At 36.1% G+C, this 144,179-nt stretch overlaps 3 protein-coding genes across 3 annotated transcripts; all 3 read left to right on the top strand.

The window, feature by feature from the left end:
* Window positions 1–74,575: 74,575 nt before the first annotated feature.
* Window positions 74,576–79,768, top strand: LOC131039465 (protein EDS1L-like). The gene is made up of 3 exons (XM_057972240.2): window positions 74,576–74,607; window positions 74,992–75,283; window positions 78,896–79,768. Exons 1-3 carry the CDS (start codon window positions 74,576–74,578, stop codon window positions 79,766–79,768), a joined length of 1,197 nt encoding a protein of 398 aa, XP_057828223.2.
* An 8,113-nt stretch (window positions 79,769–87,881) lies between these two features.
* LOC131039476 (lipase-like PAD4) lies at window positions 87,882–97,085 on the top strand. The gene is made up of 4 exons (XM_057972250.2): window positions 87,882–88,202; window positions 88,483–88,780; window positions 90,057–90,818; window positions 95,941–97,085. The coding sequence occupies exons 1-4, from the start codon at window positions 88,183–88,185 to the stop codon at window positions 96,691–96,693; spliced, it is 1,833 nt and encodes a 610-aa protein (XP_057828233.1). The 5' UTR covers window positions 87,882–88,182; the 3' UTR covers window positions 96,694–97,085.
* Window positions 97,086–100,372: 3,287 nt separating this feature from the next.
* On the top strand, window positions 100,373–126,879 carry LOC131039466 (protein EDS1L-like). Its single transcript, XM_057972241.1, has 3 exons — window positions 100,373–100,488; window positions 123,553–123,856; window positions 126,124–126,879. The coding sequence occupies exons 1-3, from the start codon at window positions 100,373–100,375 to the stop codon at window positions 126,877–126,879; spliced, it is 1,176 nt and encodes a 391-aa protein (XP_057828224.1).
* Window positions 126,880–144,179: the final 17,300 nt, after the last annotated feature.

Raw genomic sequence — 144,179 nt, 5'->3', positions numbered from 1 at the left:
GTGGGTGCCCCCACCCTTAAGATGTCAACATAGGCTGATGTTGATATCTTAAGGAAATAAGAACAAGGATAAATGCCCTCATCACAAAGAACATATCTACTATGTAACAATGTCATAAATACAAGAAAGAGAGGGAATACTCTTCAAGAAAGGATAAGATAGCTGACAAGATATATCTTGCTATAAGTGTAAAGGTGATCCTTGGAGAAGAGGATATCTTTGTTCAAAAGACATCTACCCCCAGGAGGAGTTGTCTTAGACAAACATAACATCTTCTAGAACAAGAAAAGGAAAGAACAAGAATGCAGTCCTTCCTCCTATTTCTAGGTGAAAGGGATTCTTGATGAGGGATGACTCATGTTTAGCCCCCATAAGGATGGTTGGATTTATCATAGACGTACATTACCAAGTGTAAAAGAGCTCGTAGTCAAGGATTAACACTTCTTGTATAAGAGAGAATACTTAAGTCAATAACCAACAATTTTGCACAAGGAATGACATCAAGTAATAGAACTCATACCATCCACTTAATAGGAAAAAGTGGATCCCTAGAGAAAGAGAAAGAGAAAGAGAAGGATGATTTCCCCCCAAGCAAAGGGATAATGATAAGATCTTACACAACCTACTAGAGAGAGATTAATTATAAGAAAATGTGCAATGAACTTACATGACCACATGCAAGGAAAGACATTAGTAAATGTGAAATACCCATCTCAAGAAGTGGTCATCTTTGAAAAGAAGAGAGACAAAGCATCATGCATTCCCCAAGGGGGATTAGTCATAAAAGCATGCCATTGTAAGAAATGATAATCACATATGAAAAATGCAGCCCCTAAAGGGAATAATGATACAAGGAATAGGAGTGAAAATCCTTGTTCCCCAAGTGAGGAGAACAAGGAGGAATATTACACATTTTCTGATAGTGATTAGTTTCAAGTGATATGTCATCCTAGTGGAACAAATCCTCTCAAGGAAAGGATACATACCTCCCAAGAGATCATTCCTTGCTAAAGGACATATTATACTTGTGAATAATCGAAACCATATAAGAGGTAATATTTCCAAGAGAATGAAGGAAAGAGAAGAAGTGCAGTACTCATTAAAGATGCCCCTCTCCAAGAAAAGAGGAAAACCAAAGATCAATTATATGCTCACATAGGAATAGTCCTATGCAAGAAAAGAGATCTAATAATGAATAATGCCCAAAGATAGAGATAAATGAATAGAAAGAAGATAAAAAGGAGTTCATGTTGCTGCCCCAAAGTATGTTAAAGTGAAACAATACCATCACTAATGATGAAGAGCCCCTGTGAAATGAGCTAATTATGCCATAGGATGAAGAGCAACATGAAGGTAAAGGAAGTGCTAAGGCACAATGTTTTTACCAAGAAAGACAGCTACATCTTCTGTGAGACAAATGTGTGCAAGATCATATTGTAGTTGAACAAATTTCTTAAATGCATAACATTTTCCAATAGGATGTGAATATAAATCATGAAAAATGCAATATTTAATACCTTTCACTTGCTTAAGATTTTTGTTTTTATTTTGAGGAGGAAAGGAAATGTTCTTGTCATATTTCAACCTCCAATAGATTCTTGTAGTTAATCTATTAGGATGGTAAATATCATCTTCCCATGAAGAAGAGGGATTGTTAGCAGAAGAAGTTTCATTATCCATAATTATAATTTTGCCACTTTCTATGCCATCTTTAATAGATCTTTGAAAATCAGGGCAATCATTAGCATTATGGTCATGGGTTTGATGAAATGAACAAAAAGGACGCTTGGAAGAAGAAGCATTCTTGCAGGCTCTCTTGATTTGTTGTTTTTGAAGGTAATCTTGAAAGTTTTGAAGTCTAAGAAATTCGTCCATAGAAAGAGGGGTACCACTTCCTAGGCCTCTTGTAGTAGTTTGTGTAGGAGGGTTTATAGGAACATGGATTCTATGCTCAAATTTTCCAATTCCTTGTCCTTTAAAACCTTGTTTTGTTATTATATGAAAGCCACAACTATAAGAATGTTGCAATTGACTAGATGGAGGAACAAGATCATGAATTTATTTGAAATCTGATGTGTAAGGAGGTAGAAAAGGATTTGTAGATGAAGGAGGAGTATCATCTAAAATGAAAATATCTTTGCCTTTATCAAGCTTATCCTTTTTGGAATATTGGGGAAGAACATCTTCATCATCTAAAAGCTCATTTTTAGTGATTTCTATGCAAGGAGAAAGGTCATGAATAAAATTCATGACATCATCCTCTCTACATAGACATTGGTGTTTAAGATATGTCTAAGGAGAATAAGGAGGATCCAAAGATGTAAGAATGTTGATGTTGTCATATTGCCCCCTTTGCTCAAGGGTGTGTGTAGAAGAAGAAGATGGATCCATGTTACTTTCCAATGTTTGATCTCTTGTAGAAAGATCATTGGGTAAAGCATTAGATCTCATTTCTTTCACACAAGATACCCTAGGAGAGGTACAAGGGTTAATATCTTTAGGTTTAGGATCTATAAAACCTTTAAGATGGTTAACATAGGAAATGCATTTTGTTAGCAACATCACCATAATGCAACATAAATGATACATAAAAGCTTTGATATCTAATAATTTGGAAATCCTAACAACACAATATGACCAAGTGCTATGAAGAAAGAGAAGGAAGAGGAAATGGAAGAAACTTTTATCCGACACATGATAAATATATGCAAAAATTAATGTAATCACATGTGAAAGACAAAGTAAATCCAATTTATTAATTTCGATTAAAAGTCTCTTAACTAAAATCTGAATTTGCTGGCAAAGCATATCTAAAATTAGGACCTTTTTATGAAAATTAATTTTAAGATGTGAATTTGATGAATTTTTCATTTGTGTTTGACCTTAGAGAGTGTTAAAATTGATAAAGTATGCTGATTTTCTGTGTCTGAGTAGAAAAATACAGCGAATTCCGTCTCCCAAAATTTCGGGAAAAAAGCCAAGGACCATGGCGAAAACGCATATGGTCCGACCAACTTTTTTCAAAATTTTTAGCGATGGTAGAGATTATGATTTTAATGTGGAATCCAAAAAAACAACTAATTTGGAGATGTCTAGATCAGTGAAAATTGCAGTCAAAGGTCAAATATGAAAAGATCTTAAAAATGAGGGTTTTATGATTTAACCACTGAATTTTCAGAATAAAGCGACATATTTGAATTGCAATTTTGAAATAGAAATCAAATCTGAAATAAGCAATTAAAATTTTACACCTCACAAGCTTAATTTTCTCAAAATGAAAAATTAGGGTTTTTATGCAATTAGCCTCTAAAATTTGCAAGTAGATCAAACTTGAAAATAAAAATTTAAAATTCAAATTGTAATTAATCAGATCTAAGAATGAGAAATTAGAATTAATGTGTAAGATGTCAGGTTCAGCAAAATGTAAAGTGGAAAATTGGATCCTAGTGACTCCCCACCTAAGAGAGAGAGAAAGAAAGCCCCTAGGATGATTTTCACTTGGGAAGAACTTTACATTTAAAAGAGGGGTTGAATCCACTAGATCCAAATCTGAGGGAAACAAGGATGTGAATTTTGAGTGGATTGCAAGTGGTTGATGCATGACTTACCCTCTTTTGTAAATGAGAAAGTTGACTTGTTGACTATGTGGAAAAGAGAGGAAATGAGTGAAATGAGGTGCTACCAGTTCGGGATCATGTTGTAACTTTGGATCTGAGCTAATTAAACTAATACAGATCTACCCTACAAATTTGGATAAAATTCATCAAGATCGTGGTGGGAATGTACATGGTCCCCCACAAAATCCATGAAATGAAAAGGGTTCTTCGTCTTTGCAAATGAAGCCCAAACCTGCAATTACAGTTGTGTACCTGCAACCTACACAAAGAAAGATAAGAAAAGGGGATTGTGGATAGGGTTTTACCTTAGTCAAACCCTAGTTGAGGAATCAACATAGAAAGAAAGTAATTAAAAATGCTTGAATGTAAACAATGGAGATGTATACCTTGTAGATCTGTAACTTGTTGATGATGATTGCTTTGCTTCTTGGATGTAACCACAAATGTTATATGAAATGGCATGTAACATGACAAAACCCTAACACACACACATGCTTGCAAATGAATGTTGTAATGTTGCTCCAATGGATGAATGAAGAAGACTTCAATGCTTGAATGATTGATGATGACTGTGAAATCTTGTATCTTCTCCTTATGCTCTCTATCTCTTATCCTCTGTTATCCATCTATGCACTATCCATCCATTCTTGAATGAGGGTATTGAATTCCCTTTTATAAATGCCTCAAGGATTAACTTTCAACTGTCAAAGGCCAATAAAGAGGAATAAAAAACCCCAAAGACAAGAAGTGCATAGGAGATAGGGAACCCCACACATAGGACCACCCTAGGAGGTGCGGACAGGGGCGCCATTCCACTGTCCTAGGGGGGAAATGACACCACACCCCTATCCTAGGAGGGAAAGGGGTACCATACCCATGTACTACCCTATTCCAGGGCCTAGACAAGGTCTAAAGAAGACACAAGACATGAAGGAGGAAGAGGGAAGGGTTAGAAATGCATAAATAGGTCCTAGTTAAGGAATGAGATGTCATCACAAAGCTGAGGACCCCAAATGTGGTTAAATTTGCAGGGGTCGCAATTTTATGACACTACATGATGGAACAAATTACAGAGTATGGAAGAAGATGAAAGGATTACTACATTCATGGAAAGGGAAAATGAGATTGTTATGGGAATTCAATGTTGTGGTGGAACTCTAACTGAAGATGGAATAGTTTGTAAAGTTCTAAGAGCTTTACCACCAGCTTACAAGATGAAGGCTACTGCAATTAATGAATTGAGAACAATGGCTTAAACTTTTGTCAATAGAGATACCTTGGTTGGGAAATTATCTGCTTTTGAGCTTGAAGAATTAGGACCTTCTAGAGCTTCGAAGTCTGAACCTATCATCAATCGGCAAGCAAGATTAGAAAGCTTTCTATGCAAGGGAATTGGATGATATGAAGAGAGAAGATGAAGAATTTGAGCAACTTGAAGCCCTATTTGCTAGAGGAGTACCTAAAGGACCGATAGGAAGTAAGGATGAAGAAAAAGCACCTTTTAAATGTTTTGCATGTAATAAGATAGGTCATTTTGCATCTAGATGTCTTGAGAGGAATTCAAGATATGAAGAGAGATCTAGAAGATCTTTTTAGCCTAACCCTAGATATCAAAACAAGTATAAGTGAAAAAAAAACAAGGACAAATCATGCTACATAGCGGATCAGGAAGGTGTGACTGATTCTGATGATGAACGGACACAGGACTCTACTAGTGGTTCCGCCAATGGAAAATAATGGATGTTCTTGGCTATCAAGGAAGATGTTCCAACACAGGAAGAAAATGTACCTGAAGAGAAGGCACTTGATACTAAAATTTAAGATAAGGATGAATGGGTAATTGACAATCGATGTTCACATCATATGACTGGAGATAAAGGAATGTTTCTATCTTTGTAATAATTTGACAATGGTCTGGTTAGATTTGGAGATAACAAAGCATGTATGATCAAGGGAAAAGGAACTATATCATTGGATGGTAAGCACAATAATGATAATGTTTAGTATCTTGAAGGTTTAAGGCATAATCTTTTGAGTGTAGGACAATTGGTGGATAAGGGATTTCTATTATAGTTCAAGGATGGAAAATGCAAAATCATTAATAGATCTGGTTTGGAGATTGCAACCAGTACATAGATAAAAGGTAATATATTTCATTTGAATTCCGGTGAGAAGACATTTTTGATTGCACAAATTGATGAGAGTTATCTATCACATAAAATGCTATGTCATGTGAATTTTAATTGCATTGTGAAGATCAATTCAACTAAGGTAGTTAGAGATATACCTAAGATTGTGAAGCCCTATAATCTGGTATGTAAAGAATGTCAAATGGGAAAATATATCAGAACCTCTTTTAAGAGTATACAAGACAAATCTAATGATGTTCTTTATCTTATTCATACTGATTTGTGTGGCCCTGCTAGAGGTAAAAGTTTTCAAGGTGATAGATATTTTATGCTAATCATTGATGATTATTCTAGAATGATGTGGGTTACTTCTCTAAGGGAGAAATATAAGGCTTTTGAAAAGTTTAAAATCTTTAAGGCTAAAGTGGAAACTGAGACAAGATTTAAGATTAAATGTTTAAGGTCAGATCATTGTGGAGAATTCACATCCAGTGAGTTTAACAACTTCTATGAGAAGCATGGTATAAGGAGATAATTTTTTGCTCCCGGGAGACCTCAGCAAAATGGAGTTGTGGAAAGGAAGAACACAACTACCTTGGATGCTGCTAGAACAATGATGATGGAAGCTAGTCTACCTCATATCTACTAGAGAGAAGTGAGTACAACAGTTTATACATTCAACATAGTACATATCAAAGGAGAAACCGGTAAGACACCTTATGAATTATGGTTTGGAAATACACCTACAGTTAACTATTTTAGAATCTTTGGTAATAAATGTTATATCAGGACAGATGATATCATTAGCAAATTTGATCCTAGATGTGATGAAGGAATTTTTCTTGGTTATTCTAATGAAAGCAAGGCATATAGATGTTATAACAAGAGATTGCGGAGAATTGTGGAGAGCGCTATTGTCAAGGTCCATGAGCTGAATAGAAGTCAAATCAAAGTTTATGAGCAAGAACTGATAGTGGAAATGATCATAACTGAACCGATAATATTTTTACCAAAATAGAATGTTGAACTAGTTACTCTGGAAGTATCAAAAAATTCAATAGTAACTAAAGAACTAGGAAGAGGAACAAAGAGTCAGAAGACTCCTAGGTATGTGAGATTGAATCATTCAAAAGATCAGATCATTGGGGATAAGAACAATGGAGTGATGACAAGGAGATTGGCAACTAATGAGGTATGTTTAATTTCTCAAGTTGAATCGGTATCAGTAATTGAAGCCTGTAAAGCTGAATGTTGGTTGAAAGCTATGGAAGAAGAATTAGATCAGATAGAGAAGAATAACACATGGACTTTAGTTCCTTGGCCTAAAAATAGAATGTTATTGGAACCAAATGGGTTTTTAGGAACAAATTGAATGTAGATGGACAAGTTGTACAGAATAAAGCTAGATTGGTTTGTAAAGGATATTCTCAGAAGGAAGGAATTGATTATGGTGAAACTTTTGCACCTGTAGCTAGAATTGAAGATGTAAGATTATTTCTTACCTATGTTGCACATAAGAAGTACAAGGTTTATCAAATGGATGTTAAGTTTGCCTTTTTGAATGGGGATCTTGATGAGGAAGTTTATATTGAGCAACCTAATGGTCTTTCACTTTTAGATGATAAAAACATGGTTTGCAAGTTAAGGAAAGCTTTATATGAATTGAAATAGGCACCTAGAGCTTGGTATGCAAGGTTAGATAAATATCTTTTGAAGCTTGGTTTGACTAAAGGTAATGCAGACAGTAATCTATATTATAAAGTCACTAATGATGTTATAAAAATTATTGAAGTTTTTGTTGATGACATTATTTTTGGAGGTGAAGATAAGTCGTGCATGGAATTTTCTAAAAATATGGAGAAAGAATTTAAAATGTCTACGATTCGAGAAAGGATATTTTTTTTAGGTTTGCAGATTACTCAGAAAGACAAAGGTATTTTCATTTGTCAAACTAAGCATGCTACGAAATTGTTGAAGAAATTTGGTATGGTAGACTCTAAACTGGTAAGTACTCCTATGGTTACAAATGATAAATTGACAAGGAAAGATTATTCTGCACCAGTAAATCCTACAAGATACAAGTCTGTGATTGGAGGTCTGCTATATTTGACTCAAACTAGGCCTGACATAATGAATGATGTTTGTATTGCATTTACATATCAAAATGAACCTAGAGAAAATCATGAGAGTGCAGTGAAAATAATTTTTAGATACTTTCAAGGTACATCTGAATATGGTTTGTGGTACCCTAAGGATGATGAATTTACTTTATGTCCATATACAGATGCATATTGGGCAGGTGATGTTGATAACCAAAAAATTACTTCCGGTGGAGCTTTCTTTCTTGGAAAGAATTGGTTTCATGGATTAGCAAGAAACAATCATGTACTTCTTTATCTACTGCTAAAGCTAAGTATGTTGTTGCTGCTACTAATTGTACACAAGTTCTATGGATGAAGCAAATGTTGAAGGATATTAAAGTGCATTGCATTGGATAGGTAGTTATTCACTGTGATAACTCTGCTGCTATAGACATATCAAAGAATCCGGTATTTCACTTGAAGACAAAGTACATATATGTCAAGTATAACTTTTTGAAGGAGAAGGTGGAAGAAAATGAAGTTAGACTAATTTTTGTGAACACTAAAGAGCAGATTGTAGATATTTTCACTAAACCTTTGCCTAAATAATCATTTGAGTACCTCAGAGGCAGATTAGGGGTTTCTGCCTCTCCGACAGAAAATTGATTAATGTTTTTTGGCATCAGTCTGGTATACATTATCAGATATATCATTCTTTCTACATTGGTGTGGGGATGCTATTGCTTAGGGGGAGTAGTTAGCCTTGTGATTCAGTGGTTTTTGTTTTTTCTTTGATATTTTTCTTAGATTTCTGGCATTGATGTCAAAGGGGGAGAGATATATGTGAAAAATAGAAGTTTACAGAGATATCGTTCACAGAGGGATTTTTGTCTTTGTTTCAGAACTTCATTGCTATATCTTTGTGTGCAAAATTGTTGGTTGTCTTCCTTTGGGGGAGACTTGTTTGGCACTTCTTGGCACTTGGATGTTTTTCACATCTAGTGTTACCATCAATACCAAAGGGGAAGATTATTGGTCATTTGGAGGAATTGATTATGTATTGCATTGATGTTTTGTCATTGATGTCAACACTAGCTGTTTTGGGTTATGGAATTGGCTTATTCATGTCGCTCAGATTTATGTCTAGTCAGTTGGTTTTGATCTGGTAATCAGATGCTATCCTGTATGCTTGGAAGCTTGGTTTGTTGTTTTGATGAGGGTTTCATCAGAAGAGCTTTGATGAAGATATTCAATGTTATGCATAAGTGGTGTTGGTGCGTCTTCTAGTAGAGATTCGGGATGCTGATGGTAATCATGTTCGAGACTTAGTTGATTGTGATCATTTATTTGGCATCTATGGACCTATATTGGGTCCCAGTGTATCTAGGTTATGGAACGGCTTAATGTAATGTGTGGATTGGACTTCTTGATGTGTTTTTGGGATGTATTATGGGTTGGATATTATTTGTTTGGTCTCTGGCCGACATGTTTTGTAATTATGTAATTGTTTTATTGTTTGGTGTTTGACCTTATTGTTTGTGGTCGAGGGTTTGTATATATGATGTAAGATCTCATTGTAGATCGTATAGGAAAGGGATATGGAATGTAATATGAGTGAATAATGTAATAATCATTTAGGCAGAGGATTTGGTCGATCATTGGTGATCGAGTTGGGTTTATGTAAGAGGATTTATTCCTTCGGTATTGAGCTTAACCAGAACTGTACTCAAGCATAGGAGATGTTATCTTTGCAGTTCAATCATTCATTTGGATTGTATTATGGATTTCTATGTAGTTAGTGAGACTCCTTTTGTGATGAGCAGTGTACTCTAGGTTGTTGGCCTTCCTGCAAGTGCGGGCCCCTCTATTGTAATTCGCATACTTACTGTAGACATATTATCTAACTGTGGGTAGGCTTCCCACCATGGTTTTTCTCTTTACCAAGTTTTCCACGTACAAATCTTGGTGTCATATGGATGGTATTTAATCTCTTATTGTTGCTTACGCTTAATTAGTTTATCTGCTATTTCGGTAATTGGTTTCTGCATTCTGGTATTGACCTTTTGGGTTCCATTATTAAAGTTTAAATTACTTAGGGTTCCTGTAATATGGTGACAACTGATTCACCCTGCCCCCCCCTTCTTAGTTGTCTTTTGGTTATTTGAACTGTCTAACAATGACTCAGCTTGAACATTTGACTAAGTATAGTACGATGTAGAAAAATTATGTTGAATATGATATTTCTTGAGAAACTTCTTCACATCCTTATTTTTAAATGACGTTCCATTATCCAAAACTAAGGTGGAAGGTATTCCGAATCAGGAAATGGTGTTTTTCCAAATGAATTGACAAATTACTTCAGCAGTAGTGGATCAAAGAGGAACAACTTCCACCCACTTCATAAAGTAATCAGTTGCAGTTATGATGAAAGTATGTCCTTCAGATGAAGGAGGAGATACTTTACCAATGATATCTAAACCCCATGTAGAAAATGGCCAAGACGCTCATTGAGATCGAAGCTCTTGGGCAAGGGCATGCATCAAATTGCTATGTTGCTGACACTGATGACATTTTTTAACAAATGCAAAGGAATCCTTCTTCATGGTCTGCCAATAATATCTCATTCGGAGCAATATCTGAACCAAGGATCTACCCACAAAATTCCCCTCACAAGCACCTAAATGTGCCTCCTCAAGAGCAATAGGGATTTCATCTTTGTTAAGACACCAAAGGAGAAGACCATTATAACCCCTCCTATAAAGAACATTAGAAAGGATAATGTATCTAACAGCCAATTTTCAACTCCTAGTCCTAGTATTCTTATTCGTAGAGTCAAGAAAGGTACCAGAACTCAAATATCTTACAATATGCGAGTACCATTCATCAAAATATATAATAAAACAATACACAACATCACTAGGATTATCAGGATTAGTCAGGGTAGTGAGGTTGTGAATAGTGAATTTAAGATCTACCAAGGGGTTCTCTAAAGATACTAGAGAGGCTACACATGCCATCGCATCAACGTGTTGATTATCTTTTCAAGGGACAGGCTCCATGGTATAAGAATCAAATTTTTGTAACAAGGATATAGCTAGATCTCTTTATTGGGATAGTTTGTCATGCTTATCTTGATAAACTCCTATCACTTATCTAATGATTAGTTGAGAATCTCCATAAATATGCAGATGTTTCACATTCAATGCTAAGACTGCTTTAAGCCCAGCTATAAGAGCCTCGTATTCAACAATGGTGTTTGTACATGGGAAATTGAGACTATATGATAAAGGGATAGGCTTATTTTTAGGAGAAATTAGGCCCAACCCTGCCCTTGATCCCGTACAACACCTAGAGCCATCAAAATACAATGCCCAAGTCTCATCAACCTCAGTGGAGAAGATATATTCATCATGAAAGGACTCTAGATTAGGTAGGGAAAAGGGTGAAGGAGAGTCAACTAAGTGGCTAGTTAATGCTTGACCCTTTATTACCTTTTGTGAGATGAACTTAAGGTCAAACTTGGTCAATATAGTAACCCAATTAGCTAAGCATCTAGAAAGGTCAGTTTTGGAGAAAAGATGCCTAAGAGGATCAAATTTAATGATAACATGGACCTCAACATTCAAGAGATAATGCCTTAACTTTTGGGTTGCAAAGACTAAAGCAAGGCATTGTCTTTCGATCGTAGAATATCATACTTTGTAATCGAGTAGAGTGTAGCTTATGTAATAAAATGGAAATTCTCTACCATCCTTATTGTGTTGGGCTAATAAGGTTACGAAAGCATGAAGGGAAGCAACTATGTATAGAAGAAAGGGTTTGGAAGGGTTAGCAGGTTGAAGAATAGGAGGATTGGCCAAATAAGTTTTTAGCTCTTCAAATGCTTGACAACAATCCTCATTCCATTGAAAGGTAGTATTTTTTTTAAGAAATTGAGTAAAATGAAAGTTACAATCTGCGAGTTGAGATACAAACCTATGAATAGCTTGAATCTTTCCTTGCAAACTTTTTAGTTTAGAAACATTTTTAGGAGGTGGCATGTTAACAATGGCATCTATCTTCTTCATATCCACCTCAATGTCGTGATATGAAATTATGAACCCTAATAATTTTCCACTATCCACACCAAAAACACATTTTTGAGGGTTCAAGCACATATTATACTTATGAATTATCTCAAATATCTGACGAAGGATCTTAACATGATCTGTGTGAAGAACGGATTTAGCTAACATGTCATCAACATAATCTTCTAAATTTTTATGCATGCAGTCATGGAAGATGAGAGTCATAGCACATTGATAGGTTGTGCCTACGTTTTTCAATCCAAAAGGCATCATAACCCAACAAAACATGCCCCAAGAGGTGGTGAAAGCATTTTGGTATTGATCTTGAGGATTAATGAAGATTTGATTATATCCTAAGAAACCATCCATGAAGGATAATAAAGCATGACCTACTACAGAATCCATGATCATATCGATATTCAGAAGGGGAAAATCATCCTATAAAGAAGCTTTGTTTAGATCACAAAAATTTGTACACATCCTAATCTTATTATCAGACTTAGCCACAACCACAATATTTGAAATCCAAGGGGAATAATCGATAGGACGAATGAATCAAGCATCCAATGATTTTTCAATCTCAGCTTTAACAAGTAATGCCACTTTAGGATGAATCTTATGAATCTTTTGCTTCACAGCTTTAGCATTAGGGGTTAGAACAATGTTATGAGTGATAATCTTAGGATCTATGCCAAGAATGTTAGAATATATCCAAGAAAAGATCTCAGGGAATTCATGTAATAACTCAGCATATTATTTTTTCTCTTATTCGTCAAGACATCTTCCTATCTGGATGATTTTATCTTCAACACAGGGATCTATCTTGATATAGATGGTGTCAATTATTAGGAGATTGCTTTGTTGGGGATCGTCTTTTAACTGGGGAAATTATTTAATCATCTCATTGTTATTTCTTTCTTTCCCAAAGTAAGCTTTCGCATTTAGACAATAGGAAAAACCATGACTATGGGGATAACAAGGGAGGTTGTCATAAGCTCCTAAGAATTCAGCTAAGGAATCATCGGTAGAAAAAATATCCAAAGCAAAGACACTACAAGAGTCACAAACAATATACTCTAGATATTTTAGTGAGAGAGAAGCATAAATGACATTAACACTAATAGATTGTCTCTTAGAGGTTTTAGTACGCTTAAAAGGATCATAACCAAACCCAAATGTCAAATCACAAAAAAAATTTATCCAAGGGAACCTTAATCCCTTGCTCTTTTGCACCACATCCATTTCCATTATATCTGCACCTAGCTAGGATGTGAAAACCAGGACCATAAAGGTTAGCCATTTCTGAGGGAGAAGGAGGATTTTCATAAAGTGAAGAGTCAAAATCCTCTAGATCATAAACTAAGGGAGATGGAATCTGGAAAGCCACCACAAAGTTATTACTCAATGGCCCAAACAAAATGGATTGATTTTTAGGTTCTTCTTCTTTCTTCTTTTTGACCTTAGGTTCTCTAAAGGGGATTTTGTATTCCCCTATGAAGGTAGGATTAAAATGAAGGGATCCCCAATCATCTTCTGCAAGAACCTTTTCAAGAGAGAAAGTGTTCTCAATCGTAGAGTCAGGCTAAGAAGACTCTTCCTCGAGAACCTTGGGTTCACTTGAGGAAATATCGAGAATCAATTTAGATGAAGTGGTCATATTAGTGGGAGTGGAAGCCTTAGAGGGATTATCTAAGACAGTTGGGGAAAAATTGGTTGAAGAGGATTTAGAATTTGATGTTTGTAAACAAACCTAGAGTCTTGTGTCACCTAGAAAGGTATATGTTGTATTGTTGTAAATGAATTTAATTTGCCTATGCAATGTAGAGGGAACAACTTGCATGCTATGAATCTAAGGTCTCCCTAGCAGCAAGTTGTATGTCAATTCTCCAGACATGACATGGATAGATGTGGGTAAAGTAATAGGACCTACCTTAACAGGAAAGGTGATGATACCTAATGAAGATTTACCAACATTATCGAAGACACAAATAGTGAGAGAATCGGGATTAATAATAAATGTATCAACATTGATCTTATGCAACAAATTAATGCTACAAACATTAAGGCCAAAACCATTGTCCACTAGTGTTTATCTTATTGCGCTATCATTTATAATAATCACGATCATTAAGGGATCATATTGTTGTTAAATTTCACTAGATGGTAGCTCATCTTGTGTAAACACAATCTGAGCCTTAGGAGCCATGATAGAGTTAATCAAGGAAGCCATATTATTAGATGTCACTATGGATGGGACATTCAATATTTTCAAGGCATCTTGTAGCATTCCATGATGAGTCGAGGAAGTTTGAATCAAATCCCAAAGGGATATCTTGGCAGGAGTAGCTTTAAGTTGCTCAACAAGATCATATTCCTTACCAAGGGTTTGTAAAATATGAGGTGCTTGAGGAATAATAGGTTCATGATCAGGTAGAGAAGTGAGAATAATCAGAGGATGATTAGGTTGCCTATTGTTTCTCATGTTATAGGTATGGGCAACTGCATTATAACTCTCCTTAGTTAGTTGTTTAGCATAGCTATAAGGACTCTTAGTGGGATTCCTTCCTTGAACCGTAATGATAGGTTTGTTGGGTGTACTAAAGGAGTCATGACTATATCCACCTTGAACCATGAAAAGAAGTTGATTGGGAAGAGGTGAAGCGGGAGAAGGACAAGCACCTTGGACTACAAAAAGAGGTTTTCTATGTTCATTCACATTGATCATATTGATTAACTTTTTAGATGCATTATTCTTGTTTGAAGGTTTAGGAAAAGACATAAAGCCATCAAGGGCATCATCCAATAAGCCATGGTCATAGTGATTTAAAGGTTTATCTTTGGACTCAAAAGGAGACATAAAATCATAAAGGGAATTATGGCAGTCAACCATGTTACTAGATTTAGTGGAGGAGTTGATAGGAATGTACCTATGAGAGGAATCATTCAACTTACCTTTCTTATCACCATGAAATGGTATAGTAACAAGGTTGATTAGTTTCTGGCTAAACGAGGGTTTAGAAGGCTTAGGGTTCAAAAACTCTTCTAGAGATTCATCTAATTCATCCTTACTAAACTCATAATCAACATAATTGCATACATCATCAAAAGCATTAACATCTTGTAAATAGAAATCTGACATTTTGAAATGAAAATTACATAAAAATTAAACACACAAATGCAAGGAAAATGAAAGAAATCTCTTTTTTTTTCTTTATGTTTTGAAATATACTAAATCTAGATCTAACAATGCAATGCAATGAAAATGAAATTGGATTCACCTCGAGTTCACCAAAGATGTGTAGGGGAAAAAGTGAGGCTAAGTATGGAAACCCTAATCCCACTCTCATACACACTCACGAAATATGAAAGAGCCTAGGGAGGAAACACACTTTGGGCTACTTCTTGTGTGGAAGAGAGAGCCGAGGATCACCTCTTAAGGTTTCTATTCCCTTGCTACAAATGAGAGAGAGGAGTATTTAAAAAATGCAATCTAACCTAGGATACAAGTAAGCAAGCAAACCCTAATCTAGAAATGCAAATCAAAGAACAATTGATATACTGCTGAAAAGTACAGATTAGGAGGCAAAATAAGAGATGCACCTGTGTCTAAAATCTAAGCGGAAATGTCTAGGACCAGGTGTTGAACATAGAGTACCATTGAGAGGGGGGGTTAATCAGTGGTTCCTAAACTTTTTCTCATGTGATCTAACTTGAGAATATCAGTTATTTACTTAATCACTTAAACGGTCAAACCGGTAATACAAGAAAGAAAGCCAAAGAGACCATACCCACACAAGTAACTCAAAACACTAGATTTATGAGGAAAACCCAATATGGGAAAAACCTCGGTAAGAAAAGTTGTTGAAGACTACTGCTCCAATCCATCCTCATAGGTAAAACACAAATTTACAAAGATTTTGGGCACCAACCCAGGAGCACCAACCCCTGCACCAAGATTCAACTTGGCGATATATATTGAAATACTATTTGAATAAAATTAAGGCTTCTTGTTGCAAATGAATTCTGCAACTCTTGAATCAAATAACTCTTTGTTATCTTTCTCTCCCTTTCACACACAATCTCTCAACACATAGTGTCACACTAATATGTTGCCTGCTTTGCCACACCTTATCGGTTAGGCTCAACTACCAAGCTATAATATTGTCGGTAGAATCCTCTCACCATTCTGCTTGCCCACCCATACTGCAACTTGATCAGAACACCATATAAATTTTTCTCCTTGCTCGATCTCCCTTCTCTTCTCTGCTCAATCTTCATAGAATCAACCACAACTTCTGTGCATAGTCTCATATCTTATTATCTGTTTTCTCACCAGAATGCAATTCAAAAACCTGAGTGGTTAGGGTTTTCTCTTTCTGACACAATATTCATGAGATCCAATCCCCCCTATCTTGGATCAATCACCTGTCCTTGAAGACATCACTTGCACACGGTTTTTATTAGCCAATACATATTTTTCTCGGAGTGGCAATCATGAATCAGATTTTATGTCATGAAGTCAAACGACACACAAAGTGTTCCAGAAGTTTCCTTTATGAGAATTTCCTGAATTGGATTTCCTTTGCCTTGATTCAGGTGCCAACTGCACCCTGATCTTCCTCTGTCATTCCTTTTTCCTCGAGCCGCAATCAGTCAGGTGCAATCTTGTGATTTGTGGCTCCTTCATTAATGGCGATTATCTGTTTCATTGACCTTATCGATGAGGCTTCACCAACCACAACACATTTGCCACCTCTATTCCACATGGCATCACACAAATCAAGACATGGCCCACCAACACACAGTCGGTCCAACAAACACATACTGGTATATCCCTTTTCCAGTAGAGTGTTCTTCTTCTGTTACGTGGTAGAGCATCCTGTATCAATTACACATCTTCATCTCTGGTAGTGTGAGACAACTTTTAACATTCTGTCTCTTCATCATAAACTAGCAACCATCCTTCAGACTAGTTTGTACTTTATCCTTCAGACTGGTAGACCTTCATTCTTTATGCTCACCCTTATGTGGATCTCCATCATGTCGGTTGACATCAATGACAACTTAGTGCCAAAATGCCAACAATCTCCCCCTTTGGCATTGATGTCAACTTCTCACGATCCACTCCATATCGATACATTTCTCCCCCTTTGACACAATGACAAAGGGTACTTGCGCACTCCCCCTTTGACCCATACAAATCTCCCCCTGAGTCACACAAAAGCTTCCTAGGCAGATGACATAACTCCCAGCTTGTGTCGGAGGTATTGAAACGTGTTTACCGGTAGCGGTTTGGTGAAAATGTTTGCTACTTGTTCACTAGTAGGAACATAGTCCATCCTTACCTCTTTCCCTTCAACCTTCTCTCAGAGAAAGTGACATTTGATAGCAATATGTTTTGATCTGGAATGCATGACCGGATTCTTTGCTATGTTGATTGCACTCGAATTCTCACACCGGATGAGAATAGGTTCAATGATGTCCACCTGTATATCTTTGAGAGTCTACTTCATCCAAAGCACCTAAGAGAAACATGTAGTAGCAGCAATGTACTCAGCTTCAACAGTAGATAAGGAGACTGAGTCCTAATTCTTGCTATGCTAAGAGACCAACTGGTCACCTAGAAAGAATGCACCACCGATTGTGCCCTTTCTAATATCAATGCATCCTGCCCAATCAGCATTAGTGTATGCTTCCAAGATAAAATCTCCCTATTTAGGATACCACAAACCATAGCTGAGAGTTCCTTGTAGATTCTAAAAATTCTGCTAACACCATTCATGTGTAGTGCAACTTGGAATCTAGCTACCATGCATACTACCTAAACTATATCCGATCTTGAAGCAGTTAGATATAGTAGACTACCTATCATGGATCTATATAGAGTCTGATCCACTATCGATGATTCATCATTCTTACTCAATTTGCTACAGGTCACCATGTGGGTACTTACCGGTTTGCAATCTTCTAGTTGGAATTTCTTCAGCATCTCCTTTGCATACTTGGCTTGTGAGATAAAGATTCCTTTATCTTTCTATAATATTTGCAAGCCAAGGAACTAAGTCAATTCACCAATCATTGACATCTCAAATTCTGATTGCATCTGATCAACAAACTCTTTGCAGAGACTATCCTTGTTTCCTCCAAAGATGATGTCATCTACATACACAACCACAATAATCATGTGATTCTGATCTTTCCTTATGTACAGATTGCTATCAACACTCCCTTTTTTCAATCTCTGCTCCTTCAGATACTGATCTAATCTTGAGTACCATGCTTTGGGAGCTTGCTTTAAACCATACAGAGCCTTCTTTAACCGACACACAAATGTCTCATCATCATGCAGCAAAAATCCTTCTGGTTGCTCCATGTATACTTCTTCTTCTAAATTTCCATTTAGAAAAGTAGATTTTACATCCATTTGATATAATTTATACCCCTTGTAGGTAGAGTAAGATAGAAATATCCTAATTGCTTCTAATCTAGCCACCGATGCAAATGATTCTTCAAAGTCAATCCCCTCTACCTGAGAGTATCCTTTGCACACTAGTCTAGCTTTATGCCTCACAATCTTACCTTATTCATTCATCTTGTTCCGATAGACCCACTTTGTGCCAATGATGTTCTTGTCTTCCGGTCTAGGGACTAATTCCCAAGTCTTGTTCTTCTCAATCTAGTGCAGTTCTTCTTCCATGGCATCCATCCATTCTTGTCTCTTGCTAGCCTCATTGAAAGTTTTGGGTTCAACTTCAGTCATGAGGCATAGGTTGACTTTTTCATCATTCTGGGCAACTCTTCTTCTAGTCTACACACCATCACTCTTATTTCCCAAAACTTGTTCTTCTGGGTGATTCAGTTGTACATACCAGTTGGGAACCTTCTGAGATGCTACCTCTAGTTCAGTATCTATCTGAGCTTCATAATATTAATCATTACCGAAGTCATCATATTGGTTAACCTATGGTTGATATCCTCTGTGCATATCTTCATCCACTTTTACATGCACACTCTCAGGGACCCTTCATAGCCTTTTATTGTAGCATTTGTAGGCTCTGTTGTTAGATAAGTAACCAAGAAAGATTCCTTCATCACTCCTGGAGTCAAAACTTCCTACACCATCCACATCTTTCTTGATGAAGCACTTGCTTCCAAATACTTTGAAGTATTTGACTGACGGCTTCCAGTCATACCATAACTCGTAAGGTGTCATTTTGTTGTTTGTTCTTAATTGAACCCAGTTCAAAGTATATGTAGTAGTGTGAACAACTTCTTTCCAATATATATCTGGCAAACTAGTCTCATTTAACATGGTTCTGGCCATCTCCTTGACTGTCTTGTTCTTCCTTTCTACCACACCATTTTGCTGTGGTGTTCTAGGAGTAGAGTATTGCCTTCTAATTCCATGTTTTTCACAATAATCTTCAAATTCATTTGATGTGAATTCTCCACCCCTGTCTGATCTTAGACATTTTAATCTATACCCACTCTCCTTTTCCACCATTTTCTGAAAGATCTTGAATCTTTCAAATGCTTGTGATTTATCTTGCAGAAAGGTGACCCATGTCATCCTTGAGTAGTCATCAATGAAGAGCATAAACTATCTTTCACTGGGAAGTGCTCTTGTTTGAGTTGGACCACACAGATCTGTATGCACAATTTCAAGTGGTTTTGAGGTGTTGTGCTCCTTTGTCCTAAAACTCACTTTTGTTTGCTTACCTTTTAGACATTCATCACAAAATGTGTTTACCGGTTTGATGATGGGTGGAATATTCCTCTCACACCCCTTTTTGCTTACTGCAACTAAGTTATCAAAGTTGATATGACCTAATCTTCTATGCCACAACCAACTTTCATCTACTTGACCTAACATACATTGGGACTCATAGCATTCCTTTAGATTATAAACATTTCCATCAGTTCTCTTTCCTTCTGCCACAACTTTACCGATACTATCTTTCTTTATTTGACAACCGGTTGAGTTAAAGGTGAATTTGTAACCTTTGTCACACATCTGACTCACACTCAGCAGATTATTCTTGAGGCCTTCCACATAATATACATCATGTGCCTTAAGTTTTCCATCAATGCATAAAGTTCCTTTTCCCTTTATTTTGGTGGAGTTATCTCCAAACCTTACTGATCCACCATTCCAGTCTTCAAGTTTGATGAATTTATTTTTGTTGCCAGTCATATGGTTTGAACAACCACTATCTACCACCCATAGATTTTTCCTTTCAGCATGCAAGGTTGTCTGTACTAAGAGACTTGATTCTGCCCATTCCTTTTCTTTCTCAACCCAAACTAGTTTGATTTCCTTCTTCTTGTATGCTGCTATATTAAGCTCAAGTTCAATTATCGGCTCTTGATCTAGATTTTCCTTTATTTTCTTGATCTTATTGTTTTTGCATAACTTTGCTATGTGTCCAAATTCTTGACAGTTATAATATTTTACATTTTTATTAAAGGGAACATCCTTAACATTATTGTAAGGTGTAGGTTTATTCTTCATACAATCAAAACTCTTATGACCATATCCATTGCACTGATACCAGACAACATTCATATCCCAGAGTGTATTAAATGGATTTCTACTTTCATAATTCATAGAAGGCTTATTGTTAATCTATAGTCAACTATTTTGTGTCCAAATTTATTGCACCGTTAATAGTAACCATGAAAAATTGAAACATACCGGTTAAGTTGTCTTGGTCCTGAATGGAACTGCCTCATGGAGGGTTTTCCCTTCATGTTGTTGAATCTGATGAATCCTTCACGATCAATTCTGGCATTTCTCCTTAGATATGTTAGGATTGATGATAGTCCCAAAGATACTGAGAGGGGGGGGTGAATCAGTATCTAACCAGTTAACAGAATTTCTGACCTTATTAAGTATTTTGCATTCCAAAACAATGTACCAGTAAACAAGAATTAATGTAGTAAATATGAACAATAAAGACAACATAGAAAGCACACCATAATATGAGATTTTTGGCGAGGAAACCTAGTGTGGGAAAAACCCCAGTGGGATTTGTGGCCCACAATATTCACTCACTATCCAATGAATGGATATTACCTACAATAAGGTGCTTGCACATGCAAGAAGGCCAACTGCCTAGAGCTCATTGCTTAAATACAAACGAAAGTCTCACTGACTTAGAAAATGGATTATGAGAATCCAATATAGTGTACTGCTACAAAAAGCATCTTCTATGCCAAATTCAGTACCGGTTTAAGCTCATACTGTGACCATAACCTTATACAACATCTACCTTAATATTCACTCATCATTTCTGCCTTTTTCTATCCATGCATATCCTATATCAAAATTATTTACAAGATCTCATACTTATATGAGTCTTATTACAATATGCCATGTTGGCTTTACAAAAAAGATATTACAATTAAATAAAAAATACAAAACTTGTTCCTATCGGCTGGAATGTAGGTAAACATTATTGTCGACGTCGATGAAGTGTCTACTGGTGTCAGTGCCGGTGCCTATGTCTGCCAGTGGTTCACCAGATGAATACCTTAAGGTCCACAAAGTTGCCATCAATGACAACACCTTAAATCACCTTCAGTTCTCATTGGAGTGTGCAATTCCAATAATCTCCCCCTTTGGCATTGATGGTAACACTCATGAGAAAAATCCAAAATCTGTCTCAAAAATGAAGTCCAAAAAATCTTACCAAAAATGTGTGCTCCCCTTGAGCACATGATCTCTTCTGAAAGTTATTTTTATCTGTTCTACTACTCCCCCTTTGACATCAATGACAAAGGTTGTCAAAATTGTCAAATGAGTGTAGTTATCAGCTTGAACCTTGTAACCGGTTGGTTACAATCTGAAATAAGTTTGCTAAAACCATGTTCAAACTCTGAATAAACCTGTTACTATCCTTCAATTCTACCTCTATTCTCTGAATAGTACCGGTGAGATGATGCATTTTCTCTTCTGGTGTCTTCTGTCCTTGAATTAGTGCCTCAGAGATCTCTTTTTGTAGAGAGATGAGGTTATCTCAATTTGGATTGAGTCTACATTTTAGCTTTTTGGCTTTTCCCTTTATTCTTTCCTTCTCTTTCTCTAACTTCTCCAGTTTTTCTTCAAATCCAGCAATTTCTTGTTCAATAATTGATATTGGTTCAGATGAACCAATGATATTGTCAGCTATGTCATCAATTTCCTTTTGCACTTTCCTGATTTCCTTATCAATATCCACAATCAAAAGATTTGTCTTACAAGTGTCTCTGTACAATTCCTTGAATTCCATTATTGTTGTGTGCAGTGTCAAGAAAAGAGTATCAATATGTTCTGTGCACTTCTTTATTGTTTCCTCAAATAATTTCTCTTTTTCCTTCTCCTTTTTCTCCTTAAATGTTTCTTTATTTATTTGGTCAACAGTCAGTATATTGCCGGTGATATATTTAGACAATGTGTCTAACTGACTCAAAGAATCCTTATTATCTACATTGCATTTGGGTGCAATCAATTTAAGAATAGGAATTGTATCATTTATAGCCTTATAGGCCAATGCATTACAATCTGTTATTTTCTTAACAGAATCCAAAAGTACTTCAGTCACATTGGTTGGTCTAAATTCAGTCAATGAAGTACCACTTGTCTACCCAACTACCTTAACAATTTCAATGCTTTCAGTGGGAGCAATCACTTTTCTTGTCTCAACGTCTGGTGGGTTAGTTTGTGTTTGCATTTCCACTAGCAAAGGTTTTGGCTTTTCAATAGTTTCCGGTGGCATTGTCTCAGTGTGTACCTATGAATCAACATGTTTCTCTACTGGTATCTTTACCTATTTCACAGTGTTATCTGTCGGTGTTTCTGATGGTTTTTCAGTGTTATCCACTATCAGTTTCTCTGTCAGTTTCTCTGCATTGTCTACTACCGATATCTCAATTGGTTTCTCTTTATTCTCTATTGCCAGTATCTCTATCTCTGTTGGTTTCTCAATGTTTGCATTGACAATATCAGTAACCATGCCACTGTCCAAGTGTTCCACTATGTGCTCAGTTTATTCTGCATGAATCCCAATCTCAATATGTTCTCCCTATGATCCAACCTCAATCTTATCAGCTACTTTCTCAATAGCAACATCATTTTTCTTTTCCTCAGTGCTTTCCTTATCAACTACAATATTAACTTCCTGAGTGTCTATGTTCATAGTATACAAAATTTTAGACTCAAGATTTGTATCCTCGTGTGGTGTTTCCACATTCTCAGTAGATGATGTATCATCTGTCTGTACCAGTGGAGTAACTGAAGGTGGTGGTAGATTATCTGTCACTTTTATATTGGTTAATCCACCTACCTTACCTTTTCCCTTGTCTCGGTCCTTTTGATATACCTTGAAGGTTTTACATCTTTTCAGTTCTTCTTGTTTCTCTTTTTCAACAAAGAATATGTCCCATTTATCAACTGTCTTTTCTGCAATTTCATTTTCTCTGTCGTCCATTAGAATTACATGTTGATGTCCACTTGCAAAGACTTTTCTATTTGATTCACTAATCAATTGATCAATTTCCTCAACAGATTTTACAGGATGTACAACAAGTAGTTTCCCAATTTTGATTTTCTTCTCAAGTTCCATAATTGCTAACCTTTTAGCATCTAACCACCTATATAAATCACTAGGCAAATCATCTACAACTTATATTAAAACTTTTTTATAAATATCAAGATGTAAGATGATACTATTCTTTGTACTTTCTTTCTCCTCATTGGTGAATGTATCATACAATTTGCTTACATTGGATAAATTGTCGTCATCTGTTATCTCACTCAGTAGGTTGTCTAGTGGTGGTATAACCTATTTTTCTTTTTCTTTTTAGGTGTCAGCTTCTTAGCTAGTGGCCTCACTACCTGTTTTTTCTTCCTTGTCTTCTTGGGTGTAGGAGAGGGTACCGGTGAGGGTTTTCTCTTCCTATCTACTCTTATGAATTCAGCAGGAATTTCACTATATGATGAAGTACCAACCAGTGAGAGATGAGCCTATGGTTGTAAGGCTTCCAAGTCACTTTCCTTGATACCAGTTATGTTCATTATGTTTTCTTTTATTTCTTTCACTTGCTTGGATGCACTTCTAATGTATTTCTCTCTTTTCTTCCTCTGTTTTAGTGTCTGCACACCACTCTCTATTGTCTCAGCATTACCAAAGACTTTTTCTTTCGGTTATCTAGGGGCCTCAAGTAGGTCTTTGGCATATGTTTCAATTATGTTCACATCAGCCTCATATCCCATTTTTGTTACCCAAATAGTTCTAGGAAGAACTGCCTCCATCCAAATCTCATCTTTCTTAATTACAAAGCAAATTTCTTTCTCATAGTTGTCTACAATGCTTTGTGGTAACCTTTCTCCTATTTTCATTTTTGTTTTAAAGGCTTGGAAATACTCAGTTATATTATTGTCCTTGTCTATACCCATACTATTAACCATATCATATGCACTTTTGATACACAAACTGGAAACTGAGTTCAGTCAGTTAGCATGTGTGGTTTTATATCCTAAGATCATGCTTATGAATTTAACATTCTCATCCTTCACATCATTCACTCTTAGGGTTCTGTTGTCATAAATTGCTCCTGTTAATGCCATCACTATGTTATTATAAACTTTCTTAGTTTTATCTGGCCTGCTACCAGTGGAGGGTAAGCCAGTCACTGCCCTAACTATTTCCTTAGTGATTTTGTGAATAGAGTCTAGCCAAAATAATTCACCATGAACTCTGCTAAGTACAATCCTTACTACTTCCTTAGGAAATTCCGGGATGTCAAGGATTTCCACAAAACCTAGGGTTTCAATAACCTTATGTTTGGGTTTCACAATTCCATTTTCATCACAGATAACATTTTTTTACATTTTCATTATTTCCTCTAAACCTAATTCCTCAATGTGGCAATGAATATATATTCTAGGGTCTTCTGCATATGCAACTCCTTTAGGGATTTTTGAAAAATCTCCTAGGGTATCATCCTATTTCACTACCTCAGGGATGATTTTAAAAACTAGCCTAAGGTGTTTAACCACTTCTATAATAGTAGGGTTTGCAATAAATTTTGGAGCAGAGGAGGAAGCCATTGATAAATACCTCAATCTGCCTAATAGGTTTGGATGCTTGAAATAACTTGCTTCACTTCTCACTAAGGATGCCTTCGCTCGGGTTTTTCACGCTCTTAGAAAGTTTGAATGCTCAGTGAATGAAAAAGAGGGGAAAACACTGATTTATAATGTCTTTTCTTCCAACAACCACAATAAATGCCTATTGGTTAAGTGAAACTTAACACATCTGCTAGTAAAGAAAAAGTTCATCTTCTTATCATCAATCGAGGGTAAACTTGCATGATTTTCAACTTGTTGCCATACCCCCAAAAGGTTTCTTTTCAATTAGATGAAGAATCTCCTTCTGGTGGAGTAGTACTTTGTTCTACCGGTGAAGGAATAGTCTCATCAACATTCTAATCTCTCTTTCTAATCCATTGTTTTGAAAATTATTGCTTTACCTCATCTACCTTCTCTTTGCCTTTCAAACTGGGTCCTTTATTATTTGTCGGTGATGCCTTACTTCTACAAAATTTTGCAATATGTCCAATTTTATTACAAGCATAACAAGTCACATTGTTATTTTGAATAGCCTTTCCATATCCTATGCCAGTATGTGTTCTGCATTGATTAGATAAGTGCCCAAATCTTCCACAAACATAACATCTTACATTCATTATGTAGTTTTCTGAATTATGACCAATTTTTTTGCATTTGGAACATTGACCAGTGGGTACATTAATGTTATGATTGTTTCTAGATCTACACTAGTTTGCTTTATGACCATACTTGTTACAGTTAAAGCATTTCCCATTAAATTTATAAGCATTAGGTTGTCTTACTGGTTTGTTGTGATCATGATTGTTTGCAGTACCAGAGCATTCACCAACTTCAAAACCAAGTCCATTAGTATCTCCATTAGGTTTCTGACTTTTTAGCATATTATCAAGTTCTTCTGAACTTTTCTTGAATTTCTCTTTATGTTGATTTGCAGTAGCTAGCTCATTTTCCAAAATTCCCTTCTGTCTCATAAGTTTAGTTTTATCATTTTGCATGTGCATTAGATCTCTCTTCAACATATCATTTTTATGACTGAGTCTTATATTTTCATTTCCAGCATCATTGAGTCTCCTAGTCAAGTCATCTTCATTCTTCTTTCTGTCCTCAATGTCTTTACAAAACCTCATAGTCATATCTTGCATTTCATTCCTCATAGCGTTGTTTTCTTGCCTCAATTTGTTCACAAGGTCATTAAAAGTTTCCTTTTCATCATCATCACTCTGTATCTTCTCATGAAGTTCTTTTCTTTTATTTCTAGCAATAGTGATATTTTCCTGAAGTCCTTGAATGAATTCCTGTGCAGTCCTTAGATCATCTTCAAGTTTGATATTCTTCAACTTTTTTGCATCAAAGTCTGCAAGAGCTCCTTCTAATTTCTTTTTCAAGTTTTCTATCTGTACCGATGTCAGAATCTCCCTCAAGTTGTTAGGCTTTTGAAAATAGAGGACCAGGCTCTGATACCAATTATTAGGATTGATGATAGTCCCAAAGATACAGAGAGAGGGGGTGAATCACTATCTAACTGATTAACAGAATTTCTGACCTTATTAAGTATTTTTCATTCCAAAACAATATACTGGTAAACAAGAATTAATGTAGTAAATATGAACAATAAAGACAACATAGAAAGCATAGAAAGCACACCATAACACAAGATTTTTGGCGAGGAAACTCGGTGTGAGAAAAACCTCGGTGGGATTTGTGACCCACAATATTCACTCACTGGCCAATGAATGGATATTACTTACAATAAGGTGCCTACACATGCAGGAAGGCCAATTGCCTAGAGCTCACTGCTCAAATACAAAAGGAAGTCTGACTGACTTAGAAAATGGATTATGAGAATCCAATATAGTGTACTGCTACAAAAAGCATCTGCTATGCCAAATTCAGTACCGGTTTAAGCTCATACTGTACCCATAACCTTATACAAAATCTGCCTTAATATTCGCTCATCATTTCTACCTTTTTCTATCCATGCATATCCTATATCAAAATGATTTACAAGATCTCATACTTATATGAGTCTTATTACAATATGCCATGTCGGGTTTACAAAAAGATATTACAATTAAATACAAAATACAAAACTTGTTCCTATCGGTTGGGATGTCGGTGAACATTATTGTCGATGTCGATGAAGTGCCTGTCGATACCTATGCCTACCGGTGGTTCACCAAATGAATACCTTAAGGTCCACAAAGTTGGCATCAATGAAAGCACCTTCAATCACCTTCAATTCTCATTGGAGCATGCAATGCCAACAAGATCTACATTTTGGTGCAAGAAGTGTGGCCTCTGGTTCATTTCTGCATACCGGTTTGAGTGACGGTTTCCAACAGCATCTGCATATGTCTTTTTGTCAGTATCCTTGCCTATAGTGAATGTCTTCTTTTCTTCACCTTCAATTGAAGAAGTGAACATTATTTCTTTGTCGGATTTATCTTTGTGGTTTGAACTTTGACCTTCTTCAAAACCTAAGCCACCGGTGTCTTTGGATTGCTTTTGTTTGCTCAACATCTTATCTAAGGCCTCAATGTTGCCTTCATACTTGTTCCTTATTTTTATTTCTTCCTTGCTTTCTTCAAGCTCCTTTTTGAGCCTTATTATTTTAGCTTCCAACTCTTGATTCTCCTTTTCTTTCTATGTCATATCAAAGGCTGTAGCTTCACTAATCCTCTTAGTTTCTTTCAATTGCAGCTTCAAGTCACATATGACTTGACCGGACTCTTCTAGAGATTGTTTCAAAAGATCTTGTTCATTTACTATAACAAGCTTAACCCTCTTGAGTTATCTTCTTGTTTTACTCAATTATTCAAGAGCACTTATAAGTTCTCTCTCCAAATCCACTTCAGCCTCAACATCCTCTTCTTCCTCATCTTCATCAACTGGTTTGTCAAGTACCATGAAGAGATTGACTTTCCTATTGTTCTCACGGTCATCATCTTCTGATGCATTTTCATCATCTGTTGTGTGCTCCTCAAAGGTATAAAAGTTTTTCTGGTTTTGGTAGCCTCTTCTTCCCTGTCGATAGTCATTCCTTTCACTATCTTTGCCAGCAGATCTTCTGAACTCTCTTGACTCATCTCCATCAGTTTTTTTGTTCGGACAGTTTGTAGCAAAGTGTCCTACCTTTCCATAGTTGAAACACTTAAGTGGTAGCTTTCCTTTGTACCGATCGGATCCTCTTTTGAGCTTCCTGACAAAGTTTGCTACTTCTTCATCAGAATCTTCATTGGATTCTTTATGAGTGACAGCTTCTTTACCCTTTTTGGTGATGTTGAATGATGCTTCTTTCCTTGAGGAAGTATCACTGGTTGTTCTCATCTCGTAGGCTGTCAAGGAGCCAAATAGCTCATCCATTGTAAAAGTCTTCAGATTCTTGGCTTCTTCAATGGCTGACACCTTAGTATAATATTTGGGAGTGAGAGATCTAAGTATCTTTTTGACAAGAATCTCATCTGCAATCTCTTCTCTGAGTCCTCTAATGGTATTCATAGTTTCATCAAATCTGTGAAGATAGTTTGCAATCTTTTCATCATCTTTCATTTTGATGCTTTCAAGTTGACCCCTTCATGTTTGCAGCTTGCCTTCTTTGACTCTTGCATCTCCCTCAAACAATCTCTACAATTTGTCCCATGTCTCCTTTACTGAAATACGACGCATGACTTTGACAAATTCATTATCGGACAATCCACTCAAGATAGCATAATTTTCCTTTGCATTATTCTCATACTCCTTTTTTGCATCTAGATTAGAGGGAGGAGTATTAGGAATGGCATGCCCATTCTTGACCAATATCCACACATCAAAACCAAGAGATGAAATATAGGTCTTCATTCTTCTACTCCAGAAGGCATAGTCAGATCCATCAAACATGGGGGCTTTTGAGGAAGTAGCTCACTTCTTGCCATTGTGCTCAAAGTCCAGAATCTACCCAAGGTTTAAATATAATTGGGAACTAGGCTCTAATACGAATTGTTGAACACAAAGTACCACTGAGAGGGGGGGTGAATCAGTGATTCCTACATTTTTCCTCTTGTGATCTAATTTGAGAATATCAGTTATTTACTTAATCACTTAAACGATCAATCCGGTAATACAAGAAAGAAAGCCAAAGAGACCATACACACACAAGTAACTCACAACACCATATTTACGAGGAAAACCCAATATGGAAAAAACCTCAGTGATAAAAGATGCTAAAGACTACTGCTCCAATCCAGCCTCACAGGTAAAACACAAATTTACAAAGATTTTGTGCACCAACCCAAGGAGCACCAACCCCTACACCAAGCTTCAACTTGGCCATATATATTGAAATACTATTTGAATACAATTAAGGCTTCTTGTTGCAAATGAATTATGTAACTCTTGAATCAAATAACTCTTTATTATCTTTCTCTCCCTTTCACACACAATCTCTCAACACACAGTGTCACACTAGGATGTTGCCTTCTCTGCCACACCTTACCGATTAGGCTCAACTGCCAAACTATAATACTGTCAGTAGAATCCTCTCACCAGTCTACTTGCCCACCCACACTGCAACTTGCTTAGAACACCTTCTAAATTTTTCTCCTTGCTCTCTCTCCCTTCTCTTCCCTACTCAATCTGCATAGCATCAACAACAACTTCTGTCCAGAGCTCTCATTTATTATTATCTGTTTTCCCGCCAGAATGCAATTCAAAAAGCTGAGCGGTTAGGGTTTTCTCTTTCTGACACAATCTTCATGAGATCCAATCCCCGCTATCTTGGATCAATCACCTATCCTTGAAGACTGCACCTGCACACGGTTTTCATTATCCAATACATGTTTTTCTCGGAGTGGCAATCATGAACCAGATTTTTTGTCATAAAGTCGGATGACACACAAAGTGTTCTAGAAGTTTCCTTTATGAGAACATCCTGAATCGGATTTCCTTTGCCTTGATTCAGGTGCCAACTGCACCCTGATCTTCCTCTGTCATTCCTTTTTCCTCAAGCCGTAATCAGTCAGGTATAATCCCATGATCTGTGGCTCCTTCATTAATGGTGATTATCTGTTTCATCGACCCTGTCGATGAGGCTTCACCAACCACAACACATTTGCCACCTCTACTCCACATGGAATCACACAAATCAAGACATGGCCCACCAACTTACAGTTGGTTCAGCAAACACATTTTGGTATATCCCTTTTCTAGTAGAGTGTTCTTCTTTTGTTACCCGGTAGAGCATCCTGTACCGATTACACATCTTCACCTCTGATAGTGTGAGACAACTTTTAACATTCTTCCTCTTCATCATAAACAAGCAACCATCCTTTAGACCAATTTGTACTTTATCCTTCAAACCAGTAGACCTTCATTCTTTATGCTCACCCTTATGTGGATCTCCATCATGCCGGTTGACATCAATGACAACTTAGTGCCAAAATGCCAACACTAGGGTGCCATGCCACTATCCTAATTCTACAAGTCTGGAGCTGCAACTGGCGGGATGGGTTCTGGAGCCTGCAAGACACTGTTTTTCCAAATCCTATTGATAAAAGGTAGGAATAGTGTGCCACGCCCCTTTCCTTAGGTATTCTGATGAGATCTATACCCAAAAATTGTCTTTGTGTGCTCTTCCGGACCCAAAATTTCCAGCGACGCTCGGATCTGAATATGTACCTGAAGCTCCAAAATAGGGTTTTTGGTGGCTATATAAGGTTTTGCCTTAGTCAAACCCCTGTTTTGGTGATAGTTTATAGTATTTTGTATCAAACTCTATACCCTATTTGTTTGACTACAAGGCTCCTTATGCTCCAAAAACTTGTTCTTAGATTCTTAGAAAAGGTTCCCTTGAAATGAAGAAAGAGAGCTCTTAAGTATGAAACCCTAGACCTTAATTTCATGTTTAAGCTGACCTAGGATTTGAATTTCCTGTCAATATTTTAGGGTTAAGCATTATTATATCATAGGATTATACTCGTGAAATTTTGGGAAAAAAAATCGAGGACCATGTACATTCCCGCCATGGTCCAGCCAACTTTTTACCAAATTTTCATGGTCATTAGATATGATGATATTAGTGAAAATCCCAAAGTTATAGCTGATTTTGAGATGTTTTGATATGCGAAATCGGGCCTACAAGATCAAAATAGGACATAATTAGGGTTTATGATTAAATGACTTATTGGAGGAATAAAACAAAAAGGGGCACACTTAGGGTAAAGGGCCCAACTTTATAATATGTGAAGTGATGATCTATGACTTTAGATCTAATTAAATTGATTAATTAAATTCTTAAAGGGAAATTATAATGCAAAATGCAAGTTACACACTAAAGCGGGTGCTAAACTAGGTGTGAAATTGTACCACCCTAGCAAGGGTGTGCAATTTATGACACTAAAATTACAATGGGGATTGCACTTGCAATCAGGCCAACCACTTAGAGGTCGCTACTCATCACAAGGAGAAGTCTCGCTAACTTACATAAACATTAGACTACAATCCAAAAAGAAATAAACTGTGAAAGTAACATCTACTAATGCTTGATATAGTTTCGGTTAAGCACAGATGTCTGCCCTACAAATCAAAACCTTCCTCAAACCTTCGTTGAATGATATAACCTTGTTTGCACATAAACCACTCTCTGATAATGCAGACATAACCATCCCATCCATACCATGATACCAATTACATGAATAAGTCACCTATAAATACAGATCATCAACCTTATTGACAATAGTCAGCTAAACCCTAAACCCATAAACCCATAATTACAAAAATTACATCATACGGTATCACCGAACCAATATTGTGATTTACATTACATAGTGATGCCCTCCTAAATGGCACAAGATTAGTCCAAGATCAATCAACATAAAACACACAAGATGTTAGAGTTAATCAATCTAAAAACCAAACACAATGAAGGCATTCCAAAGGAGACACTAAAAACATGCTAAATATATCTAACTAAAAAAAGTAAGACAATGAGATATCTCCAACTATCTCTTAACATGATATTAGTTCTTTCTCCCTTGTTCCTCTCCTCTCCAAGTTCCAAAATAGTGTAGCTCTCAGCAGCTTTTTGCACTATGGATGCTTATGGAGGATTGAGATTGTAGAATAGCTCTAAACATGAAATGAAAAGCTATTTTAATGCTAAAATGATGTATTTTACCAAAAGACAAGATTTAGTTTGTTTATGCTAAAATGCTCTCTAAAATGGCTATAGTCTAAATGCATACAAGTTTTCAGGATCTGGATTATGAAGGAATGGGCTCTATTTATAGGAAAAATGGAGCAATGGATGGCCAGGATTGAAAGGTTTAATCAAGGGTCAAGCTTGAAAGTTGGGGATCCATGTGCACAATTGGCACCAATAAAATAGTGACAAGTGTCAACACAGGATTGGGTTGAAAGAAAGGGGTTGGAGGCATTGAATGCCTGAGAAGACTTCATGGTTATCTAAAGGCTAAGTGTCAAGCCTAAATTAGGATTACCCACTGGATTAGGAGTTAATCCAAGGATAAACCTTTGTGCAAATGATTAAGAGATAATCATGGTCAAAGCATTAATGACCTGATGAGACCCTTGGGTTGGGTAGAGGTTGAGTCAAAACAAATGTTTTAACCATGTGGGAGAGTTGAATTAACCATTAATGGTTATTGGAGACTTTGGGGATTAAGTGGTTGAAAGTTGGAAGCCTTTAATGGTTTTCAAAGACTTTGGGGTTTTTGGTGGTTGAAGGTTGAAAACCTTCAATGGTTATCCAAGACTTTGGGCCATTTGAGAAGTGACTCCATTTTGCTTAGGAATGTGACAATAATTAGGGGATGGATTAGGCTAATTAGGAAGGGGTTAGAAGAATCTAGAAGGGGATTAGATTTTGCAAGTGGATTTGGTGGGTGAGGGAAAATAGGATTTTATTAAAATAAAAATTCATTTATTTCAATATGTGTGCAAGTTGCATTTGTAGGAAAATGCAAGTGGGGTGGAGATAATGATTTAAATAAATGTTTTATTTAATTTATTTAAAAGAGGAATAGGGGGATTTAATTAAATAAATAGATTTTATTTATTTAATTGATGGGAATTTGATTTAATGAATTAATTAAAATAAATTGAATAATTTATTTAATTAATAGAAGAATGTTTGGGGATGAATTAATTAAATATTAATTTAATTAATTGGTGGCTAGTGGATTTTTAATCAAATAAATATGAAATATTCGTTTAATTTAAAATGGACAGATTTATGTGACTACATTTGCCCCTCTTTGAGACGGTGCGGTTTATCGCATCGTTTCAAAGAAAGAAAAACTGGTGTGAAGAAATGCCCCATAAAATGTTAATTTAATGGGTGGTATGTTAATTTAATGGGTGGTATGCCCCCTCGAGAGATGGGCCGAAAATTTTTATTTTTTTTTTTTAAAAAATCGGGCGATCTCTCGAAAAAGAATGAAAAGTGGCAGGGTGGTAGAAGAGAAGAAGTTAGGCATACTGGGTAAAAATAGAAGAAAACGGGGGAAACATGGAGAAATGGGGGGCTCGGGAAGTTCACGAGGACCATGGCGATGAGCGGGGTGAAGTTACGGTGACGTCGGGGGGTATAAATGGGGTGAAAGGGGTGAAAACAGGATCATTTGTGACCGCGACCAGTTGAAAACTAGAGCTCTGACAGTGACATTTGGAGGAGCAACGAGGAGCGACGATGCCGTTTCCGATCACCGAGCACAGATTTGAGCGAGTCCGCCGGTACCAGCGCCCAGCCGACTATGGACCAGTGGTACGCAAATTCGAAAACCCACTTTTTATGCATTTTTGGTATGTTTTTAGCTAAGTCCAAGTTAAGTCGGAGCAAGAGCGCTGGAACTATGTTTTAGCGCTTTTGTTCCATAAATTAGCGCTATTGTGCCGCAATAGCGCTTTTGTAGGCTAGTTGTAGCGCTTTTGTATGAATTTAGCGCTTTTGCAAGCAAGTTTGAGCGCTTTTGATAAATTAGCGCTACGGTAGGGTCAATTGAGCGCTATTGATTTTTAATAGCGCTATTGTATAGAGGTTTTAGCGCTTTTGATTAAAGAGCGCTATGGTGTAGTTAATTGAGCGCTATTGCATTTTAATAGCGCTATTGTAGAGTGGTTTTAGCGCTTTTGTTTTTGTAGCGCTATTGGAGGGCTGTGTGAGCGTTATTGATGTGGTTGTAGCGCTTTTGTTCATAATGAGCGCTATTGTATATTAAATAGCGCTTTTGCTTTAGTATACAAAATGCCCCAGTTTCGGACAAAACAAATCTCCTGATGCCTAGCGATGGATGGATGACGAGGTGAAGTGGGAGTTGTTTTGAACCATAGCAGCCCGATGAGACTTAGGTCATTTGTTAGGAGAAATGTCTGTTGAAGTCTAGGCGGCCATGATTGCTTACCTGTTGAGACTCGAAGATACTTGATCAAAGTATCTGATGATAGTCTAGGTTTAAACTTAAGAAAGTTTGATAACAAAACAACTGATGGTGGTTTGATGAATGTTATGTGCAGGAGGACTTACGCGTGTTGCAGTTACGCGAGCGCCACCCCGCGACACAGGGGTTGCGAGATCGTTTGACTCAGATTGAGATTGATTGTATTGCGGCTACTGGGCTCTATGAGGTGATGCATATGCCCGTGATTCGGATGAATCACGGCCTGATTACAGCGTTAGCAGAGCGATGGCACAGTGAGACATGCACGTTCCATCTGGCTCAGGGCGAGATGACGGTGACTTTGGAGGACGTGTGGCGCATTCTGCGGATTTCGATTCGAGGGCGGCTGGTGACGTATGATCGATCCTGGGGGACAGTGTCTTGCCAGAGGATTTTTGATGAGGACGTATTCAGTGATGATGGGTCGATTGCCTGGGAGGATATAGCGGCACTATATGAGCCCCTTCCAGCAGTTTTGTCAGGGATCGTGGGAGGACTTCTGTGTCCAGACAGGCGGTCACATGGATTGGCGGTCGGATGGGGACAGGTGATTGAGATGATGGTGACAGAGGGGACCCGATATGCCTGGGGGTCGTGCGTGCTAGCGCACATGTACCAGGAGTTGCATGAGGTGGTGTACAGAGAGCGGGGGTCTCTTGCAGTAGGCATGACGCTGCTGCATGTGTGGGCATGGGAGCACTTACCAGTGACTCGACCAGTGAGTCTGAGATTCCGAGCCGTAGACCAGCCCTATATGTTCATGTATAGCGGTATGATGAGCCAGCCCCACTTGGGGAAGCTAGAGTGGTGGAGGCGAGCATTAGATGACCTAGATGCAGTGATCTGGCGGCCATACTGGGAGTGTGAGCCATGGGAGGATGATGCGGAGGCACTACCTTATGTCTTCATGACCCGATTCCTCATTGGGAGGACCTCTTATCACGTAGAGAGACAGGTGCCAGGACGGGTTATGAGGCAGTTTGGACGGCAGCAGGGTCTGCCGAGCGGATCGGGAGAGTATGCTCGAGTGATTCGAGAGCGGTATGCATGGGGTCCAGTGCTACCGTATGATCAGGCACTGGCAGAGTTTCGTACACTGCAGGCGAGGCCATGGGATCTACGACCGAGGGTCGTTGATGCAGGGGTTACAGCAGAGTATACCCAGTATCGGGCGGCGCACCCGATCCGACGGATATCAGATCCAGCGGAGCCGATCCCAGCGTTTGAGGATGAGAGGGGACGAGGACGGAGAGGAGGAGGTCGAGGAGGAGGTGGTGGTGGAGGAGGAGGAGGAGGTGGTGGTGGTGGAGGAGGTGGAGGAGGGATGGGGATGCCGAGACAGCGGAGAGGGAGAGGGGGACTACCTCTGCAGATATCACAGGGACCGTTGATGCAGGGAGGAGTGCAGCTGAGTGGGAGGGGGATGGAGAGAGAGATCCCGATGGATACAGGTGCAGGAGAGGGTGGTGCAGGGGAGTGTGGTGCAGAGGAGGGACCTAGTGGAGGGGGTGATACAGGTGCAGCAGCCATGGATATAGGGGAGGGAGCGACTGGAGATCTGCGGGAGCACATGATAGGTTATTTGCAGGCCCGGGTAGAGAGATTAGAGGCGGAGGTAGCAGCTAGAGATGTGCAGCTATTTGCACGTGAGTCAGAGCTGACAGTGGTGCTGCGGGAGAGAGATACGGCGGTGGAGAGTTTGGCGGAGCTGCAGGAGAGAGTCCGAGCAGGAGCACAGGGTCCATCAGGGGAGACTATGAGGCAGTTTGGGCGAGCGCAGGCCGAGATAGAGTACTGGCGAGGTTTATATGAGCAGGTTGTGCCATTCAGTCAGCGAGCTCTCAGTTATACCCAGATGCGGCAGACGAGATCCGAGCGATCACAGAGGATGCAGAGCAGTGGGGGAGTGATGGGTCCTTTGCGACGGGATAGATCAGGAGATGCAGGAGGGAGTGGGGGTTCGATGAGGCCTCCACGGAGAGATGGATCAGGTGGGGCAGGTACCAGTGGTGGAGTAGGTAGGGGTGGGGCAGGTACAGCATCTGGCCAGAGCGGCATCTGAGAGAGCATTTTTGCATACATGTATTGTATCATTGTCTATTTTTGGACTGTATCTTGGATGGCTCTTGGTAGCCGATTTTGTAAACTTCATTGTACTCTGATATATGAGATGATATATATGAGGAGATCCCATTTTGTGATGATATGCATGTGATGATGTATGGATGTTTATGCATGATGATGAGTTTATTGCTTAGATGTATATGTGTACATGTATGCATTTGATGAGATGTTTCTTTTATGCATGTTTTTAGATACTGACATATGAATGCAGGTTTATATGTGTATGATTTGTTTGATTTGTGATGTAATGCTTTATGTATGGAATGCCATGATGATATATGCTTATGCTTTGATGTGTGAACAGGATTTTTGATGTTTCCTATTGCAATGTAATGATGAGACGATTTATGTGACAATGTTAATGCAATGATTTGATGTATAAATATGCAGCTAGATGTGTGTTTTTAGATGAATGTAATATGGATAAACAAAATGTTTAAGTGCAAATGTTTATATGATAAATGCAGATGAATAAACAAATGTAAAGGACAAGTGTTTATATGATAATGCCTAAATGAATGCAGATGGATAAACAAATGTAAAGTACAAGTGTTTATATGATGATATTAAAAATGAATGTAGATGAATAAACAAATGTAAGGTACAAGTGTTTATAGGATGATATTAAAGTGAATGTAGATGAATAAACAAATGTAAGGTACAAGTGTTTATAGGATGATATTAAAGTGAATGTAGATGAATAAACAAATGTAAGGTACAAGTGTTTATATGATGATTTTAAAATGAATGTAGATGAAATAAACAAATGTAAAGTACAAGTGTTTATATGATGATTTTAAAATGAATGTAGATGAAATAAACAAATGTAAAGTACAAGTGTTTATATGATGATTTTAAAATGAATGTAGATGAAATAAACAAATGTAAAGTACAAATGTTTATATGATAATGCCTACATGAATGAGTCTAAATGTTTTTTTTAAATATGTTGGTAAGTGCAAATGATAATGGGATGATATGATAACTAATGGGGATAATAATTGCACCTTAATGTTATGATAATAAATGCAATGTAAATGAATCCTAAAATGAACATTTATAAGATACTTAGTAATAAATGAATGCATCTTTTATCTATAAAGAAATGAATGCAAAGGATAAATGATGAGAAGTTTAATAAAAGGATAATGGATAATTGATATAAGATGAATGCTTATGCAATGATTTTAACACAATCAAAGACAATTTAATCCCATGAATGGATCTAATTATTGATGATTGATGCAATGATGAAAATGACTTTACTGCAACTAATGTCAATAATGAACTTATATGCAAGGTTTATGTGTAAAAATGACATGAATGGACGTAATGCAAGATGCATCGAAATGCAAGGATGATATGATTGTGAGGAATGCAAGGTTGTTTTAAGACTTTGCATAATGCATTGATGATGTATCAGAGTACTCGGTCGTGAGTGTATCCAAGACCATTTTTTTATTAGTCAGTTTTGCATGTAAAAGCCTACATATGAATGAATGAGTGGATGGGTGATATGCAACGGAATGCAAGATATAAACAGATGAGGTGAAATGATGATCCATAGTGCTCTATTTTCATCATTGAGCTTTAAAATGTTGGAAGAGAATACAAGCATCTTGACACAATGATTCAAGATGACCTGAGTATTTCTTTCATGGAGTTTAATATAGCAAGTTAATACAAACGACTTGATATAAGGGTCAAGTCGACCAGAGTATTGCTCGCGGAACAGACAAGGATTATCTCCTTTCGTGCATGACTTGGATCGTCCTCCTTGATCTTAGGCTTGATCAGATCCTGAGACAAGTACATACCGTACTAAAAAAATAAAACCTTTATCCAATTTGGAGGAAGAGGAATCAAAGGATGAGCATTGTACCTGCAACCAAACAGTATATATACATAAAGAATAAAGAATATGGATCCTTGGTAATGGTTCATGTTCATATGGTCGAGGTATACGCTGTAGTCAGCAAGCCGTAGTGATCTATGACTGCATTTTGCATAAGATCACGTAGCTTAGTGAACTTCCCACGTAGACACCATTAGTACATGCCCCAGAACTTCATCGGAAATGATGCGCAAACAAAACAAAACAATGCTGAAAAGATCCCGATACAGATAAACAAACGATTGTACTCACAAATCAACCAAGTATTTGATAGCCTAACATAATTTTCTTGTCAAAGAAAATGTCATCTTGTCTTTGTTTTGGTAAGGAAGGATGCATCCTTGGTTAAAGACAGGTTTGGATTGTTGATGTCGATTGGTTTGGTGTGATTGGTAAATGGTCATTTGTGTGAGTAGTTTGTCAATGTTTGTTTTGCATCTGATTGGATGAATATGTACAAGGTGTTGTCATGTTTGTGTGTGATTTTTGATGGGTTTTTCGATGTTTTTGGATTTTGTGAGTCATTTTTGAATGTTTTTGTATTTTGCGAGACATTTTTGAATGTTTTTGTATTTTCTTGATGATTGCTTGAATGAAGAGCGTAATGATATATAAGACAATGTAGAATCCACTTCCATTACGAGGGTAAGGGTATTGCCCCCAGTTTGTAGACCTGACTATGAAAAGGTGAAATGCTAGATGTATGTGTGCATGAATGTGATCGCAACGAGCCTGAAAGATATTGGAGCCATTGCCTTTACGAGTGGCGCCTGTTTGCCAGGTTTTCACCATCGTACTTACCCAAGGTGCCACCGGAGTGGTTGTTCAACGTTTGGATGCATGATTTTTCTTTACTTTTTTGAATGTTTTTGTATTTTCTGATATGTAGGGGAGCCTGATGCCTTGTACACCTTAGGTATAAAACCTTTTGAGGTGCATGCTGTTGATTGGATCTGCGAGCGGTTCTCCTTCTGGTGTAGCCAACTGATATGCCCCGGACCCGAACACAGCAGTGACAACATATGGGCCCAGCCAGTTTGATTCAAACTTACCTTGATGTTCTCTATTTGGTTGGTTGCGAGGATTTTCTCGAAGAACAAGATCACCTACCTCAAATGTACGAGATCTAACTCGGTGATTGTAACTTCTACTCATGCGCTGCTGATAGGCTTTTAGGTGATTGTATGCAGCTTGTCTTTTCTCATCAAGTAACTCTAAGTCCCGAAGGCGTGAGACTCTGTATGCTTCATCATCGATGAGATTATGCAAGGAAACTCGTAAGGATGGTATCTCGACCTCAATAGGTAAGATAGCTTCTGCACCATAGACCAATGAATAAGGAGTTGCACCTGTAGGGGTTCGAATGCTAGTTCGATATGCCCATAGCGCTGGATTCAATTGAACATGCCAATCACGACCGGCATCATTGACTGTCTTCTTTAGGATTCTTAATATGTTTTTATTGGATGCTTCGGCCTGACCATTGCCTTGTGGGTAATAGGGAGTGGAAAAGCGGTGTTGGATATGAAATTTCTCACAAAGCTCACGAACATCCTGATTTTTGAAAGGGAGACCGTTATCTGTGACAATAGACATGGGTACACCATACCGGCAGATGATGTAATTGAGGATGAATGAGGCGATCTGCTTGTCGGTGACTTGGGTAAGTGGAACAGCTTCGATCCACTTGGTGAAATATTCGGTGGCGGTAATAATGAATTTATGGCCATTGGATGAAGATGGATGGATTTTACCCACAAGGTCAAGGCCCCATTGACAAAAAGGCCATGGTGTTGTGATTGGTTGTAGTTCCTGTGCTGGTGCATGTATCAGGTCGCCATGAACTTGACATTTCTTGCACTTCCTAACAAAGTAGTAGGAATCCTTTTCCATAGATGGCCAATAGTATCCAGCTCGCATGATCTTCTTGGCTAGTGATGGACCACTTGAGTGAGTCCCGCAAATTCCTTCATGTACCTCTTCCAAAGCCTTTGTTATCTCATCTTGTTCCAGACATCGAAGGAGAGTACCATCAAGACTACGTCGGTATAGGGTTTCAGCAATAATGGTATATCGAGCAGTTTGGCGAATGAAGGTTTTACGTTGATTATTTGATTGGTTGGGAGGAAGGGTATGATCGCGAAGATAGGTGTAGAACTCACCATACCATGGGGATTCAGAACCAACAAGGCGACATATCATTTCAGATTCAGGGATATCATAAGCGGGGATCCAAAGCTGTTCTACCAAGAACTCGTAGCGTGTTGAATTTTGTGGAAGATCTAGGAGAGATGCGATGGTAGCCATGGCATCAGCAGCTCGATTCTGATCTCTTGGTATCTGCTCAAAAGTGATAGTAGTAAATGATGCCTTTAGATTGTCCACCATTTGCTTATATGGCATGAGTTTATCATCTTTGGTCTGATATTCATCTGTTGCTTGTCGAATGACTAGTTGGGAATCGCCATATACTTGTAGTTCTTGCAATTTCCATTGTACGGCTAACCTGAGTCCCGTGATCAAGGCCTCATACTCTGCTATGTTGTTTGTGCATGGAAATGTGAGCCTGTAAGACTTCGGGATGCTATCACCTTGAGGTGTGATAAACAGAATGCCTGCCCCCGAGCCGTGCCTAGTGTATGAACCATCAAAATATAGTTTCCATGGTTGTACTTCTGTGATCATGAATATCTCTTCATCTGGAAAATTGGAAATGAGAGGATGATCACCTATGAGAGGCGCATCGGCCAACTGATCTACAATGACCTGCCCTTTGATAGCTTTACGGTCCACATACTCGATGTCAAATTCACTTAGAATCATTACCCATTTGGCTAAGCGACCTGTCAATGCTGCTTTGCTGAGTAAGTACTTGAGTGGATCAATCTTTGCAATGAGTTGTACCTTGTGTGTTAATAGATAGTGCCGCAGTTTGGTGGCTGCCAAGATTACTGCTAGGCAAGCTCGCTCAATAGGTGTGTAATTGAGTTCATAGCCAACCAGTGTGCGAGAGATGTAGTATACAGCACACTCTTTACCTTCTGCATTATGTTGTGCTAGTAGTACACCCAATGCTGTACTTGTTGCTGAGATATAGAGCAATAATGGTCTACTTGGATCTGGTGGCATCAACAATGGTGGATTCATGAGATAGTCTTTAAGTGCCTGAAATGCTTGCTGGCATCTGTCATCCCATTGAAAGCGGATGTTCTTGTGTAGAAGGTGTGTGAATGGGTGACACTTATCAGCCAATTGTGCAATGAATCTGCGGATAGATTGAAGCCGTCCTTGTAGTGTTCTTAGCTGACTGATATTCTTTGGAGGTGGCATGTCCATTATTGCTTTAACCTTTGCTGGATCGACCTCAATGCCTTTGCTTGAGACAATGTATCCTAGAAGCTTCCCGGAGGTCACTCCGAAGACACATTTCTTTGGGTTGAGTCGAACATGGTATTGTTCCAGTCTATCAAAGATTTTATCTAAGATGTGAAGATGTCCTTCTCTAGTAAGTGATTTTGCTAGTAAATCATCCACATAATCTTCCATTATAGTATGCATCATGTCATGGAAGATGGTGGTCATTGCTCTTTGATAGGTCGCTCCTGCATTCTTTAGACCAAAAGGCATTACATTCCAGCAGTATGTGCCCCATGGACATGTGAAGGCTGTCTTATGTTGGTCCTCTGGTGCGATCTTTATTTGATTGTATCCCGAAAAGCCATCCATGAGTGAAAGCATGGCATGTCCTGCTGTCAAATCTACTATGATGTCGATATTTGGTAGAGGGAAGTCATCCTTAGGACATGCCTTATTCAGATCTCTAAAGTCTGTACAAATGCGGATGCCCCCTTTTGGTTTGCCAACTGGTACAATGTTGGAGATCCATTCTGCATAATCAATTGGTCTAATGAAACCAACATCCAGGAGTTTCTTGAGTTCTGTTTTGACTAGCACGGCAATCTGAGGATGCATCTTACGAAGCTTCTGCTTGACAGGTTTGGCTCCTTTTGCTACTGTGAGATGATGCATGACTAAATCAGGATCAAGCCCAGGCATGTCTGCATATGACCATGCAAAGTTGATCTGACGCTGTTGGAAGAATTCTATGAATTGAGGCTGTTCCTCTGTAGTGAGAAGAGATGCTAGATGTATGATATGAGGGTTTTCAGGAGTCCCCACATTGTATTCTTTGGTTTCCTCGATGAGAATCGTCGATCGTTCCTGTTGTGTACTAGCAGGGAGAATGTCAAACCCTTCATCCTCAGGCGCCTCAGAGAGGTTTTCACCGTTGGATACGCTCTTTCTTTTTACTTTTGTTGGATCAAACAGTGCCACAGTGTGGTTTTCACTGGAAGATCCATGTTTTAATGTTATATTTTTGCAGCTGAAGGGTTTGGCATCCGCTCCGAAGTATGCTGTGCTATTAAGTTGAATGGCGAATCCAGCTTTGTGATCCCCGCTTGGTAGATTATCCCTTAATTCCAAAAAGTCAATGATAGCCTCATCGTTTTGGAAGAGGTCAAGACATGGGGGATTTGGTTGGTTCCATTCGATGAGTTCAGGGTGGACAATGGGCATTACGTCATCGATTAGGTTAAGTGCGGGAGATGTATCAGTGAGGGTTAAGACAGTGTGGTGAAGGTCGTTGATGGTACTCTCCCTGTCAGAATCAGGCGTAGGATGAGACGTAGGGTCTATGGAAGATGTTTCCAGCTCAGGTACCCAAGTGGTCTTTATCTGTGCTTCTCCGTAAACAGGAATGTCTTTGCGTGGCGGAGGTGGTGATGTGTCTTCCTCATCTGAAGTGTTAAGTTGCACTGAATCGAATTCCCACTCATGTGAGTCGGTCTCTGAATCACTTTCCAACATCCGATTGCTATACCATACTGGGATGTCTTTGGAGTTAAATACTGCAGGCGTGATTGGTTTATGTACTTTTGTGGTGATCGATGCTGTAGGAACCGTGATGGGGTTTAAAGGATTTGTTACTGGAAGTATTGGTAATGGTGACACAGTGGCTTCTGCTAGAACTACTGGCGCCATAAATGCTGCTGCGGGTTCTGATACAGTTGTTGCTGCTATGGGTGTTATTGACGGGATTACTGGTCCGTTTGGTGGGATGAGTGACATTGGTGATGGTGGAGTTGTGAGCCTTGAGGGGGCAGTGGGGATAGTGCTTGATGGTGCTTTGATTATGAAAGGTATCCTCTTTGTAGTAGGTGGGCAAAATGGTTTGCTGGGTTTTCCTTTGAATCTGAGTTTAGGAAGGATCTCTTTTTCAAAGCCAAGGCCTGTATTACCTTTGGGCTTGAATTCTGGCAACAACGGTTCTTGTCGTCCTTGTTTGCAGGATCCCAAAGCACTTTGACCATCATACCCCATTCTTTGCATAATGAGGAGGCCTTTGCCATACTGTTCTGTAGGAAGCGTAACTCGCGGTTTATCAGTGGTAACGGGGTCTTTATAGATCCAGTCCGCTAGGTCCTCATCTTGTGTTTCTTCCTCTTGACTCTTTCCAAGGATGAAAGGCGTTAAGGCACATGCAGGCGTGATTAGTGGTTGCTGGAGCAACTGTTGTGGTTTACCATGTGTTCTTGGAGAAGTGGGCATTTGTCCCACACAAAAGAGCTGACTCAAGTTGTATTCTCCAGGACCTTCCTCTGCGACTTTCATCTTAAGCTTTTCTTGCTTGGGTATAGGAGTGTTTGAACTGGCAAGAGAGGCGGGATTTACATATGATGTGGAGGAAATGGCTTCCCTATTATTAGGAACAGTAATTTCTGGTTGATGGCTGATATTATGGCAAAATGCAAAGGGATTTGCATCACCCAGGATTGTGATCTCTACACCGTTATGTGGGAACTTGATACATTGATGGTAGGTAGATGGAACGGCTTGCATGGCATGTATCCAAGGTCTCCCTAATAATAGATTATATGGCAGAGGAAGGTCCAGAACCTGACAAATGATGTGTTTTACCACAGGGCCAACCCGGATTGGTAGTACCACAGCTCCTTTGGATGAACGCTCTGCATCATCATAGGCTTTGATGGTGATCTTCTTGCGAGGATCCACTGATTCTACTGCATATCCCAATGCTGTGACCAACTGTAGTGTACAAATGTTTAGGCCTGCTCCATTATCGATCAAGACTCGCTTGATCCTGTGTTGGTTGACAAAGCCTTCAATGTGGAGTGAGGCGTTATGAGGTTGCTGGAAGGAAGAGTTATCACTTTCAGAAAAAGTGAGACAGGGTGATGACTTTAGACTTCCAACCATGGCTTGAAATTGGTCCGTGTTTAAGTTTGCAGGGACTGACGCCTCTTGGAGTGCTTGATCCAAGATTGTTTTATGAGAGGGTGACAGACGCAATAGTTCCAAGATGGATATAAGTGCAGGGGTTTTGTCTAATTGTTCCACAAGATTGTACTGCTTTGGGATGGAGGTAGTGCCTTGTGGAGCTGCCTTTATGGTGACCTTGCCACGACGTGTAACAACATTGCAATTTGAGGTGGGATTTTTGAAGGTGATAGTTGCAATTTGTTCACTGGCATCATACAGGTGATTGACAGTGTAATTATACGCAGCTTGTGTATAATCAGTGGTATCAGGACCTCGTCTGGACGTGGAAGGACCCCTTTGATCTTGCGATGGAAGTGGATTCTTGAACATCTGATGATCATTATTGGTCATTTTTGGGTCATGCCCTTCAATTTCAATTTCTCCTCGATCAATAAGATCTTGAATGAGATCTTTCAATCGATGACAATTACTTGTCTTATGTCCTCTTCCTTGATGGAACTCACAATGTTCAGTATCTCTCCACCATGCCGGTTTGACTTGAGGCTCATAATTTGATAACTTAGGTAGCGTGATCAAATTCTGAGAAATGAGTTGTCGCATCACTGTTTCAATGGGTTCCCCTAAGGGAGTGTATGTGCGTTTTTGTTTTTGTGGACGAGGTCTTGGTTCATCCTGAGATGTGATGCGACCTTGATTAGGAAGAACATTTGTGTTATTTTGAGGTGGAGGATTTTGTCCTGCAAACCGAACCACAGGTTGTGCATTTTGGACAGTCCGAGCATCCACAACCCCATCATTGACGATATTCTTATTCTTGTTCCAGAAGTTCGGTTTATCGCTATTGAAGCGCGGGCGAGGACCATCTTTGGGTTCATTAAAGATTTTGATGAGTCCTTTTTTGATGAGTGCCCGCTCACATTTTATACCCTTGGTGATCATATCATTAAAAGAATCTGTGTCTTTGACATCCAGGTGAAATTCCATTTCTTCGTTTAAGTTGGAAATGAAAATTTCCACTAGTTCTCGTTCAGGTAACTGAAGAGAACGTCTGCTAGACATTTGGCGCCATCGTTGCAGGAATACTGAGAATAATTCACCTGGTTTTTGTTTGGTGTTGCATAGATCAGCCATGGTGATGTCACGTTCAATATTATAAGAGTAATGAGATAGGAACTTCTGGATGAGTTCCTCAAATGTTCTTATGCCACCTGGTAGTCGGGAAAACCATGATGTGGTTGTTCCTCCCAAGCTTTGGGGAAAAAGGCGCATTAAGTATGTGTCTTCATATGCAACTTCGAGACAAGCGGAATGAAATTCTCGGACATGATCGCGGGGATCTCCCTTTCCTCTATATTTTTCGAATTTTGGTGTTTCGAACCCGCGTGGAAAGGGTGGCATATAAAGATTCCTGTCAAACGGATAGGGACAGATGTCGTTAAGTGAGAATTGATTGGTTTTAACACCACTATGAAGTTGTTGGGCGAGATTCTCAACTTGTTGCTGCAACATCTCTATTTCGTTAGGAGGAGGAGGTGGTGGGTTACCTCGAGGGATGTTATATCTGATGTGGTCTCTACGCCTTTCCTCCTCATGGCGACTTTGTCTTTCTGATGCTTGTCTTAATTGGGCAAGATCAAAGTCTGAGGGGAGTTTGGCTCCTTCTTGAGCGAGTCTTAAAAAGTGAGCATCCGCATTGCTCCTTAATATTTCATCAAATAATCTGTTAAAATGAGGGTTATGCTGAACCCTTTCGATTGTTGAAGGAGTGGGAGTACTTGGGTTTTCGTCATTCACATTTCCTCCCAGTGCTTCTTGAAATTCATTGAGGTTGTCCTCTTCTTCCTCAATTTCTATTTCTCGCTGCCTTGATCGTGATCGGGTTTGAGCCATTTTGTTTGCAAGTTTGTTTTTGAAGTTGATTGAAGATGATGATGAGTGGTGATGAAGGATGGATGTTTTTAGTGGATTGGTGGTATGTAGGTCTCTAGCACTTTAAGATAGATGTAACCAAAATTCCTTCTTTGAATTGCTTGCTTGTTTTGATAAGTTTTGATGTGATAAGGTGTAGAGAAATCTGAGATGTGTTACAGATTTTGACTACCTAGTAATGAGAGGATTCACTCATGAACTAGTTTTAACCTGCGTAGATGTGTCTCTTAGGATGAGCTTATCCTAGATGTAGAAACAATCTAAAAGTGATGTGATGTGTTTGATTTCAAGCAATATCTAAAAAGAGAATTTGGGACAAGAACCTCTGAATGTTTTGAGAGTTTTGGGATGAATTGATGATGGAATGATAATGTATGAGTAAGATGATGGATGTTTTGTTTTCAACTTCAATAAAAACTTTGTGTCACAAATGGGACAAACTCTATCTCTTCCCTTTCGGGTGTTGGTGGCACTTCTCGAGCTGTGTTGTAGGTGATACAAATGTTTGGGAAGAATTTGGGGTTAATCTTTCCTCCTTGATTTTTGTGATAACTTAGAGCTCTATATTGCATAAAAGCTCTGCGGTTCAATGATTCTGAATCAAACTCGTTTGTTTTACCTTGAAGATAGAGACGCATGCGATGTAGAAAGACTCTATGGGAGACAAAGATTTGTCGATTGATATAGAAGAATTTCCTCCTTTTGATCAAAGCCTTTGAGCTTAGTGGTCTCCTTTTCAAGGTGATATTCTGATGACACTTCTTCTTTCGCAAGATGTGAAGAATGGTCATAAATTTTTGATTCTTTGTTTGTTTGTACCTTGTTTTTGATGTTTTTGGTTGTGTTGACAGATGTTGGATGAATACTTTGTTTTTGGGATTGATTTTCTGATTTTTCTTTGACAAGAAAACAAAGCAAGCACACAAACACAAGAATGTTGCCTCAAAAGGCACAAATGAGTATGGGTCTAGATCAACCCAATCCTTGGACTTGTTTTTGACCCTTCCTTTAGATTTATTTTAAGATGTATTTCCAAAGCCTGAAGTCGGCTCAATTTGCTCTAGGTCTGTAAAATGAACACACTTCAAACACTCTTTATCCCTATGGTCAAATGGCCAGTTGTGATAAATTTAGCCCACATCTTGATATTTCTTCGACTTTGGTACTACATACCTTATGAATCCCGCCGTGGCAGGTAAGGATGTGATATACTAAGTCTTGCACGAGCATAACAAATAGATGATCCCTATGATGGGGGAGTCACCACTTTTATCAAGCCACAAGTGACCTTTCAAAAAGCTATGTTTCTACTCAAGGAAATATGTATGGTGAGTATCTTGGGAGCAAAACCATCTATGCTCTTGCACTAAATTATACCTCAAATATCCTCAATCAATAGAACAGGTGGGCTACTACTTAAAGGTGTTTAGTCATGTTCGATGGCTTTGGACATAAGTTCATTCTGCAGTGACTCACTTAAGAGCCTTGTAACTGGTGGTGGGGCCCATTTGTCCTTTCGGCCAGTTACACTGTAGGAACAGCTATACCCAAGGCTACAGCTTTCGCTCTCACCTGATTTCTATAGCGGCTCGAAGGATTTACCGCTCGAGGTCGTTCCCAAGAGTATCGATCCCTTGGCAGGCCTCTCTTAAAAAGATAAAATTTTGAGCGTTACTAACACTTTTCTCTTGCACCTAGGACCACGAGAGCCAAGGGAGAGGATAGTGTGTGTTAGAAGTAGGACCACTCGACTGACTTTTTGTGCACAAGCCTGCCAAACACGTAAAACACTTGTTCCTTTTAATCCAGCATTTGCAAATGTGATCTAACTATTTGGAGATGTTGCTCCAACAGCCATGGTGTTCTTTTTAACTTCAAAGCAATATGTTTTGTAATCTAGAAGTTGAAAGTCCTGGTCAACTTAATGAAAAACACGATTGCATGAAGGAAAATTTGTTTTTGCCAAAATAAAGACAAGTGGATTGTTCTTTTTACTGCACCAAAAAAAAAAAAAAAAATTTGAAGTGTGGATTGTGATTTTTAAGTCCCAATTGATGCAAGAAATAAAGTTTGTTTGGTTGATTTTAAGCACCAAAACAAAATGTATCCCTAACTAGAAAACAATGAAACTATTTTTTTTTGTGTTTTTAAGTTCTTTTTAAGCACTAAATGAAAATTTTTTTGTGATTTTTGTTGTGTTGTTTTAACCTGCACAAAGAAAAGAAACAAGTTAATAAAATCGATGCTCAAAGGGGGGCTTCCACAAGCCTAATTTTTGATTTTTTTCGGTTACAAGTCCCTTTGGTCGACACTCTGTCGCAATAGCGCTATTCTGTGTTTTTTTACAGAAGCGCTAATTAATACGAAAGCGCTAGTCTGCGTGAGCAGAAGCGCTAATTTACACAGTAGCGCTTAAATAAAAGAAAATCCCGAGAATACAAAAGCGCTAGAATGGAGTCAAAAGCGCTGAAACGGTGACAATAGCGCTGGAATGTTGTTAATAGCGCTGAAACATTTTCAATAGCGCTACTTTAGGGTCAATAGCGCTAAAAGAAATTTTTCAATAGCGCTAAAACGCGTTCAATAGCGCCGAAGCGCGACCTGTGTGGCAATTTCAACAAGAAAAATGTTAATTTCAAAAAAATCAATCAGAAGGTTGCGTGTTCGATTCACGTCGGGTTCACCAAATGATGCCCTCCTAAATGGCACAAGATTAGTCCAAGATCAATCAACATAAAACACACAAGATGTTAGAGTTAATCAATCTAAAAACCAAACACAATGAAGGCATTCCAAAGGAGACACTAAAAACATGCTAAATATATCTAACTAAAAAAAGTAAGACAATGAGATATCTCCAACTATCTCTTAACATGATATTAGTTCTTTCTCCCTTGTTCCTCTCCTCTCCAAGTTCCAAAATAGTGTAGCTCTCAGCAGCTTTTTGCACTATGGATGCTTATGGAGGATTGAGATTGTAGAATAGCTCTAAACATGAAATGAAAAGCTATTTTAATGCTAAAATGATGTATTTTACCAAAAGACAAGATTTAGTTTGTTTATGCTAAAATGCTCTCTAAAATGGCTATAGTCTAAATGCATACAAGTTTTCAGGATCTGGATTATGAAGGAATGGGCTCTATTTATAGGAAAAATGGAGCAATGGATGGCCAGGATTGAAAGGTTTAATCAAGGGTCAAGCTTGAAAGTTGGGGATCCATGTGCACAATTGGCACCAATAAAATAGTGACAAGTGTCAACACAGGATTGGGTTGAAAGAAAGGGGTTGGAGGCATTGAATGCCTGAGAAGACTTCATGGTTATCTAAAGGCTAAGTGTCAAGCCTAAATTAGGATTACCCACTGGATTAGGAGTTAATCCAAGGATAAACCTTTGTGCAAATGATTAAGAGATAATCATGGTCAAAGCATTAATGACCTGATGAGACCCTTGGGTTGGGTAGAGGTTGAGTCAAAACAAATGTTTTAACCATGTGGGAGAGTTGAATTAACCATTAATGGTTATTGGAGACTTTGGGGATTAAGTGGTTGAAAGTTGGAAGCCTTTAATGGTTTTCAAAGACTTTGGGGTTTTTGGTGGTTGAAGGTTGAAAACCTTCAATGGTTATCCAAGACTTTGGGCCATTTGAGAAGTGACTCCATTTTGCTTAGGAATGTGACAATAATTAGGGGATGGATTAGGCTAATTAGGAAGGGGTTAGAAGAATCTAGAAGGGGATTAGATTTTGCAAGTGGATTTGGTGGGTGAGGGAAAATAGGATTTTATTAAAATAAAAATTCATTTATTTCAATATGTGTGCAAGTTGCATTTGTAGGAAAATGCAAGTGGGGTGGAGATAATGATTTAAATAAATGTTTTATTTAATTTATTTAAAAGAGGAATAGGGGGATTTAATTAAATAAATAGATTTTATTTATTTAATTGATGGGAATTTGATTTAATGAATTAATTAAAATAAATTGAATAATTTATTTAATTAATAGAAGAATGTTTGGGGATGAATTAATTAAATATTAATTTAATTAATTGGTGGCTAGTGGATTTTTAATCAAATAAATATGAAATATTCGTTTAATTTAAAATGGACAGATTTATGTGACTACACATAGCATCGACCTAAATCAAATATCCAAACAATTATATCCGACGGAAATTTCGCTAAGACCAAAATCCAACACGCTTCACCAACCGGTAGAAACCCTCAGCGAAGTAACAAAAAGTTTAATTGGATCCAAATTGGACCATCATAACAGCGCATGAGCCAATGCTCAAGAGACGATCAAGAAACACCTTCAGCATGATAGAAATTGATTACATAAGCTAGACCAAAATCAACTGAACAAATCACCAAATATTACTTACTGGTACCAGGAAATATCAACTGGGAGCAAAAGCGATAGCAAACGGAGCACCAAAACATGAACCAATAGAATACAGCAGACATATAACCATCCTGAATAAGCATCCAAAACCGATTCCAAAGATCTGATCATACCGGATCAGAAACATAGCCAAATCCAAGATGATCACCAAGACTAATCGGGATAGGTCCAACTGGGATAGTCTCTACCCGGGATATAGTTTTGACATCAATGATAATACTAAATCTAGCATATTGCCAACATCAACAACACCCTGATTTGTAAGGGTTTGATGGGCCTTCAAATTATTTTCCCTATCATGTTCATAATTTTATACTATCTAATAGCGTTCATCTCTGTTTGAGAAATCCACGCTCAGTTGTGTCCATGTCCGATGTTTGGAATGTATCATTGTGACTTCAACATTGTAATCTGCATCATGTTATAGATTACAAATATATCATGTGACCTAAAAGTTGAAGTATGGAATGTAGCAATGAGTGCATTATTATATGGTGCAACAATGACTGGTGATTTACAAACCGGGACATAACAGTAACCAAGAGTAAGATAGTTAAAGGATAATAAGGTTTTCTGTGGATGTAGTCAAACAAACAGGGTATAGAGTTTGATACAAAATGCTATAAACAATAATCAAATTAATGTAGAAACATACATATCTGTATATACATATATGTACATATAGGTAGGTAGCAAAATTTTCATACATGAATGCACATATGTGCACATATATGTATGTACAAATATTGTATGTAGAGATACGTAGATATTTGTATATACATTTATGTACAACACCTATATAGGTACATTTATGTACATCAACTATGTATGTACATATATGGCAATACAAATATGTACAACAGTTGTGGGTGTATATGTATGTAGATATAGATATGTATTTCCAATTTCCAATTAATTCAATTATGTTTGTAGATACAACCATGTACACTCAATGTTTGAATTTTGATGTTTTTGTTGTCAATTGCATTGAGTCGTTGTTCGATTGACTATTTCATTAGTTGTTTGAGCCCACGATTGAATGTCTGATCGAATTGGCATGAAGGCACTGATTTTTATTGATGGTGGGTTTGTTTTCAGTCATGTACACACTTATATGTTTGTCCAATTATGCATTTCAATCTGGATTTTGATGTTTCAATTGGGCTTATATGTATGTTGAATTGGCTGTTTGAAAATAGAGTTTTCTAAAAGTTCAATGCGTATTTATTGGAGAGTATATGTATATATACACATTATGAAATATATATATTTGAGAGTATATATTGTGAAATATATATATATATATATATATAAACACACACACATGTATACACACACACAGAGACATATATGTGTGTGTGTGTGTGTGTGTGTGTGTGTGTGTGTGTGTGTGTGTGTGTGTGTGTGTGTGTGTGTGTGTGTGTGTAGATATATATATACATGTGTGTACACACACACACACACGTGGACACCTTGAAGATGTGGTGTGCACGTTCTGGATCCCTGTACATGTTTTGCATTGAATGTTCACGAAGTGGTAATTGAAAAGGGACAACCTTTTTTATTGCCAAAGCATTTGGCACCAAATGATATTAATTTTGGGAATATGAGGTGGCAGTTTTTTAATGAGAAGGGAATGTTGCCAAAATCTTAGAAGATATTTCGGTGACCGCGATTTGTAGCTAGATTTTATGAAGATATATTAAATAACCCTCATATGGTTCTATTTATATGGGTGAAGTAAGAAATGCGTGGTGAATTTAGTTTATTTCAGTTACTGTGTAGGTGAGGGGAAGTAGTTGGGAGGTGTAGGTAATCATGGAAGCTACTTTCACTCTCTTCACAACAAGGTTGCAGCTCGCATTTGTTGGAAAAATATTGAACAAGAGATTGAAGTCAATTTTTAAGTACCATGATGAAGAATCTCTTATAGCATTGAAGGTTTATCTTGGTGATTGTTTCATGAAAACAGAAAATGAGTATCTCACCAATGCAGATATTGTGAGTATGGCAATGGCATGGGGGGTGGAGATTGGGAAGAAACCAAAAAAAAATACATGGCTATTGAAGGGAATAGTGGGGGAGGAATGGTTGTTTGGCCTGCAGTCCTTGCTCAACGGGGCCATCCCTGGAATGGGTTTTGATCTTTGAAATGGGGCCGACGAGGGAGTAGTGAGTACCATCTTCCCATTCATTAGGTGGAGAGTAGGGGAGGACCGGGAAAGCAGGAAGTTCGAAGCGGCTATGGGATGGATACATAAGGGTCAATATGTGAGTGATAAAGAAGGTTGTGCAGAGGTAGGAGGTGGGGGTGGGGATGAAGGCAATGAGTAGTGGCCACCGAAGATAAAGTATGAGTTGGTAGACTTTTGGTGTAACAGGCCCATGGGGGTCCCCAAGAAATAGGGATTGTATGCCGAATGTTTTTTGAATTCAATTTTGGTAGTTTTTTTTGTTTTTTTAAACAGACAAGTTCTTTGAAAACAAATTTCTAGTTTGTTGAAGATGAATAATACCTGGAATAGTCAACTACTTTGCCTAATTTTGTGTGTTCTTGCACCTCTACAATGTGTTTTGTATTCTTGCTCCTCTTTGCTTCTTGCTCGTCTTTTCTTCTTCATGCTCTGTCTTCTTACTCCACTGAGTCGAATGAGATGATTGAATGTATAAGTGTTTATAAATGAGAATTTGAATTTGAATCGATGTTCTTTAATATCTTTACCAACTGTGTTGCATTTGAAATTTGAATCTCTATTTTTTTTTTAATTTATGGCCAATTTGATTGTTTTTGTTGTTAAATTTGTGGCCTCACAGTCGGTGTGATGGATGCAGGTGATATGACTAGTAACGACACTCAAGTGACCATTTACGGCTAGTTCGACCTAGATAGATGGGATGGTGGGTGCGGAAAGGTGGTGAAAGGGTCATGTGGTCATATGCATATGTGGACATACCATGACCTTTAGGAGACCTTTGTGTGGCCACATCCTTCTTAATGGGTGTTCGCGCGACATGGGAATGTTGTCTTATCGACCCTTTTTGGTGGAACATGGCTGTCTAAAGGGTTGAAATATTATCATCTTAATGTTTAATGCAAACACTTAATGTTTTTATTATGGTCCCATTATTGGGCACATACTGTTTAATGTCTGAACAAGAAACCATCATTTTGACAGACTATGCGATGTTTTAATATTTTATTATGTACTTAAAGCTTTATGTTTGGAATGGGATTGATAAAGTTTGGGTTTAAAACATGTCTATTTTTTATGGTATAATTGTTTGGTTTTGTATTGTGCATGTGTTGGGACATGTGTCCACATGTACTGGGGGTAAGGTGATCACCTGTGGGCCCCTAACTGCCTAAGTGCTATCACATGTTTAGGTCCTCGCACACGTTCTAGCTCCTCTCCCCTACCCAAAAACAAGGAGAAAAAAATAAAAATAGAAGAAAGGAACTCAAACAACTCTACAAAGACTCCATAAGGAGATTAACACTACCACTAGAATTACAGTCTCAACCAAACTTAATTTAAATTGTGAGATTTCAACCTTTCTTTCATTTTTATTTCCTTTTGGTGAGGAGCACTTCCATAGTTCATTAAGTGTCATCATCTATAGAATCCAATACTTCTAATCTAAATTTTTTCAAGTTCAAATTTTCTTCTTCAACATTTGTTGTTCTTAATGATGTTTGGATTTGAGAGCTTACTTGTCATCTAGGTGATTGTGCAAATGTCTAAGAAAGCAAGGCATTTACATGGTCCAAAAGATCATCGTTATCCTTTGAAAGACAATGCAAGAGATCCTCATCATCAAAGGAAATGTTATTAACAAGTTGAGCACCATCAATGGGAGCTCATTGATTAGAATGAGTGCCCACATTCATGTCCTTAGAAGGGATCGAACTCTCAGAACCTTGTCCAACAACCCCAACATTATGAGAGACGAGAGAAAGGTGATCCATGAACATCCCATGATTTCACCATACAAAGTCAATATCAGGACTTCCATCTTTATAGACCCATCTTTTGAAGTTAAGAGAATGAAGACCAAAGGTGGATTTAGCTTGACATCTGTAGCATTGTAAATTATCATCGGATCGATTTGCACCTCATGTTTGTGCCCCTACTTTAGTGTGTCCTATCCTCATCACCTTTCTAGGTCTGTTTTGTGCCTATTCTCCAATTCTGAAGCCATGAACACCCATTGGTGGGTCTCTTGGTGAGGTACCCCTTTGCCTTGAACTCTATCTTTGTCCCTTCTACAAAAAGACCATGACACCCAACGTAATGGTCTGGTCCCTCTCAATGAGGCCCAAATTTGAATTGGAGCAAGAGTGGCATTTTCTCAGTGGGAATTGATACCCGTGCATCCGCATGACTGTTAAAGTTTGGCCTAAATGATAATTTACCTAGAACCCCCTATATAAAGACATTTGATCAACCTAATTTCATCTAAGCATCATATGTGGACATATCCTAGCATTCTTGCATCTATGAAGTATTTATTATCAAGCATTTTTCATAGGTCTTCAAGGTTGCATATTCTTCATTCGACCATTGTAAAGAAAAATCACATTATTCATATGCAAGCATGTGTGTGTGATTAGGGTTTTGTCATGTTCATGTCATTTCATACAACATATGTGACTACACTCAAAGAAGAAAAACATCATCATCAACAATTGCAGATATAAGGTATATATTTCCAATATTTATTTTAGTATTTGCATTATTTCTTTCAAGGTTAATTCCTAAATTGGGACTTGACTTAGGCAAGCCTATATCCCCAACAAATATCCCCTCTTTTTCATTGTGTATAGGAACATGTACAGAGCTTCATTTTGGAGGGTCTATGTGATTCACAAAGATTACCAGGTTCCCCTTTTGATGGCGAAAAGTTTGGAGGACCACAACGACCATCACCACTATCCTATAAAATAGGTCAATTTTTGGGGAGAAAATCTAAATCATATTCCTTTGACTAGATTCAGGTTTGGATTTGTATGATGATTGTAGCTCACAATTTATGCCCAATCTCTTCAATATTCACTCATTTACCCTTATTTCAACATTTTCACAATTCCACTTAGAAAGAGAGAATAAAAACTTAACCCCAAGTGGAACCTAATAAAATTTTAGAGCTTATTCCTTAGAGGGATTAATCCTAGATCTATTAGCTCCCTACCTCTTTCAATGTAATGGTCTTTTAAGAAAAAATAAGTGTTTTGCTACCTTAATTGATGAAACCCTATTTTTTCACCATTATATTTTGGTGAATCCGACTTCTTACACAACTATTTTATTTTTGTGTTCTCATATCTAATTTGTGAGCATTTTAATTTTTTATTTTGCACTTATAGATTATATTTTCAATCAAATTAGATAAATTTAGAGGTTAAATTCATAAAAACCCTAATTTGTTTTGGTTAATTTGATTTATGGGCTGCATAATTTGAAACTTTTATTTTCAAATTTGATCTTAGACATTCATAATGGTGCTTAATAGATTTAGTTTATTTTCCACTTCATGTATGACTACTGTGTAGGGGAAAAAGCGAGACTAGGTTAACATGCCCTAATCCTACCTTTTGACACACATTACGGAATACGAAAGATCCTAGAGGTATCACACAATTGGCTACTTCTTTTTGTGAAAGAGAGAGCCACGGGATACCTATTAGGATTTCTATTCCTTTGTTGAAATTGGAAGATCAAATGATGCAAGTTCAAGTCCTAATCCCAAAATGCATGTACAAATGAATAACAAGATTGCAGAATTGAGATTAAACAATGAATAGCTGTAAATACAAGGATAAAATAAGAATGCAGATGCGTACCCGGAGTCAAAATCGGATTGAAAATATTCGGGATGGGGGCGCGGGCGCCACTGTCCTGATTCTGTCTTGAAAACTGCACCTGAAACTACTGTTTTGCACTCTGGAAAACTGTCGGAAATGCCGAGAAATGTTGTCTGTCAGGAGGACCAGGGTGCCCAGTGCCTCTGTCCCAGGGACCAGGGTGCCCAGTGCCCCTGTCCAAGTCTTTTGCTCTGCAATTTGATGTGGAGTGTTGTCTCGACCTGCTCTTCCCGGATCTGTCACCTGCGGCGTCGTCCGAGTCCCGAAACCTGCACTTATATCTGAAAAGGGTATGGGCGGCTATATAGGGTTTTGCCTTAGTCAAACCCCCGCTTCGGTGATTTCCACCTCCACGAATAGCCAAGTTGTATTGTAAAATGTATTGTGTGTGCAGACCTAGTGTGTGTGCAAGGTTCTAAAATGCAAGCAAGCAAACTAGAGCAACCTAGAAAGTAAACCCTAATTGCTTGTAAATGACGATGTAAATGCTCTAAATCAAGATGCAAAGTGATCTAAAGCATGAATAAAGGATATATTGAAGCTTATGCAAAGACATGAAAACAATATGAAATCATACCCAACCCTCAAGGGAGGAGTACAAGCCAATCTTCAGTCGGTAATCTCCTATTGTTCTTCAATGTCTTCCAAGCCCTAAATGGATGAATGAAATTCATAAATGCTTGATAGAAGGATGTTGGATGTTGTTGAAGTCTTCAAAGATCTGCTCTTTCGCTGCATATGAGGTTCCTGAAAATAAAAATCGGATCCTTTCAAATGAAGAAAGAGAGTTCTTATGTAGGAAACCCTAGATCGTAATTTCGTCTTTTGGCCGACCTAGAGATTGAATTTCCCGCCAATTTCTTGGGGTTAAGCTTTATTTTGTGATTGGATTGTGCTCCTAAAATATCAGGAAAAATGTCCGGGACCATGTGCACTCCGGGCGCCACGGTCCCGACAACTTTTCACCAAATTTTCAGGGCCGTCGGATATGATGATTTTAGAGAGAATCTCAAAGTTACAGGTGATTTCGAGATGTTTTGACCCCCGAAACCAAGCCCCCAAGTTCAAAATAGGACTTAATTAGGGTTTTTGATTGAGTGATGTATTGGAGGAATAAAATAAAAAGGGTACGCTTTAACGAAAGGGCCCAACTTTATGATGCAGAGGACGATAAAATAGGACCTTAGACCTAATTAATTTGATTAATTAAGTACTAAAGGAGAAATGCAATGCAAAATGTAAAATGCACTAAGGTGGGTGCTAAACTAGGTGTGAAATTGTACCACCCTAGCAAGTGCGTACAATTTACGATGCTACAACTACATTGCTTTTCACTTATATTTATCATAATCATGTGTTGGATAATGACTTCTTTCACTTCATATTGCTTCTTTTCGTTCATAGCACTTTGGCATATTGTATTTTTATAATTTCCATATTGATTCCTATTAATCAGTTCAATCTCAAAGCTTTTATCCATGATGCATGTTCTTTTATGGTGATATTTTTACGAAAATGCATTACATATGTAAATCGCATAAAAGTTTCTGTAGATCATAATCCTAGAGATGCAAATGAAAAACCTAATACTTGGTTTAGGATTTGGTTAGAATGGTACTCGGTTGACAAGGGGATTGGATTAGGATGATGATGAAGAATGGGGAAAATGATGAATGATGAGATAGGATTAAGATAAGTTGACTTTGATGTGGATTATGGAGGATGATTAGGATAAGAATGAGGGGTTATAGTGCAAGTGGACAAGTTAGGAGGATGTGATGGGTTGAGAGAGAGTGAGTGGAGAATTTTAAATTGAGAGAAATGATAATGTTGGTTAGGTTTGTATTAATTAGGCTAAATAACAGAGATCGGAAGGAGGATTTGCAGGAACTTTAACTAATTGGGATTAGAAGGAAGATTGAAATATTTGGCTAAAGGTGAGTTTGATTTATTGAAATAAATCAATCTTCAGGATGAATGAGACATGTATAATTAATTAATAAATTAATTATATTTGTGGAAGGGGATAATCAATTAAATGTAATTTAATTAATTTAATCAAATGATTAATTAAATTAATCAAGGGATGATTAATTAAACAATAATTTAATCAATTTTATGTGTCTACAACATCTAGATCCGAATTGTAGTGATTTGAACATTTGTGGGATCATAGAAGGGAGATCAAGGAGTCATAAACAAACTAGATCTACCAAAAAAACAAGGTCCATTATCCAAAAAAAACCAACAATTGTCATAATTGAGGAAGGTGACAAGAAAGAAACTGTTATAAAATAGTACCACCATGGGAGTTACCAGGTTAGACTAGGTATAGCACTAGACCAATAAGTCATCCATCAGATAGAATCAACACAAAATTTTAAAAACTAGTGCTCAAGTGTCAAGATTTAAAGAGACCTCCTTGATACATTCATTTGAGATATGAAGTTCAACAAGCTTAGGAGCTTGATGCACCTTTGTATCAATAAGAAACAAATGATTGAGGAGGGGGCAATAGTTTAGGAGAAAGAGAAATGTTCTCTCCATATGTTCTAGAGGGCAAAACTATTGCCTCACAGATAAACCCTTGCAAGTAACTATTGCAAGTAAGTGGGCACCTATTGGTACATGTGAAATTTATTAATGAACTTTTAATTATCTTTTTTCAAATTTCTTTAAAATTAGTAATTGAAAGATTAAATGAATAAAAAATAAACAATAATTGAAACATGGACAATAACTTAGTGCTCTTCTCTTGTATGAATTTGAATGATTTTCTTGACCTAAATAACTTAAAAAATTTAATCTCCCATAGTAACTTATATAAATGGAGTTAAACATCTAAAGAAATCTTAATGGAATGCTGACATGGTTACTATATTTTGTGATCTAATCAGAAGGGTGGGATGTCAGTTGCCTGATGTTCCTCATACCTACAGCCAACATGAGCGTCTCAGCAATGGAGAACATAAATTTAGGCCTTTCTATTCTATTACTCTCACAAATGGAAAACCCTCCCATCATGTTCAGAAAATTGATTCATGTGAAGAAAGGAAGGAGAGAAATCCCTTCATTGTTTTTGACTACTGCAGCGCTGATCCAATTTCTCAAGCTCATCATGGCTTCGATGTTTGCTAGGTTAATAAATTTATGACCATTTCATTTTATGTGTTGATGTTGCGCAAACCTTATAAAAGTTTTCAGATAATAGATATTTCAATTATGGTTTTTGTAGTTTTGACTTCAGTAACAAATTTCTGTGAAATTTTGATCAGTAATGTTTTAGACAAGAAAACCCACTTGCATAGATTCTGTATACAGGGGGCTTCTGACTCTTCCTTTGTCTCATATTAGTACTGGTTACTCTTTTGTTTTTATTTGTGTTAATTTGTTCTGGTTGGTGTTGAGTTCAGGTTTGGAGGACAGGAAAATATCAGGAAGGCAAGTTATGCTGCTTACAAGTGCTAGTGGTTATGTTTTGCACGATTTTGGAAATAACACACTTAGCCTAGCTTTCTCTGGTTCTCTCGAGCCCACTGCCATTCGTCAAGCAGAGATCAAATTTGGTGTGTCCAAAATCAATGATTATAATGATTGTTTTGAGTCCAGGGTGGATGGGACTAAAGGAAGGAACCCCAGGAGCGAGCCACTGTCTACAAAGAGGCTCACACAAAAATTTTATAATTTGGAACGACAATCTTAAAGCCCAGGTTTCTAGATTATTCCTATACTTGATCGATCAGATTTGACTAGGAAGGGGAATGAAATGTCAAACCGTTTTTTGAATCTGTAAATGTAAAGTTTAAACTCATGTAAGAAAAATTGCAGCTTTTAGAAACCTACCCAGCTTTGGAATATGCCTGACTTGAGTAAGTGGAGGGTTTTGAAAGCTGGGGAGGTTAATCTATGGAATTGGGCTCTCTGGCCAAGATTCTGCAGTATCTAGGAGAAACTTTCAGCCAATCAAAAGTGGATATTTGCGCAGTTAGTATCCAAGATAGAGTCCACATATTGGGTTACATCTGTGCAGTTCTTATGAAGAGGCGTTAAAAACAGAGGTCTATCCCTGTTCTTACGTAGGGGAGCATTCAAAGGAACTTTTCCCTCTGCTACCCTCCTCTTTTCTCGACAGCTGCTCACTTTTTGGGGGTTTTCTCCTGGGGTAATTGAACTGTCTGGTTTTTTGGGCATCATTAAAATCTCCATTTATCCATTCTCCTAAAAGCCTCACAAGTCTCAGCCCTGTTATGTGGGTTTAATTTTGTCCCGTCTTACGCCAGGCCTATTTGTGGCAGCCTTGCTGCGAGTAACGCAGCAGTCTATTGATCATATGAATGGTGTTGATACAGACATTACTATGGAGCTTGCAGACTTGGACTTTAACAAGTATTTAGTTACTGTCCTGCATCATGCGTGTGCAGTGGTTAACTTGATCACTGTTAACAATATGGAGCCTGGAAACAAATTAATAGCAAGTCTGAAGCCTGCAGTGAAGTTAAGCCCTAACAGGCCATTTGGGTACTATTTGTTCTGCTCAAAAGAGGGAGGTCTTTTTGTTGCTGCCCATCCTATTTTATTCCTTGGCTAGTGCTCAAGGTTGTAAGGAAGCAAAGGTGTGCGGAAATGCTTCCTATGCTAATCTTGAGAGGACGGTTATGCAACTTTCAACTTAAATATTACTAAGATATTAAGAAATGCAATGAACACATAACACAGTGATTACCATGGGGAAACCCTTTTGGGAGAAAAACCCCACCCTCCAAAACTCGCACAATGTATTATCAAATCAAGCTGATTAAAATACACTTGCAATGCAAGTTCTTACAGGAGCGCATCACCACAACTCGAACTCAGAGAGACTCCTTCTAGCATCCAGTCTTGTAAAAAACTCAATGATCAAACTCCTCCCCAAACTCTCCCTTTATAGTGATTTTACAACCTGGAAACCACTTGTGGTTTTACAAAACCATGGGCTTAACCACCATGCCACATGGTGCCCATTTTTGACATTTATATTTCCAAAATGGAAAAACAACCAGATTAAAATAGTAATCCCGTCCATAATTTTGTCCCCTAGCTTAGACCCTCTTAAAAGTCACAAAATGAGTCATTAAGGCTCTAAAAATGGCCCACCTATATTCTACTATGGACAAGACTCATTTTTAACAACTCACTAACCATTTTTCAATGCATAAACATGTGGAAAACTACCTCAAACAAATTCTGGAATTTTCCAGAAAAAGACTGCAAGGTTGAGACACATGTTTCTCAACAAAGGTCAGGCTTAAATCTCAGACCACAATGGGAATGATAATGTTTCAATGCCCACACAAACGTTGTTAATTTGGAAGGGCTTCAGAATCTTCCATTATCACAAGGTGCAGCACAATCTTCTGCCATGGAAATCCAACTGAATGCTCTTGGACTCAGCATTCAGGTAAGCATCTTAACGCCTCTCGTCTTATGTTTTATTATTCAAACTAAAAATTATGTATGTTTCTATTTATACTTATCTTTATTTTCTGAAAATTAATTTTAGATTTATTAAAAAATCAATTTTCAAGAATATGTTTACATGATAATAGCGGAATTGTATTCCTACTTTATTTTTGTGCCAGGAGAAACATTTAGGATCGATTCGTTTATTTGTTTTATTATTAGTTATATAGAAATTAATAAAATATTTTTATTTTTAAAATTATATATTTATTATTTTAATCTCTATATTCATACTTGTCATATATTTAATCTCTAATTTAATAATTACTTTTGCAAAGGTAACATGTAAACTATGATATAAGCTATTAAATAGTACTGATATTCATTATAATATAAGTTATTAAATATTGCTATATTCACTTGTTAGGTTCAACAGATAAAATAGAATTTAAATATTATTTCAATCAGCTGAATACTACAGATTACTTATCGATAGGTATGGAAGTTACCTTAATATAGCTTGCATGAGTTGACTCAACATTAACTCTCAAATTCAGGCACGAATCTTATTAATTTATTTTATAGTAATAATATATTTAATTTACATTTTTCAGGAAAATTATTGTTTTCGAAGTTAACAGATCTTATGTTAAAACAAATGTACTAATACTTTTATATATAGGGATTTAGTAATGCATAGTTTTTTTTGAAAAATTTAAATTTCAATATTTAATTAAAAAATTAATAATAGATATATGATTGAATATAACTTTAGATAAGGAAAAGGATATTATATAAAAAATATAAATTAAGGTATGGCTAGGATAAATAGAATAAACAAAAAATTTAATAAAGTTTGATCAATTTATCAATATGTTAATGTATTAAAATGCCAAAAATAAATGATAAATAGTATATGTATGCAAATTTCACTATTACATTTAGTCTTCACTTTGTGGTGTATGTGCAACTTAAAATGATCATATCTCAAAATGTGTAGTACTCATAAAAATACATGTAAAGTAAATATTGTGATATCGTCATAAGCTCCATGTAAAGTAAGTATTTAGATACACATCCTATCACTTTGATTAATATACAAGAATATTTTTAGGAAATAATGCATGACATAGTTTAATGTTTGTGTATAAGATAATAAACAATTTAAAAATTATAGTTTGAATCTATGTAGAAAATGTTAAAACTAATTATTTGTTTACATCATCCTCGAATTCTTGACCATGTGTTCCCTATAAGTGACACAAATTGAAAAATGTTGGTTTTGAGCATCCTAATTAGGTCAAAAAGTAGAGCGTGCTATTGTAGGATCACCTCTTCAAGATTGAGTATTCAAGAGAAGACAATAAGAAAAAGCAAATTTTGACAATGTCAAATGAAAACTATATATGTTGTGGAAAGGTCCCTCTGCCTCAAGGGTGACATAACTCCTTATTTGGAGCACTACTTTGTCCTAGCAACAATCTACTTAAGTTTTGGCATATTTAGACTAAAGCCTCTTTAATTGCGCCCATATCTCAAGGAAAGGGAAAAAATGTCTTTGTTTTGCCTTTCTTTGTAGATAAACAAGCTAGTAATTTGAGCAATAGGTTCCTCCAAAAACTTAAATCTCAATCCTCATTATCTTTACCAATTTGGAGGTCCAATTCTTCACAAAATTCATAGAAAGGATGGGTTCATACTCGTCAATCCTTTTTATAAATGTGGCAAGCCTATCCCTCCATGAATTCTACATATCTTGGCATTTCTTTCAATCAATTCATAGGAGATAGACTCCTCTCTATTACAATCTCCACCTATGATTTATAGGCCCTAATACAACTTGTAACTTTGAATTGCTTGGTTGATCTTGATAATAAAGGGTCCACATCTTAAAATTGTTCAAAACAAGCCATCTCTAGGAAGCTTCCGCCAAAATAGCATTTGAAGCTTCTCAAAAGACTATGAATTTTCTTCATTACACATCTTAATGTTTATGATTCCAAATTGAAGGAAGGTGGAATTAAATGTAACAACATCCAAATTAAGATAATTCATAGTTTAATACTATATGAACTTTAATTGGAAGGTTATTGCCCCCACCCGTGTTTAGTATCCCTCATAGGAAACATCCCAATTTGCAAAGAAAATAGTCATAGAGTTTCCCTCATGAAAAACACACATGATTTTTATATCAAGAATCAAGTCCAAAATAGTTAGGAAATCAACAAAGAGATGTCTCATAGTAGAAAGAAGTATGCATCGTCATAAGGCAGTGAATTTGATAGTTAAAGAATAACCTTCCACTTCCAAGTGTTGGATACCCAAATTCTTCGCGAGATCCCTTGAAAAGCAATTGTCACCTTTGCAAATTGATTGGTTCAAACTCTAATATAGCTAGAAAAAGCACTAATTGCTCTTCTCATATGATTTTTAATTGCTCTTCCAACCCTTGAAGGGGCCTAGATCTTGCCTTTGGAAGCTTAATTGAAGTCAACTTATGTCATAATGATTGAAGGTAGGACCAATGAACAAGATGCTTTTGAAAGAACATCTTAAACGAGCTAACCCTATGTTCTAGTTGTCAATGACTTGTAAGTCCTTTGTAGAAATCAATATAGTCCCAAAAAAATGAATCGAATTCTTATAAGCTATCAAAAAGATTTATTTATCATGAGTCCTTTATAGAAACCAAAATAATCTCGAAAGAATGAACCCGATTCGATTCTTATTTGCTATAAAATCTTTTTATTTAATATCCCAACAGACGATAGAAGACCTTATCAACTGAAGTTTTGATATCTTTGAAGATTCTAACATTTCTTCCATGCCATAAACCCTACAGAAACAAAACATGTGTGAGGTTTAGATTCCAAAGCACCTTGAGAGGGGGGTTGGAGAAGGTAGAAGGCCCTAGGGAAAGAAGGCTCAAAATGGCTGGATGCAAGAAAAGGAGAACTCACACATTCCAATCAAGGGGCTTTCAATGGAAGGATGGTAGACATTTTGAATCAATCTCACAGAAGGCACGCGTGTTAGGGAAAGAAAAGCCTCTTTCAATCAGTTATCTATTGTAAGGATTTTGTTTTGAACCACCCACCAAAGTAAGAAATTAACTTAGGGATAATTACCCAAGAGACGATCTTATCAAATTTAGCCAAGGAAAACATAAGCTAGAATATAATTACCCAACAAAGAGTTAGCCCAAACGAGCTTATCAAATTTAGCCAACCGAAGAACATGGAAACCAGACAAGGGATTTTAGAGTCTAACAAGAACAAGGATGTAATATGGGGTATAATGAGGAAGTGAGAGATGTCTCCAATGTCTGACTAAGCTTTGAACTTCCAATTAGTCAACCACCCAAACACCATAATAACCTTCAACAGCTCACCAACGGCGTCTAGCCACTTTTTGGCACCTTCACTTTTAAGCGCAATGCTTTTTGGCTTTACAATAAAAGATAAACTTTCCGAATCGCATTTACAGAAGCTTCCCTCACCAAAATGGTATTATCAATGAGTTGCTGATGGGTGATAGGAGAAACCAAGGTAGAAGGCTTCAAACCCTTCAATTTAATGGGAGCTTACAGTAGCGTTAGGACTTGTGCAAGCACACAAAGGTTAATGAAATAAATAAAACCTAGTAGGTATGCAATCAGGACTACGAACCTTGAAACCATAGAAAATATAAGTAGGGAATTCAATCACAAGGTCAAGAATCTTGTCGTGTGTAGCAGCAATATTCGGTTAGATAAGAGCTATCAACACAGCCTAAGGTGAATAATTCAGAGTTTGTTCGTCAAAGAATAATCTCATCATGTTTAAATGTATTGCAACTCGCGCTTGATCTTTGGCGATAAGTCTCACAGCTCATAATTCAACCAACTTTGCATTACACAGCTTCCACAATGATCCCTATATATAGTCTTAGATTTCAGGCACGACGCAATCCATGAGTGATAGAATTCCCTTAAAAGAACATGCTAGAACATTACCAATTTATCATGGCTTGCGCGAGTTGGAACAATATAGTCTTGCTCTGTATCATTCACAAATAGCCCTAAATTGACAAATTTTGGAATGTATGGACTATATATAGGCAAGTGAGTGAGCACAATTACAATTGCAATTCAATGTCTTCCACATTTGAAACACTAGTTGGCAGGTTAATTGCTGCCAGTTATTTTGGGACAATGGATAAGAATCTGAATATCGCTTGCTTTCTATCATGGTTTCAATAGTTCTTGGCTTAGCAACCTCATAGAAGCTTATAGTGTCGCCTATCATCGCCTGCAACAATTATTTTATAATTTGAAGTTTTTAAAAACAAATGTGAAATCTAAATTTTAAATACCATCTTAAATTTTTTTTATATTTTAGATTCAAATTTGAGTAGACCATTTTGTTATCGAGAAATTAAAAACATCTCAGAATATTGGATTCAGTCATGATTGGTCCTTCCTGTTTTTCAATAAAATCATGAGAATATTTATCTTGCTTTAACAATAGTGATGTCATTCTCTAATTAGTTAATTCAAAAGGGTGATTGACCAGAAACATATTTGAGCTGAAGGTAGACTTGAAATGTATGAAGGTTAACTGTTTTTAGATCATTTTTTACCTTAACTTAGGTTGATTTTGTGGAATAAAGTACTTTTGTGTGTATTTATTAATTATGGTTATATATGTTAACAATTAAATGCATTATATATAAAAATATTGCCCTTTAATGTTTCTTAATTTTGTTGGCAGAACACAAGAGCTAGACTTGCACTGAAAGCTGCAGGAGAGGCAGAACATAAGCTCGAAGACAACCGCAACAAAATACAGGATGAACTGGCAAAGTTATTAGTAGAAGCGCGTGGCAAGGATGCAGGACATACGGTACAAGTGAGAGAGTATAGAAAGAGATGCTCGAGAAAGAACATCATTGGATACTATGACGCTTTCAGGGAACAAAAGGAGAAAGAAGACTTTCAGGCCAATCTTAACAGGCTTAACCTTGCTGCCTTTTATGACAAGCTAGAAGATATGGTGGAGACCCACCAGGTGCCTGATGACTTTCAATTCATTGAAGATTTGATAAAAGATGGAACAGATTACAGGCTTCTGGTCGAGCCTCTGGACATTGCTAATTATTCCAGGCTGGGCAAGCATGAGGATTCGGGACATTACATTAGAAATGCAAGCATGAGGATTCGGAACACTATATTAAGAATGCAAGGCCTCGTCGTTATAAAGCTCTTGAAAAGTGGTTGGCAGACATAAAATCCGATGAAAAGAAGCTAGATGTGTTTAATAGTCTCCAGGGTATAACAAAGGACTCCTTATTCTGGGCTCAGGTTGAAGAAGTTTCGTGGATAATGTTGAAAAAGTTTCATGGATAATGAGTAACCCAAGGGAAAATCTAGAAGTTAAGATGGCCAGGTGCAACTTTTTACAGACCTATGTGAGGCAACTGCTGGAGAGGAATGAGTTGTGTGTGGAGGAGGTTGTGATGGGAGAATCCAGTTTTGTAAAATGGTGGAAGAAGCTGAGCCCACAAGACCAACAAGCCTCCCCTATCTCCTATATCTTTGGAGGCAGAAACTAGTGCCATTATTATCAGATCTTGCATTGCTCCTCTTAATATTTTAGCTGATACTATGGTTGAAGTGGAGCAATTGCTATTAAGACTTAAATATTATTAAACTTTCTTTGTGTTTTATTTTACTCTCTTTTGTAATGCAGCACAGTGATGCTTTCCTGCTTATTTGAGGTACTAATGTAAATTCTCTCTATGTAAAGTGGTTTGTGAATATCAAATTGTGGGAACTTTCCATTGTAATGTTTACTGTGTAATATAACTGACGAATTTGAGTTCTGTATTGTCTTTTAATCTGATATTATAATTTTTATTTTCTATTTTGTTCTGATGAATCATAAGATCTAAAATATTAATAAATCAGATTTAAAAATCAACAAAATAATCGAATTAGATGTTGTATACTTAGCCATTAGAATTTGAGATCTTTTTCTTTGTTTTGTAAAGTTTTGAAGTATTACAAAAAACTTTATCCCCGTATCTGAATGGATTGCTAACCCATTTCTTTTTAATATATATTATGAGTTATAATAAGGAGGGAACCTTGTCCCCGTCTCTGAAGGGATTTGAATTTATTTAAACGATGATTACATAGGTATGTGTTTACTTTGTGAAAGAGAGTAGGCTCACATACATCTACAATTTGTAATTGAAGTGTGTAGTTCTTTGAAATGGGCAATTAGAAACTGCATGGCATAATAAGAATTATTAATGTTCCAGGCTGTGATCTGGAAGTTATCATCCTAGTATGAGGATTTAATTGCATATTTTTATAATTTCATGATTACTGATTCATGAGATTAAGATATAGACGTGAGCTTGAATTTTCTAGATAAGTATATTTTGGGAATTTTAATTAAATATTGATAAAAAGGTTAACAATGGTTAATTTTATGACAAGTTTAATTTTATGGCAAGGAGGAATTAAATCAGAGGGTCTGTTTATTTTTTTTCCTGTTTATGTAATTATTTATTTATTTTTTGGTATTTTTCGAATAACAGTAGCAATTATATACAAATAGGTAGTGCATAGCAAGTTTGGCATTTCAATTTTTAATTTGAAAATGGAAGTGTATTTTGGAAATTTTGGAGGAAGATTCTAAGATTTTGACATTGATAAGGGAAGTTGATTTTTTTGTTTTTTTAAAATAATTTATTGTATTCATTTTAAGATGGTAAATATAACAGATATATCACAATTATTGATTTTTATTTTTGATGTCATAGTTATTCTTCTTGGAAAATATGTATGTAGAATTGATGGTAAGACTTAAATTGCTCCTAAACTCTTCTCTTTTTTTTGGTTCAAGTGTGCATTCTATCCCGAGAATGCTACATACACTTATATTTTATTGTTTAGGGTTTTGTGTTTAGTTGCTCTTTCTATTGTAAATTATTTTTGTTGTAATGTGGCATAGCAATAATTTCCCTGGCAATTTGAGGATAATAATGTAAATTCTTTTTATGAGAGGACAAACTCATAAGTTTCTCGAGTTCAACATTTAGTTAAAAAAGTGGTCATACATTAAGGTTATCAAATCAGACAATGTGGGTGGATATAGATCAAATGTATTTTTGTATTTACATAGATAACATGGGATTGAGAAAGAGAATTCACCACTTCTTACTCTTCACAAAAAAATGGAGTTCATGAGAAGAATAAGATCATTGTTGCAATGCTTAGAAGCATGATAGAATAAAGTAACCTAGATTAAAAAAAAAAATGGGTAGAGGTAGTCACTATTGTAGTCTATTTGTTGAATATGAGTCCCATAAAAGCACTTTTATGGAATGAGTCTTGAATAAGCTTGGTCTAGTTTTACATCATCTATTGCTTATATAATGGTGTTTGATCATATTGCTTATGCACATATGCTTGGAGAAAAAATAACAAAGTTGGATGAAAAAAAATTAAATGCATTTTTATGGTCATGGTTATGAAATTAATGTTTATTGATTATATAATGTTGTTAATAAGAAAATAATCATAAATAGAGCTTTTATGAAAGAATAAAATATACTCCTGATAAAAAGGACTAAGAACAGTTTACAATATACTCATGATAAAAAGGACTAAGAACATTGTGATTGATTTGAAGCAATATAAACCCCCTATGGATAATTTAGGGGAAGAAGACTCATCTACTTGTGTTTGAAGAAGAAGAAGTCAGTAATAATGTAGAACTTTCATCCTCAAATGTGGAGACCAAGAAATATTAGAAATACTAAAGAAGAGTTAAATACATCATCCCTCGTCACTCATTTTGGACACTAATTTTAATAATATGAATACAAGATTATATACAAAAGTTAATTACACTCTCATGACTCAAGTTATGCAAAATGGTGAGCTAATTTTTTAAGAAAAGCTTATGGAAAATAATGAAATAGTATCCTTTGAATGAGATGACACTAGGGAGTGGCCAACTTGTTCCCTCACAAGGATGTGGCAAGTATAACATGGATCTAGAATACCAAGTATAAATCTGATGGGAACGTTGATAAACATAAGATTAGATTGGTTGCAAAAGGGTATACTCAATAGGAAGGTATTGATTACACAAAAGTTTACTCTTGTATAACTAATATTGATACCATTCAATTAATTTTACTTTTAGCTATTTAAAATGGATGGATTGTTTATGAAATAGATGTTAAGAGTGCTTTACTAATGGTTATATTGATGAAGAAGTTTATATTTCTTAGCCTAAGGTTTTGAAGTACCTTCCAAAGAAAGGCTTTGTATGACTTGAAACAAACACCTTGCACATTCTATTCTAGAATTGATTCCTATCTTTAGTACAAAGGAAATTAGTAAAAAGTAATCTTTGCATTAGACATTCTAGTAAGCATATTCTTATTTTACTTTTATTTTGTATATATGTGGATGGTTTGATATACACTAGGAATAATTCCTCTTTTTTTGCATAATCTAGACCAACTATGGTGTCATAATTTGAAATGATTGATTTAGTGAAAAAAAATTTTGTTTTGCTCTTGAGGTTTGGGAGCATATGAATAATATAATTTTATCACAACAAAAGTATGTTTTATATTTTCTCAAGGTTTCGTATATAATCTTGTAATTCTTTGGGCATACTTATGGAAGTTGGACCTTTAAGTTGTTTGGATTCTAATAATTTTTCTTTTGTGAGACTCACTCTCTATAGATAGTTAGTTGGATGTTTTCTCTATTTGACTTCTACTATACCATATATCACATATGTCATAACCTTGGTATCTAGGCTCATGTCAAAACCTAAGGAGACACATTGGAGTGCTGCTAAAAGGATTTCCAGGTATCTTTAAAGAACATTGTACAATAATCTTTATTTTTAGCATTCAAAGGGAAGTAAATTGGTTGGACATATTGATTCTAACTTCCTCTATCTTTTTATCTATATTATTCAATTTTATCCATTGTGAGTTTTCTCTTGTCTTTTCATTTACAAAGACTATTGCTCCCCATTATACTTGCAAAATGATACACAAAAATTATTGATAACTTGGTATTTGTGCAAACAAGTGCACCGAAAGATAAATCTTGTTTATATCAGACAAATCACGAGCTTTTTAATAACATAGAGCATGTGGGATCATTGGAATGCTCAAAACGATCCTTTATTCCTTTTTATATGGATCACAAAATGGAGATCCATTCTAAATGGATATTCGTTTTGACTACCACACAAAGGGCACCAAAGGATTTAACCTAGCCTCTTTAGTTTATACGTGTGAAGACTAAATGGGTATTTGTTTTGAATGGATATCCATTTTTTTTGCCACACAAAACCTTGGTCTCTTTTAGTTTGTACATGGGAAGACCAAATAAATATTTTTTTAGAATTTCAATACAAACAAACAATACATTAAAATAACCTTATAAATTTTTTGTATAATTAATATAAGATAAATATATTATGTATTAATAATACATAATTACAGTGTCATAAATTATAGCCTTCTACAATTTCACACCCATTTTGGGCTCACTTTGGTGTTTTTCCCTCATGCCCCAAATTCATGACTAATTGTGCTCAATCCATTTTCAATTTAGGAAGCCCAACATAATCTTGAGCTCTCTTTCCCTAGTTTTGTCTCAAAAAGTCAAGACTTTGGCGCCTAGCACGAGGTCTATGGCACCTAGCATCTTAGTCTAGCCTTTTCAGGCCCAAATTTAAACCTCTAATGGTTGATAAAAAGGTAGAGTGAGAAAGTGCTCTATGATGCTAGCCTTCTTCAAAATTTAAACATGAAACATGTAAGTTTTGTATAAATACAACTCCCTCCCTCTCATTTGAACATCTCGTAATCTCCTAATTTTAGGTCATCATTCCAATTGAGCAATACAATCAAACATCTAAGCCAAGACATTAGAGTACAAATTTGAAGTCAAATATTCAAGCATTCAAGTTCAACAATCATGATCAAGTTTAATAGAAAATGTATCATTTTGTTATTTCAATATTTTCTTAAGGTTTTTCAGCCTCTACCCTACCAAGGGTAAGCTCTTCCACATCATATCATAGTTGTAGTGGCTTTTAATTCCTAGTTGGAGTTTGAATTAGGAAAAATCTTATACAACACAACATTTTTCCTTCTTTATAGTGTGTAGGTTTTAGATTTGATAGTTGAAAGTTGTAGAGTTGTAGAGAGTAGATTGATACATACAATTCCAAATTTTGAATAGGTGAAGACTCATGGTCGATGCTATCTTGCACATGCAATCGACACTTTTTGGCTAGAGTTGAAAATGAGTGAACTATAAAGCATCATGATCCAAAATATGAAGTTTTAGCTGACAGAAACACAAGTCCAAGTCTAGGGTGCCTAACACACTTGATTGACATATTTAGACTCAGAATTTAGTGTCAAGTTCCTTTTTGTATCTCATTACTAGATCTATGTGCTTGCTTTTTTATCTATTTCAATCTATTTATATTGAATCTTGTCAATTTATTTGCATTTGCCTAGTTCTTGCATCATTTCTTACCCTAATTTTATCCGATAATATCAATAAGAGGGGGGACAATTAATCATATTGTTCATATCTCCTAAGGGATTGAAGTTGAGCTTAATTGATTTTTCCCAAATAAAAGCAAGGTTGGAAATGATTCCTGGTTTGCACATTTAAGCTAGTGAACACTTAGTTTCAACATTTCATTTTGGTGAACTTAACATGGCTTGCATTATTTTTGGTTTGGATGTTCAATTACATAATTTTTTTAGATTTGAAGACATTCGTTTATAAAATTCATCTTTTATGAGCTTGAATTCATTGATTAACCATCATTTTCTTAGCTCCCACTGCTTAAATAGGTGGTTAATTGATCATTTCATTTCTATATTACATATTTTAACCACTTGTTTAATCAATTAAATTATTGCTATCATTGCATATCATACGTTAATTTCTTGCATTTTCATTTGCAATTATATAAAAGACATTGTAAGCATAAACCATTTACTTTACCTTTACCTCTAGCTTTCCTTCTTTGATTACTAAGAGCAATTGTGTATTATTGGAGCTTATGCTTATGTATGAGTTTTATAACCTGTTGTTCTAAATCTAATATCCATTTGAGAAGAAGTTATAGACTCATGGCTTCCCATGGTTTCAATGCTAATGGTGTTAGGTTTGTGTTGAGTGTTAACTTATTCCCACCTAAAAGCTTGGGTGAATTATCTTCTTTTAATTGAGCATCTAACTTACCTAAGTTTTTTGAAAATCCTTCCTACCACGCTTCTCATGATGTGGATAACTCTTTAATACAAGTGTCTAATGAACAATCGGAGAATATTGACAAGAAATTGGAAGACCTTCAACAATTTTTGAGTCAAGAACACTTACATCAAATAAAAATATTTCCAAATCATTATGAAAGAGTTTCGAATTAAACTATGTAATTTAATCTAAAAATCTTTCACAATAATAATAAATGGAGAGTAAAAATCTGATAAATTTACTTTTATATCTCTTCATCTTATAAAGTTTCCATATAACCGGTAGGAGTGCCAACGTATGCACCGACATGGAAATGTTTTGTCAGACTCAAATCCCCATTAATACGCCAAAATCTGAATTTATTTTTGACATCGACTGCGGCTGATAGGTATAGTTTATATTTTTTAAAGCGGCGGCTGATAGGTATAGTTTATATTTTTTAAAGCGGTTTAAATGCCCTGCTCCCCCTGCATGTACAAACAAAATGAGAAATGAGAAAACAATGTCATGATGCCATGGGCGAAAGTGGCTGAAATTATTTAATTTTATTATAATATCTTATTCATCAAATAACAGATTTTTTGTTGTGTCCAAACAATTAAAAACAAATCAAACTTCAGAGTTGAAATCACTGCATCATAGAATTTGCATGTTACAAGTAGAAACGACACGGTTCGATGATTCCTCTTAATTCTTGTGTTCTTATTTTATTTTTTAATCACTATAGACTACTCTTAAATTCGAATTCCAAATTCCAAATTGCGACGACAATGAATGTTGTTGAAATATTTTTTGAGTGATTATGACATTTGATATTTTTTTTAAGTGAGTGATTATGACATTTGATATTTTTTTGAAGTGGTTTAAACGCCCATGGACGAGTCCAACTTTGTCCGTGTTCAGCTGTTATACATAAAGAGCATTCATTCATTCAGACCATCAAGTGAAGAAAAGGAAGCAAGGAGAGAAAGCCATTGTTTTTAATCATCGCGGTGTCGATCCAATTTCTCGAGCTCATGGGTTCGACTTTTGCAAGGTTAATACAATTATGACCATTTCATTTCATGTGTTGATGTTGCAGCTCTATTAATGTGAATGATTTATAATTATCAATGTCATTAGCTCTTCTAGTTCTGAATTTGATTTGTAATCAAATCCAGAAATATTATACAAATATATCAATTATGCTGATACATGTTATGCGGGTTATATGTGACTGCATTAGAAACTTTATGGTAATCTTTTGTTCTCGTTTGTGTTGGCTTTGTTCTTGTTGGTGTTGAGTGTAGGTTTGCACAACCAGAATATATTAAAACAAGTTTGATTAGGGGGTGGAAGGTAAGTTGCACAGCTTACAACAGTGATACTGGATATGTTTGGCAAGACATTGGAAATAGCACAATTTGCCTAGCCTTTTCTGGTTCTCTAGATTCCAGTGCCTTTCGTCAAACAGACAACAAATTTGGCGTGGGCAACATCAATGAGCGTAATGATTGTTTTGAGTCCATGGAGCGAGCGCTCGTCTACAAAGAGGCTCTCACCAAATTTTCAGATATTTGGAACGACAATCTCAAAGCACAGGTATTATTTCTAGGCTTGATCCATCAAATTTGACTATGAAGGGGAATAAATTGTATAAAACGTGTTTGGAATCTATAAATGTAAAGTCGACATTCATGTCTAAATAAAATTGCACTTTTCAGCAATCTACCCAGATTAGAAACTGCTCGACATGGACGGGTATTATAAGTAGAAGGTTCTGAAAGTTGGGTTGGTTGCTCTATGGATTTGGGCTCTATGGCCAAGATTAAGGATTATCTAGGAGAAAATTACACCCAATCAAAAGTGGGTACTCGTGGATTGATGCCAGATGCACGAGTCAAAGCACTTGCTTCCATGAATACATTCACACAACAAAATTATGAAGATCGCAAAAAACTACTTAATTCTTCTACTCAATTTCACTTCACAACAAAATTAGACATCTGCAACAATTTTTAATTACGAAATTGGCCTCTTCGGAGGCCTTGACCTCATCCTCCAGCTCATATTTCTGCAATTCAAATTTTAATCCCCTGCGTACCTTTCTCTTTATGTCCTGGCACTTACATTTGTCTCTGTTCTGCACCTATTCCCATGCGTTACTCATCCTGCAACTTCTTCAAGCTATAACTCTGCTCTTCTCTGTTATCTATTCTCCACGCAATCTTCGTCTCTTCTGGTTTCACGTTGACCCTTTGTTCACTTCCATTCACTTCCATTCACCTTTTGTTTTCACTAGGCATTTTACTTGTTTATTCTCTGCAGTCTCTCCCCTTCTTCAAAGGAGGTTATCCTTCCTCTACCCTCTTTCTCGACAGCTTCTCACTTTTTTGGTTTTACTCCTGGACTGTTTTGGGTTTCCTGCGCATTATTAAAATGTCTCTTTATCTATTCACATAAAAGACTCACAGGTTCAGGCCTGTTATCTGGGTTCAGTTTTGTCCCTTGTCTTAGACTCTTAGGCCAGACCTACTTGACTGGGCTAGATTATTCTTGCTATGGATCAGTGAAGATTCGTTCCTACATATTTGGAGAAAATCTACCGAGGTTCATCCATGTGCCCAAGTAGTCTGATCCATTGAAGAGAAAAGAAAGATTACAACACTATCGGCAGTGAGTCAGTCTTAAGGGATCCGAATTATTTGTTTTGCCTAATTAACCTGATAGATCAAAATGGGTTTGGCTGGTTCTCTCCAGTGCCACAGATGGTAGACTCTACCTAGATGCAGCCAAAGCCAAACCCATTTTGATTAAAGGCAGTGCATTCAGATTTTTTAGCCATCTAAATCTATCTATTGAATAAAGAGGAATAAATCTATTTTGATTATAAGCAGTGCAGTTCAGATTCTATCGCAGAGAGATTAAAACACAGAGGAAACCTACTGTTTTGTATTATGTTTTAAAAAACTTATTACGAAAATTTGACTATGAGAGCTTCAGCTCTGTTCTGCAGAAAAATAGAGAGTCCTTTATCTTTTAAAAAAATTTCTTACATAAGAGCTTCAGCTTGTTTATAAAAGAGAACTCAAAACAGAGTATATAAACTTTTAATATAAGCTGAACAGCTGCTATCATTATTTTCATACGAAGACGACTCCATAAATAAAGAACTGGTATGCCGACTCCACCCATGCATAGGAGGAGGCCCATACCCCTACAGCAAGGTAAAAAAAGTATAACAAAACAAGGGAGTGGATCAGAGATATTAAATGTTCAAACATTCTTTGAAATAAAGAGGGGCAGATGAAACTGGAAAGATAATGGACAGTGATGCTTGGAGTAATAGTCCAACGTTTCTCCTTAATCACAACTACTACCATTATTTAGAACACTTATACCATCTTTTAGATCTCAATTTTTCTTTTCCTAGTAGCTCGGTGAAGATGTTTGCATACTGATTATCTTCAAACTTATAAAATTCCAAATAAATCTCTCTGTTGTTGATTAGTTCTTGGATGAAATAATATCTAGTGTCTATACGCTCTCTTCTTTTGAGAAATACTGGATTTTTGGATAGTGCAATTGCTGAGTTGTCATCTTGTTTGAATATCAAATCTTTTAGTGCTCTTCTCATCCAAATTGACTGACATGTTGTTCTTACTGAAAGAGTGACTATAGGTTATTTCTTAGATGCCCATGATACTGCACCTGTTCCAAAGTGATACTAGATGAACTCATCCAATCTTGAGTACATAATTCCATAATTCTTGTTTCCACTCACATATCTGAAAATTGTGGGTAGGCTCCTTAAAATCTTTTCTACTATTATTTTATCTTAAAATTCTCACAATAAGATCTAATTTGATCAATCAGTCCAATAACCTAAGTGAAAAATAAATCTACAAATTCAAAATCTCTTTTCAACATTACAATTTTATAGTTTTTATCTTAACATTATTTGATATGCAGTTTGAAGGATGTTCCATGTTTATTTTGATTTTATTGCTATTGCAACCTTTGGGAAGATGCTCTCATGCACTCCCTGAAAGATGTAGAGGAGAGCCTTGGAATCCCTTCTCCTGTTATTCTTGAACAAATTCTTCTCTACTAAGATAATGCATTGTATATTGTTGCGTCTGCTAGTTCAGGAAACCGATTCTCCACAAGTTCCCATATATCTGGAAAGTCAAACAAAACTTTCATTGTGATTTACCAATATTTATAACTTCTGCCTATAAATTGAAGAATTTGAAGATTTATAAGACTTGTCCCAGAAGAAATGCCATTATTGGCTTTGATAGCAAACGAAGAAAGAGGTAGAGAGAGTAAAACAGAAGGATAAAACACACAGCAGAAACTTACTGTTTTGTATTAAGTTTCAAAAAGCTTCTTACATAGATTTGATTTGAAGAGCTTCAACTTTGTTTTGCAGATTAAAAAAAACACCATTCTCTTTTCATAAAAACTTCTTAAATAAGAGCTTCACCTCTGTTTATAAAAGAAAAATCAAAACAGAGTATATTAATGACTTTTTATAAACTTCTATCACTTAATACAAGCTGAGCAACTACCACTAACATTTACATACAAAGACTATATCATAAATAAAGAATTGGTAATGCAGAGTATACCCATTCATAGGAGGAAGCCCTTGCCAAAGGACAGCGACTCTTACAGCAAGGTAAGGAAAAACTAAACAAAACAGGGGAATATATCAGAGATATTAAATGTAAACTATACTGAAAAATAAAGAGGGGCAGATGAAACAGGACAGACAATGGACAGTGGTGGTTGGGAGTAAATACTCCAACACTAGTCCCTGAGAGCATCGTTTATTTCCTCACTCTTAGACACTCTCCCTATTGTCACTGTTTAGGCCTTCCTCAAAAGAGGCCTTAGAAGTACTCTGTGGTCGAGCAATCTTTCATGTATCTATTCAGCCAAACCTGACAAACAATATTGAAGGAACTTATAATTAGGTAATACGAGGTTTCCGTTCATATCTGGAAAGTTAAGTATTTAGAATGCAACATTGCAAGGGAAACAATTTTCTCCTGTCCCAAGCGTCATTGTCGTGGCTGAATTTACTGATTTGACGTCTCTGACATTATCGTCTGACAACATTGCTTTCCGTTTTACCATTTATATTCATTGCTCGACTGTGTGGTTTTGCACTTGGAATTTAACTGAACTCCTATTTTGTTCTTGCAGGTTGAAAAGGCACTTAAAACAGGAAAATCTGTTTTGTTTACGGGCCATTCTATTGGAGGAGGCATTGCTACTTTGGCCACACTCACGAGTTTGCGGAAACTGGGTAAGGACGCCCCTGTTTTCGCCATCACATATGGTTTTCCTCTGATTGGAGATGAAGTTCTTTCCAGAGAAGTTCGTAAGCAGGGGTGGGATAATCATTTCTTCAATGTTGTTTTAAGAAGTGATGTTTTTGCGAGAACTCTGTTGGCTCCTTGTGAGTCCGTGTGTAGCCCTTTGGAAGCCCTGCTACCATACTGGCAGAGGTCTGCCAAGCAGATGAATGAAGATGATAAAGACATTCTTATGGAGCCTGTAGAATGGGGCTTTGCCGAGTATTTAAGCACTGTCGTGCAGCATGCTCGGGAAGTGGTTGAATTCATCACTTTAACCAATATGGAGGCTGCAAAGAAACTGATAGCAAGTCTGAAGCTTGCGGTCGAGTTAAGCCCTTACAGACCGTTTGGATATTATTTGTTCTGTTCAGCCAAGGGAGCTCTTCTTGTTGAAAACAGTGAGACTGAGGTTGCGTTGCCCATCCTATATTACTCCTTGGCCAGTGGTCAAGACCAGGCTTCTATTTCAGATCACACTCACTATGTTACAGTCTTTAATGCCAACACAAACATCATCAATTTGGAAAGGCGTCAGATTCTTCCATTATCACAAGGTGCACCGTATTCTGCCATGGAAATCCTACTGGATTTTCTTGAATTTGGGAATGGTAGAATCTTCCATGCCAACACGAGTATCGTCAATTTGGAAGTGCTTCCAATTCATCCCTTACAACAAGGCGCACCTTCATCTGCCACGGAATTTCAGTTAGCATCTTGACATTGACATCGTTCATCTTTTTCTTTATTATCCAAACAAAAAAACACAGGTTACATGGATAAATTTACATTTATACTTTGGTTTTCCAAGACTAATTTTTCATTAAATCATTTTTCAAGGATATATTTATATATCTAATAATAATGGAATGGGTGGAAAAATGTTAATATGATATGACATTAATTTTATAGAAAATGATTTTGTTGATATGAATTTATTTTTATTAAAAAATTTATATATAAATTAATTATTTTTATTTATATTTGAAAATTAATTTTTTATTATTTAAATATCTATAAAATTTAATTTTAGATTTATACTTTTAATATATTTATATATAATAAATATTCAGCCATATTATACTATATACTATTTATATTAAAGTTCATAAAATTTACATACAAGTTTTAATTTTTCATTTTACTTATTTAATACAATTTATTACAATATATTGGTTGTTTTAATAGAGCTTTAAAATTTAATTGTGGTTTGTTCATGGCCCTCTTCGAGTTGATCCTATCTCATTGCTGATTAAAAAGGTCTTATGGGAGAGACCAAGTCAAGGATGGGTGAAGATAAATTTTGATGGTGCTTCCAAAGGAAACCCCAAAAGATTTGGTGATAAGTGTCACACGGAATTAATATGGAGTAATCTTAGCCATTCGAGTACAAAGATTAAAAAATGGAACAAATAACGAAGCAAAAACGCAAGCGCCTTTTCTTGCAATAAGGCTAGCTATTCAAATTGGAGTCTCTAAAAATCAGCTTGAGGATGATTCATAGATAGTGGTAAATGCAATGACTTGGGGAGAAGCTCAAAATTGAAATATTAATAAAAATATCAAGTTAATTTTGAATCTTTTAAAATATTATCAAGATTTAAAATTGTCCCATATCACAAGGGAAGGAAATGTATAGACTAACAAAGCTTTGAAGTGGGGGTGTGGATTAGACAACGAGGAGAAGATAGAGTAATTGGATGATTTAAAAAAGGTTTCATTCTCCCTAAGAGAGGATTCCAACACTATAGGTGGGATGAATGCAGAGAATCTGTAAGGGGGATAATAATCTTTTAGACCAGGTGGATGGGATGGAAAGGGTTAAAATCCGATAGAATACTGTCTCTAGTAACAACTAGATAAGAAGGATGGAGTGATTGAGAGGGATTAATAGAATGTATACCAACTTTGTCGACATTGGCAAAGGCTTGGCTTTCAACGAAGAGTCTTTTAAGCTAGGAAGCGATAGCCTTTAGCAGATCGAGCAAATAGAAGGTGCAAGTCTTGATCAACTGACTGGTAGGAAGGTGTTTAGGTGGTAGGGTGAATACAATGGAAGCAAAATTTTCTTTAGGGATTGCAAAGCAACTGGATGCCTTCAAAGGTATCATCATAGAGGTTCACGCATGAGGCACATATTCAAAATCGAAGAGCCAAAATTTCTTGGCATGGTGGACATGATGTTGGGAGAGAAATATGTGAAATCTTCTTTTAGATTTAGAACAAATGCATATGTGGCCTCCATCTTTATAGCCCGATATTTGAAGCTGGGAACAAAGGAGGATGCAAAGTGGGTGATGAGAGAATGTGTGAGAGATGAATGGAAAGAGGGTTTGAATACCTTCTTAGTGATGGCAAGGCCAAGTGAAGGTTTTGTGACCAAGGGTGGTAGTGGGTGCATGAAGCTGAATTTGAGCCACCTTTGAGACCATTTTTATTTTGGGGTGTTGATGATGATAGGGAAGCAAGAAGGGCTGAAGCACAAGATGGATGGAGGCATATCAAGGAATATCTCAGAAATAGAGATGCAACCATACAAGAACAAGAAGGAGAAGATTCTAAGAAGAAGAACAAAAAGAAGCCACACTTCATGAAAGAAGACTACTATCTCAATAGAAGTATGAGCGAAGGAGAGTCATCTAAAAAATAAAGATTACAAGTATCTTCTTTTTGTCAAAGTGTATGTGCATCAGGCCTTAGGAGAAAGACCATTTTGTTATTTTTTTTATATGTATGGATGTTAGAGGACATGATTAGTAGAATGTATGTTGGTCTGTTATCTTAACATGGTGATTAGGTGATAGGGGAGGAGGATTGGTGTAATATGTATTGGGCTAGATTTTGTGTTCAAACAACATTGTAATGCTTATTTTACTATTTCAATATAAATATATAATTTTTGTTGATATAAAAAAAATTAAATGTTATTCACTTAGTTGAACACAAATATAAAATTCTTAACAATCATTTGTGGAAGTTTACTAAGTATAAAATTCTTAACAATCACATGTGGAAGTTTATTATTAGATTGAAACTATGAAGCTTACCTTAATGTAGGTTGCAATCATTTAAACATCAATTATATTAACTATTTGACAACAATGATATTATTTAGTTATATTATTGTTAGAATAAATGTATTAATGCTTTTCAATATAGGAATATAGTAATTTACTAAAAGATTTATGGTGGTCTTTATAAGAAAGGAATTCAATTTAAAATTTTGATTTAAGAAATTAAAAATAGGTGTGTAATTGAATATAAATTTGGTCAAGGGTAAGGATAATGTACAAGTTGAAGAATTTATTTTTTGTATGTATTTAATCTATTTATGTATTAAATATTTAAGTAAATAAGAAATGACATAGGTATGTAAATTTTATTATTATATTTTGTTAGGTGCATGTGAATTTAGAAATGATCATATGTTTCCAAGTGTCTAGTAGTCACAAGCATACTATAAAGTAAATATTTAGACACCTTTATAAGATATTATCATGAAGTTCATATAAAGTAATGGACTCTTTGAGGATATGATCATATGCAATTGCCTTCGATAAATGTCTTTTTTCATAAATAAGTTTCTATAAGAAATTGTAACTATTTATATATCTAAAATTAGAAGGTTACACAACCTCCCCCCCTAGATAATTGGTCGTATCCATAAGATACAATGAATTGATAGAAGAGGGGGAAAAAAAGGGTAAGTGCATGAAAAATGAAGTCCTGAACAAAAAAGGGGTCTTAAATGGCCACTTTTTTCTTAAATAAGGGAAGATTGATTTTGGATGAGAAAATAAATATAGTTATGCTCAAAATTTGAAGAAGCAAAAAAAATAAGAGTTTAAAGAGCTCTAAATCTACTATCTGAGGATGGTGGAGATTAAGGCATTCAAAAAAGGGGGCCAAAAAACTACTTCTATTTTTATCAAAAGATATATCATAGCATCTAGTGTGCCCCCCCTTAAAATGTCAACATTTTTTTAGTAGTTCAAAAATCACTTCAATGAGAAATTAGTTAAAACCATGTAGTTTATGCTCAAATGTTTAGTTAAATTTTTAATGAATATATGAGTTTTTACTCATTTTCAAAGTGGACATGTCCTAAAAAATAGAACATTGAGCATGCAAACCCTTAATTTTATTGAAAACTAATAGAGAATCATTTTTTATAATGTGTAGAAGAGTCCAGTCTTAAAAAATGTAATTTGTTTGAACAAATATTGATGAACTAGTTAAAAATGTGGATACAAATATTGTACATAAGTTTTTTATGAAAAATTGAGACACTAGTAAAATAAATTAAATATAAAAAATCTAACATAATTGAAATGTAGCAAAAATTACATGGTTAGAAAAGTTAAGAGATAGCTCAATGTTTCTGTCATTTTTTAACTAAACATTAAAACATGTGTAAACCTAATGGAGAGCACGCTCAAGATTGTACTAATTATTTTACAATATGAGAGAACACATTTTTCGGTATAGAAATGTTTGTCCAGCCTTTTGGGTTGGTGGGCCCAAGGAAATACAACACCCAAAGGGTGGGAAATTCCCAGACAAGACGATAATAGAGAGTACATTATACATGCTCGACATTTTTTGTGAAGGAAAATTCTCCCTTCTCCCTTTCCCTACATTCTCTCTCTCTCTTCTCTCTCTCTCTCTCTCTCCATACCTTAGATATCTTCGAGCCGACCTCTCCAGTTGTATCGGCTCTCTCTGTCTCCCCCCTCTTAACATCTTGTTCCCTCTCTCTCTCTATCTTTCATGTCCCTCCTTCCCTCTCTACTTCCCTCTATCTCCCCTCTCTGTAATTCTCTCTATCTCCCTTCTCTACTGTCTCTACCTACCCTCTCCCCGGACACTCTTGTATTGTGGATGCAATTATTCCCTATTTAGTTGTATGAGAAGCTATTCAGCACATTTTCAGGTGTACTTAGGAATTATTTTGTCCCAGGGTCACATGTCCTTTGAAGTTAGTTAGAATGGGCATGTTATATTTACTTTTAGTCATTTAATATTTAATATATTTAGGCATTATTATTTTGTAAAGGGTTTCTTACTGGCTTTGATCTGGGTGTTGCTGATACTATTACTCATACCGAATTACTTGAGTAGCTATACATTGTAACACTATTACATGTATGCTCATTTATAATTCTCTGGCTGTGAGATGGGGGTTTCTTGAGCGAGCGGCTCTTGATGTTTTCTTGATCCGATCTTTTCTCTATCTCCTCCTAGCTCTAAGTCAGTCCAGAGACCGCGCACACGAACTGCAAGACGATCTCTACCTTCCCCTTCACCACCCCACTCTCTCTTTCTCTCCCTCTTTCTCTCTCTCTATTACCCTCTCGATTACCGATCTCAGATGCCTCTCAAGCTCTTCAGGGAAAGTAGAGAAAGAGAAAGTGAAGAGCTCCTCTCAACCTATTCATCATCACTCCCCCCCTCTCTCTCTCTCTCTCTATATATATATATATATATATCCCTCTCCTGTCAACATCTCGTTCTCTTCTCCTTCCTTCCCCACTTCTCTTTATCTCCCTTCTACATCTCTCTACTTAGCTCTCCCTCCTTACCCACCTCTCTCTCCTTCCTTCCCTCTCTCCCCCTCTCTTCCTCTCCAAATTATTCATGGTTCAATGTTTAGGTCCCATGGTTTAGGTTTTAGTGTCTAGGGTTTACGGTGTAGGGTATAGTGTAAATATGATTTAAGGTTTATGGTTGATGATAGAGGGTCTATCTCTCCCCCCTTCTTCTCTCTCTTCTTTCTCCCCTCTCTAGGTCTCTTCCTCTCTCCCTCCTTACCCTCTCCCTCCCTCCCTCCTTACCCCCCCGCTCTCTCTCTCTCTCCCTCCATTTCTCTCCCTCTCTTCCTCTCTCTTTGAATTATTTATGGTTTAGGGTTTATTGTTTAGGGCATATAGTTTAGGGTTTACAATTGATGATGGAGGGCTAATGATCTACCTCTCCTTCCCTTCCTCCTTATCTCTCTATCGATCTTTCTCTCTCTCTAGGTCATTACCTCTCCCTACCACCCTTTCCCTCTCTACGTCTCTCCCTTCTTCCATCATTCCCTCTCTACCTCTCCCTCCTTCACTCCTTACCTTCCTCTTCTCTCCCTCTTTACTGAAATCTCCCTCTCTTCCTCTCCCTCTCACTAAATTATTCATAGTTTAGGGTTTACAGCTAAGGCCTAGAGTTTAAGGTTTATGATTGTCTTACGTCTATCTCTTCCCTCTTTAGGTCTAGATTATTCACGAAAGGGTCTCTTACTATTTTTTTACATATTCTTGCTTGACTTGAGTGTACATTTTGGTATTAGGGTTTTCCAAGTTTTTAATTTATTTTTTTGGTTTTTTTAATCTTACGTTTTATAAAAAAATGATAATCAAACAACACAAAAAAACCCTAAACTAGGCAAAAAACTATAAACCATAAACCTTAAACAATGTATAGATTCGTAAATCCTACAAACCACAATTTAACCAATGTAAAGAATATAATGAAGATAAAAACAACCTCAACATGAGCAAAAGCAATTTTTTATTCAAATGGTTAGGGCTATTAAAAACCAATGTTTACACTCTCTTGAAAGGAATGAATTTTTCAATGTTTTTAACTATTTGGTTAGGGCTATTGAGAAATATTAACCAAGGTGAGCTAGGAGTTAACACACAAGGGGCATGTTGGTTGATAGGGAAGAATGTACAAATTGCATATATATTTAATGGTTTAAGTTGCAACTTACGAGATAAAAACGTATTGCAATGAGGCTCAAAATAAAGATACCTAGAGATCTACTAATAAATTAAAAATATTTGAAACCAAAGGGGAAAAGAATCAAAAGGAAGAAATGAAAAGGAGAAAGGACACATAGAAAGAGCGTCTTCTACATAAAATAATTAGCTCATTAGATTGAATTGGTAGAATGATACTTCTTATTTAATTTAATTTTAGTGTGCTATGTACTTCTTCATCTAGGATTTTTGTTTATGTTATGCAATTCCTAATTTATTGTCTACTATCTAATTAAAAATAATTTAGTTATTTTAGGCTTTATCTTTGATTTGTGAGAAAAGTGATTCCTTTAATACTTCTCCCATCATTTAAATGATAGTAATATTTACATGGTTTGGTTACTTCTTAAAGGGATTCTTTATTTTTAAATAATATGCTTTAGAAAATTGAAATCATCAAATAAAACATTAAACCCAATTTTCTTAGAATAATTTAGTTTGATTTCATATGTTACCACCACAATCTTTCTATGGGGTCTAGTAGTGGTGTTGTAGATCTTGTTCATGTGTTCAGGGAATGGGGCTTCACTAGATATAGACAATATCATATCACGTGCATTCATATTGGAGGGTTTAATATCCAAAAAATAAGGGTACAATATATTGCCCATTGGTGAAAATAGGGGATTTTTAATTTGGGCTATGAAAAAATGTAATATTTTGTGCAAATAGGGGGGCTTTTAATTTGGGCTGTGTATTGGGAGAGGGTGGAAAAAATAGAGTTTAGGGAAATACATTTTGAAAATGGGGGAATTTTTTAGTATGCCATGAACGCACGTGATATAACCCAAGTTCACTAAGTGAAGCCCCCGTGAAGTCATTGGTGTTCACTTATTTATAACTAGGGACTTCTAATCTATTATCTACTTGTGAAATGTCCACTTCTCACCTACTTAGTTTCCATAACCATACCATCTAAGAGAGTTAAAAAATCTAAAGAAATAATACTTTTCTAGGATACTTAGTGGTACATAATATGGTCTTCCCACTAGTATTTTATTCACTCATTTATTAATCACGTTACGATCTTACCAGGTCATGTAAAATTTCATTAAACCAAACCATGTAATGATTAGATTCACACAATGTATATCATGATGCATATTATCCTCTAAGGAAAATAATGTAAGATTGGTGTTTAAATTATTTTAAGTCACAAATATGCAAATAAATGAATTCATAAAAATCAAAACCATTGTACAAGAAACTTTCAATGTATAAGTCATACTAGAAATTCAATTATGTAACACTAAAAAATGAGTTCCACAAATCAAGACCATAAGTATGTACCCATTATTTCAATTGCTCATAACTTGGATTTCTCTAGCGACACTTCTTCTAACCACAAAAAAGAAAATAGTTCATAACATATAAGGAATGATCCTAAAGATATTGAAATTAGGTTCATTTATAAATATCAAGGAAATTTAGGTTTTCCTGTCCATGTCATTCCATCTAAATTAAAACATAATTCTTTAGGAGAAATAATTTTGTACTCATTAATATTAGTAATTAAGAATTTTAAAAATTATATAAGTTGTCAAATCATCTCGGAATGGTAGGAATTGTCTTTAAAAAATCAGAGCCTTTACAATCCTAATCTTAACCTTTACAATCCTAATCTTACTAAGAATTAATATTTTTATTAGATCTACCAACTAATTGATCTAGTTAAGTAGTCAATACATTCTTCACCACTCAAGGACTTTACCATTGAGTGCATAAATAGTTCCATTCTCTGGCTGCGGCTAAACTGACTTCAAAACCACATATCAATAACACGAAAAATCAATAACACAAAATTTTTCAAAAATTACAAACCTTTGATCATGATCAACAAATTTAGATATGACTTTGATTTTTCAATTTAAAAAAAAAATCAATAACACAAATTTTATAACCCCTTCGGGAAGCCAGTTTAGCTCCCATTCCCTCCACATGGGATTTATGGTTGGCTGGCTTCCTTTGCCATTAATATATTAATCTGTGCTTCCAAGAAAATCAATTTGAATTCATGTTTATGTCCTCAAAATTAGTGCACACAACAATCTTTTTGAGCGATTTGGAAGGGCGCTGATCCAACCAAGGGGGAATGTTCGCGGAAGACTGGTCTTCTGTCATTATGGTCCGGCCTAGACATTCCTTGCAAGTTCGCACAGGACGCAAAATTTCCGCACTTCTTCCCTCGATTGACAAGTCCACCTTTCTTCCTGTGCTCGGCTATAAATACAGAGCATCCATTCATCCAGACTAAACCTAAAGAAGAGAAAGGAAGGAGAGAAAGTCATTGATTTTGAGTATTGCAGTGCATATCCAATTTCTAAAGCTTGTCATGGCTTCTGTGTTTGCAAGGTTAATAAATTTATGACCATTTCATTTCATGTCTTGATGTTTTTTTGCAACCCTGTATGAAAGTTTTTGGATCATAGATGTTTCAATTATAGTTTATGTAGTTTTGACTTCATTAACAAATTTGTGGAAAATTTTGATCTGTAACGTTCTAAACAAGAAAACCCACTTGGATAGATTCTGTATCCAGGGGGCTTCTGAGTCTTCCTTTGTCTCATATTAGTATTGTTTACTCCTTTGTATTTATTTGTGTTGTATTTGTTCTTGTGGGTGTTGAGTGCAGGTTTGGAGGACCAGAAACTATCAGGAGGGCAAGTTATGCTGCTTACAACAATGCTAATGGATATGTTTCGCAAGATTTTGGAAATAACACAGTTTGCGTAGCCTTTTCGGGTTCTCTAGATCCCAGTGCCATTGGGCGAGTAGACAATAAATTTGGAGTTTGCAAGATCAATGAGAATAATGATTGTTTTGAGTCCATGGTGGATGGGACTACAAGAAAAGAGCCCCGGGAGCGAGCCACTGTCTACAGCGAGGCTCTCACCAAATTTTTAGGTCTTTGGAACGACATCAAAGCCCAGGTTTGTATATTGTTTCTAGACTTGATCGATCAGATCTGACAACGAAGGGGAATAAAATGTATTGACATGTTTTGAGTCTGTAAATGTGAAGTCTAAACTCACGTCTAAGAAAAATTGCAGCTTTTAGAAATCTACCCAGCTTTAGAATCTGTTTGACATGTGTAAGTGGAGGGTTTTGAAAGCTGGGGAGGTATCTCTATGGATTTGGGTTCTCTGGGCAAGAGAAAATTTCAGCCAATCAAAAGTGGGTATTTGCGCAGTTAGTATCTAAGATAGAGTCCACATATTGTGTTACACCTGTGCAGTTCTTATGAAGGGGTGTTAAAAACTGAGGTCTATCCCTGTTCTTACGGAGGAGAGCAGCCAAAGGAAAATTTCCCTCTGCTATCGTCCTCTTTTCTCGACAGCTGCTCGCTTTTTTGTGGTTTTCTCCTGTGGTAATTAAACTGTCTGGGTTTTTGGGCATCATTAAAATCTCCATCTATCTATTCGCCTAAAAGCCTAACAGCCTAACAGGTCTCAGGCCTGTTATGTGGGTTTCTTTTTTTCCCTTGTCTTACGCCAGGCCTATCTGAGAGTGAATAGACTTGACTGGGCTCGATTATCGTTACTATAGATCAGTTCATATTCAATCGTACCCGTTTTCAGTAAATCTACTCGGGTTCATCCATGTGCCTAAGTAGTCTGATACGTTTAGGCGAGGAGGAGGATTACCATACCATCAGCAGGAATCTTTACTTTCTCCAAACAGAACAGAAACAGAGGCTATTATTGTTACAATGAGGTCTTGAAGGGTTCCGAAATCTAAGTTTTGCCTGACAAAACTGATGGGTCAACGTGGATTTGGGTGATTCTCTGGAGAGTCAGAGATGGTAGACTATACACAGACGCAGCCAAAGCCAAACCCATTTTGATTCGTATTCTGTAATCATGTATATCTATCTATTGAGCCAAACCCAGGAAGGAAAAAGGAGGAATTTTGGAACTACATAAACAAAAAGCCCTTTCACTTCCAGATCTATAAATCTAACACTTTCAGGTTGGTTGAGTGTCCTTCGTCCCTGAGAGTTCTTAGGTCTGAAAATCCAAGACTCCCCCTTTAGCCATTGCGTAGCCCTTCTTCAAGACCGGGCTTTTTTGAAGTGCTCTGTAGTCAAGGAGCCTTTTATGTATCTATTCGGCCAAACATTACTTCTCATTTTATTATTTATATTCATTGTTAGGCTCCATGTGGTTTTGTACTTGAAATTAAGAAACTCTTATTTTGTTCTTGCAGGTTGGAGAGGCACTTCGAACAGGAAAAACTGTTGTGTTTACAGGCCATTCCATTGGAGGCGGGATTGCTACTTTGGCCACACTTGCTAGTTTGGAGAAATGTGGTAAGGGCGCCTCTGTTTTCGCCATCACATTTGGTTTTCCCCTGATTGGAGATGAAATTCTCGCCAGAGCAGTTCGTAGGCAGGGGTGGGCCAATCATTTCTATAATGTTGTTTCAAAGAATGATGTTTTTGCCAGAACTCTGCTGGCTCCTTGCATATCCGTGTCAGGTTTTGTGGAAGCCCTGCTGCCTTACTGGCAGAGGTCTGTTGAGCAGATGAATAATAATGATGCAGACATTCTCATGGAGCCTGCAGACTTGGACTTTAACAAGTATTTAGTTACTGTCCTGCATCATGCTTGTGCAGTGGTTAACTTGATCACTGTTAACAATATGGAGCCTGGAAACAAACTGATATCAAGTCTGAAGCCTGCAGTGAAGTTAAGCCCTTACAGGCCATTTGGGTACTATTTGTTCTGCTCAAAGGAGGGAGGTCTTTTTGTTGAAAACAATGAGGCTGTGCTGCCCATCCTATTTTACTCCTTGGCTAGTGCTCAAGGTGAGGCTTCAATCTCAGACCACACTGGGTATGATAAAGTCTTCAATGCCCACACAAACGTCGTCAATTTGGAAGGGCTTCAAAATCTTCCGTTATCACAAGGTGCACCACAATCTTCTGCCATGGAAATCCAGCTGAATGCTCTTGGAATCGGCATTCAGGTAAGCATCTTAACGTCACTCATCTTATTTTTTTATTATCCAAACAAAAAAACTATATATTTTTATATATTTTATAAAATAAATTTTAAATTGATTAAAATAAATTTTGAAGAGCAGGCTTATATAAAAATAATGGAATTGCGTTACTTTTAATTTTTTGTGCCTGCCTAAACTTTTAGGATCGATTCGTACATCTGTTCTATTATTAATTATATAGAAATTAATTCTGTCTTTTTATGAATAATTTTTTTTTATAAAACATTATATATGAATTAAAATGTTTTTACTGATATTTCATATATTATACTGTCCAGTCTAATATTTATTTATTTATATAATAAATATTGAATTACCTTAAAATATAAAATATTTGAATTAAGGTTAATTAAATTTACATAAGGCACCATACTTTTTAGATTATGTAATAAACTACTAAATAGTACTGGGTCAACAAAAATAGAATTTAAATATTATTTCATTCAGCTGAACACTACAGATTACTTACCAATAGATATGGATCCAACCCATGAAATTTATCTTATTGTAGCTTGAAAGAGGTGACTTCAATTTATATTAGCTCTCAAGTTCAGGCACGAATCTTAATAATCATTTTACAGTAATGATATTAGTTAATTTATATTTTTTTGAATTTTAAAAAAAATTAATTTAATTTAATTTAATAAGAAATTTCTAAATTTAAATTTTTAATTTAAGAAATTAAAAATAGATATACGACTGAATATAATTTTAGATAAGAATAATGATGTTACATAGGTAATACAAATCAAGATATTGATAAGTATAAATAGAGAGTAAGAAATCTAATTTTTAATAAAATTCAATTTATTTATAAATGATATAGGTATGCAAATTTCATATTGCATTTTGTCTCCACCTTACGGTATATGTGAAACCTAAAATGATCATATCTTAAACTAAATAGCATAGTTTGAAGACTCGTTGAGTACTTGACAAAACTTACCAAACTTGATAGAATCTGAGCTAGCCGAGCTGTGTCAACTAGACTCAAGTTGGGTCTAGCCGAGTCTTGGAGAGTACTTAACCAAGTCTTACTCCAAGACTCCCAAGTCTTAGGCTCGAACTCTTGAGGCCTGAGCTTGGACTCTTTTAGCACCTAAACATGACATACATAGTGACTAAAATTAATGTTGAGACTTTGAGGGTCAAATGATAAATACATAATGTTTGAATTATGACAATCTGGTAGTCAAATTAGGCTTTTATGCTCTCTAAATGCATTGATTTCTTTTTGTGTGTAATTATGATATTTTTTTTTGTCGAATCTATGTTGAGTCTTGAGTAGAAGTTAAAATATTGGGTTGCCAAGTCGATTCCAAGTTTGAGTTTTTGAACTATATTATAAACATCCATGTAAGCATTCAAATACTCAAAGGATATTGTTATAAGCTGCATATAAATTATTAGACTTGTTGAGGAGAGGATCACGTATTATCGTCTTTTGTGTATGTATCATCCATAAGAGAAATCTCTAAGCACTTGCTATAATATGCATATCTAAATATAGGAAGGTTAGTGATAGGATGTGTTGCGTCCGTCTTCCCTAACAATTTGTCATATCCATAGGATACAAAGAATTAATAGAAGAAGGAAAAACAATATATGATTAGTGTAAAGCGGAAAATCGCGAGCGAACCCCAAGTGTTCCCCCCACCACTCCGAGGAGAGGGGAAGGAGGTCACTAGGGTTGACGGTTTTCACTTAGGAGAGACTTTACATTCAAAAGAGGGGTTGAAACCCACAAGATCCAATCCCACACAATGCTTGAATGTTTGAGTATCACTTCCGCGTCTTGTACACATATATCCTTCCTCTTTTCATCTACCAAAATGGGAGAGGAAAAGTAGTTTATATACTTGTCAGTTAGGGTTGATAGATTGATTTTTCCGACCTTAGGCCGACCAGGAAAGATTATTTTCCAAATTGCAAACATAAAGACCCGAGGCCCCAAAGAGACCGGGCCCAAAATAGGGCCAGGGACCAGGGCGCTCGGCGCCATGGTCCTGGGGGACCAGGGCGTTGGTCCTGGTCCTGAAGGACCAGGGCGTTGGGCGCCATGGTCCCACCTCCAGGGACAATAGGGTGCAAGGAGGATCAGGCCAGGGTGCTGAAAAATGCAGTTTTTGATGTCGTGGACAAGTTTCGGGGTCTCCATTCAGGTTTCGTGTTGCATCGCCATCGTGAAGACCCAAATGCGATCGAAATTGCAAGTGTCGCAATTTTAGGATGCTACAATTAGTAAATGTATTCTAAATCATACACGCATATCATGTAATTAGAGAAGCATCTAATCCTTGGGAGCATCTCTATAGGGACAATATCATATCATTTGAATTCATAGTTAAATTTATTTAGTATTTGACAAAAAAAAATATCTAGATTATTAGTTATTTAGGGTAGAGAGAGTATTAAATTAGATTTTTTTTCTTAGCCATTGGGGATAAGATATTGGAAGGGGATGGGGGTTGGGTCTAAGAGTTAATAGGTTGGGTAAAAATTTATAAATTTTAATTTATATATAATCTTTACCTTTAGCTTTTTGAGGCCACAAATAAGAATTGGTCATGCTATAATTTATGCAAGGATTGTATGTATTGTCAATACAAATTTATTTAATCTTTAATGGGTGAAATGATGGTGTTATTTGTATGTCATATAAGAGATACAAGCTTGTTTTAAAAAGATGGTTTTGACCTATGTATACCTTTTAGTATGATACATATTTACAAGATTGAAAAAGATTCAAACTTATCAAGTTGATTTTCGTAATGTAGACTAGACAATTGAAAACCATGAAATATAGTTCTTTTAAGAATTTAAAGCTTTTACTGTGCACCCTTACATGATAAATTTATCAATTAGAAGCTACTTTGTTTACATCTACAAGAATTTTATTAGGAAATACTGCATGACATAGTTTAATATTTGTGTTTGAGATAATAAATAATGGCAATTATAGTGTGAAACTACATAGAAAATGGTTTACATCATCCTTAATTTCTTGATCACGTGTTCCCTATAATTGACACATTGAAAATTGTTGGTTTTAAGCATCCTAGTTGTGGGTTAAAAAGTAGAACACATTATTGTGGGATCACCTCTTCAAGATTGAGTATTCAAGAGAAGACAACAATAATATACAAAATTTCACAATAGAATAATGGTGGAAATGGAACCTTCAACAATGTCAAATGAAAGTTGTATATGGTTGAAAGGCTCCTCAAGGTAACTCATTATTTGGAGCACTACTTTGCCCTATTACAAGCCATTTAAGTGTTAGCATATCTATTCTAAAGCCTCTTCAATTGCTCCCCATCTCTCAAGGAAAAGGAAAGCACTTCGTCCTTGTTACGCCTTGTTACGACTTCTGTTTTAAGAAACAACCTAGTAATTTGAGCAAAAAGCCTTCTCTGAAACTTAAATCTCAATTCTCCTCATCTTCACCACCTTGGAGCTCCTATTCTTCACAAATTCCACATAAAGGGTGGGTTTGTACCCATTAATCCTTTTTATAAATGTGGTGAGCCTACCCCTCTATGAAATCTTCTAGAACTTGGCATTTTTGTTAATTAATTCATAGGAGATGGACTCCTCTATTACAATATCCACCCATGAATTCTAAGCTTTAATCCAACTTGTAACTTTGAATTTATTGCTTCATCTTGACAACAAGGGTCCACATCATAAAATTGTTCAAAATAAGCTTATCTCTAGGAAGCTTCCACCAATATAGGATTTGAAGCTTTTCAAACAGCTATGAATCTTCTTCATTACACATCTTAATGTTTATGATTCCAGAGTGAAGGGAGGTGGAATTAAATGTAACAACATCCAAATTCAGACAATTCATGGTTTAGTATTTTTTCAACTTAAATAGGAAGGTTATTGCCCCACCCATCTTGAGTATCCCTCATGGGAGACCTCCCAATTTGTAAAGAAATCAGTCGTAGAGTTTCCTTCATGAAAAACATGCATGATTTTGACATTAAGAATTGAGTCCGAAGTACTAAGGAATCAACAACAAGATGACTAACAGTAGCAAGAAGTACGCACCTTCAAAAGGCAATCAAAGATATTTAAAGAACCAACTTAAACTTCCGAGTGTGGATACCCAAATTCTTCTCGAAGAGGATCCCTTGAAAATTAGTTGTCTCCTTCGCAAATTGGTTGGTCCAAACTCTAACATTGGTAGAAAAAGTACCAATTGCTCGCTTCCCATATGATTTCTTATCACTATTCCAACCCTTGAAGGACCTTGGTTGTGTTTGAAAGCTCCATCAAAATCATACTAATTGAGTGCAAGGCTTTTAAAAGAAAATCTTAAACTCGACCCCATGTTCTAGCCATCAACTACTCGCGAGTCCTTTATAGAAACCAAAATAATCCCAAAAGAATGAGGCCAATTCTTATAAACTATCAAAATGTTCTATTTAATAGCCAAACATATTTGAGCTGTTGTTGAAGGTTGACGTGAAATGTATAAAGTGGTAAATTGGAAGGAAAATATTAGTTTTGTTCACAGGATTTAATGAGAAGTCTTATTAAATATGCTAACTATACAGATTGCTCAGTATTTTAACATTTATTTGGATTTTGTTTGATACAGGAAGAAAAACCATTAGTTATTTATGTTTTGATTTTTTTAATTTTTTATTAAAAAGAGTGCATTCATTTGAATTAGGAATTTGAGATTTTTCATAACTCTCGTCATATGAACAATTGTAATTGTTTTAGGACTCAATTTCAAATCTTTTATTTAGGAGAAACTTTGGTAATTTTATGTGAAAATAGAATCTTTAATTCTTGTTTATTATTTTGAAGGTATTTTTTTTCATTATTTGATGTTTCTTTCTTGCTAGTTTTTTTTTTTTTTTTTCCATTTGTTAACTTTTTGAAGATCATTTTTAATCTTAATTTAACTTGATTTTGTGGAATAAGATTCTTTTATGTATATTTATTAATTAAGATTATATGTATTTTAACAATCAGATATATTATAAAGAAATTTTTTAATATATGAAATACTACACATTTGACATACATACTTAAAATTGTCCTTTATGTTTCTTAATTTTGTTGGCAGAACACAAGAGCTAGACTTGCACTGAGAGCTGCAGGAGAGGCGGAACATAAGCTGATAGACAACCGCAACAAACTAAAGGATGAACTGGCAAAGTTGTTAGAAGGACATATGACAAAAGTGAAAGAGTATAGAACCAGATGTTTGAACAAGCACGTTGGATACTATGACGCTTTCAGGGAACAAAAGGAGAAAGAAGATTTTCATGCCAACCTTAACAGGCTTAACCTTGCTGCCTTTTATGACAAGTTAGAAGATATGGTGGAGACCCACCAGGTGCCCGATGACTTCCAATTCATTGAAGAATTGATAAAAGATGGAACAGAATATAGGCTTTATGTGGAGCCTCTGGACATCGCAAATTACTACAGGTTGGGCAAGCATGAGGATTCGGGGCATTATATTAGAAATGCAAGGCCTCGTCGTTATAAAGCTCTTGAAAAGTGGTTGGCAGACATAAAACCCGAAGAAAAGAAGGTAGGCGTGCTTGATAGTATCCCAGGTATAACAAAGGACTCCTTATTCTGGGCTCATGTTGAAGAAGTTTCATGGATAATGAGTAATCCAAGGGAAAATCTGGAGGTTAAGAGGACCAGGTGCAACGATTTACAGAACATTGTGAGGCAGCTGTTGGAGAAAAAAGAGTTATGTAAGGAGGAGGTTGTGATGGGAGAATCCAGTTTTGTGAAATGGTGGAAGAAGCTCAGTCCACAAGACCAACAAATCTCCCCGATAGCCTCTATTTTTCAAGGCTGAAACTGGTGCTCGTATTATCAGATCTTGAATTGCTCCTCTTAAGAAATTAAGAGATACCGTAGTTGAAGTGGAGCAATTGCCGTTAAGACTTGAACGTTGTTAAACTTTGTTTGTGTTTCAGTTAAGACTCTTATATTTTACTGCTGTAGGGTTTCTCTTTCGAATGTAGATAGCTTTTATTTTACTCTCTTAGCTTTTATTTTACTCTCTTTTGTAATGAAGCACAGTAATGTTTTTTCTGGTTATTCGAATGGTTATTCGAATATTAATGTAAATTCCCTCTATGTACTTTCGATGGCTGCAAAAAATGAAATTGTCTGACCTTTGCATTGTAAAGTTTACTGTATTATATCTGGTGACGTTATCTAATATATTGTAGCATATGTTGTTTATCTTGTTAGAAATTAACTCATAATTGAATTATGTTTAGGATGGATGAGTCATCTAGTATTGAATGTGTGTTAAATTAAGTTGAAGATGTGTCTTTTATTTTTCTGTTCATATTGTTTTGCCAAATTATAGAAAGCTGTTTGAGTTATATTATAATTAGAAATATGTATTTTTTTAATGTATTAATCAGAGTTCTTTACAGTTCCATTTTCTGTGATTTTGTTGCAGTTATATTTCTAATTATATTGTATATTGTAATATAATTTTTTTCCTTATTTTGACGATGGATCAGAATGTATTCAAAAGCATAGCATTATGTGGTTTACTTGCTGTACGTAGTTTTAATTGTTAATCGTAAGATGTTTGGCTTGCTTTCTGTAAGTGATTTAGTTATTTTGCGTAAGATGTGCAGTTTTGAGTGTTGAATTAGTTAAAGATTGGAATATAAGACTATCATTTAGTATTGGTGTAGCTCCTTCTCCTACATCCCATCTTAAACCATATTATGGATTCTCAAGGTTCTTAGCTTTGATCCAACTCAATTACCACTGTTAGGCCAGGATTAAAAAGCAGGACAAGATGGAGTTACATTTTATTGTCCCAAGAAACGAAGATTTAACTTTTTATAAATAGGAACTGAATTTAAATTTTTATTGTGCTAATTTATCAGTTGTTAGAAGACAGTTATAATTGATTGTGTTTGTTAGCGATTCAGTTTAAAATCAGTGTTTAAATAAACATTTTCATTCAATGATATATATATTTTTTCTTGTTTGTAATTGTTTGATACCTTAAATTTGTATATAAAAAGTGAATGGCGTGTAGGCCGGTGGAGGGCAATTAGTTTGGCACTGCAATTTTGTGTCATCGCTGTCGTCGCAGTTATACATTTATTTTGTTCACTCTGTTTTTTTTGGGCGTAGCTTGCATTGGTTGGCAAGGAACCTGAATTCTTTGGATTATTATATACTTTTGGATTTGAATGAAATAATTAAAGGTTAATTTTTTTTAATTTTATGACATGAAGAGAGTTGTTGCTAGCTGTAAGGAAGAATTAAATCAGTAAGAATATTCTGTTGTAAAATGTTTTCTGATACTTTTCATTTAACACTATAATAAGGTTGGTTGATGATGGTATTTCAAATTTGAATTTGCAAAGGGAAGTGTTTTTAGAAATTTTGCAGGATCAGTCAATTTTTGGAATTTGAGATTGATATGGGAAGTGAATTTTTTATTTTTAACAAAAGATAGTTTAAATAGTGGATATATTAGAATTATTGATTTTTGTTTTTGATGCAACAAATTTTACTTGAGAATGTTTATTTGGATTTGGATAAAATCTAAGAATTTGTGGGTAATTGCTAGTGGGAGGTATGAAAACTTGACATTGATTTGTTAAATATCTAAAAGAGGAACTTAAGCAAAATGAGAAAAAGGTTGATGGAAATTTATTTCTAATAGGGTGCATTAAATCAATCAATCTTTTTTAAGATAATCTTGTAAATGCCTATTAAGATCCTTATATTGTTAAATTGCAAACACAAAGAAAGGGTATTGAAAATGTTAAAATGAGTCCAAATGAATTTATTATTGAATTTCTTACAAAATTTGAAGGGATGATGTATCAAATAAGAATTATAGTTAATTACTTGAGTAATCAACATTTGAAATTGAAGATATTTTTAAAAGTTTACCTCCAAAATATAACAATATTATTTTTACAACAGAAATTTCATAAGATCTTTTTGTATCAGTTTGATATAAATTGTGGGCCCACTCCTATATAACAAGACATCAAACAAAAGAAAGCTTCATACCCAAAACGAGGAGCCAAAAAGAAAGAGAGAAGAAAGGAACTCAATCTACTCCATAGAGACTCCATAGGGAGATTATCACTAGTACTACAATTACCATCTCAAGCAAACTTCACTTAAATTGCGAGATTTCAATCTTTCTTTTGCTTATGTTTTCTCTTGGTGAGGAGCACTTCCATAATTCATTTAGTGTTGTCATCTATAGAATCCAACGCTTCCAATCTAATTTTTTCAGCTTCAAATTTTATTTCCTAATGATTGTTGTTCTTAACAATGTTAGGCTTTGAGAGCTTACTTGTCATCTAGGTGATTGTGCAAATGTCAAAGAAAACCAAGACATCCACATAGTCCAAAAGGTCATAGTTATCCTCTGAAAGAGAATGCAAGAGATCCTCATCATTAAAGGAAAGGTGTTAGGAATGTGAAGCCTAACGGTCACATGACCATTCACATTCCCCATCTCTTCATTTCATGGTTGAATATAATTATATAAAAGACTTTGTGCAGTCCATGTATGATGTAGTTTGGATATACATTAATAGAAGAGATTTCCTTGCTTTTTCGTGGATGAAGCTAGTCAGTGGTGAACCACGTAATCTTTCGTGGTTGGCTTGAGTAGAGATGGAAGCACAAGATGATGATGTTGAATTTGTTATTGAAGATTTTTTTGACAATTTGGATTCAGCTGAAGAGGAGGACGTTGAAATGAGTGAAGATAAAATTGAAGAAGTTGAGACCAAGAATTGGGAGGACTACATAGAAGAAAAAAATATGAAGTTGAAGGAAGAGAACCTGTTTCTCACAAAACGATTGTTTTTTATGGAAGATGCAATGGGGAAGAATTTGATTTCGATAGCTCGTGAAGCTGAAAAACTTAGAACAGAACTCACAAATTCAAAACATACATTAAACCACACGAAGCAGAGCAAAGGTTGGTCTGTTATAGAATTCGAGGCAGATGCAAATAATATTTTCTTTGACTTCCAGGAGAAGCGAGAAGGTCCGAATCTCATGGTTGCCATGTTTCTGGAGGTGTTTGGACATCACCAGGAATTTGCTGTTGAATCTGTTGTTGAGTTTGCCTCCCAAGAAGAGGAGGATGCAGTCTGGAATGCTGCCGAGGAGGATGCAATCTGGAACGCTGCCGAGGAGGGGCAGAGTTATGGCCCTGGGAGGCTTGGCGATGATTGTGAAACTGTTCCAATTGAAAGAAAAGACGAAACAAAATACCTTGTTGGAAAATTTGATGGCCAGGACGTGGCAGAGAAGAAAGGCCTGTGTATAGGCCAAGAAAATGTTTTTAAAAATTTGCCAGTTAAAGAACTGCTTGACAGAGAAAACCCTGCCCATGTGGTGAGGGAAACTGCTGTGATGACGAATCTGTTGAGGAACAAGAGAAGCCTGTGGCGTTGTGTCAAGTTGCTCCGGAGAGCTCATTTCATATTGCGGGTGTGAGATATGCTTTGGCAACGAGAATGGGTCCAGAGCCAGTTGAGGAACCAAACGGTGAGGCGACAACGGTTTCTATCGCACGCTGTTGTTCCAGACATTATTTTCATTTTGCGAGAAGCATTAGAAAGCGGATTGTTCTGTATCCATGTAATCATTAAAGGAAAGGTTATTAAAAAGTTGAGCAACACCAAATGGAGTTTGTTGTTTAGAATGAGTGCCCACATTCAGGTCTTTAGAAGGGGCCAAACTCTCAGAACCTTGTCCAACTACCCGAACATTATGGGAGACGAGAGAAAGGTGATCCATGAACATCCCATGATTTCTCCACACGAAGTCAGCATCAAGGCTTTCGTCTTTGCAGACCCATCTTTTGAGGTTAAGAGCACGAAGACCGAAGGCAAATTTAATTTGACATCCAACAATCTTCTACCCAAGTTGGTTATACTTGAAGCAATGCTTAGGAAGGCCTCCATAAGTTATATATTGCATCCAAGAGCCATGAGAGGAATTGATTTGGATCATCTGTGATAGTGGTTTGGAAATGTTAACCATAACACACACTTTGAAGAACCATCTTGGAGTAATAAAAGAGCCCTCCTCAACTGTGATGAAAGTACCAAGTTGTTTGATGAAGGATTCAACGAGTCTTGAATTTATCAAAGCTAAAGGTAGATTGTAAAGATGTATTTAGATTAGAATGGTAGTGATTTGTGGGATCAAAGAAGGGAGACCAAGGAGTCATAAACAAACCAAATCTACCCCTCCAAAAAAATTGATGGTCCAATCATCAGAATTGTGGAAGGTGACATGAAAGAAATTGTGATCAAACAGTTCCACCATGGGATTTCCCAAATTATGCCAGGTATTGCAACAAACCAAGAAGTCGTCCATGGGAGAGCGCCTCCCCAAAATTCTAAAAAGCCGGTGCTCGAGAGCCACGTGATTTAAAGAGACCTCCTTAATACATTCATTTGAGATGTGAAAATCAACAGGCTTAAGAGCTACAGACAACTTTGTAACACCAGGAAACAATGAGGAGAAACAAGTAAATGATTTAGGAGGTGGCAGTGGTTCAGGAGAAAGAGAAATATTATTTGCAGATGCTTTAGAGGGAAATACCATTGCCTCAAAGATAAACCCCTAGTCCACTGTTGATCGATTGAACTTCAAAATATGGTCTTTACAAAAGTTGCTGCAACAATGAAAAGGATTTGAGGAGTTTGTGGAGAGTCTAAAATTCTTCAACACTTGCACCAAAGACCAGTTTACCAGTTTGCACAACCAAAGACTCTTGTCTCTCACTCACCTTCTATCTTACTAGAAACAAGAAACAAAAACTGCAACATGACGAGAAAGGGGATATTTACAAGAAACTATATATAAAATACATTTTTATAAAAAAATTAATTTTATTGTAAAATTTTATTTTATGTAAATTAAGTTTATAACATAATTAGAATAATTATATATATAATTTTTTTTTATCTATAGTTATTTTAATTAATTTAAAAAATAAAAATATTATTAAATAAAATTAGAACTATTTTAAAAAATTTCACACTTAAAATAACAAAACTATTTTTTATATTGTAATACATATCATTAACAATTTAATCATTAGGTAAATTTGTAAATATATGTTAATTTTGTAAAAATATATTTAAATAATTTAATATTTTATGAAACACAAAACTGGGTATGTGCACAAAGATGGTGGTCAGAAAAGTGGACACCACCCAAAAAAAACATGGAAAAACAAGCAGCGCATATGCGGTTTTAAAATTTGAAATTCCCGCGTACGTGCTTAGGTTTGTTCTTCTTGAGCCTAGAGAAGATAGCGCGTACGCGCTGCTTTTAGGAAAATGAGCGCATATGCGCTACGCCTAGGAAAATGAGCGCGTACGCGCTACTCATAGGAAAATGAGCGCGTACACGCTAATAATCCAAATATAACCGCGTATGCAGTGCCTGGTAAACAAAGTTTTTTTAAAAAAACTGGGTCTCATTTACCCGTGAATAGCGCGTTTTTTACTTCATTTTTTTCCCATTTCCTCTCCTAAACCGCGAATGGGGTGCTAGATTTGTCCTCCAAGCTATGGATCAAGGTTAGTTTTTGTTTATTTTTGTCTTTCTTTCCCGTTTATTCAATTTGTTTTACATTTTGAATTTAATTTCATTAATTTCAAAAACCAGATTCTTCTAATCCAGAACAAGAACAACCAAATGCACCTCTTGAAAACCCACAAGAACAACCAAATGCACCTCCTGAAAACACACAAGAACAACCCCCAATTCCTCCTTTTGACCACACACCCGAAACACAAGAGCAATTAATTAATCAGTTAGGACAAAATACGTCTAAAATCAATAGATTGATTGTTAAATTGAAAACTTCTGAACTTGACCATCATCAATCCCTCGCCACTAGCCTAGAAACATTAGCTAGTGGTGTCATAGTTGTTTCCACATAAATTACCAAATGGGGAAGCTTTAGGGATAGGTGTCGTCAATTCTATGTCGATGGGCTATCATACGATGGAGTAAAAAGCAAAAATATTACTAAACAACAAATATGTGCCCTTTTCGTTGATCCTAAAACTAGTCAATCATTACCTCTTAATGCAAAGAGGTTTCCTATATATTGGTGTACCAATGTGCAGATGAAGAATCTTTTTTGGCAGAGGTGGTGGATGGTCTTTGATGATCCACCTTGTAATAATTATGATGTGCCATTATATTTTTTGAGAAAAGTATATTGTGAGTTTGTGCTCAATGTGCACCCAAACTATTTTGACATGAGAGAGTTCCATGTTAGAGGTGGTGGCTCTGCCCAAGATAGACCTAGAGCCCGTAGGCGATTACCCACGGAGAGTTGCCGCCCCCTAGCACCCAAACCCAAGGTGCATCAGGCTGTTCCAGTAGAGCTGAAAGAGTCGATGGAGCTACAGACTCTTCAGGCGGCCACAACATTGACTAGTGCCATCATCTAGCATGGGACGTCATTAGCACACCCTATTGTATTGGATGATGAGTCATTAGAGGGCGATAGAGAGCCCATCCAGCACATGTGTGTCAGTTGCTCGAGGATAGATGATGCAACCGATACAGATGGATCCTCATCTCATCTGTGCACAATTTGCGGTTATAGATGTCAGGCCCACACAGTTGATTTGAATTCATAGCATTTTATTTATCAATCACTTTTATTTTGTAATTACATAAACAAATTTTCATTTATACATCGATTTAAATTGAGACAAATAATATTCATTTCAGGATGCAGCAGCGGTATCCCATACTCTTCCCCCAGTTACTATAGCTGCAACTTGGATGCCTGAGGTATAAATTTTGTAACATGTTAAAATAGAATAGTACACTTTGAATTCAAAAAAATACAAGATATACTAACTATCTTTAATGTCTGGTCCAATTTCTGGTTTGTAGGTGTTGACAGGGGACGAAATGTCCCACATTGATGAAATCACGCTCTCAGCAATCGATTTTGGCCTACAAAGCTATACGGTATCATATTTTGTACAACCCTTTTTATGTATTGTTTTGATGGAATATGCAAGTCATTTCATTTTAGTTTTTTAAAATTATGTTTAATTTATTATCTATACTAATATCTCATGTTAATTTTGTTTTTTTAGGGTATCCCTCCACTTGTAGGGCTCGTCCTAAGAAAAAGAATTCCTCGAAGACGCCAAAACATGGGAAGAAGGTAATTGAACACATTTTTAGTTGTACAATTGTTTGAAAATGTTGAAATCAAGTATTAGTTGGGGTTTGTAGATTGATTAGTGTTTTTTGTCTATTTTACATGTACAACAACCATTGAGCTTTGTGGATTTGTTGAATGCACCTGATTCGCCCATAGATCAAGAGAGGGTGGAGGTATGTATCTCTACTTTATTTTCTTGACTTCATGATTATATGCACGCGTACATGTGAACTTGTGATATATTATAATCTTATAATTTTTTCATACAGGAAATATCCATACCTATTTCATCAATGGTGAACCCTCCTCCTTGCACTGGAGAAGCATCTCAGGATCCGGTACACTTTTGTTTGATATATAAAATTAATTGTTTTTAACCTTCAATACTTATCATTATATTAATTGTATTTAATCTTTGAACATTTTTTGTATAGGTAATAGCAACAATTTCTACATTGATGGTGAGCTATCCTCAGTCCATTGGAGAAGCATCTCAGGCACATGTACGCCATTGTTCTCTATATTATAGATTTTAAGTGTTTTTGATATATTTATGTTAGTACATTATATTAATTGTACATTTAATCTACAATAGACCCCTTTACAGTACGACCATAACGTGGATCCATTTAAGTATGTCTTCAAGAAAACTCCTAAGAGTGACAAGGAGAGGAGAGCGAAGACATTAGCTCCTAGATCGGTCGATGAGGTAATCTACATTTCATTTGCAAAGGAATTAAAGTTAAATGCATAGTTATGTTGTTAATTGTGAACTATTTTCTACAAAAGAATTCTAACTTGGCTTTTGAATTGTGGTTTTGCAGCCATCTACAGAGCCGCGTACTGCATCGAAGAGGCTTGATTTTGATGATCCACCACAAGTTTAGGATCATATAGTGTTAGTTTTGGTCATAGAATGACCAATACATGTAGATATATTCTACATTTTTATTGTATATCGATTTGGACATGGCATATGCCACATTTTTGTAATACTTGTATTGACTTGGCAGACATGCCTTTTTTAATATATATAAATATCGATATTCGATCCAATAAATGTGTACCGAGTTCATTATTTTGTATTTGTTGTATTTTGTGGTTGTCCTTTTATAAATTTAAATGAATATTTGCATATGTAATCAACAATATGAATATAAACAACAAAAATATATGATATAAAACATTGCAATTGTGGAATATGATTTCATAAAATTTCTAAAATGTTGAATTAACCCTACAAAACTCCTTGTATTCAGTTCATTATTGTGTATTCGTTGTATTTGGTGGCTGCCCTTTTATAAATTTAAATGAATATTTGCATATGTAATCAACAGTATGAATATAAACAACAAAAATCAACAATATGAATATAAACAACAATATGTGTTTGGTGCGAGAGCACCCTCACGCTCGCAATGGTCAAATTTTGTTCATCATGTGCACAAACCAATGTCGTGAGCACGTCTAGGTGGGAAGGTTTACGCTAGGCATGCCCCTGTCATGCATCCCAAAGCGTCGAAATGTTGAGAGTCATACCATACCGGTGCGATCTCTCAAGTGCCCTGAGTCCAAAAAATTGTCAAAATTTGACGGACTATTTTTTCAAATCCAGGACACATATGGTAGAACCGTTTGAACTTGTGGGGTTGCGTGAGGCTCCTCTACAATGGCCTGACTCAGTTTTTGACAAGTCAGAGCCATTTTCAATTGGTAGCATTTTTTCATTTGCTGCAAAAACCGTCAGTTGCATGCAATGCAAAGTTGCCACATTGGCTAGAATTGATTCAGTTCATCATGTGCACAAACCAATGTCGCGAGTGCATCTAGGTGAGCAAGTTTACGCTAGGCATGCCCCTTTCATGCATCCCAAAGCGTCGAAATGCCGAGAGTTATACCGTACTGGTGTGATCTCTCAATTGCCCTGAGTCCAAAAAATTGTCAAAATTTGACAGACTGTTTCTTCAAATCTAGGACACATATGGTTGATCCGTTTGAACCTGTGGGGTCGCATGAGGCTCCTCTACAATGGCCTGTCTCAGTTTTTGACGAGTCGGAGCCATTTTCAATTGGTAGCATTTTTTTGCCTGCTGCAAAAATCGTCAGTTGCATGCAATGCACAATTGCCAGATTGGCTAGAATTGATTCGGTTCGTCATGGAGAAGTTGAGGAAATACAACTTCAGACATCCCAAGAACACCTACATGCAAATACCTGTCACAAGAGAAGAATGGAGGCACATAAAGCAAAAAAGCATAAATGCTCTGAATATGTATTAAATGATTTAATGGAGGCACATAAAGCAAAAAATCATAACCTGCGCCATCCCCATCATATGTATTAAATGATTTTAAATGTCAAAATATCTTACAATTATGGGAGTTGCTAAATTAAATGGTATTCTATTAACAATTGAAGAATGAATGGAAAATAATGAAGAAATTTTAAGAGTGCCATTTACATCTAAGACAAACATAAGAGATAAAAAGAAAAAAATTCTAATGGTTAAATTTGAACAAATATGACAATCATTATTGTTCCAAAAATGAGGATAGAGGTGAGTCTAGTCATAATTTTAAGAGGTAGGGGGTATGATTGAGGAAAAGATTTTAGTTTTCACGGAAGAAATAACAATCATTAAGGTAGAAGAAAGGATATTGGTAGTGAGAAAACACATCCATCAATTTCATTGTAATAAATTTGGCCATTATGATTTTAAATGTTGGTATAAGGAATATGCTTGAACAGTACCATAGAAGATACACAATCTATTTTTTTCTTATTTGAATACAAGTTCCACTGAAGATATTTTGTGATGTATTGATTTTGGTTGTTTTGACATACGACTTTTAATAAAAAAATATTTATTGATCTTGATGGAAAACATAATAGTCCTTTTTTGGGGGTATAATAAATCATGCAGGACTAAGAAAAAGAACATTGAAGTAAATAATGAGAATGGTAAAATTAATACACTATTTATATATATTAAAAGGAGCAAAACAAGGGTGTGGACCTTGCATACAAACAACTTATAGGAAACATAAAAGTAAAGGCAACAAAACAAGGGTGTTGACCTTATACAAACTCATGTCAAACAAGCCATTAACAATAGGTCAGAAGACCACTGTTAAAAGGCCAAACAAACCATCTATAACACAATAGCAGAAAGCTAGGATCCCAACTCAAGGGTGGGAAGAATCACCCACAACTCATAAGAGTTGGGGGAGGGGAAAGGGGGGGGGAGAGTTACCTTTTGGCCTATGGAAACCAATAATCCATGCAATACTACTATTAGGAACATCATTGCAAGTGGGATCAAGGGGGGAATCCCCTGGGAGTGTTTACCAGCACCTTGAGCAGATTGTTGCTGCAGAACAACTCTTGGAGTAGACTGTTGCTGCAAAACATGAGTAAAAAGCTCAAGGCTAGAGGGTCCACACTAGTAGGAGTAGGATCTAGCGGGGCAGTGGAGGCTACAATAATAGTAGGAGTCACAACCTCATCCAGGGACAAGTCATCATTTGCATGTGAAGAGCCATCATAATCAAAATAATTGACAACCAAATGATCAACATTCGCATCTTTCCACCATGTTGCAACCCCTTTATGGTGTGAGAGATAATAATTTGTAGCTAAGTGACAAGTTGAGAAGAATCCACGATAGTGAAAGGGGAGGCCCTCATAATCTAACGATTGAGTCTATGAACTATTCCTAACCATAAGAACCACATCTCGAAGGAAAGGCATAGATATGCCAATGTTGATTAGAATGGAAGAAAAAATAAAATGACCCATGAAGGATGTGGTCGATGAAATTGCCAATGACCTCATAACAAGAATGTCCCCAAGAATGAAGAGGAAGATTAGGAAGATGAACCCATATTGGACACACATTGAGTGGTTCAGTAATATGGTTAAAAGAAGTTGTCCAGGGTTTGACCGAGAGAGATTTAACACCCCAAGCCCACAACTTGCTCAACACCAAGCCACAATCATCAAAGGAAGCAATAAAAAAACCTTAGCACAAGGGTAAATCTCAATGATACCAACAACCAAAGGCTTCCAAGAATCACTCACCCAATAATGTAGATCAAGAAGGGAAAGCCAAAAAACAACAAATATGCACACCAACCCATGGTGTTGGTAGAAGCCAACATTCTCTACCACAACTTGGTCACAAACCACAACAACGAAGGTCTGTGCATAAGGAAGAGGATGAGATTTCCCCTTGAGCAACAACAAATTTGGCAACATGAGAAAATATTCACCTACTAGTAGTAGAAAAAGGAATGGGGGTCCCCCCCAACACTTGTACAAGCCCTAGCTGGACCACCATCAATAATAATGCACTTTTCTAGTCACAAGGAGATATAGTGGTTGCATAAGCACAAATGATTGGTGATTGAATGTTTCCCCTTATTTTATTCAAGTAATTAGGTCTTAAGTACTACAAAATTGCATGGTAGTCATCTATGACAACAAAGGTACGAGCATCTCAATATTGGTGGTTTAGTTTTAATTAGGAGGAAATATATGGTTGGAGGTTTGTTATTTGGAAAACAACATAGAACTATATTTTTGATTGATTTGTCTAGAAGGGCTTGAAAACCTCTCCAAGTTTTTCATATTGATTTGTGTGATCCTATAACAACACTCTTTAAATAAATTTAAAAGTAGTTTCTCAATTTTATTGGTGTTTTTTGTAAAACTTGAACTTGATTTTTGGCTAATAAATTAAAAGTTTTTGATAAGTTTCGTGAGTCTAAACATTTTTTTTGGTATTAAAAAAGGTTAGTACATTAAGATCATTAGATAAGATAATGGGGGTGAGTATAGGCCATATGTAGTTTCAAATTTTTGTAGATAATATTGGATTACAAAGTTTACCATTTTTTACACTCTGCAACAAAATAAAGTTGTTGAGAGAAAAAATAGGACTATTATTAAAATGACTAGAAACATAATGTAAGAAAAGAACATAGATAAAAAAATTGGGTAGAGGTAATCACTATTGTAGTCTATTTATTGAATAAGATTCCAACAAAAGTAGTTCATTGAATGATTTCTGAATAAGATTGGTCTAACTTTACATTGTCTATTTCTCATCTTTAAAGGTGTTTGCTTATGTTGCTTATGCACACATAACTAGGGAATAAAGTACAAAGTTGGATGAAAAAGGATTCAAATATATTTTTATTAGTTATAATTATGAAAAAACCCTTATAGATTATATTATCCTATCAATAGGAAAGTAATCATAAGTAGAGATGTCATAGTTTGATGAAAAAAGATAAAAATATTGTGATTGATTTGAGGCAATCTAAATCCACTGTGAATAATTTAGGTGATCAAGACTCTCATCTACTTGTGATTGATGAATTAGAAGTCAGTGATAATACATAACATTATCCTCAAATGTGGAGATTAGGAGATATTAGAGATACTAAGGAATAATTAAAATAAGTCATCCCTCATCACTCCGTTGGCATTACAACAGACAAGGGGGGATTGTTGGCATTACAATAGACAAGGGGAGATTGTTGGCATTTCAATAAGGATATTGAGAAGGTTGTTGGAGATTGATGATATCACTGTGAAATGATGTTTACTGTCTTAACAATATTATTTTGTCATTGATGTCAAGAAATTGATTTTCCAATTTAGTATGATGTTGCCATATCTTAAGAAAGTATGATTTGATGAGTATAAAAATGTCGGTAAAAGACACAGAAAGAATGTGATGAATAAGGGGAGGAATAAGTTATTTAGTGGGCAACTATTACCGAGTTAGACAATGATGAGATCATGATGTTTAGATTGTTTTGATATCCTACATACATTATTGTTTGTAAGGCAAAGAAGCTAGTCAGTAAACCCTAAGGAACCTAGTCAGTAAACCCTAAGGTTATCGCTATCGGTTAATGAAGGTGTAATGTCTACCGAGTGAAGTTTAGTATTTACCGAGTTGCAACCGAGTAATAACAAAATGCATTGGATGAATAAAAGCGTTATTTAATGAAGGAAGCTGATGAGATAGATATGATTAAATGATTGATACAACATGCATGAAGTTTGTTAAGGATCTATGGCTTTGAAGATTTAGGAGCTAGATCTACAACACAGATTGAACCGCATTACCCTAGCACAAGTTCCAAGAATAGAATGCAAGTTCCCAGGCGTAGTAAAACGTTTTCAGATCGAAGGATACATTGAACCTGGTCAAGATTGAAGATCTGATGGCTATGATTGATCATGGGAAATGTGATCAAGGAGATTAAGAGGTTAGCAAATTGTTTATAAATAAGAAATTGTTAATAAACAATGGATGCGGGCGAGTGTAAGCACAGGGAGGCTACATAGTGATTACCGAGAACAGAAGCTTGAAGACCTATTTGAATAATAGAGTAAGGAGCCCAACAGAGGGACAAGATAAGTCCTATGACTTGACAGTATTGAGCAAATAGGAATCTGCTTTAGCATTTTAGATGCAAAGTTGCAGACATATTTATTACTGTTGTTTATTTTGTAAGTGATAGAAAATCTCTTAACCGAGTGGACTTAACAGTCTTATTTGTAAATCCTCTAGCAAGGTGACATTCTGATTGAGTGTTTGAAATCCTTTGACAAGGTCACTTCTAACAAAGTCAAGATCCTAACAGATCTGAGGGAAATTCCTTAACCGGGTCACATCTAGCAATGTGTTTGTAATCTTTAACAGGATTTGCTTTTAACCGAGCATACTCTAGAAGAGTATATTTCTTAGTGGGTCCGAAATCCCATAGTGGTTTTTCCCTATTTGGGTTTCCACGTTAAATTTGGTGTTATATGTTTTGTGATGTTATCTGTTTATGAGTTTGCATGATTTCCAGTTTTTCTGATAAGGTTACTGAGGTTGAATATATTGAAGATTAAGTTTGTATGATTCACCCCCCCCTCTCATCTTATTAACAATTGGTATCAGAGCTTTGGACTCCGGAAGTAAAGTTTAAAGGCACTTGAGGAAAAGATCCAAAGATGTATAAGAGGGATGCACCGAAGCTGAACAAGTCAAGTTTCTCTACATGGCAAAAAAGGATGAAGCTGCACCTATCAGGAATTGGAGAATATGTTGTATATTATCTGGAGAATGATTTCATTACACCTAGCACATATCCATTGACAATGGAAGAGATAAAGGCAAAACAAGAACATATTCAAGCAATGATTGAAATAACATCTGCATTGATCGACTCAGAGTTTAATCACCTAGAAGGCTGCAGTGATGCCAAAGCAATGTGGGACAAGCTCATATCTGTGTATGGTGGTGATGAACATGTTCAAAGAGCAAAAGTGGATAGTCTAAGAGGACAACTTGAATCTATGAGAATGAATGAAGGTGAGAGCATAACCCAGTACAGTACAAGGTTAAAGGAGATTGTCAATCAAATCAAAGGAGCAGGAGGAACCATTGAAGAAAAGGATGTCACAAGTAAGTTATTGAGAACCCTTCTACCTGCTTATGTAATCCGAGTCTCTGTAATCAATGAATTGAGGTCTATACCCAATATGCCAGTTTCTTTGGATGCAACTATTGGTAAGCTACATGCATTTGAGTTAAGTAACTTTGATAACAGTGGGTCTTCGATAAATAAAGTTGAGTCTGCATATAGTTCTTTTCATCTTGATGAATCTAATGATTACAATGATAGAATGAGTAAGTATTCTGAAGGGAATCACAATGGAGCAAGTGAAAGATTTCACAAAAACATGGAAGAGGTACACAAACTATATGAAGAAATCAGAAAGCAAGAAGAGTTTGAAGCACTATTAGCCAGAAGGCTACCGAGAGGAAAAGGTAAGTACAAAGGAAAGTTGCCTTTAAAATGTTTTAACTGTGATAGAATAGGACATATGGCTTCTAACTGTCCTAACAAAGAATCTAGTGAAAAGAGAGATTACCGAGATGATAGACAGAAAGATAATCATTACAGAGGACACCGAGACTTCAGAAGAAGAGATAGAAAGACATGCCTAATAGCTGATGAGGAATCAAATGATGATAAATCTGATGAAACAAACACAGAGGAAGTTGTTTATGTGGCTATCAAAGATGGATCAAATGAAGAAAGGTATGAAGAAAAAACTTTAATATCTCACAGAAATACTAATGATTCTTGGATCATAGATAGTGGATGCTCACATCACATGATGGGTGATAAACACAAGTTTGTTATATTAGAAGATTATGATGGAGGCTATGTAAGATTTGGTAATGATGCACCATGTCCAGTAAGAGGTAAAGGATCCATAACACTTCTTGACAATGCTAAATGTGATGATGTTTATTGGGTTGAGGGTTTGAAATACAATTTGTTGAGTGTAGCACAACTAAACAATACAGGATACCGAATAGAGTTTCAGAAGGGAATTGTCAAAGTTCATGACAAGCAGAGAAAGTTAGCAGCTATCGGGACACAAACAAAAGGTAACACATTTCACCTTGACTCAACTCGGAACAAGTGTCTATATGCAAAGATAGATGATACTTGGTTATGGCATAAAAGGTTTTGTCATGTAAATTTTGATAATTTGATCAAAATAAGTAAGAAGCATCGAGTAAGAGGTCTACCGAATTTGGAGAAACCCGAGAATGCTGTGCCAAGGGTGCTAGATGGGTAAGATGACAAGATCAAGCTTTACAAGTAAGTCCTACACTTATAAGGGAATTTAAGATCTTGTGCATACTGATCTTTGTGGTTCTATGAAAGTTTAGAGTTATTATGGTGATAAATATTTCATACTATTTGTGGATGATTATTCAAGGATGATGTCAGTTATGTTTTTAAAAGAAAAATCAAAAGCTTTTCAAGTGTTTAAATGGTACAAGGCAAGAGTTGAAAATGAAACAGGAAGACAACTAAAATGTCTTAGATCTGATAGAGGAGGAGAGTTCACTTCTGATGAGTTCAACTTATTCTGCAATGATCATGGTATTAAAAGACAAGTCTCTGCACTGAGAACTCCACAGCAAAATGGGATAGCTGAGAGAAGAAACAGATCTATTGTGGATTGTGCCAGAACCCTGATGATTGAAAAGACAGTTCCACAAAAAATTTGGAGACAAGCAATAAGAATTGTTGTTTACACCCTGAACCGTGTACAACTGAAGAAAGGAACTTTGAAGACACCATATGAAATATGGTATGACAAGAAACCTAATGTAAGTTACTTTAAAATTTTTGGAAGTAGATGCTTTGTTCACAAAGATGACAAAAATGGTAAGTTTGATCAGAAAAGTGAAGAAGGAACATTTCTTGGTTATTCTTCTAGAACAAAGCATTTAAATGTCTAATCAAATCATCTAACAAAATATTAGAAAGTGCAAATGTGAAAATTGATGAATTTGCAGAAAGAAATGATGAAGGAAATTCCAAAGAACCAGAAGACTATGCAGAATTTGTTTATGTTCAACCGAGAAGTCTTACCAAGAAAGCTGCTGAAGAAAATGAAGAGAATATCCAGTTACCGAGTAATGAAGAAGATCATATAGAATCTACCGAGCCTATAGTAGCCAAGTATGTCAGAAAAAATCATGCATCAAGTTAGATTATAGGAGATAAGAATGATCCAGTGATGACAAGGAACAAACTGAGACAGAACACATGTTTGATATCTGAATTTGAACCAAGGATAGTGAAAGAGGCATTTAATAGTGAAGATTGGATAAATGCTATGATAGAAGAGATTGATCAAATCAAGAAGAATGACACATGGACATTGGTCCCAAGAATGAAGGACAAAAATGTAATCGATACAAAGTGGATTTTCAGAAACAAGCTAAATGAAAAAGGTGAGGTCATTCGAAATAAAGCAAGACTATTTTGCAAAGGTTATGCTCAAGAAGAAGGAATTGATTATGGTGAAACTTTTGCACCTATGGCAAGGCTTGAAGGAGTAAGAACATTGTTGGCATATGCTGCTTACAAGAATTTCAAGGTATATCAAATGGATGTCAAATCTGCATTTCTGAATGGTATATTAGAAGAAGAAGTTTTTATTGAACAACCTGAAGGATTTGTTGAAGAAAAGAATAAAGATCAGGTATGTAAGCTGAACAAAGCATTATATGGTCTAAAGAAAGCACCTAGAGCATGGTATGAGAGATTGCACTCTTATTTAATCAAGATTGGTTTTATAAGAACAAGTGAAATCAGTAATATGTACATGAAATGATGAAGACAATGGAATATTGATCTCAGCCATATTTGTTGATGATATTATTTTTTGTGGAAATGACTCTTTATGCAAGAACTTTGGAAATGAAATGTGTAAAGAATTTGAGATGTCATTAATCGATGAAATAAAGTATTTTATAGGTCTACAAATACTGCAAATGAAAGATGAGATTTTCATTACTCAATCCAAGTATATAAAGGAAATCTTGAAGAAATTTGGAATGGAGGATTCTAAACCTGTAAGTACTCCTATGACTACCAACTGTAAACTATCAAAGAATGATGAATCTGCATCTGTTGATGAGACACATTACCGATCTATGATTGGAAAGTTGCAATATGTTGTTCACATCAGGCTAGATATAGCACATGCAGTAGGTATAGTTGCAAGATTTTCTGCAGATCCCAAGGAAACACATATGACAACAATCAAGAGAATTTTCAGATACTTGAAAGGCACTGAAGATTATGGCTTAGTATATCAGAAAGGAAATTTTTTTGATTTAAAAGTTTATACTGATGTTGATTGGACAGGCAACATTGATGACAGGAAATGCACAAGTGGAGGAGCTTTCTTTTTAGGAGAAAGACTAGTGAGTTGGCTTAGCAAGAAACAAGGATGTATTTCACAGTCAATGACAGAAGCTGAATATGTTGCTGCAGCATTGAATTGTACCAATATAGCATGGATCAAACAACTGTTGGAAGGCATAAACGAGAAAGTTATCGAGCTAGTAACTATATTATGTGATAATACTAGTGCCATAAACATTTCAAAGAATGGGCAAGTGCAAGGTAATGAGTCACAAATTTGCGGAAGTCCGCGCATTGGAAAATGCGCTCTTATAAACGGGGGCCCGTTTTCAAAAAACGGGGGCCCGTTTGTGCTTCGGGCTCCCGAGCCGAAAGGTAACGGGGGCCCGTTTTGTTTAAAAACGGGCCCCCGTTTTGCTATAAAACGGGGGCCCGCTTTTAAACAAAACGGGGGCCCGTTTTTTAGAAACGGGGGCCCGTTTTAAAAAACGGGGGCCCGTTTCTAAAAACGGGCCCCCGTTTTGTTTAAAAGCGGGCCCCCGTTTCTAAATGGCATTTTTCCTTTTTTTCCACAATCCGCCCTTGTTTGAAAACGGGGGCCCGTTTTGTGGAAGTTGATTCCACAACCCGCCACTTGGCTCGGGATTAGGCCCGGGATAGGCCTGGAATGGCCACACCTGAGACATGGACCTGCAAATTCAAATCTCCATGAATGAAAGCACAAATATGAACTTCAGAAATAGTTTACGCGCCTCTAATTAGAGAATTTTTATACAAAATTAAAACCCATTTCAGATTATACTGTCTAGATTCTAAATATGTAAATTTATTTAAAAATTGATTATTTTAACTATTTTTCATTTAATTTATACTAAATCAGGTCCATAAATTTGAAATATTAACTAATTTTGTTAATTTAATAACTTTTTTATTTTAAAGAATTTTGGAAAAAAAATTATATGTCATCAATCTACACAAAATTCTTTTGTATTTAAAAAAAAAAAAAATCAAAAAATGTTAAGTTTACATCAAATTATGTGGGTCGTACACGTCAAATTTTTAAAAAGATAATTACGGCCATTAAAAAATTAATTAAAAAAAAAATATTAGAAAAAAAAATACAAAAAAATATGCTCATCAATCTTCAGTGTGTTACAAACCATTTCCCAAAATGGTTTGAGAAAATAATTTTAATTGTGTCAAAAAGTGTGGGTCGTACACATGCATGGTATGGTCCTGAAACAGGCATTTTTAAAACATAGTTTTCAGAACTCCATTTAAAAAGTTATTTTTTATTATGTGGGTATTAAAATAAATTATATATTTGGAAACTACACTCAGAGGGCTATCTTTTATATTACTGACTTTTTCCAAGATTCAATCTCTAAGTGTTTCAAAATTTAAGCTCAAATGAGACAAAATCTGAAAATCAGGGAAAACACTTCCACTTTTTGGCCAAAAAGTGGACTCATCTTCTTGCACTGACCCGAATCCTGTTATGCACTCTAAGACAAAGCACATCTCTATCAAGTATCATTATCTTAGAGACGAAGTCCAAGAGAAGAAAGTGGCATTGGAATATGTTAGCACAAAGGAACAAATAGTAGGTATCTTCACCAAGCCACTGCCAAGGGAAACTTTTGAGTATCTCAGAAGTCAGTTAGGGGTCCTACCCCTATCTTCTACTCATTGATAGAGTTCGGTGAAAGCATCAATTCGATGACTACATAATACCTTTTATGAGTTGATGCTGATTTACACACTTTAGGAGGTTTTCTAAAGGTGTGCAAAACATAGAAATAGGGAACGGGAATTGAAGACAAGATGCTCTGACTGAGACTGAGTTGATACCTAACAGCAAGGGAATTACTTCACATAGGAAGAAATTATGTATTAGTTTTCTTTTTGGCATTGTTGTCAAAGGGGGAGAAGACTAATGTATGGGGGAGAAGACTTATGAATGGAGAAGAATTTAGAAGAAATCTACCCAGATGGTGAAGTTGAAATAGAAATCAGAATCCGAATCAATTGAATCAAATCAAATTAGTTTTTACCATCAATGCCAAAGGGGGAGATTGTTGGCATTTCAATAAGGATATTAAGAAGGTTGTTGGAGATTGATGATATCACCGTGAAAGGATGTTTACTGTCTTAACAATATTATTTTGTCATTGATGTCAAGAAATTGATTTTCTGATTCAGTATGATGTTGCCATATCTTAAGAAAGTATGATTTGATGAGTATAAAGATGTCAGTAAAAGACACAGAAAGAATGTGATGAATAAGGGGAGGAATAAGTTATTCAATGGGAAACTATTATCAAGTTAGACAATGATGAGATCATGATGTTTAGATTGTTTTGATATCCTACATACGTTATTGTTTGTAAGGTTAATACTATACTATGTCACCGAGCAAAGAACCTAGTCGGTAAACCCTAAGGAACCTAGTCGATAAACCCTAAGGTTATCGCTATCGGTTAATGAAGGTGGAATGTCTACCGAGTGAAGTTTAGTATTTATCGAGTTGCAACCGAGTAATAACAGAATGCATTGGATGAATAAAAGCGTTATTTAATGAGGGAAGCTGATGAGCTGGATATGATTAAATGATCGATACAATGTGCATGAAGTTTGTTAAGGATCTACGACTTTGAAGATTCAGGAGCTAGATCTACAAGACAATTTGAACCGCATTACCCTAGCACAAGTTCCAAGAATAGAATGCAAGTTCCCAGGCATAGTAAAACGTTTTCAGATCGAAGGATACATTGAACCTGGTCAAGATTGAAGATCTGATGGCTATGATTGATCATGGGAAATGTGATCAAGGAGATTAAGCGGTTAGCAAATTGTTTATAAATAAGGAATTGTTAATAAACAATGGATGCGGGCAAGTGTAAGCACAGGGAGGCTACATAGTGATTACCGAGCACAGAAGCTTGAAGACCTGTTTGAATAACGGAGTAAGGAGCCTAGCAGAGGGACAAGATAAGTCCTATGACTTAACAATATTGAGCGAATAGGAATCCGCTTTAGCATTTTAGATGCAAAGTTGCAAACATATTTATTATTGTTGTTTATTTGTAAGTGACAGAAAATCTCTTAACCGAGTGGACTTAACAGTCTTATTTGTAAATCCTCTAGTAAGGTGACATTCTGATTGAGTGTTTGAAATCCTTTGACAAGGTCACTTCTAACAAAGTGAAGATCCTAACAGATCTGAGGGAAATCCCTTAACCAGGTCACATCTAGCAATGTGTTTGTAATCTTTAACACGATTTGCTTTTAACCGAGCATACTCTAGAAGAGTATATTTCTTAGTGGGTCCGAAATCCCACAAAGGTTTTTCCCTATTTGGGTTTCCACATTAAATCTGGTGTTATATGTTTTGTGATGTTATCTGTTTATGAGTTTGCATGATTTACAGTTTTTTTGATAAGGTTACCGAGGTTGAATCTGTTGAATATATTGAAGATTAAGTTTGTAAGATTCATCCCCCCCTCTCATCTTATTAACACACTCATGTTGGATGCTAATCTTGATATGATGCTTGCAAGGTCTTATACAAAAGATAAATATTCTCTCATGACTCAAGTTACACAAAACGATGAACTAGAAGATTTTGTGGAGGCTAGTGAAAAAGAGTGAAATGGGGCCCATCGAATGAAATGACATTTGGGAGTTTGTAGAATTGCCCCTAGTAAATATGTTGTAGGTATAAAATGGACCTATAAAATGAAGTATAAATGTAATGAAAGCATTGATAAACATAAATATATTTTAGTTGAAAAAGGGTATACTCAATAGGAAGGTTTTGATAATACATAAACTTTTGCTCTTATAGTCAAGAGTGATATTATTAAATTAATCCATGCACTCAAAACACAAAATCAATGAATGTAGGTCTAAGGTGGGAAGCATTGAAACACAACCAATCATAAATGAGGAAAAACTAAAGGTAAGGGAAGAGCACCATACAAGTCAAAAAATGCAAATCTCGCTGGAGGAGGGCACCAAACTCATGCACCCTCATCTTGTCTATGACCACTCAACCTGGCCTTTCTGTGCTCTCATTCTCTCTAGAGGTTATCCTAATGAATGTTTTTGATTGGATCTTTTTATAGAGATTTAGAAATTTCATATGTTATTAGAACACTTTTTATTATTTTATTTATTTTAGAGTTGCATTACTTGGAAGAGAACATGCTTAAACAATATTTAAAAATTACATTACTAAGCAATTAAAAAAGACACTTTAATTAACATAATAATTTTAATTAGTTCTTTATTTTTTTATTCTATATTTTCTTTTCTTTTGTTTTGATTTTTAAAAAGCATAATAAATATTATATATTTATATCTAAATTATTATTTTATTTATGAAATACATAAGCTCTACTTATATACTATGTATTAAAATATATTTAAAATTTTAGATACTTTTTTTTTCTATTTAATTTTTTCTTTTTATATTTACTATTTTATTTGTTAAATTTATTTTATTAAAATTATTCCATCCATCATGAGTAAAGAAAATAGCCAAGCTCACAAAAGCTTATCTTTAATCTTAAATTTGACAATAATTTACATGTCAAAGTATTCAATATAAGAAAACACAGATTTTTTAATTTTTTTTAAAAAAAGGGTAAAAATTTATTAATCACAAAGAGCAAATACAAAGCAACAAGGCAATAACCTTAACAAAATCCAACCATTAAACTATCCCATCCTTATGTAAAATTTGATCTAACACACTAGAAAGATCCAAAGGCAAAATACTCCTATCAACAATATACCATCCCTCCAAGAGAGCAGATGCCCACTTAGCCAAGCAATCCGCTACACCATTCCATTCTTGAGGAATATGGGAAAAAGAGATAGAATAAAAAAAATCCACTCAAACTAAGAATTTGTCAAAGAACCTGAGCTAGTTGCCAATTAACCTCATCCAACCACCTCTCATTCAACATAGAAACCAGCACTTGTGAATCAGATTCACAAATAATTCTTTGCCAACCCAAAGCATAAACTCGTTGTACCGTATACCAAATAGCAAGGGCTTCCATAAAGTTATTGGTGTGAGGCCCTTTATCACAAAAAAGAGGAAATGGACATCTCCAAAGCTATCTCTACCAATACCTCCTATCCTTGTTGGACCAGGATTCCCTTTGGAAGAACCATCAATATTAATCTCGAGAACTCTAGGAGGAGGATGCCATCAACCATATCTAATAATTTTCTGCTTGACCTACCTAGGCCTCCTCCTACAAGGAGTACCAACCTCATGAATAGAGAAACTTAATCTCCTATAAACATCCAGGTCACCAAGGTCCATAGGACCAGAAAGATCACAGTTAGCCCAAATACTCTCTCGAAGAACACAAAGAATTCACTGCCACAGTTGCTTAGAAACTAGTTTTGTACCCTAAAAAATCTGATGGTTTCATTCCAACTAGAGATGCCATAAAATGAAAGAAGGCCCAATCTCCTACGCAATTTGAAGAAAAGAAGTCAAAATTGGAGGCAATCCAAGACGATCCCAAAACTCAACCAAAGATGCAACATGTAAACAAGGCAAGCAAAAGAGCACTGAAAAACAAGTGAAAATAACACTCCTCACTATTATGGCACATAACACAAATCGAGGGCCCATAGAAACTCATTTTAATAAATTATCGAAAGTGAGGTACCTATTCTAAATCACCAACCATAGAATAAAGTTACATTTGTGCCAAGAAAACTTGTTCCACACTCATTTCCACCAAGGAATGCAAACCCTCCCAAAGAGTCATCTATCCAACACCAAATAGCTAGACGCTACTGAGAACTGACCAGACGAATCATTACCCCAAGGCAACAAATCCCTCTCCAAAAGATACATGCAATCCCTATGCACAAGGATCCTAGCTAACTCTTCTCACTCCCCCTCTGTCCCACTAAGAGGCCAGTCTCGAGGATATTTCCACCTGCATACAATCATCTGACCCACTTGCTAAACCAACTTGTAATCAACCACCCTATTCCAACTAGCTCCAATAAGACGATCACTAAGGGAACACAACTAAGGATACTTAGAGAGGAGAGGAGGATGCCCATCCCAAGAATCAACCCAGATCAAAGCATTTGAGCCCCTATAATAGATCCAAAATGGCTCTTGCTTAATAACACGAGCTCTATTTTTTAGAGTGTTCCAAATCACAAATTCTTTCCCTTCTAAATTGCATCTAGGTACATCAACACCATCAACCCCTCCAAGGTACTTGTGAGTAAGAATTTGAGCTCAAACTCTATCTGGACTCGTACACTAATGCCAATACAATTTGGTGGCAAGCACCTGTCCATTCACAATAACTGAGTGGAAACCAAGCCCACCCTCACACTGAGGCCTGCAAACAGAATCCCACTTCACTAGATTCCACTTAGAAGCAAGAAGGTTACCACTCCAATGAAATCTACGAGAGAGAGCGTCAAAGTTTTTAAGAAACTTTGAGGGAGACATTTGAATGAAACACCTATAAATAGGCATGGCCTAGATCACAGTGCGCAAAAGAGCCACCTGAGAAACCATTGACAACCATCTACGTGTCCAATGATGAACCCTTCATCGCAACTTATCGAGGAACCCCTTCCAACAATATCGAAGATGGCAACAAACACTAAGAGGAATTCCAAGATAAACCATAGGAAATGAACCAATTTGAAACCTCAAAATCTCAACAATCCTTGTTTGAATACGAACATGGGGTGTTAAAAAGGTAGATCGAAGATTTATGATCATTAATTTTCTGACTAGAAGTAGCTAGATAAATGTTTAAAGTTTTTTTGAAAATTTCAGCTTCTTGAATGTAGGCAAGTGCCATTAAAACCATATCATCAACAAATTGCAAATGAGAAATGGAAGGCAACCCATTTCCCAACTCCAACCCTAAATCACTCATTGGGAAACTTGAGCCTAAAGGAATCTTCCTATACCTTCAACCATGAGAATAAATAGATAGGGAGACAAAGGATCCCCCTGACAAAGTCCCCTAGATGCCTTGAATAAATCAGAAGGTTCACTATTAATGATAACTGAAAAGGAGGAAGAAGTAATGCAACTCATGACCCAACACACCCAATCTTGATCAAACCCAAAAGCTAATAGAATTTGTTGCAAGAATTGCCACTTAAAACTCTATCATATGCTCTAGCTATATCTAGTTTAACAAACATGGCCTTTTCCTTAGACTCAACCATGGAGTGAATAGCCTCAGTAGTAATCGCCACCTCATCAAGAATTTGTCTACCAGCAACAAACCCTCCTTGCTCCTCAGAGATCAAAAGATTTAGCCAAGGCTTAGTCTTTCAACAATTAGCTTAGTAATAATTTTGTACACCACATTACAAAGAGCAATGGGTCAAAACACAAGTCAATTGTCTTTCTAAACACAAAATTAAAAACAAAAGCTTCCATGATAGTACAAAAAAAGATATCTAAGCAGTAATGATATAGTGTGATAGTTAATTTTTAAGTAAAATAATTGAAAATAAATGTATCTAAGACATGTACAATAATTTAATTGTAATAAAATTTCAATTGTAATATATGATTTTTAATTTTAAAATTTTAACTACTTTACAATAAATACTTTTCAATTATTTTTATTTTATAAACAACAAATTTAATAAATTGTATATTATTATAAATTTTTTATATAATTAAAAATTTAACTGTGAACAAATTATGTCTTTAAATTCTTTTTCATTTTAGAGTAGCGTAATCAAAAACAAATTATGTCTTTAAATTCTTTTTCATTTTAGAGTAGCGTAATCAAAACAATTATCAGCTTGCCCAAACTTACTTCACAACACTTCTCTTTACGGTGATGCGTAGAACCTGTTTTGCTGACATTGGATTGGACTTGACTTGAGAGCACCGGGCGCACAAACTTATCTTATGCCAGTAATTTTCTTGTCAAATTTAAGCTGATCCCTTCTCAGCAATTTCTCCTATACTTTGACATGTAAATTACTGTCAAATTTAAGATGATCCTTTCATTCCAATGAATTACCGTCAATTGACGATCCTTTCATTCCAATGAATTACCGTCAAATTTAAGATGATTTCATTCCAATGAATTACCGTCAAATTTTGATGTGTGACAATGACAATATTAGAACTGCAATCTAAAACGAAGCACAAGATCATCGAAAATATACAGAGCAGTGGCTTCTTACAGCATTTTTTCACAGTGAATATATACAGAGAAGTGGGTCACTCAGACCATCACGTGAAGGAAGGAAGGAGGGAAAGCCATTGTTTTTCTAGTATTGCTTGCAGTGCCAATTCAATTTCTCAAGCTCATGGGTTCGGCTTTTGCAAGGTTAATAAAATCATCACCATTTTATTTCAGATGATAGGTACTTCAATTATGTGATGCTACTTGTATTGTCTTTCTTCTTGGTCGCTGAGCACAATCTGTTCTCTTGCTGATTTGCTCACCATTTTCTGCTAGTATTTTGCGCTCTCTGTATCCCCATTCGTGATTGTTCTTCTTTCTATGCTCTTGTTTGGATTTGGTTTATGTGAAATTTTGATCGGTTACATTCTAACAAGTACTTAGTAAACCCACATAATTGAATCTTGTACAGCATTTCTGTCTAGGGGGAGGGGCGTCTAAGTATGAAAACTGGTACACTCTTTTGTTGTCGTTTGTGTTGAATTTGTTCTTACTGTTGAGTGCAGGTATGCAGTAGCAGAATATATCAAAGCATGTGTGATATGGGGATGGGAGGCCAGTTGTACCGCTTACAAGAGTGGTAATGGATATGATTGGCAAGATAGTAGATATAACACATTTTGCCTAGCCTTTTCTGGTTCTCTAGATTCCAGTGCCTTTCATCAAACAGAAACCAAATTTGGTGCATGCAAAATGAATGAGGGTAATAATTATTTTGAGTCCATGGATACAAGAGAGGAGCTAGCACTTGTCTACAAAGAGGCTCTCACCAAATTTTTACAGATTTGGAATGACCATCTCAAAGCACAGGTTAGTAGCCTCGTCTATAAATTACTATTTCTAGATTTGATCCATCAGATTTGAGTATGAAAAGGAATAAAATGTTTTGAATCGGTAAATATAAAGTCTACATTCATGTCTAAGAAATTTTGCACTTTTAGAAATCTGTAAATATAAAGGGAATACAATGTTTTGAATCTGTAGATATAAAGTCTGCGTTCATGTCTATGAAAAATTGCACTTGTTTTCTGAAATCTAGGTAGGTTGCTCTATGGATTTCGGCTCTATGGGCAAGGCAAGATTAAGCAGCATCTAGGAGAAAATTACACCCAATCAAAAGTAGTACTTGAGCAGTTAGTATTTAAGAGAGAGTCCACATATAGTATTACACCTTTGTTTAGTTCTAAAAAAGGACTATTCCTTTACCCCCTTTCTCAACAGCTTCTCACTTTTGGGGGGTTTTACTCTTGGGGTGCCATAGACTGTTTTGGGTTTCACATAAAAGAGGTTTCAAGCATATTATCTGGGTTCAGTTTTGTCCCTTGTCTTAGGCCAGGCCTATCTAAGAGTGAATATACCTGACTGGACTAGATTATTCTTACCTTGGATCAATTCAGATTCATTCCTACATGTTTTGAGTAAATCTGCCCAGGTTCATCCATGTGCCCATGTAGTCTGATCTGTTGAAGAGAAAATAAAGTTTATACTAGTGCAGTTCAGATTCTTAACCATCTATATCTGTTGAGCCAAAGCCAGGAAGGAATAAGGAGAAATATTGGAACTACATAATAAAAAGTTCCATCCACTTAACACATCTATAAATCTGATAGTCTCTCGTTGATCGAGTGTCCTTTGTGAAGGAAGAGGCAGAGGGAGTAAAATACAGCGGAAACTTACTGCTTTGTATTAAGTTGTAAAAAACTTCTCACATAAATTTGATTATAAGAGCTTTAGTTCTGCTCTGCAGACAAACAAAAAAACTTTATCTTTTCAAAAAGACTTCTTACATAAGAGCTTCAGTTTTTTGTTAAAAAAAAGATCTCTCTATAAATACAAACCTCTCATCTTTTAATATAAGTTGAGCAGCTGCAATCATCATGTTTGGACGAAGACTATGTCTTAAACAAAGAACTGGTAATGCAGACTCCACCCATGCATAGGAGGAGGCCCATACCAAGGGGCGGCAACCCCTACAGCAAGATAAGGAAAATCATAACAGAACAGGGGAATGGATCAGAGATATTAAATGTTGAACTATAATGAGAAATAGATGGGCAGACAAAACATGACAAATAATGGATAGTGATGGTTGGGAGTGAATAATCCAATTTTTCCCCTTGAACACACAAATAGCGCCATCTAGAACACCTAAACGATCTCTTGGATAGTCAAAATTATCTCTGTTTAGTGGCTTGGTGAAGATGGCTGCATACTGATCTTCAAACCTGCAAAATTCTAAATAGATCTTTATTTGTTGATTAGCTCTAACATAAAATGATATCTGGTATCTATATGCTTGCTTTTTTAGTGATGTACTAGATTTTTGGATAGTGCAACTGCTAAATTGTTATCACAGAAAATCTTTGTCACTTCCTCTTGTTTGTACATCAAATCTACTAACACTCTTCTCATCTAAATTGCCTGACATGCTATTCCAATTGCTGCTACATATTTCATTTCTACTGATGGAAGAGTGACTCTAGATTGTTTCTTGAATGCTCATGATATTGTACCTATTCCGAACTGAAAAATATAAGAATCATCAGATGTACTCTTCCTATCGTCAATGTTGCTACATTGTCACCATTTCTGTATCCTATGACTAAGCTCATCCAGTCTCGAATACATAATTTTATAAAAAAAATTGGTTCTACTCGCATATGTCAAAATTCTTTCTCTTGCTTGTCAACAAGAGTTTTTTCTTCGTTTTTTTAAGACTCCGTGAAACTTGAAATAAAGCTCATGCTATACATTACTATCAAGTACATTACACTATCAACAAGTCTTTTGTATAGTGTTGGATTAGCATTCGATCTTTGCTTAGCTTTAATTCTGTTACCACCGTTGTTCATGTGGGCTTATAATTTTTCATGTTAAGTCTTTTCAAAATATATTTTGTATATTTGACTCAAATGAATGTCTTATTTTCAAATTAATTCACCTCAATGTCAAGAAAATCTTTCATTTCAAATTCCTTCTTTTGAAACATACAATCAAAATTTCACCTTGTTCATTCATTGCTACATTGTATGGTTTTGTACTTTGAAATCTATTAAACTCCTATTTTGTTCTTGCAGGTTGAAGAGGCACTTGAAACGGGAAAATCTGTTTTGTTTACTGGCCATTCCGTTGGAGGTGGGATTGCTACTCTGGCCACACTTGCCATTTTGGAGGAACGGGGTATGGACGCCCCTGTTTTCGCCATCACATTTGGTTTTCCTCTGATTGGAGATGAAGTTCTTGCCAGAGCAGATCGTAGGCAGGGGTGGGCCAATCATTTCTTCAATATTGTTACAAAGGGTGATGTTTTTGCCAGAACTCCCTTGGTTCCCTGCGATTCCGTGTGTAGGTTTTTGGAATTCTTCCTGCCTCACTGGCGGAAGTCTCTTGAACAGATGAATGATGATGATATGGACATTTTTATGGAGCCTGTAGAATGGGGCTTTCCCCAGTATCTAAGAACTATCCTGTGTCAGGCTTTGGCAGAGTTTAACTTCATCAGTATTACCAATATGGAGGGTGCAAAGAAATTGGAGTCTGCGTTCAACATAAGCCCTTACAGACCATTTGGATATTATTTGTTCTGCTCAGAGAAGGGAGCTCTCTGTGTTGGAAACGATGAGGCTGAGCTTGTGTTGCCCATCCTCTATAATTCCTTGGCTAATTTTGAAGATGAGGCTTCTATCTCAGATCACATTAACTATGGTAGACTCTTCCATGCCAACACCAACATCGTCAATTTGGAAGGGCTTCCGATTCTTCCTTTATCACAAGGTGCACCGTCTTCTGCACTGGAAATCCGACAGGATTTTTTTGAATTTGGGATTCAGTAAGTCGTTCATGTTATTTAGTTTTTTGAATTTGGGATTCAGTAAGTCGCTCACGTTATTTTTTGATTATCCAAACAAAAACATGGATATATTTATATTTATATTTATACTTCACTTTATTTTTAATAAATTAATTTTAGATTTGATTTAGATCCATTTAAAAAAAAAAGTTGATATGAAATTGTTTTCTTATTAAATTTTCTTGCCAGGAAAAACATTTCATGATCTGTTATCATATATCACATTAATTTTATAGAATTTAATTTTGTCTGAATTATTTTTTATTTAAAAAATTTATATATGAATTAAATTATTTTTTTATTTATATTTCATATTTTAAAATTCTATATTTAGCAAAATAAAAAAAAATAAAAAAATAATAATAATAAATTCTTTTATCTGTCTAAATTATATGTTACAATGTGTTTGCATGGCTGGATATGCAGCTTGCAAAGATTGCATTTGCTCGTGTTTCCCATTTGATTTTTATCACTACATAATTTGCAAAGGTCATTTTAAGTCCGTCCCTACTCTCAAGCCTTTTTTTTTTAGTTAGCCCTCCACTTCTCTTTACCCGTGGTGTTTGAGCATTTTGTGTTTTAAATATGTCTCTTTCCAAGGTGTTCTCAATTATACTGCTCTTTGGGATTTTACTTTTGAAGTATAATACTTTTACTACTTTTTTCACTAGTGTAAATTTTTTATTTTAATTTTGTTAATTCAGAAATTAGAATTAAAAATGTGTATAATTTTTACTATAATTTTGTGTTCACCCACATAACTCAATATAGAAAGGGTAACACTTTCATTTTCTTTTCTTTTTTTTTTTTGATAAAAGTGGATGAGACCACTAAAATTATATTGATTATATATATTTTTTACATGTGTTTGGTTCAAAGAGCACTGAAGGGAAAGAACGAATAAGAAAACCCTTTAGTATTGCTCAAAAGAACATAAGCCTATCTACCCATTACAAAAAGCCCATAGGCATACCAAACCCCCCAGTTACATTGCAATACATTGCATTCCGCATTAGATATAAAGGAAGCTATAAGAATCAGTCTAACAGAGAGCATCTGAAGATGGAGTCAAGAATGTCCACCAAAAATCAGTGCCATCGCCCCAAAATCCAACCTGTCTAAACACCACAAGAATCCAAAGCTCTGAAGAAAACAAAACTCAGAGCCATGAGAGAACCAAGAATAAGAGATCCTGCCATCACAAATATGGTGAGCAAACATTAACAGATCCAAATAAGAAGCAAAGAAGGATATTGAAGACCCTCAGGAAGAAGGATAAGACCGATCCAAAGAATAATCCAAAGCAATAACCCAAGGAGTAATATCAGAATAAAAAACCCTCTGCAATACCACATTAACTGCTCTTTCCAATTCCTCAGAAAAAGCCACCAACCACCGAATTTGGCAAGAATTCTCCATAGAAAACAGAACATGATGTTAGAGTGAAAAGCAAGACAAAGATCGAATGAAACCCATAAGTGCCCACCAACAACAATATAACAGAGAACGAGATCACCATATCATAATTATCCCATCATAAGAGAAAGCCGCTAACATGAAGATGATCACGCAATGATAAAGCCAACGGATACCATAATAACCCCAATCATTAAAACAACTCCCTGAATCATAGATCAACCATGATGCCATATGAAATGAAGAGAGAATCAAGTCCTTAAGGTACAAAAACCTAATGGAAAGGCATCAAACAACCAGTCGCAACAAAAAATGATTACCAAAAACAGAGGATCAAGCAGATACTATACAAGTACCCTTGCCGTATAGTTACTGACTAATATGTAATGATTGCCAAAATCCAAAGAGATCCCAAACTTACAAAAGAAGATCAAAAAGACTGCCAACCAAGATAACCAAAATCCGACCACTCAATCGAGAAAGAATAACTCCACCATCCAATCCAAAAGATACCCCTCCTACCCTCGAACTTTGTGCGAAGATACTACCAAATATGACTACAACAGGAATGTTGCCATAAGGCAGGACAACATCCCCCCTATAGCCATATAGGGAAGTAACAACCACATAAAGCAAGGAGACATGAGAAGGTACTAACACAATAGGCATCTCAAACCAATAGAAGAAACCCCAACAAAATTCCTACTCCATGAAGAAAATCTAACATGAGCTATAAATAACAGAACTATTGTCATAAAGACCAACAAGGAGGTTTCCAAGAAGGAGGGCCACCAACTATAAAAGCATCTTCATGCAAGATGCGGGAATATCCGAGGGAGAAACCTCTAGGAAATCAACACCCTCAACAATAGCCTTATTTGCTAAAAATATCCGCAATGACATTGATCTCCTTAAAACAATGTGAGATAGAAAAAGTGGAAAAGCATTTTAACTGCTGAAGAATGTGATCTAAGAAATATTGTAGATGCCAAGATAGACATTTCTTAGCTACAACTACCTGAAACACCATCATGGAATCGCCTTCAATAACAATGTCTTTAAAGTTTAATGAAAGAGTGAGATCAAGCCCAAAGAATAAAGCCTGAAATTCAACCATGTTATTGGTACCATGCCCAATTTGTTTACCCACAACTTTGATGATTTTCGAAGAATGATAAAAAATAACTACTCCAATACCAGACCTTCCCGGATTCCCCTTGGAAGCCCCATCAAACTGAAGTTTGAATGAAGGGAATGGAGGAGAAGTCCATCTAGCCAATTTTCATTTAACCAAAGAAGGTAGGCCACCTGATACAGCCCCATGGGAGGGCATCAAACGAAGTGCAAACCATTTCCAAGTAACCTAATTATCCCAATGAGAGAAAGAATTGAGATGATCTAAGTTTTTATGGATGAAAGAAAGTACCACCTCACTAATGGAGGATTGAATCTTACTAATTACTTCAGTCAAAGTGACATATTTATGATTAAAAATTCTCAAATTTCTTTCAAGCCAAAGATTCCAAATCACCAGTGACGGGGCCACAACCCAAAGGGATGAATAAAATGATGAGGAAAACAACAAGGGCCAGGCCATGAAATGCGAAAGTAGATTGGGACCTATCGTAGAAGACCAACCAAGCATGCCAAATAACTAATACCAGCACTCAGAAGCAAATGGACAAAACAAGAAAAGATGGTCCATGGATTCCATACAATGACCACAAAAAACACAAGGGAATACAATTGTAATCCCAAGTCTATCCAAATGCATCCCAGTGAGAACCTTGTCTTGGACTACCAGCCAAGCAAACGACCCCGCTTTAGGAAGACAAGCCGGATGCCAAAAAAGCTTAGTAGGGCCAACAAGGGGATGGTGAAGTTTGAACTAAATAATTATAACCATCTTTAACTGAATATGAACCAGCAGCACTCTTAATCCAAACCAAGGAATCCTCTTTATTTTGGAAAACAAGGGGTCTTTTGTGAAGTTCTTCCACAAAAGCCAGAATAAGATTATTATCAACAGACAAGGGAGGGATAATCTTCCATTTTGTAATCACACAAAGACCAGTGGAGACAATGTCAAAATAATCTGCAACAAAAGGCCCCCGAAGCTTTGATAGAATACCAGACAAAGGGGACCAGTCTCGGATGGTTGAAAGGGAAAAGTGCCCATTCTAGACTTCATCCCAAAACTGAACTTTCTTCCCATTATGAACAACCTAGGATAGATGTGGCAAAATAACCATCCTACAAGATACCAAAAAATTCCAGAAAGTTGAACCTTTTGGAAGAGATGAAGCAATAAAAATCCTTTCTCTGGAAGCATCCCTTAAATACTTAGCAAACATGATGGCAACCCATTTACTATGAGGATCAACATATAATTTCCATACCAATTTTGTCCCCAAAGCCTTATTCTGAGCAGCTAAATTACGAATACCTGCACCCACCAGCTCTTTGGGATGACAAATCTTGTCCCAAGCCAAGAGAGGGATCTTCGGCCTATCACCCAAGTTGTCATTCCAAAAAAAGGTCCTAAGGGAAACCTTAGTGCTTTAATAACTTGGGGGGAGCCTACAAAACATACATCAAATATGTGGGGATAACATTCAAGACTGACTTAATTAAATGAATTTTACCAGCCATCCTAAGCCACTTGTGATTCCAAGAAGAGATTCGGGAGGATATTGTATGAACAATTTTGTTCCAAAAGGAAGCCTTTTCCGACCCTAGAAAAAAAGGAATGCCCAAGTATACACACGAGAGGGTCCCTACTTGGAAATTCCAAAAGTGGACGAGTCTATCTCTAACTAGAGGGGAGACATTCACAAAAAAGACTTTGGACTTATGATTATTAACACTTTGTCCAGAAAAAGCTGCATAATCATAGATAATTTTCTTAATAACTCGAGCCTCCCTTAGAGAGGCTACCTTGAACAAAAGCGTATCATCCGCAAACAAGCAATGGGATTGCGGAGAAAGGAGGCCATCTATTCTAATACCTAACCATAAACTAGATGATGTAGCATTAGATATGGCCCTACTTAATGCTTCTGCCAAAAGAATAAAAAGAAAAGGAGACAAAGGATCCCCTTGCCTAAGTCCCCGAGAGGAAGTAAGAAACCCTGAAGGGGAACTGTTAACCAAAACTAAAAAGCGAGAAGATGATATACAAGAAAACACCCACTTAACCCAACAACACAAAAATCCCAATCTATGCAAAACAACCCTAAGAGCCTCCCAATTAACCCGATCATAAGCCTTAAGCATGTCTAGCTTAAGTATCATAGCCGGAACCTTTTGTTGAGATATGGAGTACAGAATTTCATGAGCTACAATCGCACCTTTAGATGTTTCCCGACCAAGTACAAATCCTCCCTGCTCCAGGGAAACAATCTAAGGAAGGAGCTTAGAGAGCCTAATCGAAATTGCCTTAGTAAAGATTTTATATAAAGTAGTACACAAGGCAATCAGACAAAAATCCAAGAACGAAGTAGGATTATCCACCTTTGGAATGATAGCAATAAGAGTAGTATTAAGCTCTCTAAGAATAGACCTATTTCTTCTAGATTCCTCCAAGGCTAACAATACGTCATTCCCTATAAACTCCCAACACTTTTGAAAGAATAGTGCCATAAACCCATCTGGACCCGGGGCCTTCTCTGGATGCATGGAAAAGACTATCTCTTTCAGTTTAGCTAGAGTAAAAGGAGCTATAAGCTTCTTATTATCTTCTTGAGAAGCTAAAGAGGGGATAGATTGCACAATCTCATTATCTAACACAATTGGATCTGCTGTAAGAAGTGACTTAAAGAACCTAATGCCTTCGGAAGTAATCTCTTCCTCATCCACCAAATTGTTCCCATTAGAGTCAGTAATACAGGAAATTCGATTACGCTGCCTCTTCAGCTTGGACAAGGAATGAAAAAACTTAGTATTTTTATCCCCTTCAGAGAGCCAAAGGTTTCTAGACTTTTGCCTCCAATAAGATTCTTTCCTAGCCAAAGTCTTAGTAAGTTGAAATTTCAACAACTTCAACCTATCATACAAAAGAGAGGACATTCCTAAAGCCATAATTCTCTTATTAATTTGTTCAATTTCTTCTTGAATCCTGGCCTTTTCTCCAAAAATGTTCTTGAAATGTGATACATTCCACACCTTAATCTTGTGCTTTAAGAAACCCAGCTTCTTAACAAGCTGAAACATCCGGGACCCAGGAAAGAATGGGGCAGCATAGTTTACTTTAGTGGTGAATATTGGCCAACGGCGAATTTTTCATGTCGGCAATGTCAGAAATGGTGAATATTTTGTATCATCTAGGGGTGGCCATGTCGCCAAAACATTATCAATTTCCGTCAAAGTCATGGCCCGGTCACCATATGTTTTATGCAATTAAATGTTTCTATGCGATGATTTCGCCAATACAATATATGGTGGACACACGGTAAATTTAATTGTTTCGCCTACACTCTCTGAGGTTGCCTTAATAGATGACCTTAATTCACCTATAGGAATGTGAAGATTTGTTAGCCAGGGGGACCCAATTCGCCCGACATCTTGCCGACGTGTGTCTCCATTCACCCCAACTTTTGCCAACTATATTGTATTAGCCTATTATTTCGACAACCTATAATCGCCTCAAAAATTACATAAGTCGTATTTGAATGACCTATAATCACCTCGAAAATTACATAAGTCGTATTTGGACGACCTATAATCGCCTCGAAAATTACATAAGTCGTGTTATAGTTACGCGGGATTCGCCAAATATTTGTATACCATATAAAATTCCCATGGAATTCGCCATATAAGGATTGGTATAAATACATGCAAAGATCAGATCTATCTCCACACAATCTGGTGGGTTCTAGGTTTTGAATTTTGATCAATAGCGAAGTTTCAAACCAAGGAAAATCATTGTTGTTGACTGTATTGGCAACTGCTAGTGACCTAAAGCTTAAAGGTGAGTGATCATATTTTTGAAGTGGTATATTGTACATTATAGTCTATTATTGCTTCTTCAACAAATTGATATTTTTTTGGCAGCCTTTATTTCGTTGGAGATGTCGAACAGGAAGAGGGGTAGGAAACTTGAATGTGGGGAAGGCCAAGAGAGGCCAACCAAAAACAAAACGTTGTTTTCGTACTTTGGCATTGGAAAAGATTGTGGTACTGGTGAAAATCAGGAAGGTACATCATCACAAGTACAAGTACAAAATTTGCCACCTGCACCGCATGTTGAAGATGGCGACGAACCTGATATCTCAGATCAGGATGATCTTGAAGAAGATTATCTCGTAGATACCTAAGTTAGCCAGAATGATATAATCAACTTGGGTGATAATGCCATTGATGATAATGCACGAAAGGGGAAAAGAAAAGCCATATCAAAAAAGGGTGAACCACAATAAAAAAAGGATCGGGAGTGGGATATGTCAGTGAGGAATTTTCAAATTAATTGGGCATCAAAGTATCCATTCATTGAACCAGTGGAGAATCCAATTAAAGGCGAGCCTCCAATAGAATGCAGGTGTAAGATTTGCACTTGGAAACATAACAAGGAAATTAGGTTGCAGCTAAAATTTGACACCATAGAAAAGCATATGGGTAAAGTTTATGAAAAACAAATGATAGACGGGGTTGAAAAATCAGTGATAAGATGGAAAACAAAGGATGAATGTAAGCATGCGAGGAATGCTGAAGAGTATTATTTTCATGAGAAATTACAGACGAAGCCTGCTGAAGTTAAAGGTTCTATTGAAGCTGTTATTAAAAAAGCAATGCATATAGAACAACAGGGAAAAGCTATTCAGTTAAGCGTTGTTTTTCATATTTTGAGCAGAGGGCGTGCTATGATAGATTTCCCATCAATTAGTGGTTTATTACACTTTTTGAAAGTTCCTAACTATCCTAATAGACATTGGTCAGTAAACAGTGGATGGGAATTGGCAAGTTGTCTTGCTGAGGTTGAAAAAGATGTACAGGAAAAAATAGGAGATTCAAACTTCATTGCATTTTCCTTAGACGAAGTTATGACAGTAGACAATACTTCATGGGTATGCATGCATGTTTATATAGTAGAGAATCATACCCGCTAACCTCATCAACTATCTGTTGCTAAAATGAAGGAGAGTGCGACAACGGAAAATTTATTTCAACTAGTAAAGAGAAGTTTAATTGAATATGGAGGTATGGATGACATGATGGTAGCCAAAAAATTGGTTTGTGTTGGAGCAGATGGAGCTTCAGTAATGCAAGGTCACAGGAACGGTCTTTGTACAAAGATTGAAACTTCATTTGCACCGTACATTACTGCAATTCACTGCATGACTCATATAATGAATCTAGCTTTTGGAATTGTGAGCAAGTTTGCTTCGGTTAAAAAAATTGAAATTTTAATCAGAGAGCTCTACTCACACTTTTGTCGAAGTCCCAAACGATATATGGAACTTCAACACTTTGCTGATGGATTAACTGATGGGAACAATCTTCTCAAGGATAATGATACTAGATGGATCTCTTTGGATGGTCTAGCGCATCAAGTTTTTTCATAATATCCATCCTTGATTGGACTATTTCACACAACTCACGATGAATAAGATCAACCAAAATTTCCTGAACTTCTTGGTAGGTTAAGTAATTTAGAGACACTCTTAACTTTAGCAGGTCTTCTGCCCATGCTAGAGGAAATGAGGAATATTATGAAGGCTGCCCAAAAAAGAGTTCTGTATATTGCAGAATATGCTATGCTGCGTAAGATGACATGCATGACCCTCGACAATCTCTATTGAAATCAACCAACACTATTTGATGAAAAATTTGTTAAGTGGCAGACACTCACAAATTTGAACAATCTTGATAACTTTTTACAAATCTGTGTAGACAGGGAGGTATGTGCCAATGTACGGGGAGTTGAGATACCAATGCACTTCTATGCCACGGTCGACCTCGAGGAACCAGGAAAGCGCCCTAGGAAGAAACTAGCAAGAGTTACAAAGGAAGATTTCGACAAGATTGTTGAGATTATAACTACTTCTGTGAAGAAAATTGCATATGATCTTTCCTCACAAATTAGAAGCAGATTCCCTCCTGACAACCTACTCGAAGCCATGTCTATTGTGTTTCCTCATTATTGGAGCTTCAACAGTGCATCTGATTTTCGAAGTAAGCTACTGACTTTGATAAAACAATTTTGCATATCCAGAGAATTTAATGGAGTAACTATAAATGGAATATTAGATGAAACTCATCTTTGAGAGCAATCATCTTATTTTGCATACACTATGAAAGAACAATATGCCAAAATGGAGAACCCCCACGAAGAGGGATCAATAACAAGGCTTTGGAAATATATAGCTGAGAACCCATCCTTGCGTGATTCAATGATAGAATATGTGAAGCTTGCTGATTTATGTCTTACCATGATATTGGGTTCGGTGGAAGATGAGAGAGTTTTCAGTGCTTTGGGATTCCTAAAATCAAAGCTAAGAAATAAACTAGACAAAAATTTGGAAAATTGCTTGAGGCTTTATACATCTAGGTATGTTGTCCACACTTTTCCTTACGATAGGGCATTGCAAATCTAGAGGTCCAAATGTGAAAGAAGAGGTTTGGGCAACACTTCAAACCAAAGTGCCAGTGGGACTACTGGACCTAATGGTAGCGTTGAGATGCAATTCGGCAAAGATATGCAGACTTAGATTAAGAGTGAAGAAACCACAGACGAGAATCAAAATCAAGAAAGCACTGAATTTGATGAGGATGAATAGCAACTGTAAGAGATTGGTATTTATTAATCTTATTACTGTATCTCATCATTCATATTACAAAAGCATATTACTTTTTGCAATTAAAATTTAATATTGATTTGTAATTGTATTTTTCAACTTTTTATTTCCAGATTTAAAATAGCATAATAAAAAAAAACCATAATGTGTTTATTGATATAGAGATGTTTATTGTTTATTTATACATGTTTGAGTCTCAAATCTGTGTGATACATTTTAGAACCATATGATACAATTCATTCAATAGTAATACACATGTCGAGAACTTAGATTTTCATTAATTCTTTCAAAATATAGCCATATGATACAATTCATTCAATAGTAATATACCAATTTGTGTGATTCTCCATGCCAATTGTAAAAGTGAATACAAAGTTTCAGAACCCTTTTCAAATGACCCTGAATTCCCTTTTATAGAAACAAGAGAGCAACAACAACTCCTGTGTGATTCTCCAATGTCCATGCAAAAGTGAATACAAAGTTTAAGAACCCTTTGCAAAATTGCAAATGACCCTAAATTCCCTTTTATAGAAATAAGGGAGCAACAACAGCTTCAGGTCGAATTGCAAGTTTGCAACATGTGAACACTGAACATCAAAATCACAAACTCACACATATTTATATGGCCATCATAGGCTGTATTAGCAATTTAACATCTGGTACATGTTTGATGTCTCCTGTTTAAAAAACAGAGTTCAAAATTAAATATTAATTCATGCCATGACAAATCAAACATAGATAATAGCAGTGCCTAAAACCTACTAATTAGAAATAGAGAAATGCATAAATGTTAAACCAAGGGAGAATTTGAGAATACAAATTTACTGGCTAAAGTTTTGCATTGTGCATCATAGATTCATAAGTTGGATTAGCAAAATAGCAATAGTGAGTGCCTTTTTTACCTATTCATAAAATAGATTCACAGGCTAGATTAGCAAAATAGCAATAGCGAGTGCATCATTGATTCATAGGCTAGATTAGCAAAATAGCAAACGGAAAAAACATAAAACCTTGAAATTAAGAATAAAAGAAGAAAATTGTGCAATACATACTATGATTCTTAAGAATTCTGTGTCAGTTTTTGTAGGGTGCTCCACTCTTCGTTTGATGGAAGGTCAATATTCTGTAAACTATGGAAAGTCAACTCCAACTTCGTCAACACTCCATATTTAGAAGATTTACTTGACATCACTATTTCATCCAATACCGAATTTAGAGTTGTAAATGGTTGGATGAATTCTAGAAAGCTTTTGGGAGTTGTGTCCTTAGGAAGCAAGTCTAAATCAGACTTCATTTTTATCTCCATGATTTTTTTGTAAGCTTCTTTTCGAATGAATTTATTTGATGTGTCAACAGGCTTAGGTAAACCAAGTTTAATCAAATTATTTTTCTTTTCTTGCAGTTTCGTTATCTTTTTTCCACAACTTTCCATAACTTCTGATGTTTCCCTTAGCTTCTGGCATTTTTGAATGATAGATGATGTCTTAACCGTGGCATCAATGTGGCTCTTAATTCCCTTGGATGCCAAGTAGCTGTCACTGGAACTATAGACTACTTTCAGAATCTTTTTTGCCATTTCCTCTTTTGAATAAACATGTGTGCTCTTCTCATAGTGCCCTTTGATTTTTATAAAAAATTGTCTCATACTTTGAGTGAATTGAAACCATTCACACAATTTCTCACTCCTCTGCATTATTTGCCGCCAAATATTTTCTTGTATATACTTCGTTGTATTTTTCATATTATCTTTCAATCTATCCTCCAAAGTTTTTATTTTATCATTTGCATTGTGCAGGTCTTCTTTCATTTGTGCACATTTTTTTCTTTCTTCCTCTACTTCCTCTTGCAAATGTTTTTCTTTTTCCTTCCCATGATCCAATAGGTCTTGTAATTTTCTCATTTCGACTGCAGCAGACTCATAACTTTTGTATAATTTTTGAAAACTGACTTTTTCCTCAACAATTTTTTTACTGCTTTTAGCCAGTTTTTCTGTCAGGTCCGTCAATTCTGCATCCATCTTCTCCTGCTCTGCAATTTCTACTGTAGAGGCTGAATTTTTTATCCTTTTCTGTAAATCGTTGCACTTGCTATCCGCTGCTTTCCTCCTTGATTTTTTGTTTTCCAAGTCTACCTGTAACTTTTCAATTTGTTTCTCCAGTTTATTTTTTTCTCTCTCCACCTTTAGTAGTGAAGTGTAGACCACTTTGTTAGTCCTTTTTGACACACTAATTTTGTCCACATTATGTACTTTGGAAAAATCCATTTGGAGGGTGCTAACTTGAAATTGAGAGGGATCTATCTGACTGTGTGGTGGATTTTTATCTTTAGATGGGCCCAGGGGCATAACAACCATGAACTCCATCATATCTTTCAGTGGGTCATATATTGGAAATACCCTGTTCCTTGCAGGCTGTTCGTTTACAACTTCAGACACAAAATTCCTATGAAATGCTTTCTTTTTTTCTTTATTTTCTTTTGTTGTGTGTTCATATTTGTCATAGTAATCATGAAATTGAAAATCTGGGCTTGTTGAAGCAATTGAATGTTTGAAAGGTGACATAGGAATACCATAGGCTCCAGTTCCACTTATTCCTGTGGTTTTAACTAATGCTTGATCAGAATTACCAACAACAGTTCCTGATGCTGTCCCACCCCCACTGGCACTTTCATATGTAGTTTTCATAGTCTTTTGAGGTGTGTGATCTAAAGCTGCAAATGATTGATTCCTAGTGTCAGTGGCACTTGATATAGGATTCTCAATAGTATGAGATTGAGTATCTACCTCTAGTGGCCTCTTGCAAGAGATATTTTGATGTTGCCCTTGTCCAACACCAAAACAACTAGTATCAGTAGTAGTACCCATGCCAACCCCACCAATCACATCGGCACTTGATTGAACAATAATAGGAATACTATCCCCAAATTCCCCACCAGTGGCAGTGGCACTTGATTCACTACCAATGGGAATACCATGATGTGGTGGTGGACCTGGTGGTTGTGGATTTGAACCTGAAACAAATGTAGGTGGACCTTGAGGGTAATGAGTAGTACCTATCCGTGATGAATATGAAGAATCAAGTCCAATGACTGGTTTAAGATGACCTTTTGATTTTGACTGTGATGGAAGTTGTACTTGAAGTGGATACCAAATGCCATCTCCTCTGGCACCTAGACCACCACCTTCAAAACCCATTTTTTCCACAAGGTTTACCCCTTTGCTATATTTTTCTTTCATGGGCTCACTGACTCCACCTAATATTTTCGGGACTGTAGTAGTTGTTGGAGGGGGCTCAACGACAACCTCATGCTCATCATCATCACCTTCAGTCCTGCCATGCTCCATATCCCACAATTTGCTAAAATCTGCATCCTCGTCGATTCTCTCAAATTCTGCACTTGTCTTTGGTTCACCGAGATTCCTCCTCATAGTCCAAAAATCATTTATTTTGGTTTGAGTGAAATAATTCTCTTTACATTTGTGCAGAATTGATTTGGGAATAGATTTCCTAGATTGATTAGCAGATTTTAGGTAGAAATTGTAGGACCTCCTATTTTGGATGCCCTGGCCCTCCTCTATTGTCCTCTCTATGTGCATTTGCAATGCCATAATTTGTGATGAAATTTCTTCTGTTGAAATATTTTTGTCAGCTGCAATTTTCTCCATCTTTTTTTTAACCTTATCCCAGGAGTCCATGTTTCTAAGCTTTTCTAGCAATGGTTTACTTTCATGTTGACATAACGTTGAAGAGTTCCCATTTTTCTTAAGCCTTGCTTGAACTACACCGATTGGATCATACTGCAAGAGACTCTCATCACCAAAGTTAAAAACTCTTAAAAAATCATGTGCCACATTGAATGCTTTTCTCTCAAATGTGAACCCTCCACATGAGAAAGGCAAGGAAGGAAATATGCTCTTCTTTTGCTGACCATAGAAGTGCCTATCTATGCTCTCCAATTTCCGTACATACTCTAATGCAAATACCCTCTCTATCACATGTATTGGAAGTCTGTATGGTTTTACTGTCGATCCGTAAAACCTTAACACAGTGAATTCTTCCATGAAGAACCAGTCAGCCAATTCTATTTGACTTCTGAGTTGAATGCAATCTCTACAAGACACATGCAACCTAGGCATTGGAGTGCTTGTAATTTCATTATATATTGGTGCCAAAAAGAAGTCTACAAAATGGTTGTAGTTCTTTTTGTTATCATGCATCCTTATCTTTGGCGTCCAATCATATATTGGACACTCTGTTCTCTTCCCAGTCTTCTCATCAATCTTATAGCTCACAATTTGAAGCTTTTTGGTCTCGAATATTGCATGATACTTGGATAGAAGGAGATAGCACAAGTAGGATGAGAACCTAAATGTCTTACAGGAACCTTTTTTGATCATTAGTAATTGTTTTTGCATGGAATGAATAATGTGCTCAACAAAATTATATCTTACTGGCTAACCTACACAATGGATATTATAAATCATTTCAAGAAGGCTTGCACCCACTTCCCTATCATTTTCCAATCCCAAGAAAAACAACAGCAAGGAAATAGTATCCCCAACCCATGGAACAAAAATGTTAGAATCATAAGGAGGCTTATGATTCTGATCCAACACAATACCAGTACCACTCTTTATTAGAGCTTTGATAAATGAATCTCTGCGACTTGGATTGAGACTCTCATAATTCCCTACCAGCTTTTCAAGGTCAATTTGGACGTTTGAGTTTTGGGATTCAAATCCTAGGTTCAACAAACGAGTAAATTCTCCCTCGTTTATGGATAGAATTTCCTCTTTTGTATTTTTATTGACAATTGCTTTTTTATCTTCCTCATAATTTTCGGCACAAACCATGACAAAATCAGGGCAAGGGAATACTTCAGGAAACACCATGCTTCCCAATCCAACATCCCACGATGCAATTTTATTTGTTTTTTGTTTTAACATTGTGTTGAAAATAGTAAATTTTACCCTGTTTGCATCTACCGCCTTACTAGACAATGCATATCTAATATCTATGATATACCTTTCACCATGGATAGCAGGGTCATAAATATCATGGTTTTCATCAGTGAAACCTGGTGTTCTAACTAGTTCGGTTAGGTACATTTTGTTTTTCACTTGACTTTTTGTTGAACTACTGCTTCCCATTTTCCCCATCACTATTATTGTCAATAATTCAAAATAATGATAGATAAAAACCTGAAAATGCTAACCCTCAAATTGGACCACGAGATTACCAAAAGCAAAAAAGGCAGGATGTAGGTGTTCTAGATTTTACCCAGAAATTGGAATTTCTATTTCACTAGATTGGCGCAAATAGTCTTTGTTACAACTTGCATTCCTCAATCTAGTAGCTGTTTCTGAATCTCCCTCGATTCACCTATTTGTCAAAGAAATGAAAGACGATTATGATTTACGAGTCTCTTATTTTGAAAACTTTGAAAAGTAGAAAAGTAAAACCTAAAGGGCAAAATATCTAGAATCATGTTGTAATTTTATTAATTACTATTAACAACTATTTGATGCTGAAGGACAAAATTAATTACTATTAATAAGTATTTAATGCTGAAGGACAAAACATTCATTACTTCAGTATAAATTTCGAGGACATTAAGAATCATGTTGTAATTTTATTAATTATTATTAATAACTATTCAATGCCGAAGGACAAAACATTCACTACTTCAGTATAAATTCTGAGGACATTAAATGTAATACTTTCAATTCTGAGCGAAATTCTCCCAAATGTGTTCACTTTCCACATTTGGGCCAAAATCCACCCTAAGCCGTTGATCTTTGCTCATCCAACAGACGAGGGACCAAGGTACCTGTTGTGACTTTACGGGTCTGTTTTTTAAGTCTTTTAAATAATTTTAAACTTTCACCCAAAAAAGTGCTTTATAGACTTAATTATATTTAATTAAATTTAAAACGTTTCAATTTCAGGCGAAGTTCTCCCAAATGTGTTCACTTCCCACATTTGGGCCAAAATCCACCCTAAACCGTTGATCTTTGCTCATCCAACGGACGATGGTACCTGTTGTCAGTTGTCGTGGGTCCCATGACTTCTGCCAGTTTTCGGGCACGTCACCATACTCGTGTCACTTTTCTAGGCAAAGTTCTCAGAAAGCTGTTCACTTCCCACATTCGCCCCGAAATCCACCCTAAGTCGTTGATCTTTGTTTATCCAACGGTTGATGGTACTTGTTTTCAGATGAAGTGGGTCCCATGACTTCTACCATTTTTCTAGCACGTCACCATACTCGTATCACTTTTTGGGTTTGATTTTTAAGTCTATTTAATCATTTTAAACCTCCACTCGAAAAAAAGCTTTATAGACTTAATTATATTTAATTAAATTTAAAATGTCCAATTCTGGGCGAAGTTCTCAGAAAGGTGTTCACTTCCCACATTTGGACCAAAATCCACCCTAGCTGTTGATCTTTGTTCATCCAACGGTCGATGGTACCTGTTTTTAGATGAAGTGGGTCCCACGACTTCTGCCATTTTTCTGGCACGTCACCATACTCGTGTCACTTTTTGGGTCTGTTTTTAAAGTCTATTTAATGATTTTAAAATTTCGCCCGAAAAAGAGATTTATAGCCTATAGACTATAGACTTAATTCTATTTAATTAAATTTAAAATGTTCAATTCCGATTTCCAAGCGAAGTTCTCACAAATGTGTTCACTACCCATATTTGGGTCGAAATCCACCCTAAGCCATTGATCTTTTCTCATCTGACGGACAATGATACCTGTTGAGAACTTAAGTGTTGTCAGATGTTGTCGGTCCCATAATAAGAGACATTTAAATTTTAAAGATGTGCAATAGTTTGAGATAACTATTAAATATAATGTTAATATTATTTGTAAAAATTTGAAATTAAAAAATAATATAAAAAATGAAACTTAGTTTCTAGAATAAAACAAATAACTAAATATAAATATAAATTTTGATATACAATTTGAAAGGTAAAAGTTTAATATAAAAAAGAAAACATTCAATATTAAACTTAAAATATTAATTTAAAGTTTAACAAAATTCTTTGAAAATATGTTTACGATATATAATTTTAAAAAATAGTTTAAAAATATATATAAAAGTTCAACATAAATTTAGTGTATTAATTTAAAAAATTGTGCAGTCCTCAACTTGTTAAGGCGAGCAAATTTGGAATGTACAAATGCCAAGATGGCGATTAATTGGTGCAGAAGGAGTTTTCTGCGGCATGTCGCATGAATGGAGGAAGGGGGGATGGCAGGAAATCTTTTTCTTGATCTCATAGCATTAATGCCTTATCGTGCACATTCATTACCCGACTTGTAAGACAGAGGCATAATTTATTACCTTTTGTACTAGTTTTTGCTTTGAAGCGGAACAAATTTGTAGTTCGTAGAATCATACCTTCTGTAAGACATTTTTTGCAGGAAGTGATTTTGAAATTGTAGGTGACCATGGAGGCCAATTTCACACTTCGAACAGACAAGAAGTTGGTGCCCTTTTTGGGCAAAGTATCTGATAAACAAATGCAAGGACTATTCAGGTTTAAGGAGGAAAAGTTGTGGATGACAGCTCGACTGATGCTTGCGGAGGAGGTGGCACATATCAGTCACCGGTATGGAACTAACATGGATGTTTACTCTCTGATTCTGGCGTGGGCCTGTGAATTCGAACCGGAGGTGGAAAAGGTAAAGCTCACATTGGTCAAATTGATTGATGGGGCTTTTTTTATTAACCTGGATTCAATCTTGGAGTGGGTGGTGCCGGGAGTTGGCATTCGAATTAAGGAAGGGAATGAACAGGAGGAGTTGCTTCCTTTTATTCGTGGCCCAGAGGATGAAATCAAATACCAGTGCAGTGAACGTGCCCGAGTGGGGTGGGAAGCGATGAAAGTCTGTGAAATTAACTAGGGTGGATGAAGTCCTAAAGGCTTTGCATGTGGTGACAAGGATGGAGGTTGGTAGGGAATTGAGAGATAGGGCTGAAGAAGGAAGGGCCATACAGCTATTGGCAAGCTTGGAGGGAGACCCTGACTTCGGGTGCCTAAACTACATTCCAAAAATGAAAGCTG

This window comes from Cryptomeria japonica, chromosome 9 (genome assembly GCF_030272615.1).
Source record: "Cryptomeria japonica chromosome 9, Sugi_1.0, whole genome shotgun sequence".
Lineage (NCBI taxonomy): Eukaryota > Viridiplantae > Streptophyta > Pinopsida > Cupressales > Cupressaceae > Cryptomeria > Cryptomeria japonica.
The sequence above is the reverse complement of the archived record's forward strand: the minus strand, read 5'-3'. Positions and strand labels throughout refer to the sequence as shown.

What these genes read in the sequence shown, in the direction of transcription:
- LOC131039465 (XM_057972240.2), top strand. Translation starts at nt 74,576, where the DNA reads ATGGACGAGTCCAACTTTGTCCGTGTTCAGCT. An exon ending in AACTTTGTCCGTGTTCAGCT is followed by an intron (nt 74,608 to 74,991) that starts GTTATACATAAA and finishes TGTTGAGTGTAG; the next exon opens with GTTTGCACAACCAGAATATA. An exon ending in ACGACAATCTCAAAGCACAG is followed by an intron (nt 75,284 to 78,895) that starts GTATTATTTCTA and finishes TTGTTCTTGCAG; the next exon opens with GTTGAAAAGGCACTTAAAAC.
- LOC131039476 (XM_057972250.2), top strand. Translation starts at nt 88,183, where the DNA reads ATGGCTTCTGTGTTTGCAAG. An exon ending in GGAACGACATCAAAGCCCAG is followed by an intron (nt 88,781 to 90,056) that starts GTTTGTATATTG and finishes TTGTTCTTGCAG; the next exon opens with GTTGGAGAGGCACTTCGAAC. An exon ending in CTCTTGGAATCGGCATTCAG is followed by an intron (nt 90,819 to 95,940) that starts GTAAGCATCTTA and finishes TTTTGTTGGCAG; the next exon opens with AACACAAGAGCTAGACTTGC.
- LOC131039466 (XM_057972241.1), top strand. Translation starts at nt 100,373, where the DNA reads ATGGGTCCAGAGCCAGTTGAGGAACCAAACGGTGAGGCGACAACGGTT. An exon ending in ATTAGAAAGCGGATTGTTCT is followed by an intron (nt 100,489 to 123,552) that starts GTATCCATGTAA and finishes TGTTGAGTGCAG; the next exon opens with GTATGCAGTAGCAGAATATA. An exon ending in ATGACCATCTCAAAGCACAG is followed by an intron (nt 123,857 to 126,123) that starts GTTAGTAGCCTC and finishes TTGTTCTTGCAG; the next exon opens with GTTGAAGAGGCACTTGAAAC.